Below are 144,179 nucleotides of genomic sequence, written 5' to 3'. Positions count from 1 at the left end.
AATAATTAACTATATAATAGCTACCTAGTTAAAATAAATTCAAATTTACCTGTAAAATAAATCCTAACCTAAGTTACAATTACACCTAACACTACACTATCATTAAATTAATTACATAAACTACCTACAATTAACTACAATTAACTACAATTAAATTAAATAAACTAAAGTACAAAAACCCCCACTAAATTACAGAAATTAAAAAAAGAATTACACCTAATCTAATCCCCCTAATAAAATAAAAAAGCCCCCCAAAATAATAACATTCCCTACCCTATGCTAAATTACAAATAGTCCTTAAAAGGGCCTTTTGCGGGGCATTGCCCCAAAGTAATCAACTCTTTTACCTGTAAAAAAAAATACAATACCCCCCAACATTAAAACCCACCACCCACACACCCTACCCTACTCTAAAACCTACCCAATCCCCCCGTAAAAAACCTAACACTATCCCCCTGAAGATCACCCTACCTTGAGCCGTCTTCACCCAGCCGGGCACAAGTGGACCTCCAGAAGGGCAGAAGTCTTCATCCGATCCGGCCAGAAGAGGACATCCAGACCGACAGAAGTCTTCATCCAGGCGGCATCTTCTATCTTCTTTAAACCTGGAGCGGAGCGGGTCCATCTTGAAGACATCCGACGCGGAGCATCCTCTTCCATCCGATGGCGACTGAAGAATGAAGGTTCCTTTAAGTGATGTCATCCAAGATGGCGTCCCTTCAATTCCAATTGGCTGATAGAATCCTATCAGCCAATCGGAATTAAGGTAGGAAAAATCCTATTGGCTGATGCAATCAGCCAATAGAATTGAGCTTGCATTCTATTGGCTGATTGGAACAGCCAATAGAATGTGAGCTCAATAATATTGGCTGATTGATTTTTTATTTTCTGTAATTTAGTGGTTTTTTTTTTTTTTGGTTTTTTTTTGGAATAAAGTTTTTTATTGGATGAAAAATAAAACAGTACATGGTAATGCATTTCAAATTACATTGGGTACAAGTCTACATGTCATGCTGTGTTTTACGAAAGCTTAACATCCTATATTTTAACTTATCTTAGGTAGATTATGAAATAACCTATACAACTTACTTAAGATGAAAAAAAAAAAAAAAATATGGGTCACCTTAATTATGTAGAAGCTAAAGAGTCTCTTGCCCATCTCGATGTAAGGATATACTTATTTATGCAGTGCCTGTATGGTCACCAAAGGGACTTCCCTCTCACAATTGCTATGAATTTCTCCTAGGTTATATACAGTACTCAATGTGTATGCATTCGTGTTTCCCAATAGAATTTTACATTGTGAAACATTTCCATATCTTTTCTTATAAAGTAGCCATATTCCTCCAATTGGATCGTACGATCCATTGACGCTTCCCATTCTCTATGTGGGGATTATTTGTGACTTCCAATTAGTGGCTATCAGGGATTTAGCAGTATTTAGAGCTAACTGTATTAGTTTCCTGCGTATTTTGCATTTACATTTTGGGAGTAGGTTTAGTAGTGTTTTTTTTTTTCTTGTACTTTAGTTTATTTAATTTAATTGTAGTTAATTGTAGGTAATTTATGTAATTAATTTAATGATAGTGTAGGTGTAATTGTAACTTAGGTTAGGATTTATTTTACAGGTAAATTTGTATTTATTTTAACTAGGAAGTTATTAAATAGTTAATAACTATTTAAAAACTATTGTACCTAGTTAAAATAAATACAAAGTTGAATGTAAAATAAATATAAATCCTAAAATAGCTACAATGTAACTATTAGTTATATTGTAGCTATCTTAGGGTTTATTTTATCGGTAAGTATTTAGTTTTAAATCGGATTTATTTATTTAATTGTAGTAAATTTATTTAGATTTATTTAAATTATATTTAAGTTTGGGGGGTGTTAGGGTTAGACTTAGGTTTAGGGGTTAATAAATTTATTATAGTGGCGGCGACGTTGGCGGCGGCAGATTAGGGGTTAATAAATAAAATGTAGGGTTCGACGATGTTGGGGGCATCAGATTAGGGGTTCATAAGTATAGATTAGGGGTTAATAATATAATGTAGGTGGTGAAGATGTCAGGATCGCAGATTAGGGGTTAATAAGTATAAGATTAGGGGTGTTTAGACTCGGGTTCATGTTAGGGTGTTAGGTGTAGACATAACTTTTATTTCCCCATAGGAAACAATGGGGCTGCGTTAGGAGCTGAACGCTGCTTTTTTGCCGGTGTTAGATTTTTTTTCAGCAAGCTCAGCCCCATTGTTTTCTATGGGGAAATCGTGCACGAGCACGTTTAGCCAGTGCACCGCTACCGTAAGCAGCGCTGGTATTACAGTGAGATGTGGAGCTAAATTTTGCTCAACACTCACTTTTCTGAGGCTAACGCTGGCTTGAAGAAAACCTGTAATACCAGCGTTGTCTTAAGTGAGAAAAAAAGGCTCGTTAGCCCCGCACACCATTACCGACAAAAATTCATAATCTAGCCGTATGTGTTGAATGTACTGGTAAATTTGCAGAAAGTTGTGAGGCTCTGTTGAGCTGGTTCCGTTAGCTGTCTGTCAAACTGGAAGTTTTAGAGAGGGCAGGCAGTATGAAATTAGCAGGGTTAGGGCTTTCCACAGAACGGATCTGTTTTAGGCTGCCATAACCTAAATGCGGCATAAGAAATTAAATAGAACAATTTAATCCAGTTAAGGAGAGTGAGAACATCCAATCTGGCTGTATTTGTAATCCGGTTGGTAGGAAGACAACCTTGACACAGCGTTTAACAAGATTGTATTCTTAGGTTGAAAATGTATTTCCTTTAGGCTGAAATTAGAGCAGGATTCAATGTGTATAGCTTTGCAGCAGATGAGAGCTAAGGTGTATACCTGACTAGCTTTCTCAAACAAATTACTAAGCACCTGTTGATAGGAGTGGCAAGAATATAAAGGCAGTTTATTAAAGGGACATGCAGCAAATTAACCTGAAAGTTGTATACATGACACATACAAATGAAGCCGTCAAAATTGGTTTCATATTGTTACTATTATTTATAAATTTATAATGACACATAAAACATATCAACTATGTTGACACAATGTTTGCATACCTTTGTCTATGCCCCCCATACTGTAACATCAACTAATATTATCCACTTTCTTTTAACTGTAACTTGGCATTCCTCATTCTTTATAAACACCCTTACCCACCCTTAACCCTAGATTAACTCCTATTCTACTGTATTATGACCATCACTATAGCCATGAGCTTCTTACATTATTGTAAAATTACCATATTTAAGAAATACATTATTTAAATCATCCTAGTCAGATCCAACCAATATTATTGACAAGCCCTGCTAGCGCAGTTAAGCAAAAGTAGGAGGCATAGCTGTACAAGCAATGGTAAACATTCAATCTCAGTGAATAGGTTCCTGGCTGGGAATCTTGTCTGTCCGGAATTTGATAGATGGCCCCCATGACTAATTAGTCAATGCACAGAAAAGGCTGACCAATTAAAGGTGTTTCAAACTCGCCATTTTCAATAACCTTAAAGTCTATAGGGTTTTTACATAGGGATTGACCAGCATTACCATGCTTGATATAAATGATGGTGAAAAACAATTCAACTATCTACTTTTAGTTTATTCCTTGAGAATTAGCTACATAGTTGTAAATGTAAAAGGTGGTTACCTCTGTTAACTACCAGGTTCAGTTGTACAGAAGATTATTTGAGAGCATCAAAGGAATTCTAATGTCAGAATCCAGTAAGTTAGTCAATAATCGAGTAGCAGCAAACAGGGAGAAGAGAACCCAATACAACATTCAGGTACACAGTTCCAAATGTCCACAGTCAAGAGGTGAGCAGAAGTCAAGAAACACAGCAAGTAGTCAGGCATTAATTAAAATCGTAAGTCAGTCCAAGGTCAAACCAGAACAGGAGAGCAGAAAATGGAAACACCATGATAACCTCAAGAGAATAACTAAGCTCTGAGTGCTAGTATCACAAACAATTTATACAATTGTTTGTCAAGTTTAGTCACTTTTCCATAGTTGAGCCCTATGAGCAGCATCATCTGTAATACCAGCCCAAGACTCATGCCATGAAACAGCCACCATTTTGGACTAACACTGAAGCCTACATGAAACTGTGACCTATATCACAATCCTTTAAAAAAGTTTACCAAAATATTTATCTATAAAACCTCATAAAATTCAATTGTGTATTATGTAGAAAACTTATTAGATAAACTTTTCTAGGGTAATGTGATTGGCCCCGATATTTCATTATAGGCTAGATGCAACCTACATACATAGGGGCCGATTTATCACGTTCCGTATGGAGCTTGATGCCCCTTGTTTCTAAAGACTGTTGCTCCCTAACTTGTTCGCCTGCTCTGAGTCCGCGGACCGAAATCAACCAGCTTGAATACGATCGGGCTGAGTGACACCCCCTGCTAGTGGCCGATTGGCCGCAAATCTGCAGGGGGCGGCATTGCACCAGCAGTTCACAAAAACTGCTGGTGCAATGAAAAAAGCTGACAGCCTATGCTTTCAGCATTTATCGATGTGCAGCGGATTTGATACGCTACATCATATCATGTTCCCTCGCACTATGATAAATATGCCCCATAGTCTGAGATCCCTACCTAATAAAATGTACTTTTCCCAGGACCTAAATACATTATCATAAACAGAAAACCTACACCAATACCAGTTAGTTTCAATCCACTTCCTCTTTTAACCACTAACCTATTATTCTTCTTTATTTATAATATTTTTACTTATTTGTAGAACACCAACAGATTTCACAGTGCTTTAAACACCGGTATAATATACAAAGATAACATTTAAAAGGTAAAGTAATAGTTGCCAACTTGTAGATCACCTATCAAAAAGGCTGTTTACTGGACAGCCGGATTTCTAAGCTTACATGCTAAGGGGTCCACGGGATTTAAAAAAGGATAGAAACTGGGGAAATAAAAAGGCTGCAGAGCTGTTATATTAGTCTTTTTACTATATAACAGCTAGATTACAAGTTTGTGCGTTCATCTTTTAACGCTGAAAATATGGTATTTTCAGCATTAAAACAGCACTGCAGCCATTACAAGTCTTGTCGGAATAGGTGTACCGCAAGCCTTTTAGCCTGTAACGCAACATCAGTACCGCACTTGTGAAAATTACATTTTTTCATGGGATTCCCATAGCGCTGCCATTACGAGTTTTGTGGTGAGGATAAAAAGCGAGCGTTACAGCCTAAAACCACAAGATCTGTAACGCCATATAAAGACAGTAGTTATGAGTTTTACGCTACAAAGCTGTAACATAAAACTCACAACTAATGTGTTAAAAAGTACACTAACACCCATAAACTACCTATTAACCCCTAAACCGAGGCCCTCCCGCATCACAAACACTAAATTAAATGTATTAACCCCTAATCTGCCGCTTATGATATCGCCGCCACTAATACAAATTTTTAACCCCTATTCCGCCTGATGAATCAGCCAATAGAATAAGAGCTGCTTAAATCCTATTGGATGATTTAAACAGCCAATAGGATTTTAGCAGCTCTAATTCCTATTGGCTGATTCAAATTTTTTAGCCAGTAGTAATACAAGGATGCCATCCTGGATCACGTACCTTGCATTGAAGATTCAGTGTACGGTGGCGACCGTATGAAGAGGATGCTCCGTGCCGAATGTCTTCAGGATGGACCTGCTTCAGGATAGACCCGCTCCGCGCAGCCAGGATCAAGATAGAAGATGCCACCTGAATGAAGACTTCTCACCGATTGGATGAGGACTTCTCCGCCAAGATGAAGATTGGAGAGGCCATCTGGATGAAGACTTCTCTGCCGGGATGAAGATCATTTTAGCGGGACTTCAAAAACTTTAAGTGGATCGTCTTGGGGTTAGTGTTAGAATTTTTTAAGGTTTTTTTGGGTGGGCTTTATATTTAGATTAGGGTTTGGGCAGTAAAAGAGCTAAATGCCCTTTTAAGGTCAATGCCCATCCAAATGGCCTTTTCAGGGCACTGGGTAGTTTAGGTTTTTAAGATAGTTTTTTTATTTTGTGAGTTTGGGGGTGTCGGTTTGTAAAGTTAGTGGGACTAACATTTTTTTTCAGGTAAAAGAGCTGTTTAACTTAGGGCAATGCCCTACAAAAGGCCCTTTTAAGGGTAGCTTATTCTAGATTAAGTTTTTTTTTGGGGTGGTTTGTTTTTTAATGGGTATTAGAATAGGAATAATTTTTTTTTTTTATAATGTGTTTGTTATTTTGTGTAATGTATTTTTTATGGGGTGCTTGTTTTTCTTTTGTAGGAAAAAAGCTATTATGTTTAGGGCAATGCCCTATAAAAGGCCCTTTTAAGGGCCCTTGGTAGTTTGGGTGGTGGGGGTTTGTATATTATTAGGTGGTGTTTGTTTTTTGTAGCAAAAGAGCTGTTTAACTTGGGTCAATGCCCTACAAAAGGCCATTTTAAGGGCCCCCCAAAAGGCCCTTTTAAGGGCCCTTGGTAGTTTATTTTAAATTAGGCTTTTTTATTTTGGGGTGTTTTGTTTTTTAAAGGGTAATAGAATATGAATATTTTTTTATTTTTTTTGGATAATTTTTTTTTTTGTAATGGTAGTTTTTTTTTAATTTTTTTGTAATGGTAGGTTTTTTATTTTTTGTAATTTTAGGTTTTAGTGTAAGGTACCTTAGGTTTTATTTGACAGGTAATTTTGTATTTATTTTAACTAGGTAGTTATTAAATAGTTAATAACTATTTACTAACTAGTCTACCTAGTTAAAATAAATACAAACTTACCTGTTAAATAAAAATAAAACCTAAGCTAGCTACAATATAACTATTATTATATAGTTATATTATATTATATTATATTGTAACTAGCTTAGGTTTTATTTCACAGGTAAGTATTTAGTTTTAAAAAGGTATTATTTAGTTAATAACTGTAACTTTAATTTAGGTCCATTTTAATTATGTTAAATATGTTAGGGGGTGTTAGGGTTAGGGCTACGTTAGGTTTAGGGTTAGGTTTAGGGGTTAATATAGTTTAATTTAGGTTGTTGCGATGTGGGGGCTGGCAGTTTATGGGTTAATAGGTTTATTTAGTTAATAATTGTAAGTTTAATTTACCTCTATTTTAATTATGTTAAAGTTAGAGGGTGTTAGGGTTAGGGTTACGTTAGGGTTACGTTAGGGGTTAATAGTTTAATTTAGGTTTTTTGCGATGTGGGGGACTGGCGGTTTAGGGGTTAATAGGTTTATTTAGTGGTAGTGATGTGGGAGGCCAGAGGTTTAGGGGTTAATAGATTTATTTAGTTGCAGCGATGTCGGGGAGCAGCAGAATAGGGGTTAATATATTTATTATAGTGTGGGTGATGTTGGGGTGTTGCGGAGTAGGGGTTAATATCTTTAGTATAGTGGCGGCGATATCGGGAATGGCAGATTAGGGGTTAATACCTTTATTTAGGTGGCGGCAATATCGGGAGATTAGGGGTTAATAACTGTAGGCAGGTGTCAGCGATGTCGGGTGTAGCAGATTAGGGGTGTTAGATGTGGGGTTTATGTTAGGGTGTTAGGTTTAAACTGTATTTTCTTTTCCCCATAGACATCAATGGGGCTGCATTACAGAGCTTTATGGGGCTTTTCTTTCTGCGATCGCAGGTGTTAGACTTTTTTTTGACCCGCTCTCCCCATTGATGTCTATGGGGAAAGCGTGCACGAGCACGTCAAATCAGCACTTGTTTTTGGTGCGGTATGGAGCTCAACAAAACCATATCGCCCGCACAAGCTTGGTTTTTTAAAACTTGTAATGGCAGCGCTATAGGGGATTAAAAAACACCACTTTTGTTGCGTTTGTTATTTTCCCAATAGCGCTCAAAACTCGTAATCTAGGTGAATGTATTTTACTTGATAGCTGAATCTTTAACAGTAATATTAATTTTGTGACTTTCTCTAAGTTGTAAAATGCACTAACATAAATTAATAAAAATAACGTTAGCCCCTTCACTAGTAGCAGATGGGGTCTCCATTGCATTTCCCTTATGTTAACAGAGAAATAAAGACAAACTATGGAAACAGTATTAGAGGAAAATGGTTTACTGAATTTACATAAATTAGTAGAGGGATTATAAATCAGTGATTTTTATAAGAGAGGCCATAAAAAGATGGAGGGGTAGAAATGATTCCATTATGGAGCATAACATGCAAGGAGAAACTCCAGCTATCCTGTCCATTTCCTTGGTTGTGTTATTATGTTTCAGCTGTGAATGAATGCTTGCCACATTTTGAGACTTTTTTCCATAAGTGACTTAGCATATACATGCTATTAAGAATAAATAAAAGTGGCTTGTTAAGGTAAGAGAGCATGTCTTTATGGAGAGTTGAGCACGACTGGTGTTTATGTCATATATTATTATATGTTGTTATCTACTTTAATGTATACGTTATGATTGGTTATTAATATTTAAAGTTGTAGCCTTTATAACACAATACGGTTTTGGGAGTGTCAATAATTTATGGTGAAGACGGAACTTACTGTTAGATGATGGGTGAATGAAAGCTTTGTGGTGCCTGATTAATATATAGGGCTCCATTTATGAAGCTCTGATATGAGCTTCAGAGCCCTTTCAGTTGCAGGTTTGCTAGAGTGAGCCTGCAGCCGAGAAACAGTAGTCATTAGACATGTGCAATTAGTTTCGGCCAACTTTTTGGCCAATTCGGAGATTTGGATGAATCCGAATTTCCAAATCAGCAACATAAATAAAATTCTGAAAATTAATAAATCAGTTTAAAATTTTTTGGATCCATTCTTTACTCATATTCGTAATTTTTCATTATTCTAATCTATACCGCAGTTCCCCCGACATCGCTGACACTAACTAAACATATTAACCTCTAAACCGCAGTTCCCAAGCATCGTTGATACTAACTAAACCTATTAACCTCTAAACCGCCGTTCCCAAACATCGTTGACACTAACTAAACCTATTAACCTCTAAATCGCCGTTCCCCGACATCGCCGACACTAACTAAACATATTAACCTCTAAACTGACGTACACCCACATTGCCAACACTAACTAAAACGCTAACTAAACCTATTAACCCCTAAACTGCCACCCCCACATCTCAACTATCTAATTTAAACTATATTAACCCCTAAACTTAACACCAACTAACTTTAACATAATTAAAATAGACCTAAATTAAAGTTACAATTATTAACTAACTACCTATTTAAAAATAAATACAAACTTACCTGTAAAATAAACATAAAACCTAAGCTAGCTACAATCTAACTATTTACTAACTACCTAGTTAAATAAATACAAACTTACCTGTGAACTAAAAATAAAACCTAAGCTAGCTACAATATAACTATTTACTAACTACCTAGTTAAAATAAATATGAACTTACCTGTGAAATAAAAATAAAACCTAAGCTTAAACTAATAAAACCTAACATTACTAAAAATAAAAAACCTAACATTACAAAAAAATTAAAACTTACAATTACAAAAATTAATAAAAACCAAAATTTCAAAAAATAAAAAAACTACCATTGCAAAAAATAACAAACAAAATTATCCAAAATAATAAAAATTATTCCTATTCTAATACCCCGTTTAATACAAAAACCCACCCCAAAATAAAAAAAACCCTAATCTATAATAAACTGTCAATAGCCCTTAAAAGGGCCTTTTGTAGGGCTTTGCCCTAAAGTTAACAGCTCGTTTGCAAAAAATTAAAACAAACACCCCCTAACATTACAAATCTCCAGCCCCCCAAACCCAAAAAATAAAAAAAAAACCTAACTAAAAAAAACTAATCTTCTCATTGCCCCGAAAAGGGCATTTGTATGGGCATTGCCCTTAAAAGGGCATTCAGCTCTTTTACTGCCCTTAAAAGGGCATTCAGCTCTTTTTCGGCCCATTAAAATAAACAAAGCCCTAATCTAAAAAAAACACCCCCAAAATTAACCAAACAAACCTAACACTTACTCCAAAATTGCTACTCACAGTTGCTGAAGTCTGGCGAAAGATCTTCATCCCAGGGGCGAAGCATCTTCATCCAGGCAGCTCCATCTTCATCCATCGCGGGACCGGCATCTTCTATCTTCTTCATCCCTGCGGAGGCGGAGTGGTGGTTGGATGCGCAGAGGCAGAGGTCCAGGCGGAGGTCCATCGATGTAAGGATTTAGTAGAGAGTGAGGATGGATCACAACTGCAGAGAATGCAGAAATAAATGATTTGTATCACTTTTGGCAAATGGACTATTGAACAGCATAGACCAAGCTGCTTTCAGTGAAATTATTATTCTCAGGTAATTGGATTGCAGACCAGAGACTTGTCTGGCAATGAGTGATGTAAATCACATTCGCTGTTGAACGTCACAGCAACAGTATAAACATAAACAAAGGCTGGAACATAAGAAATCATAAAAAATAAATCAGTTTGTTAGAAGCGGTCTTTAGAGTTCAGCTAGCTCACAGTACATTAATTCTTGGTAAAGAGAAGCAGAGTTCCAGAAAGCAGGCAATGTTGCTGTTAGGGCTGGAGTAATATAGAACTGTTCTGTGTTAGGTCAAACTGTCAGTTTTACACTCTGTTAGTTTGTTACGGATCAGGTTCACATGTGCTGATAGTCTTGCGGTCAGTAAAGCAGCAGGGAAAAGTAAAGTCCAATGTTTAGTTGTACAGAACTCCTTAACGTAACTACAGCGCTTACCCCCAGTCACCGGATGGTGTGTTACAGAAGCGGAGCTGATTGTGAGAAGTCCCGGTGCTTGGTCCGTGGGAAGCTGTCTGTAGGAGAGTTGCGCGGTGTTGCGGTGAAAGGAGGGGTGGAGTCCGGTGTGCGAGGAATACTTCAGAGGCTCAGAGGTGATAGAAATCTCAGAGGGAGACGGCAACAGACACACTGCAGTATGAAGTAAGTCTCTGTTGTAGCGTGCACGCTAAAAAGCAAAACTCGCCTCTGTAAAACTTTGTGTAGCAAATGACCATATAAACTGGCAGTATGAAATATGTACTCCCAAGGAGGTGGCTGATTCAGAATTAGTAGAAAAGCAAAGTGGTTTGTTTTCAGAATATACACACAGCAAGTAGAAATGAGACAGGCTTCAGAGCTAGTCTAGAAACTTAATAATTAAGCACCTGTCTGCTGTCAGCTGATGCCTTAAGTACAGGTAAGGCTGAGGTCAGGTGAGTGGAAAAGGCAAAGGTAAAACATGGAGCGGAATCCTTACAATCGGTCCGACGTGGAGGACCTTTTCATGCGATCGTCTGCCGCACACTGAAGATTCAATGCAAGGTACCCCTTTTATATTGGGGTAACGTTGCATTCCTATTGGCTGAAAAATTAAAATGAGCCAATAGGAATGAGAGCTGCTTAAATCCTATTGGTTGTTCAAATCAGCCAATAGGATTTAGGCAGCTCTCATTCCTATTGACTGATTTGAATCAGCCAATAGGAATGAGTGCTGCTTAAATTCTATTGACTGTGCAAATCAGCCAATATGATTTAAACAGCTCTTATTCCTATTGGCTAATTTGAATTTTTCAGCCAATAGGAATAAAACGGTACCCCAATATAAAAGGGGTACCTTACATTGAATCCTCAGTGTGTGGCGGAAGAATGCATGAATAGGACCTCCATGTCGGACTGATGGACCTCTGCCTGGACCCCCGCCACTGCGCTTCCACAACCTCTGCGGGGATGAAGAAGATAGAAGATGCCAGTTCCGTGATTGATGAAGATAGATCCGCCTGGATGAAGATGCTTCACCGCTTTGATTAAGATCTTTCGCTGGACTTCAGCAACTGTGAGTACAAATTTTGGGGTTAGTGCTAGTTGTTGTTTTTTGTGTTTTTTTTTTTTTTTTTATAGATTAGGGCTTTTTTTTATTTTGATGGGCCGAAAAAGAGCTGAATGCCTTTTTAAGGGCAATGCTAATACAAATGCCCTTTTCAGGGCAATGGGTAGATTAGTTTTTTTAGTTAGTTTTTCTTTATTTTGTGGGTTTGGGGGAGTGGGGGTTTGTATTGTTAGGGGGTGTTTGTTTTAATTTTTTGCAAAAGAGCTGTTAACATTCGGGCAATGCCCTACAAAAAGGCTCTTTTAAGGGCTATTGGTAGTTTATTATAGATTAGTTTTTTTTTTTTTTTAATTTAAAGGGGTATTAGAATAGGAATAATTATATTACTTTGGATAATTGCGTTTTTTATTATTTTGTAATGGTAGTTTTTTTTGTAATTTTAGTGTTTATTATTTTTTGTAATTGTAGTTTTAATTTTTTTTGTAATGTTAGGTTTTTTTTTTTTTTTTTGTAATGTTAGTTTTTTTTTGTAATGTTAGGTTTATTATTTTTAGCAATGTTAGGTTTTATTAGTTTAAGCTTAGGTTTTATTTTTATTTCACTGATAAGTTTGTATTTATTTTAACTAGTTTATTTTAACTAGTTATATTATACCTAGCTTAGGTTTTATTTTTATTTCACAGGTAAGCTTGTATTTATTTTTAAATAGGTAGTTAGTTAATAATAATTGTAACTTTAATTTAGGTCTATTTTAATTATGTTAAAGTTAGGGGGTGTTAGGTTTAGGGGTTAATATAGTTTAATTTAGCTAGTTGCGATGTTAGGGGGCGGCAGTTTAGAGGTTATTAGGTTTAGTTAGTGTTGGCAATGTGGGGGTATGGCGCTTAAGAGGTTAATAGGTTTAGTTTGTGTCAGCGATGTTTGGGAACTGTGGTTTATGGGTTAATAGGTTTAGTTAGTGTTGGAAATGTTGGGGGCGGTGGTTTAGAGGTTAATAGGTTTAGTTAGTGTTGGCGATGTGGAGGTACGATGGTTTAGGGGTTAATAGCTTTATTTAGTTTCAGCGATGTCAGGGAAGGTTTAGTTAGTGTTTGCAATATCGGGGAACAGTGGTTTAGAGGTTAATAGGTTTAGTTAGTGTTGGCGATGTGGGTGGGGGGGTTTGGGGTTAATAGGTTAATAGGTTTAGTTATTGTTGGTGATGTAGGGGGTGGTGGTTTACGGGTTAATTGCTTTATTTAGTGTCGGCGATTGGATGACGGCGGCGGTTTTAGATAATTTTGTTTCAGCCATCAGCGGCATATTAGTTATGTTAAGTTAAATCGTTTTTTCAGATCCTTTTGTTTTTTCGGATCCATTCTATATTCATATGCATTATTCTATTTTAAACTTTAGAATAGAATAATAAATATGAATAAAGAATGGATCTGAAATAACAAACGGATCCGAAAAAAAACGATTTAACTTAACATAACTAATTTGCCTAAACATTTTTTTTTTAACTTAACTAAACTAATTTGCCAAAATGAAATGATTTATTTAACTATTGAAAATGAAACAAAACAAAATGTTTAGCGTTGCACATGTCTAGTGGTCATCAGACCGCTTCTTAACACATTACGCCAACTGTTTTGTGGTGTATGTCAAACCACCCCAGACATTTGCAACTTGGAAGATTGACAGCCCTTGCTCACATGAGATTGGTTGAGTGCGAGCAGGGTACAGGGTTGCACACTTGCGATAATTTGCAATGGTAACTGTGGGCAGTGGATTGCTGCCTGATAGACGCGATGCCGGCTGGACAGGGGAGAAGATGTATGCCCCTGTTAACCCGGTCTTTCTTAAATGTGGGCCATAATGTTTGTTTCTATACTTAGATATTGATTGATAATAAACTAGTAACGCTAACTTTAGCTCTCAACATTTTTAGACCACTGTGTTAAACAGGAAGAGCAAATTTGCAGTTCAAGGGCCCATGTGGCCATTTGTGCTAGTTTTTGCATACAGAAAGAGAAGCACTCTACCACTCTATCACAACTTAGTAGCTTGTTTTATTATTATTATTATTATCAGGTATTTGTAGAGCGCCAACAGATTCCGCAGCGCTGTAAACATAGTTGGTGTACAGGAAAGCTTTGTAGGGGTCAGGTGAGTAGAGGGCCCTGCCGAGAGTTTCACTGTTGTAGTCGGCTCTTATGAAGCGATCTGTAAACAGCTGGGCCCATAGGCTTACAATCTAAGGGGTTCAAGGGGAAAGCAATGGCGTTAGGAAAGGTTAGTGTAGGTTGTATGCATCCCTGAATAGTAAAGTTTTTAGGGAGTGCTTGAAGCTGTTAAAACTAGGGGAGAGTCTTATGGAGCGAGGCAGGGAATTCCACAAGATGGGGGCCAGCCTGGAGAAGTCCTGTAAACGTGAATGTGAGGAAGTAACAAGAGAGGAGGAGAGGAGGAGAACCTGAGCTGATCGAAGGGGACGGGAGGGAGAGTATCTAGAGAAAAGTTCTGAGATGTAGGGGGGAGCAGTGCAGTTGAGAGCTTTATATGTCAGGGTGAGGATTTTATGTTTAATCCTAGAGGCAAGAGGAAGCCAGTGAAGGAATTGGCAGAGAGGTGCAGCAGATGAAGAGTGACGAGTAAGGAAGATGAGCCTGGCAGAGGCATTCATAATGGATTGCAAAGGAGCTATGCGGCAGCTAGGTAGACCATTGAGGACGGAATTGCAGTAGTCGAGGCGGTAAAGGATGAGAGAGTGGATTAAAATCTTGGTTGTATCTTGTGTAAGGAAATGTCTAATTTTAGCAATGTTTTTAAGGTGGAAGCGGCAGGCTTTAGCCAAGGACTGGATGTGAGGAGTGAAGGAAAGATCTCAGTCAAGCGTGACCCCCAAGACGTTTTATGGAGAGTTGCCACCTAGGACCAGCATCTTTTGTGCTAGTAGGACTAAAAATCTGTGCCATAGCTTTGTAGTCCCAGGACAAAGTAAAAATGTGTGCTTAAGATGGTCACAACTCAAATGGGCCCTCTGTAGAGAGAAGAGCAGACCCTGCAACCTTACCTAAAACTGACCTTGCGACACTGGACATTTTTAGGAAATATGTGTTTAATAGTCAGTTTATCAGCAGCCCCTAAATCTTCTAGAATATTGATCTGTGGACCTGTATGTGTTAGGAAGGCCATCACTGGTGTTAAAGATTGAATAAACGTTATCTTTACCACAACACATGATAAATAATTCTAAATTTAAAATTACTGTAAATTATATTCTTATAAACAAAATATATCATAGTTAATATTCTCTTGAATTTTTAAAGGAAAGTTTTGTTCTATATATCTAGAAATATTCTATTGGCAAGATATGAGTATAGTGTTATATTTGTAAAAATGAGTGTGTCATATTTTTAGGTTAAATGGAGAAACCAATCATTGACAAAAAATTACCAATCTTTTGTTTCTCTAATTAATTATTATGACCTTTGTAACCAACTTCAAGCTTTCCAAGATTTAGGGATACAGGACTTGGCACTAGATATATAGAGAGCTACCTGAAACATTCTTGCTATACTCCAATTCAATATAACACTTAAATTAAAATGCCAACAAGAGCACCTTCAGTGCTATTGTATAATGATAAAAGGTGGGGAAATCATTTTAGTTAATTAACAGAGTAGATATAGTGGTGACATGAGTTATATGTGCTAAGCTATATCATGAATCTCACTGGACTATGTGATGTCATTTCATTTCCCAACCCTCTATGCAGTCTTTTGAGATTCTGCAATAAAATAATTGAAAGGAGGAATTTACTTCTATGCTTACTTTTTAAAGAGACATGAAACCCATTTTTTTTCTTTCATTATTCAGATAGAGGGTACAATTTTAAAAAAATGTTTCCAATTTACCTCTATTATCAAATTTTCTTAATTCTCATGTTATTCTTATAGGTAGCGTGCACATGCCTGAAGCTCTACATTACAGGAAGTTGGGAAGTTCTCTGTTGCTAAAGATTACAGGAAGTAGTGCTGCCATCTAGTGCTCTTGCTAATGTATAACATTGTTGCAAAACTAGAAAAACTTTCCAAAGCGCCACCATAAAAAGAAAATCCAAATCCCATCAGTAATCTTAATATAGCAAATCTAGCTTAATAGAGTGTATATTTATGCACCTATAAAATAATATTAGTTACTATAATGCAAAAAACACACCTTAGCACTATCCAAACATATAAAAAAGCAGTAAAGAATTAATATATGCACATATGCTCTTACCAACAATTGTATTTATATGCAGATAGAAAATATTATATAGTCCATATGTGAAAAGTCTCTCCACAGTCTTTTTCCACAGAGATCCTGCTGCTGCTTTTTACCCACTGGAGTGAACTCCGTGGATGCAAAAAATATGTAGAAACTTCCTGAAGAAACAGAAGAAAACAGGAGCGCAACTCCGTGCACCAAAAAGTACACAGAAGATCTAAGTGTAGAATTAATGCTTTAATATTAAAAAAAACACACACAAAATACAAATATCCACTCACATAGAAACCCTCAAACATATGAGGTATGTACTCGCATATATGTAAGTGTTGTTGGATACGTCCCTCCGCCTCTGACGAAGCGAGGAGGAGCCACGCGAAACGCGTTAGGCCAAGCCCATTGACCGCACGTAGGACGAACGCTGACGACAGGAATAGGGTCATACTGGAGCCGGCTATTCACAGTGCACCGCTTTCCTGATCGGTACAGAGAGGGTCCTAAACTTACTGGGAGAATCATTCTGCCGGATTTACATACTCATAGGAGGGTGAGAAAAAGGAGTTGGCGGAGGGACGTATCAAACAACACTTACATATGCGAGTACATACCTCATATGTTTGAGGGTTTCTATGTGAGTGGATATTTGTATTTTGTGTGTGTTTTTTTTAATATTAATGCGTTAATTCTACACTTAGATCTTCCGTGTACGTTTTGGTGCACAGAGTTGTGCTCCTGTTTTCTTCTGTTTCTTCAGGAAGTTTCTACATATTGTTGCAAAACTGTTGCCATAAAGTGCTGCAGACATGTGCACTCTCCTGAACTTAAATGCCTGCTTTTCAACAAAGGATAGCAAGAAAACAAAGAAAATATTAAATAGAAGTAAATTGGAAAGTTGTTTAAAATTGTACACTCTGTCTGAATCATGAAATAAACTTTTTTTAACCCCCTTAACACTTTTTTTTTAAGGTAACGTTAGCTTGATGTGAAACAGTAATAATATTTGTTACCCAAAATGAATATGAGTTTCATTCATCAATTTTTAAAATTTTGATTCTAAACTCAGTTTTCTTGCTTGGTCATGTTTTTTTCCTAGCTTATTGAAAATCTGGCCGTTAGGCGGCCATCAATCTACGTCATCCACCTCCCGGATGAACTGCACATGCGCTAAGATTTATTTTTTGGCCTAGGAATACAAGCGTGCTCCCGTTTTGCGCATGCCTATTGTTATTATTATGGAATTCCCATAATACATAATAGGCTTTCTTCAGTTGAAAAACAAGTTGCCGATTAACGCATGCACATTACTTACAATAATCACCGTTATACGCATGAACAGTTCAATGGATCATTGTGAACGCAATTTGGAGACATATATAGAGCGGGTGGGACCACTCTTTACGTCACTCAATAGAAGATAAGGAAATATAGCGGTTGGGAGGAGTCCAGATCGTAACGTTAGGGAAATATAAAAACATTTTATTTGATAAATATAAAACACATTAGGGGAAAAGTTAGCGATTTACTTATTTGATTAATGACTATATCATTAGTGTATTCAGGTAGTTAAAACTTTACCTTCACTGTAAGCAATTGTATAACTATATTTGTGATAATAATACATAATTATGCAAGTATCAGTTTTCTATGCCAGTAACTCAGAGAATACAGTTCCCCTGCAAATGTTATTAATTGGATAATCAATTCATTGGATAATTAATGTTTTAGAATAAAACACAATAGGTTAATGTCTCCATTTGTTTTGTATCTTTGAAAAAAAATAAAGAGAATGCTGTTTGCTCTTAGTTGTTAAAGTCTGACAGTTCAAAATGGTTGAAAAATACAGATGAGACGACTGCTGATTTTTGAAAACTCAAAAAATGTTAGAATATTGCAAACACAAATTTCCTCCTGATAAATTTAGATTTATGAATTTACATTGCATGAAAATTGCATTTGACAATATGTTTTGTTTTTGTTAAACCGATAGTTACTTTTGTTTTTTATCCATTAGTTACAACATATAAATTCTGTTTTCCCCCAATCAAAGCTGTATATATAAATTATATCTTTAGCATCTTAAACAGGTATTTTTTATGCAGTTTTTTTCAGGGCCCAATTCCTAATTTATTATATGTATGTGCAAATAAAGTTGGTAAAATATATGGGACAAAAAAAAAAACTTTTTTTTTTCTTGTAAAAGGGAAAAAAATGATGTTCTGTTACCTCTGTAGAAGGTATATTTCCATATCTATAGGACACTGATCCAACACTAATGTCAGATAAGAGGGCTTTTAATTCACATGGTATGGGGAATATTGTTCTGCTGCTTTTAACAAATAAAGAAAAGTGAAAAAAACCTGGTGCAGACTACGTAGTCGTGAAATGTAGCAGGAAAACTGACCAACTAATGCTGCATAATTACATAGTAAGGTTTTTTTTTTTTAATTCTGCAGGCATACCCGGCTGCTGGTAAAATGATGTATGGGGCAATCGTCTGCTAGGGGCTGATGGGATGTAAATGAAACTAATTAAGGAAATGTCAAACATAATTAATAAAACAGGTTTAAGTTGCAAAAACACTGTCAGCTGAATGAATGGGGATGCGGGCCGCTCTCCTATTGTTTTTCTTTTTCCTCTTCAGTCTTTATTTAGCATGTTCAATTAGGTCATAGAAAAGCTCTTCAAGAAGCAAGCTTTCCACCTCACCTCCTCTTAGCCTGGTCCCATAGAGAGGGAGGAAAATAAATTTGCCTGTCGGCCTGCCGCCTGGAAAAAATTAATTGCCAACTCCTCATCTTTTCCAAGTACTACAGGACATTAACATAACCAATTTGGCTGAACTCCTCACTGACTGCCTAATAGAGCATCTGAACAGCCGATAAGACCTGGGTCTTGACGATACCTCATATTAGCATTTTCATAATATCAAAATATTACAGCAGCGTGATTCACTGGGCTCCATTTATTATTGATAAGAACAAAAAAGGTTTTTATAAATAACATAAGGGGTGAGCGACCCATAATTATGGAAAGCAAATTAGGGTGTGCAGCAGACTCAGTTACATTTGCCTAGAAGTAATGATGCCCAAGACCTTTTTCTCCCGAGGGATATGAAAATAATAGATTCCCTTGCAACTGCAGATGGGGTAGGGAAATGCTATCATTCTAGGACAATGTTTACATAAGCTAGAGTGGCCATGTGGTTTTCAGGCCTGACTGTGGTACTTGAGTTTTTTTAGTAACTGAAGTACTTGTTCTCACGTGTGCTTATGGCAGTATTATTGGACCGGTCAGCATAGGAAGCCCCACAGGAAAGGCAAATAAATTTCACTTGTGACAAGTAACTTGTGCCTCTATGGAGAATGCATGCATTGCATGTACTAAAGCAAATTTGGAAAAAGATAGAGAATGATGTGCTATATAGCAGCAATTAGTTCCTCTTCCCTGTGGCAGAATTGTGAGCATGTGATTGTTAAATATTTTACATCAACTGTCGTCAACTGCTGCATTACACAGTATCAGAAATGATATATAATACTTATTATGGTTAAAATATTGTTAAACATGTTTTAAAAATACACTGGTTGTACGCAATAGCAAACAAAATATAGAGATATTGTATGTTAGAAATGAAAATAAAGTCTTAATTATATTACATGAGAGGTAATTATGTCTCCCAGTAGGAACCATTGGCCATGAAATGTAAACAGTAACTAATTTATGGAGTAACTAATAAACATGTCTCTCACTAAAGTAGGCATGTTAAGTCATCATAATTACATATTTTCAAACTAGATAGTGGTAAACAAAATAAACATAATAATGATGCAAACAAAAGTCATTTTATGCAAACAGAGCTTCCAATGTAGTTTTCCTTTTAAAGGGACAGTGTTTACAAATAATTTGTATACCAGTTACAAAGTTTAATATGTCTAGGATGTTGTTCCAATAGGTTTATTGGGGTATATGAAATAGCTGTGAATGCTCATTGAAACCATAATCCAATAAAATGGGCTGGGTTTGTTGGTATCTAACTGTTAACACAAAGTCCCCATTGTAGTTCTCACTGTTAAGTCAAGGACCAATACTCAAAGGGACAGTCTACACCAAAATTGTTCTTATTTAAAAATATAGATAATTCTTTTATTACCCATTCCCCGTTTTTGCATAACCAACACAGTTATATTAATATACATTTTACCTCTGTGATTACCTTGTATCTAAGCCTCTGCAGACAGCCTCCTTATCTAAGTGCCTTTGACAGACATGCAGTGTAGTCAATCAGTGAAGACTCCAAAATAACTTCACGGGAATGAGCACAATGTTATCTATATGACACACACGAGCTCTGAGCTAAGAGGCGGTTTTCAACGGTTTAGAAATCAGTTTGAGCCTAGCTAGGTTTAGCTTTTCAAAAATACCACCAAAGGAACAAAGCAAATTTGATGATAACAGTAAATTGGAAAGTTGTTTAAAATTGCATGCCCTATCTGAATCATGAAAGTTTAGTTTTGACTTTACTGTCCCTTTAAGGCCTGATGATTACAAACTTGCCTCCTTTGAGAGAAAGCACATAAAATCTTTTTGGAATTTTGTTTAGCTTAGGGGCCTGACTATTTTTAGGTCAGCACCCTGCGTAGCACTTTCTGATTGATGGCTACATTTAGCCAGCAAAATCAGCAAGCCCTACCTAGGTGCTGAACCAAAAATGGTCTGGCTCCTAAGCTTACATTCCTACTTTCTAAATAAAGATACCAAGGGAACAAATAAAAATTGATAATAGGAGTAAATTAGAAAGTTGCTTAAAATTGCATGCTCTATCTGAATCATGATAGAAAAAAATGGGTTTCATATCCCTTTAACTGCCTATTTAACTGCATTATTCTTTGTAAAACTGTACAGTGCATACACACATACGGAAAAGACTGCAAGTGCATAAATAACACGTTGAGGTAATAAGTGGGCAGGCAGACAACAGGGCAAAGATCTGATTGGATAAACCGAGATCCATAAATCTCTTGAGCAGCTGTATATCTCATCAAGATGGTTCTTAAAGGGACAGTTTACTCAAAAAAATGCTCCCCTTTAATTTGTTCCCAATGATCCACTTTACCTGCTGGAGTGTATTAAATTGTTTACAAGTAGCTCCTTTACCCTTATATTGGCATTTGAAATTGTTAATTTAGCATGTGGTATCCCCACCTATTCTGAAAGTTTGTGGCCGCGCGTACCAGCTATAGATAAGCTTTGTAAACACAGCCAGCAGAAGAAATTACACTCCCAGTGTGATAAAGCAGAGATAAGGTAATAAAATGTTGATTTTCCATTGTTCTCTCAAAGTACTGGTGATTGTTTTAAGGACAGATATAAGATAAAGAAGCAGGTATATGTGCACAATGTGATACAGTAATAAGATCTGATTATATCTACAAGCTCAACCTATTTTATTAGGCTGTGGCTTCAAAACACAAAATCAGAGCTTTAATATACAGAAATAAACCTTAAAAAGCTAATTTTCATACATTTTTTACTCTGCAGTTGGTAAAAAAAGCAATTGTAAACACATTAAGGGAAAAACTATTTTACAGTATACTGTCCCTTTAAGGAGTTAAAGGGACATACAACAAGTTGGGATAGAGACAAAATAATATAATATGTACTTTAATTACTTTACCTGCAAATTTATACTGCAGTGCCTCACCATTAACCCTTTTTTTTAGTTTCTGAATTGAAAAGCTCTAACTCCCCCCACACAATTCCTTTTATGGCTGTATCTATGTTTATTGTTCTTTTGGTAGAATGTAAAAGTGAATAGGGATTATCTGCTGGAGCATGCCTAGAAGCTGCAAACTCAGTTGAAATACAATGCCTGTGTCTAAACACTGATAAGAGGGGTGGAGATAGCTGCTCCAGCCATCTTAGCTATGTAATTAATTTTGCTTAGTTTTGAAAATTATTTTAAAATACTTGCCAGCAATTTTTAAACAGTTTTTTTTATGCAAACTAGTTTAAATTAATTAGCCCTTTTAGTGTATGCACAGATCTCAACCTGTTTTATGGCACTTTAAAAATCAGATTTTTTTTTTAAAGAAAATTTAAATTGCTTGAAACATTTTTAATTGATGCTATTTCTCATTTAATTTGCTCGTGTAGGCAAACTCGCATCATGGAGCATAGACAAAAATTACTTGCAGCCAAGGTCACCACCTTTTCTGGAAAAAAATACCAGCATTGCTCATTAACATAAATGTGCATAAATAATAATTATAAAGCATAAATTAGGGGGTTAGAGCTGCTAGGACTGATCTTAAATAATAATCTGTTTATAATTATAGTCTAACACATTTAGAAGAAGTTTCACCATGATATTACCTTTATTTCTGTATTTAATCTTTATTTTCAAATTTGACCTGAACGTTAAAAATATCGGCCTAGTCGGAAAAATACCGGCTGGTTGACGTCCCTACTTGGAGCGCAGCTTAAACAACTTTAGAGGGTACATAGGTTTCAATTATACCCAGCTCAGTTACAATTAATATTCTAGTACATTTAATGTAATTATTTTACTATACCAGTGTTATAAAACATGGTCTTAGACAACTTTTCAGCCCTGGGTAAGCCTTTAAGATATTTTTCTATGAAAGGTACATGTATTTTACCAAAAACGCTCAGGCCTAGGGCAGCGATTTACAAGATTCAATGGTTTGGTTCAAGGAGGGTCCTGGGGTGCAATTACTATAGCCCCCCAAAATTCAAAGGTTCCAGCTTTCTTAAAAGGACAGTTTGCTTGAAAATTGTTATTGTTTATAAAGATAGATAATCCCTTTATTATCCATTCTCCAGTTTTGCATAACTAACACTGTTATATTAATATACTTTTTACCTCTGTGATGGCATTGTATCTAAGCCTCTGCAGACTGTCCCTTTATCTCAGTGCTTTTTACAAACTTGCATTTTAGCCAATTAGTGCTGGTTTATGCATAACTCCATAGCAGTGAGCACAATTGTATCTATATGGCACACATGAACTATTAATGTCTAGCTGTGAAAAGCTAATAAAATTAGATTTAAAGGTAATAAAATATATTAATATACAATGTTGGTTGTGCAAAGCTGGGGAATGGGTAGTAAAGGCATTATCTATATTTTTCAACAATAATATAAATCAAGTAGACTGTCTCTTTAATTTGCAAGGAAGTGTCTTTTTTACATGTCCAGTGAGCTACACAGAGAACAGAGGGGGTAAAGGAGGTAAATAAAAAAAAGGGATGGGAAAATGTAGCAGAGGATAAGATTCAATGCCTATACCCATGTACCCTTGATTTTTAGCTTTGTGGTACATTTTATCATCTCTAAACTTTATTTTCTAGAGCAGTTTTTTTTTTAAATCCAATCATCAGGGCACACCAACAGGTCAGATTTTTATGAAAACCTGAACTAGAGCACAGGTGAAATAATCATCTGATGAGTGGAAACAGGTTAGTAACCATTAGCTGATTATTTCACCTTTGCTCTATTTCAGATACCATGAAGATATGGCCTGTTGGTTTGCTCAGAGGACTAGTATTGAAAAACACTGATCTATAGCTTTGCATGGCACAATGCAGCATCAAATTGCTGTTCTGTGTGCACAGCACTTGCTTTATGAAAACTACGGCTATCAAACAGAGAAACATACAGTACAAAAAAATAATTTTTTGTGTAGTATTTGGTATATTACTGCCTTTTTATATTAGGGCATTGTAAACTATAAGCTTTTCTGCACGTAAATAGAATGGGTGTTTAAAATTACTTTTTTATAAATATCAAAGGCCATCAGTTAAATATATTAAAATAATTTTTGCATAAAAAACGGTTAAGTAAAATTTGTATGCATTTAAGAAGTGCATTATTATGTGCAAAAAAAACCCATGTTTTGTTCAGCGCAGAAATATACAGATTTGTTTTTATGTATTATTTTTAATCTACATAGAACAGGAAAATATTTCCCTTTAAAAAAATGTAAATGAGGAACAATTGACATATAAACTGCTATTAGTGCATATGTGGCAATTACCACAAATATAATGTATATGGTAAAGGCCCTGGAGACCTGGTACTTTACTGCCTGTGTCTATATTCGTATTAGAGCCAAACTGCGTTTTATAGAGATGAACCTCTAGAAAGGCGTTTCTTTATAGCTGTTAATATGCTTTGCTCATATACTGAATAATAGCACACAACGTTCAAATCAGGGAGCTGCTTGTGTTTGAATAGTTAAATTATAAGGAATAAACCAGTTTTGAGGTCTCCAGCAAAAAAAAAGATAATCAGATCTTGTGGTAACAAAGATACACATAATATGCTCTGTTTGAAAATATTATTTTAAGAGGGTTTGAAGATGTGAGGAAAAGACTAATTAACTTTAAAGATTGTGATGTGTTTTAATGGACCAACATTTCAGTAATATGAGGTAGCCTAAGATGCAAGCTTTCATGTCTTTTCTTCATCTCCTGAAGAGGCTCCTTACCCATAGAAACGTCATTTTCATTTGGAGTTTTATATCCTTATATCAGGTAGCTGTATGAAGTGGTGTATGATAAGGCAAAAAAAAGTTAACTGCTTTAGTATTAGGTAAAAATCACCAAAGCTTGAACTAACTTAAGTACTTGGTCAAAATACAAAATCTTATTACATAAATTAAAAAAATAAAGTGTAGCTGTGTACTTGGATTTTAAATAAAGTTTATTTTTTTTAATTTATTTTGTTATTTCCCATATAGTATCTAAAATATAATTGAAAAAAAAGAGTTATTTCAGTTCAGTGAAAGAACCTGATACTATTAGTAATAGCAATATTAAAAACAATATGAAAATATTGTATTGTTATGTATTCAACATGTTCCAATTTGGAAATGAGATTGTCCTATTTCTTGCTTTAAAATCCTTATGCTGTAGCCAGCTGTGTAATACAAGTAGGAGAGGAAGTACTGACTGCTGAGTCCTAACAGTGTGTGATTTGCACAACAGTCATTTTGAATGGAGTAAAAATAGCCAAGAGTTCATATGCATTGCAGTTTCCTCTTCCATAATAGTCTCCAAGTATGTCACATGTGTTTATTGCATGCTCACTGACTATAACCTCTTCTTACAGTAAGCAACAGGTTACCTGCATTGCACGAGAGACCACTGCTGTAATAAACGTTTATAGGGACATGACATTTTTTCTTTCATGATTTAGATAGAGCTTGCAATTTTTAACAACTTTCCAATTTACTTCTATTATTTAATTTGCATAATTCTCTTGATATCCTTTGTTGAAAATCATCTCTAAATAGGCTCAGTAGCTGCCAATCACACATATATGCTTTGTGTGATTGGCTCATCCATGTGCATTGCTATTTCTTCAACAAAGGATATTTAAAGAATGAAGCACATTAGATAATAGAAGTAAATTTGAATGTTGTTTAAAATTGTATTCTCTATCGGAATCACAAAATAAATTTTGTGGGTTTCATGTCCCTTTAAGATTATTTTCAGATACTAGAAACTAAAATGTTGTGAGGGGGCTGTTTTGTTTTGTCTTTGTTTTGCTGTTCTTCTACAGATAGCTTTTTCAACCATTGGTGGATGTGGTCTCCAAGAACAACCTAGGTACATTTTGCCTATTCTTCTTCTCTCACCTGAGGATTTAGGGGCATATCTGTCGAGCTCCGTATGGAGCTTGAAGCTCCGTGTTTCTGGCGAGCCTTCAGACTTGCCAGAAACACAAGTTATGGAGCAGTGGTCTAAAGACCGCTGCTCCATAACCTGTCCGCCTGCTCTGAGGAGGCGGACAGACATCATATTGCTCTCTGCATTCAGCAAGGTCTGTCGGACATTATCCACAATATCGGATCATGTCCGACAGGCTTTTCATAAATATGCCCCTTAGTCTGTGACCGACTCCATTTCCCCAAATAACTGCTCTATTCAATAAAAGTTTTCTATGGAGGAACTCAGTTTGGGTCAAGTCCTTGGTCCTGGAACTTTGATAAATAATAATTTTCTACCTTTAATGGATCTGACAAATGTGATCCGGCCAATGTGAGCACCTTAGGGTCATGCAGAGTATTGCCAGGTTAGTATTTCATTGGAAGTGTATTGAACTGTCATATCTGAGTACTGAACATGATACAATTGTTTGTTTTGTAGGAAGATGGAATAATGTTAAGCTGTTATTGAAATACTCTTAGGAAACTTTAGTCAGAACTGAGTTTGCTGAATTTTGCATCCTGTGTGATTTATATGGCCTGGGTTTAAATTGTAGATTAGAGTCTTCCCTTACTGGTCAGGCTGACTTGTATCTTCAACGAGTGTTTCTCTAAACATGTATATTGATTTTCAGATTGTGTTATCCTTTTTGCAAAATTCCAATGGCATTCACAAGATCCTCCTTTTTGAAAATTGTGTCACCATTTGTTCACTTATGCCATGGGTTTTCCAGAGTTTAGGGCCTACCTGGGTGGCTGATGGTGCCTTGAGGCATGCCCTACATCATAGTGAGTCCTGGGTTTCATGAACAAACAATGGAGCTGTGGTGGAATAAACTGGAGGATAAATACTTTGTTTCTGATTAAATTACTTTTGTTTGAGTTACTAGTGAGCCCCTTACAGTCGATCATTTGAAGCATTGATTGCAGTTTAGTGTCAGCATGTCAATATGAGTGGAATAAAGCAAAAAAAAAGTAAATGTTCTGGTCAACATAGTTTTAAATATCCTCCCTTCATCCAAAACAAGAAACACTAGATTTGTAATTTTGTCCAGTTTGATGCCGAAACATGCCCATGCCACTTCGATCTTTAGCATGTAGCTGAAAATGTAGGATTAAGCAGAATTGCACAGCATTTATCTAGATTTCATCTTGATTCAGATGAATCTAGCAGTGTAAAGCCAGTGAGTCAGGTAGAAACTGAATGGTTGAAAGTCTAGTTGTCCCATGCAGCTGAATACAATGCTTTTAGGACTTCTGGCTCTTATTATTTGAGGTTAACAAGTGAGGTCAGTATACCCAACTTTGTTTTGTTATGCTGCAACAGTACTTTTTTTTGTATTGATGTTTACCTGAATAAAGGGACCCCTTGCCTCTACTTAGTTCACTCAATAAAGTTATTTAGGATATTCATTGTTCTTGTTGGATCTAAATTAATGAAGAACTGCTGGTAAAAATAAGTTATTCCTTTATGGTTGGTAAGGTATCATTTAAATAATCTGCGTTGGTGCAGTGCAATTAGAGCTTTGGTTTGACCTACTATTATTGCCACATAAAGAGATGATAGCTAATATTATCAAGGTTATTAGAGTAAATATGTATAGTATATCTTTAAAGGAGCAGTTAAGGAAAAAAATAAACTTTCATGGTTCAGGTAGTGTGTTATTTTAAAAAGCAGGCTCAGGAACAGCAATACACTACTGGGAGCTAGTTGGTGAATGGTAGCTGCACTTATATGCCTCTTTTGATTGGCTCATCCAATGTTCTCAGATATTTCCCAGTAATGCATTGCTGCTCTGGAGCTGACTTTTCAACAAAGGATATCATAAGAATAAAGCAAATTTGGCATTATAAGTAACTTTTTTAAAGTTCTTTTGAAATTGCAATCTTGAAAGTTTTATTTTGACTTTCATGTCCCTTTAATTAACTAGGAGGACCATGGGCAGCCTAAAAGTGTAAAATGGCATTGTTAGTTTTATTATGTTGCATACATTTACTATGGTAAACTTTTGTTGTCTGATTTGGTGCAGTGTTATTGATCAATTGGCGAAAACCAGAAAAAATGCAGTAGTACAAGTGAGGTCATTTTTTGTTGGAGTATAATTGCTAAATGAGTCAAAACAGTACCATTAGTAGAGAGTTTTGGTGTAGTTTTCTTCTCGGTTCAGAAGATATTATGTGCATAAGGGAATAAAAACCCAAGTTGGGAGTTAATGGTGTAGCAACAAAAATGAATTAACTAATCTTAAATAACTTAAAATAAACACAAAGAAAAAAGGTATGAAGAGAACAATGAACGGCTGTGTTTATTCAAAACATAACAACATAAACAATATCAATAAAATGGGATGGTGGAAAACTCAGTCACTAGTACTAGTACTCAAGTTAAACAAGAGGTCAAGGTCCCAAAACAGAGTGTGCAGCCCCCAATGTTCACTACAATATAAAGATGGTTTTTGCTGGAAATTCCCATGACCTGCTTACTCAAGAAAGATACCATAGGCAAAAACCTAGAGTTTTAGGCCCTTCCTCTCAGCCTGGCCATCACTCCACCCCATTTGATTTGCATAAGATGGAAAGGGACCAAGACCTCCTGCTACCAGAGTGTATTAATCTCACTCCCTTAAGGGGACCCGGATCCATGAGCCACTCAAGCCAACTCTCACCAGGAAGCGAACAAATTTGAAAACACAGACTTACTCAAGGCTAGCTCAAATAACCCTACCCCAGCAGTGTTAACAAGAGCAACCCATATGGGAGCCGTAAAAACTCAAGCCGCCATCCAATGAATAGGGAGGGAGGGTAGAACAAGCAGGAATCTCAAGCCAGCACGGCAGGAAATACATACTGGAACTTCCTGTCTGGAGCTTATAAAGATAAACTAACACACTACAACACTGTTAAAAACTACACTACACCTCCCATCCAACTGGGCCTTAATCCTTAAAGGGACAGTCAAGTCCAAAATAAACTTTCAAGATTCAAATAGGGCATGTGATTTTAAACAACTTTCCAATTTACTTTTATCACCAATTTTGCTTTGTTCTCTTGGTATTCTTAGTTGAAAGCTAAACCTAGGTAGGCTCATATGTTAATTTCTTAGACCTTGAAGGCTGCCTCTAATCTGAATGCATTTTGACAGTTTTTCACCACTAGAGGGCATTAGTTCATGTGTGTCATATAGATAACATTGAGCTCTCGCATGTGAAGTTACCTAGGAATCAGCACTGATTGGCTAAAATGCAAGTCTGTCAAAAGAACTGACATAAGGGGGCAGTTTGCAGAGACTTAGATACAAGGTAATTACAGAGGTAAAACGTGTATTATTATAACTGTGCTGGTTATGCAAAACCGGGGAACGGGTAATAAAGGGATTATCTATCTTTTTAAACAACAAAAATTTTGGTTTTGACTGTCCCTTTAACTATCCGTTTATTGAGATGCAGTATATGTAGAGCTCTTTACTTGAATCTGTAGCAGAGTATTTAGGTGATAATGAGTTTTGGAGGGTAAAGATATGATGGTATTGTATAATTATATAAATGACAATACTAAGATCTCCTTTTGATGATATATTGATTGCTGTAATATAATTTCACCGGGTAGTATTTATATATTGATACCTCAGTTTCAAGAAGGAACTCATAACAACTTGGCACGAATAAATATGTCTTATATCTGTTATAGCCAGGAACCAGTAAACATGAAGGTATTACTATATTACTATATATGGAAACAACATTTCCTGAACTGGTAAAGCAATGATTAATACAAAAAATATGGGGGAGGGGGTATCAACCTGTCAGCTGCAAAACCATTGGCAAAGTGAGAAGGAGGCTTTGTCCCAGAAGGAAGTTATCACCATTGCCACTGTGTCATTAAATATTGCCCTTTTATCCTCCTCTAGGTGAAATAGTAATATAATTACATCTATTGTTATGACACAATGTACTACTTTTCTGTCATCAATATTAAAGTATGTACATTGCTAGCAAGAACATTTAAGCAATAAGCAATAGTAGGATGTACTTATCTGCCAATAAGCAATAACAGGAAGTACCTATCAACCAATAAGCATTAGCAGGAAATACCTATCAGCCAATCAGCATTAGTAGCAAGTACATATCACCAAACAAGAGTTATTAAAGATTACACAAGTGACGCTGCCATATTACATTTTTGAGTACAATGTCCTTATAACTCTTCACAATTTGTCCTCAGAATTAAGTTTATAATTTTGATGTAAACTTCAAATGTATGCTTCTAATTCTCCTGGGATCAGATTATTACCAGCTGCTAACACACTAGTGCTGAGCAATGTCACTACCAGCAGATGCACTCACTATTTTCAACATTAGCATAGCTGGTAAAGAACAGCAGTTACATTATCCGTTTTCTTGGCTGTACTGGGCAGCTAGTGATACGGAACAAATAATGTGAAAGTTACCTTTCTGAAAGAAAATGCCTATAAGCAGCTGCCTACCTAGCCTAATAACAAATTTCTCTAGTTTCTATGTTAAGCTACAAATCTTTTTCCCCTACAGCTTACATAAGCTGCATGTTTATTTCAAGGTCATGTGGAACTTTACAAAACCAGCTTTTAAGTACAAAATTCTGAAGGTTAATGGGTAATATTGCATTCATTTTATAGATTTCTTATTATAGGCCACTAAGCACATGTGAGTTATTTCACATTATAGGCAATTGTATTTAGTATAAATATGTTTTTCTCATTGCCTATAAGTCATTAATATGTAGACAGAAGTAGCAAGTAGAAATCAGTTAAAAAAGCAAGTAAATGGTGTTGACTAATACAAATACAAATTGTTGGCAAGGTCTTTATGTTAAACCTAAGAAGCTGTATCACTGGCTGACTTAATTTTATTAAATGTTGGCCGTAGCACTAATTAACCTTCACTCTATCGGATTCCTCTTCCCTTTCTTATTTCCTTGGTGCAAAGGATTCTATGAAGAGATACACAGATACATTATTCTATTTAGAACCTCTGTTGCTCACTACGGGTGACAGGCCTTTTTTAGGTCATTTATCTAATTGCTCTTTGCAGATAAGAATTAATTAGCCCGATTATTTTTCTTGGTTTTTGGATGGATTCCCCATCTGGAGGGAAGAAATTCCTTAGTGTCAGTGATTAATTGAGCAGCCAGCAGCATCCTGCCTTGCATTTGTAATGTATGTCGTCTAATTCCTCAGGTCATATCTCAAACCAGCAAGGTTCTAATAAAATTCTCGCCTAATAGTGTTGGGATAAATAAAATTATTGTAATTTAGTTTTGACGAAGTCTGATAAAAATGATTTCCGTAGAACAGGTTTATTGTAGCCAAATGTGTCTAGTTAGGGAGAGAACCTGTTGGATACTGCATAGATGTTTGAGCCCAATCAACCGATTCCACTGTTATGCTAACGATAAAGGACAAATGCACACTTAATTACCTATTATTGTATTTCAGCACTTATCAGACCTTCATAAGACATGCTTGCATCTCTGAATGGAAAAAAAGTGCTAATGGTGGCTCTCCTGGGAAGAATTTGACACAAAAGTTTCTATTCTAAGAAAGATTACACTGCGTATTATTCAAGCAATATTCCACAGAGCAATTAGGCAGGGTATGCTTGTTTACATAGTTTTAATGACCATATAATTGCCGTTATTTTATTCTCAACATGATTTATTTGATTTTTAAGGAAATGTTTTCTCAGCAAATGCAGTTTTCTTTACTTCGGAATGTGGGTTTATGTTATGGCCTCAAAAAAAGCCAGGAGCGGGCTAAAAAACGAAGGTTTCCATAGCTTGGTATTTAGCAGAGGAGCAAAAACAAAGCTTGGCTAGCATAACCATGGCTCGGTTTGATGGGGTTAAGTTATATTTACTGGTTTACAAAGCAGGTTAAAATGGGCATGACTTAAGTCAAGACCCTGTTGTTGAACTCTATCTTTATTATTATTTTTTTGCATATGAGGGACAACCCCAAAATACACAAAAACATATGCTGGGATGGGAATATATGGCTTTTAAAATTTGTCAAATATTGATGAAAATGTATTGTAATGTATAGGCTTTAAACATTTAAAACAACAAACACTATTAAAAAAAAAGCTTTAATTTGTTATTATTAAATTTTTATTACATTTATCTTCTGAAATGACAAAGAAAAATCACTGATCACTCGCTCTTGGTGATTGACAGTCCCTTCACTCTGGCGATTGGTTGCGCGAATGAAGGGGCAGGCATTACTCATCAGTGTGTAAGGATACATACGGGCCAGCAGACGAACATATCCGCTGCCCGTATGCAGCGATAGTGGGGGGGGGGCAACTTCTCAAGTTGGGAAGCTGTCTAATATATAGGGCCCTAAGGGCTAAATTACAATTTAGCGATTTTGCTCTCGCTCAAACACCGACAGAAGTAAACTTTTAACCAGTGTGGGTTAGCGCATGTATTACAAATGAAAAGTAAAATGTTTACAAGAAAGTGAAAGTCAAAGCATGGTAACTTCAGGACTTCGGATATTGCAACAGCGCTAACTTCTCCTCATAGACTTCAATGCAGAGCGCAAAAGGGAAAAAACTTAACACTTATCATTCGCGTGCTAACCTGACACTGCATTAGACCAACTGTGCTAACCTGAAGGTAGTTGTAAATATTTAACATTCCAATGCTCTTCACATAGTATAACATGTTCTATTTATTTATATTTCTATATACATCTGATACATTTTTTGTAAAATATCTATATCTATCTATCTATTTCAATATCGCACACACTAATGTTAGCATACCACTTGTAATATAGCCCTAAATACATTGTATAAGCATAGTACTAAAGTTATTCCCCGCCTCTCTCTGGTAATTGGTGCCGCCCTGTAGAGATCTATGTTTCACTAAATTCCAGTATTGACCTGTTTGCACATGTGCAGAAACTCTCCTTCAAATACCTGCAGTGTAACCTAAGTTCCAAAATGGCAGCACCCATGATTAGAAGGAGGTGCATGAAATGTACTTAGTGTTTAGTGTCCCTTTTAGTGTTGTGCTTGAGTGCAATCCAAAAATAATGCGGTCAAATTTAGCATTTTTAAGACCATTAATATTATAGCACAGAGCTACATAAAGAACTACTTGTGCACCATGGGCTTAGCGTACCCTCGGCTTAGTGCTCAGTTGATATCTGTCATGAATTTCACTGTGTGCCCCAATAAAAGTTTATTATGTGAGTGATTTAGCATGCATATGCACACTCTAGTTTTTGGATTTATAATATTTTTGTGCTCCACTTGTAACCTAGTCTAAAGTGTTTCATGTCCCTTTAATTGCAAACAAAGGGACAGTAAAGTCATAATTAGACATTCATGGTTCAGATACAACAATTAATTAAACAACTTCCCAATTTACTTCTATTATTTAATTTGCTTTCTTCTTGTTATCCTTTGCTAAAAGGTTTATGTAGGTTAGCTCAGGAGCAGCAAAGAACCTAGGTTCTAGATGCTGATTGGTGGCTGCATATATATTGATTGTCATTGGCTCACCCATGCGTTCAGTTAGAAACCAGTAGTGCATTACTGTTCCTTCAACAAATGATAGAGAATGAAGCAAATTTGATAATAGAAGTAATTGGAATGTTGTTTAAAATTGTAGGTTCTACCTAAATCATGAAAGTGCAAGCAAAATCATTTAAAAAATGTACACAAGAAGTTTTCATCTGCTCTGAAAAAAAAGAAAAGAAAAAGTAGCTGACTGAAATCCAATCCTGTGTGTATACTAGGTCTGTGCATATGAAGCTGCCGAATAAGGAACCAGGCAGCCGCTTGAGGCCTTGGCCCCTATTTATCAAGCCGTCAACTGCAAATACGCTGGAATTCCACAGCGTAATTGTGGAGACCCTGATTCCCCTTATTTATCAAAGCCTACAGACCGGCAAAAGTAGAATTTTGTGACGTAACATACGATCCGCCGGTCAAAGTACGACACAGATCGATGCTTACGTCATTACAGATGTTCCGAATGCAAATTCGGCACTATCTGACTACTTTTGCTAGTTAACAAATTTCTACCAGGTACGCTCGGCACTATTCTGGCCCAGCGTACCTGGTTTTCAATCTGCCACCCTGGAGGCGGCGGATGCCATAGGAATCAATGGGAGTCTGAAAGCAGCGAAAGCTCATGTTCGCTGCTGCCCGATATCCCATTAATTCCTATGGGAGAATAAAGTTACATTTACACCTAACACCCTAACATAACCCCAAGTCTAAACACCCCTAATCTGCTGCCCCGCCACAACCTACATTATACTTATTAACCCCTAATCTGTCGCCCGCCACCTCCGCCACCTACATTATACTTATTAAACCCTAATCTGCCCCCCCAACACTGCCACCACCTACATTATGTTATTAACCTCTAAACTGCCCCCCCTACACCGCTGCCACCTACATTATGTTATTAACCCCTAATCTGCCCCCCCAACACTGCCGCCACATACATTATGTTAGTAACCCCTAATCTGCCCCCCCTACACCTCCGCCACCTACATTATGCTATTAACCCCTAATCTGCCCCCCCAACACTGCGCCACCTACATTATGTTATTAACCCCTAGTCTGCCCCCCTACACTGCCGCCACCTACATTATGTTATTAACCCCTAATCTGCCATCCCCAACGTCACCGCCACTATATTAAATTTATTAACCCCTAAACCTAAGTCTAACCCTAACCCTAACACCCCCTAACTTAAATCTAATTTAAATAAATATAAATAAAATTAATATCATTAACTACATTATTCCTATTTAAAACTAAATACTTACCTATAAAATAAACCCTAAGATAGCTACAATATAACTAATAGTTACATTGTAGCTAGCTTAGGGTTTATTTTTATTTTACAGGCAAGTTTGTATTTATTTTAACTAGGTAGAATAGTTATTAAATAGTTATTAACTATTTAATAACTACCTAGCTAAAATAAATACAAAAGTACCTGTAAAATAAAACCTAACCTATGTTACAATAACACCTAACACTACACTACAATTAAATAAATTACATAAATTAAATACAATTAACTAAATTAAATACAATAACCTAAATTAAATTAAATTAGCTAAAGTACAAAAAAAACAAATACTAAATTACAGAAAATAATAAACAAATTACAGAAATTTAAACTAATTACACCTAATCTAATAGCCCTATTAAAATAAAAAAAGCCCCCCCAAAATAAAAAAACCCTAGCCTAGACTAAACTACCAATAGCCCTTAAAAGGGCCTTTTGCAGGGCATTGCCCCAAAGTAATCAGCTCTTTAACCTGTAAAAAAAAATACAAACAACCCCCCCAACAGTAAAACCCACCACCCACACAACCAACCCCCCCAAAAAAAATTCTAACTAAAAAAACCTAAACTCCCCATTGCCCTGAAAAGGGCATTTAGATGGGCATTACCCTTAAAAGGGCAGTTAGCTCTTTTGCGGCCCAAAGTCCCTAACCAAAAAATAAAACCCACCCAATACACCCTTAAAAAACCTAACACTAACCCCCTGAAGATCGACTTATCGGGAGACATCTTCATCCAAGCCGGGGGAAGTGGTCCTCCAGACGGGCAGAAGTCTTCATCCAAGCCGGGCCGAAGTGGTCCTCCAGATGGCAGAAGTCTTCATCCAGACGGCATCTTCTATCTTCATCCATCCGGCGTGGAGCAGGTCCATCTTCAAGACATCCGACGCGGAGCATCCTTTTCGGCCGACGAGTACCCGATGAATGAAGGTTCCTTTAAGTGACGTCATCCAAGATGGCGTCCCTTAGATTCCGATTGGCTGATAGAATTCTATCAGCCAATTGGAATTAAGGTAGAAAAAATCCTATTGGCTGATGCAATCAGCCAATAGGATTGAACTTCAATCCTATTGGCTGATTGGAACAGCCAATAGAATGCGAGCTCAATCCTATTGACTGTAGGGATAGGCAAAAAACATCACTTAATGGTTGCACTTACAAGATGTAGCACACCTCCAGGTGCAGTAAAGGCAAGCTGGGACCTCTCAGTCACTCAGTAGACTATGCTCAGGTGTAGACAGGATCCCCTCAAAACCAAACGATAAAAAAGTCCCAGAAAGAAGCAAGTGTATCATAAAAACATCATTTTATTTTAAAAACAAAGCAAAGTGTTTCACAGCCACTCAAAGGCTGTTTCTTCAGGCTATAGAATCAAAATAAAAGTGGATACACTTGCTATTTAAACCCTTTCTGTTCCTATAATAGGTTAATTGATACAGACCCATCCCCCCCAAAAAAAACTCAAATCATCTGTGTGCAGATATATAATTGTCAAACACACATCATAGCCTCAACACAGCTGAGGGGTAATCTGAATAATAAAATCCCCATAGTGATAAGCTAGACCCTATTTCAAGTAAACATAGGCAAAACATGATCCTATCTGTTGTATATGATAAGAGCTATTGTTGGGTCCTGTACTAAACAACAATAATTGGTAGTTAATAATCCGGAGTGGCCAGAGGGATGTGTATGAGGGATGATGACAACGTCACACCTCCTAATATGAGGCTTGTCAGCACTATGTACATAAGTGATGTGGGGTGTCTATAAGGATCACAGAATAAGTGTGAATTGTGAGAGAGCCATTATAACGGCATGTAGACACAACAGCTTGTCTCTATATTACTAATAAGAATAGCACCAGAAATATTAAAAATTTGTACTCCCGAACGGCCATGGGCACTAGGTTCGCCCCTAGTTTCGCGAACCTGTTTATGGGACAATTTGAAAAAACTTACATTTACGAATCCCAGTTCGCGGTGAACCTGGTGTTCTATGGCCGTTACATAAAGGACCTCATTCATTTTTAGAGGGCCTCATACACTTATTTTGGATTTCATTTATCATCTCACAAAGAATTCATTTGGAATATTATTTACACATAATATTCAAAAAGATAAGATCTAATTCCTGGATTTGATTCTGGCTAAAAGTTCTGATTCAGCAGTTTCTTCTAAGACCTTCTTTAAAACAGTGGATTGCAACAGCTTCCTTCACTATGATAGTAATCACTATCATAGATGGAAAAACAATGTGCCGTATGGCCAATTTAGAAGAATTAGAAAAAACTAGGGTGCTTGGGGACCGCTTTTTGGAAAAGGGATACCTACATGAACTTATTAATAAAGAACTAGTTAAGGTGAGAGAAGAGGACAACACAAAATTTTTGTAGGAAAAACAAAGTTAAGGGTAGCTTCAAGGACACCAACCGAAAGTGGTTTATCGAAGAACACCTACTCTCAAGACCTCTTTGGACCCAAGCAAAATAGTGAGAGATAAATCTAAAACAAGGGTGACATCACAGCCTACCTCTCTAGAGAGGGCCGGTCCTAGGTACAAAATATCCAAGTGTGGCAAGAGACACTGTGTTATGTGTTCCTACATCTCACATCAAGTATCCACTTTTACGTCTCACAGTGCTGGGGAGACGTACAATATCAAAAATCATATGACTTGTGAATCATCCTTTGTTATTTCTTTGATAAATTGTGTATGTGGGGCCCAATAAGTGGGCCGCACTTGATGCAAAAGTGAAAAAAAGATGGGCGAACATGCTTCTAATATCAAGAACAAGACCCACAGTTATATGATTATGAAGGTGGCCTAGGTCTGCCTGTATATATGTGTGTATATATGTATGTTGATATGACTGTCTCAATGGTTTTTTGGTATGAACCACTGGTTTTATGGTTCATTTTGAGCCTTTCATGGCCAGTTGAATGATCTAATAGGATTTCATCCTACACCACTGCTATACATCACATAACTATTTAATACACATTACATTTAATCTTTGATCAATATTTGTATTAATGCTAACAGTCTTGCAGACGACTCATTTACACAAGCTATATTGAGATGCACCCATCAGGTTTATCTATATAGAATGCACATTTTAGACTATTCGCAGTACACGCCCCATATTAGATAGGGGCTTGAGTTTATAAATATATTTTAGAAACCTCTTTTTCCACTTGTTCTCCTATAAGGCTGTTTAGTATCCCTTCTCACAATCTAAACACTAGGAGGCCTATTTAACAATGGTCTGTTGGACCTGATCCGACAGTGCGGATCAGGTTTGACAGACCTAACTACATGCGGAGAGCAATACACTCTCCATATTCAGCATTGCACCAGCAGCTCTTGTGAGCTGCTGGTGCAACGCCGCCCCCTGCAGATTCTTTAGACCGCTGCTTCATAACTGCTGTTTCTGGCCAGCCTGCAGGCTCACCAGTAACACCAGTAACACGGCCCTCAAGCTCCATCCAGAGCTTGATAGATAGGCCCCTAGGTATTACCCTGACATTATCTGTTATATCAGGGACGCTATTTCCGTTCTCACTATGGAATTTTTTAATTCACACCTTATACACTATCACTAATTATAGTGAGGGTGTCTTATATTAGATATCCCATATTTTGTTGCTCTTTTAACACTTATTATTATCAGTCCTATTATCACTTGTGCGGGAAGTGCCTCCCTCTCTTACACATCCTAATTCTTTCCCCTTGCACATTATTCGCACTGATTGTATAATACATCCCTTTCAGGGATAATTTTGGTCTTATATACTCAGCCACAATACTTGATGATTATTACAATATATATTTATATATCATTGGTTAGCAGTTTGCCATTCTATTATAGAGTGTCACAACTGCAATCTTGTATATTGAGTTTTTTGCACACTTATAGCACACAACATCAATGGGTAGTAAGTATACATATCTAATGTTTGTTAATTATAGACTCATCTTCTAGTAGTCTTCTGTTTTACTCTTGGGAGGCATATGAATGAATCTAGATTGGCTGCACTTGGAAATATGTTGTGTTTATTATGATAGTGTGTTTAGTGGCGGTCTCTCTAGCTTTAAGGTTTGTGCACCCCCGGGGGTGGACCCTGGAGCAGACAGCTCGGGAGTTCCATTTTTTATTTCTGGTGCTTTTCTTATTAGTAATATAGAGACAAGCTGTCGTGTCTACATGCCGTTATGATGGCTCTCTCACAATTCACACTTATTTTGTGATCCTTATAGATACCCCACATCACTTACATAGTGCTGGCAAGCGTCATATTAGGAGGTGTAACGTTGTCATCATCCCTCATACATGCCCCTCTGGCCACTCCGGATTGGTTAGGAGCATACACACCCTTCTGACGAAAATGTCAGGGAACTTAGAGCCGCAATGTTTAACACTCCCCTTTGGCCACTCCGGATTGGTTAGGAATATATACACCCTCTGATGAAACTCTCAGGGAACTTGTAGCCGCAATATTTAACACTCACAACTACTTAGAGTATGTAAGAAAGTTGTAGACGGCTATACTTCAAATTCATATTTTTAGTATTTTTGATTTAGGATCTATTATTCATTTCAGATGATCGTGACAATTCAATCAGATGGATTCATTAGACAGACTTAGTTTTTTTATCGATCTACCCATAAAGTATTTTACATATACAGAGGGAGTTCCTCTGATGTCTAACACTTGTTTAACACAGTATAATATATACTATATAACTCATTATTCACTACCAATTAATGTTGTTTAGTACAGGACCCAACAATAGCTCTTATCATATACAACAGACAGGATCATGTTTTGCCTATGTTTACTTGAAATAGGGTCTAGCTTATCACTATGGTGATTTTATTATTAAGATTACCCCTCAGCTGTGTTGAGGCCATGATGTGTGTTTGACAATTATATATCTGCACACAGATGATTTGAGGTTTTTGGGGGGTGGGACTGTATCAATTAACCTATTATAGGAACAGAACGGGTTTAAATAGTAAGTGTATCAACTTTTATTTTCATTGTATAGCCTGAGGAAACAGCCTTTGAGTGGCTGAGAAACGCTTTGCTTTGTTTTTAAAATTAAATGATGTTTTTATGATACACTTGCTTCTTTCTGGGACTTTTGTATTGTATGGTTTTGAGGGGATCCTGTCTACACCTGAGCATTGTTTACTGGGTGACTGAGGGGTCCCAGCTTGTCTTTACTGCACCTGGAGGTGCGCTACATCTTGTAAGTACAACCATTAAGTGATGTTTTTTACCTATCCCTACTGTACTAGACTATGGTAGTTGTGTTCTATCACTCACAGGAACAAATGCCTTACCTGTGCATCACTTGATCAGGTGCTTGAATAGGCACACAGTGAGCTGGACCACTGCTATTGTTCCAGGCTGCTCCAGCTGCACCATTGGATGCTTCACCCTTGTGAGTACCTTTTTATATCACATTGAATCATCCTGTGTACAGACGTTACTAGGCCATATTGGCGCCTCTGTGTTTTCTTCTTTCCAGATTTATCATCACCAGGGACTGACCATCCTTTTGACAAGTGCTGCCAGCTTGTTGAATGTTAAGGACTTTTATTTATGCATTTTGCTTCATCTGGATATGATGTGCTTTTTATGTTACATGTCCTGATTAATCTTGTTATGGGATCTGTAGTAAGGAAGCGCCCCTATGGAAAAATGTTTGTATCCTATTTCCCTTTTTTGTCTGAGCTTTTCAAAAATACCACCAAGGGAACAAAGCAAATTTGATGATAAAAGTAAATTGGAAAGTTGTTTACAATTGCATGCCCTATCTGAATCATGAAAGTTTAATTTTGACTAGACTGTCCCTTTAACTACCAATAGCCCAGAAAAGGGCCTTTTGCACAGCATTGCCCTAAAGCAATCAGTTCTTTTGTTTAAAAAAAATATATAACCCTTCTAACATGAAACCCCAACACCCCACCCCCAAAATAAAAAAAATCTAACTAAAAAAAAACTAAATTTACCACTTGCCCTGAAAAGGACATTTGTATGGGCATTGGCCTTAAAAGGGCATTCAGCTCTTTTGCTGCCCAAAACAAAAATAAAAAATCTAATCTATAAAAAAAAATAAAAAAAACCCCCAAAAACTAACACTAACCCCCAAATTGGTACTCACCAATGTTGATGGTGGCGGTGCTCCATCTTCATTCCATGCCAGTCCATATTCATCCATCTTCTTATCTTCTCCCCGGGGGTCCATCATTTTATCTTCATCCTGGTGATGATGGCGGAGGTGATGATGGCGGAGGTGATGATGGCGACAATGTGGTGATGATGGCGGAGGTGATGGCGGCGACAATGTGGTCCTCCTCTTCAGAGCACGAACATGGAGCTCATGCATTCCCAGGCCGCACACTGAATAGTGAATGCGAGGTACTCCTTTGATATAGGGCTACCATTGCAATTCTATTGGCTGATTTGAAACTTGAAGCAGCCAAATTTATACCAATAGGGCTATTGGTAGTTTAGTTTTAGAATAGGACTTTTTCTTATTTTGGGGTGGGTTTTTTAGAAATAGAATTAATATTTTTATGTATTTTTATTTTTTTGGTAATTACTTTTTATTTTCTGTAAGGCATTTGGATGGGCATTGCCCTTAAAATGGCAGTTAGCTCTTTTGCGACAGAAACCATAATCTAAAAAATAAAACCCACCCAATACACCCTTAAAAAAACCTAACACTAATCCCCTGAAGATTGACTTACTGTTCTGAAGACCGGACATCCATCCTCAAGGAAGCAGCAGAAGTCTTCATCCAACCGGGCCGAAGTCCTCAACGAAGCCGGGAGAAGTCTTCATCCAAGCTGGGCGAAGTGGTCCTCCAGCAGCCAATAGGATTTTTTCTACCTTAAATCCTATTGGCTGATAGAATTCTATCAGCCAATCGGAATCTAAGGGACGCCATCTTGGATGACATCACTTAAAGGAATTGTCATTCAGTAAGAAGCCGTCGTTTGAAGAGGATGCTCCACGCCGGATGTCTTGAAGATGGACCCGCTCCTCGTCAGATGGATGAAGATAGAAGATGCCATCTGGATGAAGACTTCTGCCCATCTGGAGGACCACTTCGCCCGGCTTGGATGAAGACTTCTCCTGGCTTCGTTTAGGACTTCGGTCCGGTTGGATGGATGTTGAATCTTCAGAACAGTAAGTCGATCTTCAGGGGGTTAGTGTTAGGTTTTTTTAAGGGTGTATTGGGTGGGTTTTATTTTTTAGATTAGGGTTTGGGCCGCAAAAGAGCTAACTGCCCTTTTAAGGGCAATGTCCATCCAAATGCCCTTTTCAGGGCAATGGGGAGCTTAGGTTTTTATAGATAGTATTTTATTTGGGGGGCTGGTTGTGTGGGTGTTGGGTTTTACTGTTTGGGGGGTTGTTTGTATTTTTTTTACAGGTAAAAGAGCTGATTACTTTGGGGCAATGCCCTTCAAAATGCCCTTTTAAGGGCTATTGATAGTTTAGTTTAGGCTAGGGGATTTTATTTGGGGGGCTTTTTTTATTTTGATAGGGCTATTAGATTAGGTGTAATTAATTTAAATATCTTGTAATTTGTTTATTATTTTCTGTAATTTAGTGTTTTGTTTTTTTGTACTTTAGCTAATTTAATTTATTTAATTGTTGTTAATTTAGTTAATTTATTTAATTGAAGGGTAAGGTTAGGTGTTATTGTAACTTAGGTTAGGTTTTATTTTACAGGTACTTTTGTATTTATTTTAGCTATGTAGTTATTAAATAGTTAATAACTATTTAATAACTATTCAACCTAGTTAAAATAAATACAAACTTGCCTCTAAAATAAAAATAAACCCTAAGATAGCTACACTGTAACTATTAGTTATATTGTAGTTAGCTTAGGGTTTATTTTACAGATAAGTATTTAGTTTTAAATAGGAATTATTTAGGTAATAATATTATTATTATTTTTTTATTTAAATAATTTTTCTTGACAATTTTGTTTTTAACACAAACAGGTTAAAAGATAACAGAGATCAGTAAGTATACATCCACATATAATTTCACTGCAATTCTTTACTAATCGCTTCAATAAGAGTGATTAGGAGTGGGGGAGGGGAAGGAGGGGGAAAAAGGGGGGGATCAGAAAGGGGACCAAGAGGACAGGTAAAGGAGGGGCTAAGAAAGGAGAGAGATATAGTTGAACTACCTTGCACTTAGTTTATTTGGGAATGGTAAAATAATAATATAAATTTTTATTTAGATTTATTGTAATTATATTTAAGTTAGGGGGTGTTAGGGTTAGGGTTATACTTAGGTTTAGGGGTTAATACATTTAGAATAGTGGCAGCGACGTTGGGGGCCTCAGATTAGGGGTTAATAAGTGTAGGTAGGTTGCGGCGACATTGGGGGCGGCATATTAGGGGTTAATAAATATAATGTAGGTGTCAGCGATGTTGGGGGCAGCAGAATAGGGTTCATAAGTACAATGTAGGTGGTGGCGGTGTCCGGAGGGGCAGATTAGGGGTTAATAAATATAATGCAGGTGTCTGCGATATCAGGGGCGGCAGATTAGGGGTTAATAAGTGTAAGATTAGGGTTGTTTAGACTCAGGGTTCATGTTAGGGTGTTAGGTGTAAACATACATTTTATTAGGAATCAATGGGGCTGCGTTACTTTTTACGCTGCTTTTTTGCAGGTGTTAGACTTTTTCTCAGCCGCTCCCCCCCCCCACCCGTTGATTCCTATGGGGAAATCATGCAGGAGCACGTACGACCAGCTCAACGCTGACCTAAGCAGCGCTGGTATTGGAGTGAGATATGGAGTGAAATTTTGCTCTACGCTCACTTCTTGTCTTTTAACGCCGGGTTTAGAAAAACCCGTAATACCAGCGCTGTATGTAAGTGATCGGTGAGAGAAAACTGCTCGTTAGCACCGCATAACCTCTAACGCAAAACTCATAATCTACCTGTAAGTTTTTTTGCAACTGGGAATACGAGCAGAACCTGACAAGCGCAAAAAGCTTAACGCTAGCAGTGTTTTTGCAATTGCGCTTTTCAGCGCCACTTGTAATCTAACCCTCAAGGAATATAATACATTTTATGGAAAAAAAATGATACATAAATGGAAATTATAGAATAAGTAGTATGAATCTTAATGGGACGTTAAACTGCTGAGTATAACTACAGTAGCATGGTTACTACTCGCCATGCTATCATATTTGACAACATGTCAAAAAACTTGCAAGGGACACTTTGCAGCCAAGCAAGCAGGTTACCAGAGTTTTGACAACCTACTGTTCAACTGTTCCGCCCACTCAGTTCTGCTATCAAAACACACCTTTTTAATAGTAATAGTATAATTAAGCTTAGTATACAGATTAAAGCACCCAACTCTTACACCTACTCCATAATATTGACCATACCAGTTTCTGGAACATATACACGCACACATCAAATGTTGGGCACAAGTGGTAGTATTTTATATGGCTAGGGTTAATAACACAGCAATACAAAAAATATTTATGTATACCATTTAAATTAGAGGTGAAGATTCCTAGACAGATCGTTATTGCAAATACAGACATCTCCCAACCATATCCAGTGACATCACAGTAAGATACATCATTGGAAGAGATGACAAATGAAGTAAAGCAATATGCAAGAACAGACTTTTAAAAATGTTATTAAAGAATAAAAATAATTCCTTTACTTTAGAATTTGTATCAGTAAACAGAAAACAATTTGCATCACTGGTCAACAATTATTAAAGTGTCTATTTTAAACACATAATACATGTGCACATATATTTATAAAACTTTTACTTTTAACAGTCATTAATTCTTTCAAAGGACCATAAAAATTGAAGCATTCTTGCCCTATTGCAGTAAAGTTATAATGAAACATTAAACATCTCCTAATCAATTATTTTTTAACTGTCCAACACTTCCCTATATATTACACTATTGAAGGGCTCAGCTGAGTGCTTAAAGGGACACTGAACCCAAATTTTTTATTTTAAGCAACTTTCTAATTTTCTCCTATTATCAATTTTTTTCATTTTCATGCTATCTTTATATGAAAAGTAAGAATGTAAGTTTGAAAGCCGGCCCATTTTTGGTTCACATCCTGGGTTGTGCTTGCTGATTGGTGGCTAAATGCACCCACCATTAAACAAGTTCTGTCCAGGGCAGTGACGTGCAGTGAGGTCGGAGGCAGGTGAGGCACTGGCTAGGATATGCCTTCATTCTTTAGATATCCTTTGTTGAAGAAATAGCTATGTACATGGGTGAGCCAATCACATGAGGTATCTATTGTGCAGCCACCAATCAGCAGCTATTGAGCATATTTAGATATTATTTTCAACAAAGGATATCAAGAGAATGAAGGAAATTAGATGTAAATTGGACAGAGGGGGTGGGAGAGACAGGGAGAGAGAGACACAAATAGAGACAGAGGAGAGAGAGACAGAGAAAGAGAACATGGGGGAGAATGAGACATGTAAGGAGAGAGACAGAGGGGGTGGGAGAGACAGGGAGAGAGAGATGGCTAGAGAAAGACAGAGGGGGAGAGGGAGAGAAATAGAGAGACAGGGGAGAGAGAGAGAGAGAGAGAGAGAGAGAGGGGGGGAGGGAGAGACAGAGGGGGAGGGGGAGAGAGAGAGAGGGAAACAGAGGGGAGAGAGAGACAGAGGGGAGAGAGAGACAGAGGGGAGAGAGAGACAAGGGAGAGAGAGAGAGAGAGAGAGAGACAGAGGGGATAGAGAGAGAGAGACAGAGGGGAGAGAGACAGAGGGGGAGGGAGAAAGTGAGAGACAGAGGGGGAGGGAGAAAGGGAGAGAGAGAATGAGAGAGAGAGAGAGAGAGAGGATGGAGAGAGAGAGAGACAGAGGGGAGAGAGAGACAGAGGGGAGAGAGAGACAGACAGAGGGGAGAGAGAGACAGAGGGGGGAGAGAGAGAGAGGGGGGAGAGAGAGAGAGAGAGACAGAGGGGAGAGAGAGACAGAGGGGAGAGAGAGACAGACAGAGGGGAGAGAGAGACAGAGGGGAGAGAGAGAGGGAGACAGAGGGGAGAGAGAGACAGAGGGGAGAAAGAGAGACAGATGGGAGAGAGAGACAGAAGGGAGAGAGAGACAGGGGGAGGGAGAGAGAGAGACAGAGGGGAGAGAGAGGGGAGAGAGACAGAGGGGAGAGACAGAGGGGAGAGACAGAGGGGGGGGAGAGAGAGAGACAGAAGGGAGAGAGAGAGGGGAGGGAGAGAGAGAGACAGAGGGGAGAGAGAGACAGAGGGGAGAGAGAGACAGACAGAGGGGAGAGAGAGACAGACAGAGGGGAGAGAGAGACAGACAGAGGGGAGAGAGAGACAGACAGAGGGGAGAGAGAGAGAGACAGAGGGGAGAGAGACAGAGGGGGAGGGAGAAAGGGAGAGACAGAGGGGGAGGGAGAGACAGAGGGGGAGAGAGAGAGAGAGAGAGAGAGAGAGAGAGAGAGAGAGGGGGGGGGAGAGAGAGAGGGAGACAGAGGGGATAGAGAGACAGAGGGGGAGAGATACAGATGTGAGGGAGAGACAGAAGGGGGAGAGAGAGAGAGAGAGACAGAGGGGAGAGAGAGACAGAGGGGAGAGAGAGACAGACAGAGGGGAGAGAGAGACAGAGGGGGGAGAGAGAGAGAGAGAGAGAGAGAGAGGGGGAGAGAGAGAGGGAGAGAGAGGGGAGAGAGAGAGGGAGACAGAGGGGAGAGAGAGACAGAGGGGAGAAAGAGAGACAGATGGGAGAGAGAGACAGAAGGGAGAGAGAGAGAGAGGGGGGAGGGAGAGAGAGAGGGGAGACAGACAAAGGTGAGAGACAGAGGGGAGAGAGAGACACACAGGGGGAGAGTCAGAGGGGGTGTAACAATCCAGATACACAGAGTGTTGTTATTACAGCAAGTGATATTCCTACTGAGGTTTTCTTAGATAAGATAAATAGATTTGAAGTGCTTGAACAAGAACAACTCTTAATTACTAAATAAATTGTATGTAATCCCAAACAGTGATACATTAGTGGAACTGTACCTATGTAAATATGCTCAGGATGTTAATGTAGTTATATGTTAGCTCACTGTCTGTGTCTGCATGACAGTGTGGCTAACAAGTTAACATGGTAGCAATTTAACATATTAAGCTGAGATGTCACAGTTTGAAATATAAACAGCATAACAAGTTCGTATATCATATTAGTCAGGCAAAGTTCTAAGATATTGTTTTAAGGTGTTCTGAGTTCGTTTACCAAGCGTTGATAAAAGATACAAAAACAACCTGTTGTTGTGTTGTTTGTACGAGCTGTGTGCGGTCCTGTGTGGAGCAGCAGAGAGCAGCCTGTCTGAAGTTTGCAGCGTGGAGTTGCGGAATGATCCGATGCGGCCGTCGGTAACGTCACCCGCCCAACAGCTGATCCAAAGAGTCCGGCGAGAATGCAACCGAAGGTTGCAAGATAACACTTGTTGTAACGGTGTAGCTGGTAAGGTGATCTCCAAGCTGGCATAGGACAGGGGAAAGTTGATGGTCTCAGGAGGAGAAGCAAGAAGTTAGGATAAAGAGCAAAGTAACTGAATTACGGAGAGGCTAGATATTACTGAACTGAACATTCAATACCAAGCAATGTTATAATACAAAGGTGTGCCTTATAAAGGAAATGCTGAATGAAATAGAGGCTGAGCGGTTTAACCCATAACTTCCCAAGGATATTACAGAGGGGTCCCCCAAAATGAACCACTCTGGGGTTGCGGGTTGCGCCGATTGAACAAAGAGATCAACCTGGGGGCCGACAAGTTGACAGAAGGCTCCCAGGAATCTTCATCAGAGGAATAACCTTTCCAATGGATCAGGTACTGCAACCGGCCAGAAACTCTCCTGGAGTCCAATATTTTTTCCACCTCAAATTTTTCCACCTCAAATTCACAGTCAGGAACAACAGGTACCTGAGTGGTAGATTTTGTAGAAGCATTCCTGAGTTCTTTGTACGGCTTAAGCAGGTTAACATGGAACGTGGGATGTATCCTATATCCCTCGGGGAGTTCAAGGGTCACTGCGTTAGAGTTTATTACCCTCTTGATCGGAAAGGGTCCAATGTAGAATCTATTCAGTTTTCTAGTCGGAGTACTGAGACGAAGATTCCTTGTTGATAGCCACACAAGGTCTCCAATCATGTATGTGGGTGCTGGTCTCCTCCTTAAGTTATAATAAATTTTCTGTCTATCCTGAGCAGTCTTGATGTTATCGGCAAGAATAGAGAAGGTTTCAGCGATACTGTTAGTGGTGTCATTGACAACCGGGCACTGACTGTCATAATGAGGGTTGACATGGAATAATGGATGAAATCCATAGTTGGTGAAGAATGGTGTAGTCTTAATTGTGGAATGATAGGCATTGTTATGGGCAAATTCTGCAAGTGGAAGTAAAGATGACCAGTTATCTTGGTTTTGTGTGACAAAACATCTGAGATAATCTTCCAACCATTGATTTGTCCTCTCCGTTTGACCATTACTCTGAGGATGGTATGCAGAACTCAAACGTTGTTCAATGGATAATGCCTTACAGAGTTCTCTCCACATTCTAGAGGTAAATTGTGAGCCTCTATCTGTGGTAATTGATAGGGGTAAACCATGTAGTTTGATGACATTATTGATGAGTAATGTAGCGGTCTCCATAGAAGTTGGAAGTTTGTGGTATGGGATGAAGTGAGCCATTTTAGAAAATAAATCGACAACCACCATGATTGTAGTGTTATTACTGGATTTTGGAAGTTCCACAATAAAGTCAGCAGCTATATGAGTCCAAGGTTTTTCAGGTATAGGTAGTGAAAGCAGGTAACCTACCGGTTTGTGTTTTTCAATTTTGCAAGTTGTGCAGATCTCACAAGACTGAATATATTTTAGTATATCTGTGGACATATGTGGCCACCAGTATGATCTCTTGGTTAATTCTATGGTCCTTTGTACCCCAGGGTGACCTGTTCGTTAAAAAGTATTCCTAGCGATTCATGGAAACAGTGGTCTGGAATGATAGTTCCATAGGGCGTCTGTGCAGAGGGTTTGTCAGGTAATCTTGAAAGTATGTCAGCTTTTGTATTTTTTGATGCGGGTCTATAAGATATGTTGTATGAGAATCTTGAGAAGAAAAGACTCCATCTGACTTGCCTAGAAGTCAATGTCCTATGGGTCTTGAGGTATTGAAGGTTTCTATGGTCTGTGTAAATTTGTATAGGTTTGTCTGTACCCTCTAGGAGATGCCTCCAATGCTCTAAAGCTGCCTTCATTGCAAGCAACTCCTTCTCACCAATGTGATAATTGAGTTCAGATGCTGTTAAAACTCTAGAATAAAAAGCAATAGGGTGTACAGGTTCTTGAGGTGAGGGGCGTTGGGACAGAATGGCACCAATCGCGTAATGGGAGGCGTCAACCTCCAGTATATATTGGAGGTTTGGTTTTGGAAAAGATAGTATTGGTGCTGTTGTAAAACATGTTTTCAGATACTGGAAAACATTATTTGTGGTCTGTGTCCAAAGAAAAGGAGTGTGGCTCTTTGTTAATTCGGTTAAGGGTTTTGTTATGTGAGCGAAATTCTTTATGAATTTCCGGTAAAAATTGGAAAAACCAAGAAACCTCTGTACATCTTTCTTTGTTTTTGGAGTTGGCCAATTGAGTATAGTTGAAACTTTATCTGTTTCCATGGAAATACCCTGTGGTGTAATGTGGTATCCCAGAAATGTAATGTCGTGTGAATGAAAAATACACTTTTCTAATTTGACATACAGGTGATGTGCCTGCAACCTTGATAATACAATTCTGACTAGCTTAATGTGTTCTTCAATGTTTGATGAGTATATTAAGATGTCATCTAGATAAATCACCATTGATCTGTCAAGTAAATCTCTGAAAATGTCGTTTATGTACCTCTGAAAGGTAGCAGGGGTGTTACAAAGCCCAAAGGGCATAACGGTGTATTCATACAACCCGTATCTGGTTCTGAAGGCAGTTAGCCATTCATCACCTGGTCTAATTCTTATCAGATTGTATGCTCCCCTTAAGTCGAGCTTTGTAAATATAGATGCACCCCTAAGGCGTTCAATTAACTCCGGTATTAAGGGTAGGGGGTAACGGTTCTTGACAGTCCTTTTATTTAATTCCCTGTAATCCACAATTGGGCGCTGGGAGTGATCTTTGTTTTTAACAAAGAAGATACCTGCTCCTGCTGGAGAGGTAGAAGGTCTTATAAAGCCTTTTTTTAAATTGTCATTGATGTATGTCTTTAAATGTAATAACTCATTTTCTGATAACGGGAATATGTGCCCATAGGGAATATCAGATCCAGGAATTAGATCTATTGGGCAATCATATGACCGATGTGGTGGCAGAGTTTCAGCCTCTTTTTTACAAAAAACTTGTTCAAAATCTTTGTATTGTTGGGGTATATGAACCTCTGTAACTGAAAGTATAGGTATATGTGGTATACAAGTAGACTTACAGTAAGGTGAGTTGAAATGTATGGTGTTAGATTGCCATAATATTGTAGGTTGATGTAACCTAAGCCATTGGAGCCCAAGCACCAAAGAGAAGATAGGTGATGTGAGTACATCAAAGGTAATATACTCGTGATGGTTATTTTGTAATGTAACCAGAATAGGTACCGTCTGATGTGTAATAGGCCCTGACTCAAGTTGTTTACCATCAATAAGGCGCACCAGAACAGGTTTCTGTTTCTTTACAAGTGGTATTTTATTAGACATAACAAGTGCAGAATCTATGTAACATGAGTATGCCCCAGAATCAATAACAGCTTTAGAGCAGAGGCGGCGGTGATCCCACTGTAAAGAGACGGGTATTAGACAGTTTGTTACCTGGGAATTGGTAATTTTCAAGGTATATACTGTATCACAATTCTTACCCTTCTTAGACCTTTTAAGTACTGGGCAAGTGGAAACATTGTGTTCTTTTGATGCACAGTATAAACATAAGTGATGTAGTCTACGTCTGTTCTTCTCCTCAGGGGTCAGGGGTCCCTTGATGGCCCCAATATCCATTGGTTCATCCGTCCCTTTTGGATGTGACGGGACTCTGGCATCATGAAATCTGATATTGGTGTCATGAGATACCTTTTCCTGTTTCCTCTCTCTAATTCTGTGATCAATTTTGATACTTAATTGCATTAGGCCTTCCAAATCGTCTGGCAAATCTAGTCTAGCAAATTCATCTTTTATATGTTCTGACAATCCAAGTCTAAACTGACTTTTTAGGGAAACCTGGTTCCAGCCTGAGTCTAGCTGCCAGATCTTAATCTCAGAAATGTAATCCTCCACAGCTCTTTTGTTTTGTTTTAGATTTCTTAGTTTGTGCACTAGGCCTGTCAAAAATAATCGTTTTGACGATGCATCGCGATGCGGCATGAAACGATTCTGCATCGATGCGCTGAGACGCGATAATCGATTAACGTTACCCACGTGACCAGCCTCCAGGAAACGTAAAAGAAAGTGCGCGAAAGTGCGCGGTACATCGTTTTGACGTCACTGACGTCACGTCACCCAATAAAGCAACATGGGCGCTCATGGGCGGTCTCTTGAAGTGCCGAAGTTACGCAGTAGGAGCAAAGCAGCAAAGCAGGAGTTTGTTGCCTGAGATTGATGATGGTACACGGCGGTATACTACAGCTACACGGCGGGCTCATTTTTATTTTGTGGGAGACAGAGGAGGAGACCTATGGTGAGAATTAGACTAACTAACTGTTTGTTTAGTTAATAGTTACCAAAACGTTGTACATTTTGCCAATGCCATGCCATAATTGCCATTGCCATGCCTGCCTATTGCCTCAACTGCCTACTACTTGCCAATAGGTAAGAGCAAATCAATAAGGGGTACACAATCACATTTATTACACAATAAGGGGTAACAATTAAATACTTGCCTTATTTACTTAACGTAGTATGCTGAGCTGACTGAGGCTCAGGCTGCTGCATAATTAATTGCTGCATTATTGAATAATATTGCATATATAAAAAATGTATTATAAATAAATATAGTATACTATTATTGTCTAATAATGTCTCTATTAGTCTAATCTGTATCTATTATCTACATGTTTTTCACATGGATGGATGGCCTGGTCTGAAGTTCTAATATTTTAATAATATATTAATTCAAGAAAGTGCATGCAATTTTAAACAACTTTCCCTATTATATAATTTGCTTATCCTTTGTTGAAATGCATAGCCTCCTCCTTGTGCACAAAGTATTATATACTTATAGTAAGTAATGTGTGTGCTGTGCAATGCATTGCTAATATGTCATCAACAAACGATATCTGAGAAGTATGAAGCAAATTAAATAATAGAAGAGTTAGTTATGATGTTTATTTAAAATTGTATTCTCTATCTGAATCATGAAAGTAAATGTTTGGGTTTTTGCACCTTTAAGTGTGTAATATATTACAGTAACTGTGTCAGTGAGTGAGTGATGTCCCCTGCAATTATCACAATGCAATTTGTTTTAAAATTTATGTTCGCAAAATGTATGGCATTGGCAAAGTAGTTGAAGTTACTAGTACTTGTTGATTTTACATTTGCGGCTTGACATTTTGACAACTGGAACTTAGTGTATTTTCTTTTTTTTTTAACACTGACAGAGTTTGACGTTGACAACAACATCATCCGTCACATATGTACATGTCATGCTAAAATGACAGAGGGAGACAAAAAAGATAGAGAGATAAAAAATGCACCTAGCATTTTAAAAGCAAGCATCTGGGCACATTTTGGATTTTATGAACATACTGGAAAGCACGAATTGGACAAGACACACGCGGTTTGTAAAGCCTGTCACACAAAAATTAAATACCTAGGGAATACTACTAACTTGAGAAATCACGTTAGACGTTTTCACTCTGAGATGCTAACCCCTGCCGCTGTCGCCAGTGCCACTGCCAAGGAAATAACAAGACTAGCTGAAGCTCATCAGCCAAGAATTGATGCAATGCTGTCAACTTTGCCACCCAACTCTGAAAAAGGGAAGAGAATAACCAAAGCTGTGGCAACTTTCATAGCGAAGGACCTACGGCCTTACTCTGTTGTGGAAAACCTTGGGTTTCGCAACCTGTTGAAGACACTAGAGCCACGTTATAAGATCCCGTCACGCAATCACTTAACAGAAAACGTTATACCTGCACTCTACCAAGAAACAAAAGCTCAGGTAATTGCATCAATGAGCCAAGCCAGTCGAGTCGCACTAACGTGTGATTCATGGACTTCAGTCACGACGGAGTCTTATGTAACAGTAACTGCACATTACATTAGCAAGGACTGGAAGATCTTGTCGCATGTGCTGCAAACGAGAGCAGTTTATGAGTCTCACACGGGTTCTCATCTGGCGGAGCTACTGTCTCGTGTCGTGGAAGAATGGCAGCTGTCCGATAAATCTGTAGTGCTTGTGACCGACAATGCTTCGAACATGATTGTTGCTGCTCAAGTTGGAAAATTCCCTCATGTAAAATGCTTCGCCCATACACTGAATCTCGCATCCCAGCGGGCGCTGAAAGTGGCCACGCTCTCCAGGCTTTTAGGCAGAGTGCGACGAATATCAACATTTTTTCACCGCAGCACTACAGCAAACCACTGTCTGAAAGAAAAACAGAAATGTCTTGGCCTGAAGAATCATAAGCTAATAACTGATGTGACAACAAGGTGGAACAGCTCATATGACATGGTCGAGAGGTTCCTAGAACAGCAACCTGCAATCTGTGCCACATTGTTGTCTCCAGAAGTCAGAAAAAGTGAGTCAGATCTCTGCACTCTCAACGAAACAGATGTGTCAAATGCAGAGGATGCTGTGAGTGCATTAAAGCCAATGAAAGATGCAACCACACTGATGTCAGAAGAGCGCAATCCAACTGTTTCTCTCATTGCCCCTCTAAATGCACAACTGCTCCAGAACATGACAGACACCATGGGAGACACACCCATGATCCATGAGATCAAGAATGCCATCAAAACAGATCTCCTGAAGAGGTACAGCAGTGAGGCAGAGAAGAAGATACTTTATACAGCCTCTGCCCTGGATCCTCGTTTTAAGGGACTGCCTTTTATTCTCACAGAGGAGGAGAGATTGGAGATATACAGAGGAGTGACTGAGGAGGCTGCATCCTTGGAGGTAATTTTAATTGCATCATGTTTCTTGAATAGATGTGAGCTGTTGTATGCATTTATTTATGCATTACTGTCTCTCTGAGCACACACATAGCATTAGCTGGCTGGCTGCTCGAGGTAATAATGAATGCTATTTTTTCTATTCTTTTGTTCAAACACAGATTGAGTGTACTAGTACAGTTACATCTAGGAGGACAAACGTGGATGAAGTGCCACTGCCTGAGGGAAAAGAAACTCTGGAAGAAGAATCAGCCATCGAGGAGGATAACCCTTCTCCTCCCAAAAGAAAGTCCACATCGCTTCTCATGACTTTGCTGGGACAGTCTTTCACTGACACTGAAGGTACAATAGAACCCAAGACCCCCTATGCCAAGGCTGAAGAGGAAATAGAGAAATATTGTAAAGCCCCATCTCTGCCTCTCACTGAAGACCCTTTGAAATGGTGGCATGTACATGAGGTCATATTTCCCCTCCTCTCTCATTTGTCAAAGCGATACTTGTGTATCCCAGGTACAAGCGTGTCTGCAGAGCGGGTTTTCTCCACTGCAGGAGATGTGGTAACGGCTAAAAGAAGCACCCTCAAACCAGAGCATGTGGATCAACTAGTGTTCTTACAGAAAAACCTACATATTCCATAATTCTGAGTAGTGATTCAGGTTTATAATATTAATATTTAATGTTTTTTGGCACATCCAGAAGAAAGTGCTGTGTGCCCCACTGCCCAGTGCAGACTACTGTTAAGTTATTTTATATTTGTTACTGTTATATAGCTTATAGCTTTTTGAAAAATGAAGCTTAAAACCTTGAGTAAATCTTTGTTGGATCACAAAATATACTAGTACACTACACGACACGACCGACCACGTCACTCTGTCACAGTCACACACACACACACACAATACAAAAGAAACAACACACAACTGCACACACCTCATGTGTGCGTGTCAGTCAGTGTCACCCTTCACCATGATTCACTCTTTTTATTATGTGTGTTTTTTTTGGTATTGTTTGACTGTGTGTGACTGTGACTGTGTGTGTGTTGTGTAACAATATATTTGTGATCCCATAAAGATATTGATAATCAAAGTTAGTAAATCTAGTAGTTCAATGCTACTTCTTGTTTAATGTCTATTACTACTTCTAGTGTTACTGTGATGTTTGCCAATCAGGAAGTGCTCTGTTTTGTAGATGTTGTGCTATTGTTACAGCACACCCCTGTATTGTTTGCAATGCAGTGAGTGCATAGTGCACACTGCATAAGGGATTATTAATATTATTCATTCACACTAAAAAATTGTCTATTTTAAATAGACCCTTTAAGAAAGATATCATATGTTTTTGTTTATGATCCCAATTCCCAATCCCAAATGCCATCCCACCCACTCCCAGGCAGATCTGTAGGGGTTAACCGAATATAACCAACCAGTTAACAATAACAATGTGTGTACTGCAGTGTCTAACTGTCTCTTTATGAGTGTGTGAGTGTGTCTGTGAGTGAGTGCCAGTTTGAAAAGTTTGTATGTATCTCATTCTCTATGAGTGTGTGTGAGATGAGTGTATTAACTGCCTTTGAATTTTTTTGTTTGTATGTGATTGTGTGTCTGTCCCAGTGTCACTGTCTAAGTGTCTATGAGTGTGAGTGTGACTGTGGCTGACTGTGGTGCCATTGAATGTTTTTGTTTGTGTGTGTGTCCCACTGTGTCTCTAGTGTCTGAGTGTCTAGTGAGTGTGACTGTCTAACTGTCTATGAGTGCACTATGCAGAGAGTGAGACTGAAGCCAAACCCCACTATAGGGGAAGGAAAAGCCTTGAGTAAACCTTGAGTAAATCTTTATTGGATCACAAATATACTGTACACTACAGACAGTACAGCACACACACAGTGCCACACACAACAGCACAATACAAAAATAAAGCACACACACCTCAGGTGAGTGGCGTGCCACCCTTTCTTCACCATGATTTACTCCTTGATGTCTGTGTCCTTTTTTATGTATTGTTTGTTTGTGTGTGACTGCTGTGTACTGTTCAGTGACAGACTCAGTCACTATTCAGTTGTGTGTAGTACTGCTTTAACAGTAACTAATAACTAACTAATTATATTTGTGATCCCATAAAGATAATATAATCATCAAGAAGAAACTGTAGTTATAGTAGTTCAGTTCAATGCTACTTGTTTTAAATGTCTCTCTCTCAGTCTCTAGTACTATTGTAAGTCTGTAACTGTGTAAACTAATTGTATATGTCACAATCACATGTGTGTTGTGTGCACACTCTGTGCTTTTGTGTTGTGTTCCAGATTCTTCACGTGATGTTTGTTTGCCACAAATTGACAGTCATGAAGGCACAGTGGACTGCACCTGTAATTTTGTACCTATAAGGGATTTATGTTTTGTTTTCTGAGGACAATTTTCACACAAATAAGGTATTATGGTGGTAACTTAAGCTTAACCTATCTATTTGGGTTTTGATTTAATGTCTATTATATTATTATTACTAAGTAAGTAAAGAAATTAAATTAAAACCAACATAGATAGGTTAGACATTTATTTGTTGTTCATGTTTCTTTACAAGTGTATAGTGTACTACTTACTAATATATAATATATACATTTAAATATTTTCTTTTACTGAAGAAGTACACTGTGAGCACTGCACTTTTTACACTACGTACTCTGTAACTACAGTTTGATGCCATAATATTGTTTCCAAACCAATACAACAATTGCCATTTAGTATTTACTGTTCTATAAACTGTTGTTGTCTGCTGTGTTCAGACTTTGCCACAGGAAGAGTGTCCTTTTTTGAGCTAATAAAATAAAAAAAGAGTTTATTTCAATACTTTGACTTCTTGAATTTTTTTTTCTGAAAAATTTAAAAATTGGGCAGAAATAGTGCAGTAATCGTGATGCATCGCGATGCATCGTAGAATCGAATCGTATCGAATCGTTACGATGATAATCGTAATCGAATCGAATCGTGAGACAGGTGAAGATGCGCAGCTCTATTGTGCACTGCAGTGCTTTGTCTGAGGGGGTCCTCATATAAGGAGGATAAGGAGCTAAGGAAGTTATCAAGAGAGTTTAGTGTGGGACTATTTTGTTCATAGAGTGAGTCAGCCCATATACGGGGTTCACCCCTCAGGTATGAAATCATTGTCAAAACCTTTATTTTGTCATTAGAAAAGGTTTTCGGCTTTAAGGTAAAAAATAAGGTGCAGGCATTGATAAATTGTCTGAATTGCTTCCTATCGCCACTAAACTTATCTGGTGGACTGACAGGAGGTTCTGGTGTAGTATCAGTGTTAAGTAGGGTTTGATTTTCTACCTGTAGGTCTCTCAGGCCTAGATTTAACTGATCCACTTTTTGGCCTAGGGTAACCACATAGTTAGAGAGCTCCACAGGATTCATCACACCTGTATGTTTTTTTAGACTTGGTATTCCTGTAACAATCCAGATACACAGAGTGTTGTTATTACAGCAAGTGATATTCCTACTGAGGTTTTCTTAGATAAGATAAATAGATTTGAAGTGCTTGAACAAGAACAACTCTTAATTACTAAATAAATTGTATGTAATCCCAAACAGTGATACATAAGTGGAACTGTACCTATGTAAATATGCTCAGGATGTTAATGTAGTTATATGTTAGCTCACTGTCTGTGTCTGCATGACAGTGTGGCTAACAAGTTAACATGGTAGCAATTTAACATATTAAGCTGAGATGTCACAGTTTGAAATATAAACAGCATAACAAGTTCGTATATCATATTAGTCAGGCAAAGTTCTAAGATATTGTTTTAAGGTGTTCTGAGTTCGCAGCGTGGAGTTGCGGAATGATCCGATGCGGCCGTCGGTGACGTCACCCGCCCAACAGCTGATCCAAAGAGTCTGGCGAGAATGCAACCGGAGGTTGCAAGATAACACTTGTTGTAACGGTGTAGCTGGTAAGGTGATCTCCAAGCTGGCATAGGACAGGGGAAAGTTGATGGTCTCAGGAGGAGAAGCAAGAAGTTAGGATAAAGAGCAAAGTAACTGAATTACGGAGAGGCTAGATATTACTGAACTGAACATTCAATACCAAGCAATGTTATAATACAAAGGTGTGCCTTATAAAGGAAATGCTGAATGAAATAGAGGCTGAGCGGTTTAACCCATAACTTCCCAAGGATATTACAGGGGGGGAGAGAGAGAGAGACAGAAGGGAGAGAGAGAGAGAGAGAGAGAGAGAGAGGGGGGGGGGAGGGAGAGAGAGAGAGAGAGACAGAGGGGAGAGAGAGACAGAGGGGAGAGAGAGACAGAGGGGAGAGAGAGACAGACAGAGGGGAGAGAGAGACAGACAGAGGGGAGAGAGAGAGAGACAGAGGGGAGAGAGACAGAGGGGGAGGGAGAAAGGGAGAGACAGAGGGGGAGGGAGAGACAGAGGGGGAGAGGGGGAGAGAGAGAGGGGAAAGAGAGAGAGAGAGAGAGAGGGGAGAGAGAGAGGGAGACAGAGGGGATAGAGAGACAGATGGGAGAGAGAGACAGAAGGGAGAGAGAGAGAGGAGGGAGAGAGAGAGAGACAGAGGGGAGAGAGAGACAGACAGAGGGGTGAGTGAGACAGACAGAGGGGAGAGAGAGACAGAGGGGGGAGAGAGAGAGAGAGAGAGAGAGAGAGAGAGAGAGAGAGAGAGAGAGAGAGAGAGAGAGAGAAAGAGAGAGGGGATAGAGAGACAGAGGAGAGAGAGAGACAGAGGGGATAGAGAGACAGAGGGGAGAGAGAGACAGAGGGGAGAGAGAGACAGAGGGGAGAGAGAGACAGGGGAGAGAGAGAGACAGAGGGGAGAGAGAGAGACAGAGGGGAGAGAGACACAGAGGGGAGAGAGAGACAGATGGGAGAGAGAGACAGATGGGAGAGAGAGACAGAAGGGAGAGAGAGACAGAAGGGAGAGAGAGACAGAAGGGAGATAGAGACAGAAGGGAGAGAGAGACAGAAGGGAGAGAGAGGGGAGAGACAGAGGGGAGAGACAGAGGGGAGAGAGAGAGAGAGAGACAGAGGGGGGGAGAGAGGGGAGAGAGAGGGGAGAGACAGAGGGGAGAGACAGAGGGGGGGGAGAGAGACAGAGGGGAGAGAGAGAGAGAGAGAGAGAGAGAGAGAGACAGAGGGGAGATAGAGAGAGAGACAGAGGGAAGAGAGAGAGAGACAGAGGGGAGAGAGAGAGACAGAGGGGAGAGAGAGAGAGAGACAGAGGGGAGAGAGAGAGAGACAGAGGGGAGAGAGAGAGAGAGACAGAGGGGAGAGGGGGGATAGAGACAGGGGAGAGGGGGGATAGAGACAGGGGAGAGGGGGGGATAGAGACAGGGGAGAGGGGGGATAGAGACAGGGGAGAGGAGGGATAGAGACAGGGGAGAGGGGGGATAGAGACAGGGGAGAGGGGGGGATAGAGACAGGGGAGAGACACAGAGAGGGAGGGAGGGGGGGAGAGACACAGGGAGGGAGGGGGGAGAGACACAGGGAGGGAGGGAGGGGGGAGAGACACAGGGAGGGAGGGGGGAGAGACACAGGGAGGGAGGGGGGAGAGACACAGGGAGGGAGGGAGGGAGGGGGGAGAGACACAGGAAGGGAGGGGGGAGAGACACAGGGAGGGAGGGGGGAGAGACACAGGGAGAGACACAGGGAGAGAGGGGGGAGAGACACAGGGAGAGAGGGGGGAGAGACACCGGGAGAGAGGGGGGAGAGACACAGGGAGAGAGGGGGGAGAGACACAGGGAGAGAGGGGGGAGAGACACAGGGGAGGGGGGGGGAGCCACAGGGGAGGGGGGGAGAGACACAGGGGAGGGGGGGGAGAGACACAGGGGAGGGGGGGAGAGACACAGGGGAGGGGGGGGAGAGACACAGGGGGGGGGAGACACAGGGGAGGGGGGGGAGAGACACAGGGGAGGGGGAGACAGTATTGTTGCCAGGAATTGAGCAGTTAAGCACAGCACAGTACACAACAACAGAGTCAGACACTTAGTTGAGGAAGGCATATTCTGATTTTATTAAATACCCAAGTTATGATGCCCCTGCTACCATATAACATATATGATCATCCGATTTTCACTCACACCACACCACAGTCACACCAAGCATTGAGCAATAATAAGGCAAAGGCATAATGTCAGCTCTGAGCTCAGTGAGGGAAAAAAGGCCTTTATGACTTTCAGCCAGGCCAGCTCAGCAAACTCTCAGGAGTTCAGGGCTGCACAGCACAGAGCACACTTGGCCTAGCTAGGTTCTAACCTGGTGTCCCACGTGGCTGAGTTCCGTGTCCGCTCCGCTCCTGTCCTCCTCTTACACTCGGCTCCTCCTGGCCTGGCCCCTGGGACCGGTCACTCTTCTCCATGCCGCCGGCGACTGCAGTGGCACGCGCGCCACATAGACACAGTAGTAGTCTTGACTCCTCCAGGACCTCCTCCTAGTTGCTCCTTCAGGCTTCAATCTCAGCCACCGCAGCTGCTGCCTGCCTGTCACTGACTGACTCAATGAGGCTGAGCTCGCTGTCAGTGTCAGGCCAGCAGCACTTTTAAATTCGGCAGAGATGGGCATGCAGTGGCAGGCTGCAGCAGCAGAAGCTCCCTCTCTTCTTCTTCTTCCAGCTGCCCTAACAAGCCCAGCGCGACGTCGTCGTCACGTGACTAACACGTCACTCACTCTGTCAATCAGCAGGCAGTGCTGAATGCTGATTGGCTGAGTGATGTAGAGCTCATCATGGAGGCGGTTTAGAGAACCGCCTCCATTGGAGCTACTGAGGGCCCGGCGAGTCACCAGTGGGTGGCGCAGCTACAAGCAAAGAGAGGATTGCAATTTAAATCCATTGTTGTGCAATTATTGGAGGGCAGCGGACCGGCTCACTGCCTCCTAATTGCGCAACAAATGGAAATGCTAACTGATTTTGGCTGCTGCGCAAGCGCAGAAAAATAATATAATACTGATGTGTGTGACTGTGTACATTTTGTAAAATCGCCAATAATAATAAAAAAAACTACTTTTTTTTATTTTAAATAAATATTATTTAAATCTTTTTTTTCCCTGATTGGACAGGGTAGGCACTGCCTCCCCTGCCTCCTATTACTGCACGTCACTGGTCCAGGGTACTGAACCAAAAATTGGCTGACTCCTTATCTTAGATGCCTTCTTTTTCAAATAAAGATAACAAGAGAATGAATGAGTTTAGTATCCCTTTAAAGACACACAGAACTGAAGTGACACAAAACTACCTTAGATCCACTTTCCTAATAGCCAGCAACAATGCTTCCTAAGTTATTATAGACTGCTAATGGCACTTTGAGGGCAGAGGTGCAGTGGAGAAGCTACGGTGCAGTGTGTCAAATTACTATAAACAGGAAGAGATACACAGAAAACACTCAATGCAGCTGATCTTACTGTCTGATTATGCACAGTACTTGACTGGGTTGGGGGCAAATGGATTTTTGTATTACTTAGTCTGACCGCAATCTCTATATTTTTGCACTGTGTGTATTAAGTTGTGTATGTTTAAAACTCATGTTAAAGGCACTTCCGGTAGGCGGCTTAACAAGATGGCCACAGCTTCACTTTGCTCCGAGACTGAAACCTGCTTTTGAGTACACTGTGGCAACATCCCCAGCCATCCACACCTCCCTTGGCAATAATTGTGCCTGGGAATACTCCAGGATCAGGACATTACAACTCCTGGCCTCCGAGAAGACACAGAAAAGTAAGAAATTTGTTTTTGGACCTACAGACGTGCACGCTCAGACAACCAAGATGGCGCACATTGCTGAGGCCCTAGTAGATATATTCATGCCTATGCTGGACTCCCTAACAACAACTATAGGGGATCTCCTCTGTGAAGTGCGAGAGCTTCGCACACCCGAACCTCCTAATGTAATTCCTACATGTTTGAGTGTGCCTCGTCAGATTTCACCAGCTCATGTGAAAAACGATACCTTAGATAACGGCACTATATCACCGATGGCGGAATCAAACTCCCCTATCCTCCTTCCTCAACCAAACTACCTGATCATGTTGGAAACAGAGATATTGAAAGAGGTGGCGGTCCCCCACACAAGGATCTACCTAAGACCTGCTTCTGTGGAGGCACATCAAACCTCGGGACTCCTGGCACTCTTTGGGACTGAGAGCGCTGACGGCCTCACGATCGGTGTCCCTAATCCTCTTCATCTTGGCTCTCCAGCCATCAGCATGCTGTTGTGTTCAGCCGACACGTCTGGCAAATGTCCTCACCTGCCGGAAAGGGGCGACGATGCAACTCCCGAGCCCCCAGAGTCCCTCGCCGCACTGCGCACACCGGGAGAAGACAACAGCTGCAGAACTCATGCTGCACAGGAGAGCAGACAGGCAGCGGTCGTAACCTCCACACCGCAAGGTGACGGCTACTCTGTTGTTGCGCCACTGTACTTGCTTCTTGCTGCAGAGTAGCCCCTCTCTCAACCGCAAAAGAACTGCACCCTCCTGAGGCATGAGTGCCATACTCCTTCTCGTGCTGGGGTCGGGTGATCCGCTCAAGACAACAACCCTATATTCCAGCTGACTGGGTGGCAGAGTGGTCGTATGAACAAAAATCTTCAGCTGGCTCATGTATAGTGGTGGAGTAACGTACATATTTTAATACTTGACTGTGTGTGTGCTTTGGTACCTTTGCACTTTATTCTCAGTCATACACCGCTTCTTGTGTGTTGAAAGAATTAAGTCTACCGTACCTATTAGAAAGCATACTTACTCATCAGGACATACAGGGGCTGAAAGCATTTAGAAGCAGCGGCTGCACTAATTACCTTGGTGAATCAAAACGATACTACACACTGAGATCTCACCATATTTATATATTTAAACTCCTGCTTGGGGCCATAGTCAGATGTATTTAATTGTTTTGAGTAGCTTATGAATGCGCACATCCCACCCAGAACCACCAAGAAACTATCAAGTATTTACGTGCATGCAACATTAGGGCGGCTACACTGTTTACACTGGCTGATTAGCACAGTCAGTCACTAACCCGTTGTATAATACAGGTATACCTCACTTTACAGCGCTTCACTTTACAGCGCTTCGCTAATACAGCGCTCTGTGGAGCTGAAGTTCAACCTCCAAGAATTTTGAAACAGTGCTGTAATCATTGTGAGATTGCGAGAAAGGTGACTGGCACCATTTTGTTATGCTAAGTTCACTCTGTTTACAGCATTACAGTGCAATCTATGTCTGTGTTATAGTCTGGCAAATTGTACTACAGTAATTGTCACTATTTTACAGGTACAGTATTTATTGAATACTAATTGAATACTGTGCTGTGCGAGTGTTAAACTAAACGTAGCACTATTGCACCCATAATATATAATAGTTCAAACATGTTTTCAAGTTTTTTAAATACACTGGCAAGTGAAAAGAAAGCTAAAACTGCCTTGTTTCACTTTAAGGCGGTTTTCACTTTACAGCGGGGCTCCGGTCCCTAACCCGCTGTATGAGCGGGGTATACCTGTATAAGATACCTGCCGGGCAGTACAATCTGTTAATTAATTGAAGCTGAGTAATTGGAGCCCTTACACATACCTGGCTGGGGACCACTCTACTTAACTTAGACTTTTTCCTATTGCAGCTACCGCCCACATACCTGCTGAACCCATTCAGGACCTGCCTTGTTTTAGTTTAACTTATATGTGTAGCTTAGAAGCTCTATTTCACTATTTTATTATGTAATATGTGTTGTATTATTAGCTATGATTTTGAACTGCTGAAAAATCATAGTGCTGTCTGCTGAGGATTGCAATACGTTAAAACCCTCATAATGTGTTAACAACTTTGGCCACGCTGCTTTCTTATAAGGGCCGCATTTCCACTGTAACTCCATAGTTTGGTTATTGTGTTTTATTTTGTTTTGTTTTGTTTATTAATGTTCTCATCCTGTTTAGTATTTTAAACTCTATTTAGCTAGCGCTCATCACCCGGACACATAGTAACTTCTCCAACCAGTTCAATTCCCTCAAATTAATAGATTCTCAATTTTATTGTGGACTAGGCAATTTCGTTATATACTTATTTCTACGCACTTTTGGCCTAATGTCACTTACCCTGACTAAGATACCTGCTTATTTGGGTTTGGTTTGATTACTGCAGCATAATATTAATACCCCACAATACTTAATGCTGCTAGTCATTATTCTCTCTACCTAACTCATACTAACTTAGTATTTGCTATCAGCACATACAGCCTTTCTTTTCCTGTAAGCAGCCTGAATATAGTCATCTTGCAGCAGCCCCTGGATTGATACTGGCATCCTATCTCCAGACCCCAGGCTAAGAGTCAACTACATAAATGCCTGCTAGTCCCCTATACTAGTAAATCGGTATCTCCACTCTGCGTACCCGAAAATCTGGTAACATATAGTCTTGGTCAGGGGCACAGCATGAATCAATATCATTCCCATGATAGTGCCAATTCTACAAATGAAACTCACATTACTACCGGGCTATAGGACTGACATACATCAGCTGTCCCCTATACGGTTTCAATTTACCTAATATACTCATTATAGACTAGATATTATATGGTTAGAACCTCTTTATGGAGGGACAGGCCTAGCATTTTGGGAACATTCATGCAGAAATGCCCACAGGGATAGCTGGGATATCCCCACAAGATTGCTCTGACTCCTATGATCTGAGTACAACACATCTGAGTTATAGAGCATCAAGGGAGAATTAATAGTGTATACTAGTTTTAGCTTAGTTTTGTCTGTGCTTATAGATGTTTAGTTATGTTAGGTTATAAAATAATAAAAAAAAACCCCAGTAGTGAGGTACACCTGTGTAAAAACTAAACTGCTCTCTCATTCGTAGAGGATCTCTGCAGCCTTTATTGTAACTGTAACCATTGAGGTTTTTTTTTCCTTCTTGTTTCTTAAATGTATTGGATATATATGCACTTGGCAGTCACATTGTACTGTTTCATCTACTTTGTAAACTTTTATCTCACCCTGTGTGGTGTTTCACAGATATACAGTTTATTCTTGTACCTCATGCTGGTTATAAATAAAAAATTAAAAAAAAAAACCTCATGTTAAAATGAGTAAGCTCCAGACGATAAATAGTGCGAAAATATGAAGATTACTGTCAGACTAAAGCCAGTGGGTAAAGTTCTGCGTCTTTATTACTCTGTGCCACCATCTTGGTACACATGTATTGTTGCATCCTACGACAGAAGCAATGCAGTTCACAAATCAGTGGTGTTACAAGATTTTTGACAGATTTACCTTGAACTCTGGGTTAGCTTGAATAACAGAAAGCAGAAAAACTAAATGGTTTACACAGTTCAAAAGTTACATAATACCTACAGGAATGGCCAGCAGTTAAAATTCAATAAAAAATATGCCATTGACAACCAACAGCGCCAATTTGTATGTGTGCGTTTTGATAATATTTGTAAGTCAGGGAATAACAATGTAATCGCAATGATCATAAACAAGTAGACCACTAACTTAAAGGACCAGTAAACACAGCAGATTTGCATAATCAACAAATGCAAGATAACAAGACAATACAATAGCATTTACTCTGAATTTCAAATGAGTAGTAGATTCTTTTCTAACACATTTTAAAGTTATGTATATTTCCACTCCCCCTGTACCATGTGATAGCAATCAGCCAATCACAAATGCATATACATATAGTCTGAGTTCTTGCACATGCTCAGTAGGAGCTGATGACTCAAAAAAAGTTTAAATATAAAAGACTGTGCACATTTTTTTTAATAGAAGTAAATTGGAAAGTTGTTTAAAATTACATGCTCTATCTGAATCATGAAAATTTAATAAAGCCTGAGTGTCCCTATAAAATAGTTTGGTTATGTTGTGCCAAACATCCTTCTCCTTACTGACAACACGCTCTGCACAAGCAGAATAAGTAGCATTAGCAGCCGGTGTGTGAAAATACACAAGGGGCGGATGTAATTCATATCATATTCAAAGCCTTACTTTTTCATTAATCCCATTTTGCTAAAGGTGTCATTTAGAGCATTAAGGACATTTTTAAAAAAGCAAACATTTTTTACTAAATTACATCCAAAGTGGTTACTCCGTATGTGGAGTCAGAGTTACCAGTGGTGTCGCTAGAGGTGGGACAAGTGCAAATTGTCAGGCCAATACACACTGAGTAATATGTTTATGATGAAATATGGAAAGTTTTTGCTTTCAAGGATATATATATATATATATATATATACACATATATATATATACATGGGTGTCCACAAGAGGGAGCAAGGAAAATAAATATCTATTTTTTTCCTTTTTTAATCCCCCTGAATGTAACTCTGTTTAAGAGGAAGAAGTACAGTATTATTAAAGTTATATAGCATTCTCTAAATTTGTAGTTCACTATTTCATTCTTAGCGGCTGATTTATTAAGCAGCGGAACCTGCTCGCCAGAAACAGAAGTTAAGAAGCAGTGGTCTTAAGACCAATGCTCCTTAACTCATCTGCCACCTCTGAGTTGGGACAGACTGCAATCATCCTGATCTGATACGATCGGGATAATTGACACCCCCTGCTAGCGGCAGATTGGCTGCGAATGTGCAGGGCGCGGCATTGCACAAGCATTTCACCAGAAATGCTAGTGCAATGTTAAATGCCAATAGGGTATGCTATATGCATTTAGCGATGCAGGGCTGATATGATTCGCTATAGGGAATCATGTCTGCCCTGGGTATGATAAATCTACTCCTTAATATTATGATTCTGCAATTCTGGACACTAATTCAAAGTTTTGTATGAGGTATGTATATGTGTCCCAGACACCGAGGAAGGCAGCTGGGAATATTGTCTGACCCTTTACACGGGTTTATATATTTATTTGTATGATCGGACCCTCTACAAAAGTGGTAGTGGCAAGTGATCTTAAACTCTTTACCATGACTTCCATATTATATATATATATATATATATATATATATATATATATATATATATATATATATATATAATTCCCCTCCCACCACTTTTTAAAAGCAGCAACGAATAACACATTTTGTGCAAGTTTTGCCATTGCCAAATAAATAAATGTTAATTTTGCATGTCTTATGTTATGTACTGTTAACAGTTTTAGGCTTTATATGTCAACTTATGTTGGTTCTTTTGGGTTTAATTTTGATTTTGTCCTTTTTTTTTTTATAACTGTACAATGCAACAAGTGAAACAAGCAAATAAACTAAATAAACTAATAAATATAACAATATGCTGCTTTTATTTTAATTTATAAGGGCTCTGGATGAAGACATTCATATATATATATATATATATATATATATATATATATATATATATATATACAGTATATATATATATATATATATATATATATATATATATATTTATATATTAAAGTAGAGCACACTCACACCTTCAAATTCAGCCACCAGGGTGCCAACAGGCTATGGAATATATATAAATAAAGTTCCAAAGAATTTGGGCACTCACAGGTCTTAAAGGGACATTATACACTAGATTTTTCTATGTATAAATGTTTTGTAGATGATCCATTCATATAGCCCATCTGGGTGTGTTTTTGTAAAAATGTATAGTTTTGTTTATTTTTAAATAACTTTGTGCTGATTTTCAGACTCCTACCAAGCCCCAAGGTTTTAGATGTATACTGATGTATATAGACTTCAGGCTACTTCTGTTTGGATAATGGGTCTTTTCATATGCAGGAGAAGTGGGAGGGGGGTTCTGCTCTCAGCAATTTTCAGGCTAATAGTTTTAAAAAGGTTTTATACTGGATTTTTATATCAGTATCTGTGCATATTCATCTTTATAGTAGTGTCTATTACATGCAGTTACATGAAAATTGGTGTATACTGCCCCTTTAATAAAGTTCTATACCTCTATTAAATACCATACAATAAAGTCAATGTTTCGGCTCCAACAAGAGCTTTTTTCAAGACATCAATGTGTTCCCCAAGACTGCCTCAAAAGGGACATAGAAGTGCTAGTAAATCCAGAGAGTGCCATCCTTTTTCCTTGTATATGCTATATTGTTGGGAGCACCTCGTATGGGGATAAACCGTGATTGCTAGGCTGCATTGGGACTGTATATATATGTGTATATATATATATATATATATATATATATACATATATATATATATATATATATATATATATATATATATATATAATTTATTTGAGATCAATGTTCCTTTAAATGATTCCTTTGTTTATGACAATTCTTCATATATTCTATGTTAAAGGATGCTTCCTATAAAAACAATACAGCAATATATTTACTAAACTAGCCTGTTTTATTTACCACAATGTGAATAGTGGTTCTTCATGATGTGTACTGGCAAAATCTTCGCATAGAAACTATAAGATGAAACCCCATTTGATCCACTTTTGTGGTTTAAGGCTTTATTGCTAGTAATGCATGTTTAATGCCTGCACATCAGTTATTTCTATCAGACAACATTTTGCAGGCAATTTGTGATTGGCCATTACTTTGCTTTAGGGACAGAACTTCCCAACAATATCCATTAAGGTAATATTTATTGGCTAACAGCGACAGGAAGGGCCAAACTACTGGAGATCGCCATTTAATATAAACGACCACCACTTCTGAAAATGAGGCTCCAGTGGGCTTGAATTGAGAAACAAGGAATCTGTCTCAATATGCCAAACAGAATGTCTACATCTGTGCTCTTTTAAAATCTTAGGATATTCATCCAAGAAAAAGCATACATAACATATATATATATAAATTCACTACAAGTTAGGTTCTCTGTATATGAAGTCTAATAAAATAAGCTTTTATTTGTATAGGTAAAATAATAAGTCAATATCCTCAGTTTGCCTATTTTTATTTTTATCTAATTGCTTAGCTACTATTTAGGAGACATTATAAAGCAAAAGTGATATACTCTAATTTGTTACAGCTGTCAAAAATCAGTCAACATCACTTGTTTGTGAATGCACAACATGGGGCATATTTATCAAAGTGCAGGGCGGACATGGTACGATGTAGTGTATCATGTCCCCTGCACACCGATAAATGCCGACAGCAATTGCTGTCGGCATTTATCATTGCATAAACAGTTCACCAGAACTGCTTGTGCAATACCGCCCTCTGCAGATTTGCGGCCAATTGGCCGCTAGCAGGGGGTATCAATAAACCTGATCGTATTCGATCGGGTTGATTTCTGTTCGCCACCTCAAAGCGGACGGACAAGTTATGGAGCAGCGGTCTTTAGACCGCTGCTTCATAACTTCTGTTTCCGGCGAGCCTGAAAGAAACAAGGGGCATCAAGCTCCATTCGGAGCTTGATAATTCGGCCCCCATAACTGTAAAAGAGCGCAAGAACAACTAAGCTCTAAACTTGCAGTGCCCAGTATAAAGATATGGAACTTGCTCTACCAGAACCAGTAAGGGGTTAAAATAAAGGAATGTCTTTGAAGGGAGCTACAGACACAGGATAGAAAAAATATATATAATTATGCTATTGTAGTTGTGTCCATAGTTTAATGTCCCTTTAATACTTTGGATAGCTTTATTTATAATCACATACGTGTTTGAAATTCTTTGCTGTATTTGTTGTAAGCATTTCATCTGGGAGGTAAGTTCAGATATCTACTGCGTATTCTTATAAAGTAATGTATCTCAGATTATCATTTATGTTTTATTATACATGTAACACCATGATCTCTTGTTCTCCCCTTCCATTATTTTCAATATGCTCTTTTCCTTCATATGTATAGAAAGGCTTGGTACAAAACGTATATTTAGCAAAGAATAAAGGCATTTTCCTTGTCATCTAAGCACAGTGGATAACAAAGGATTTACAAGAGCATATTCATTCTGTGTAAATTATATTGACCTAAATACAAGCTATGTATCCCATCAAACATTACTCTATTTAGCCTTTTAGTTAGCACTGATTAGAATGAATAATTCATTAGAACTTATATGGACCTGATGCTTGTTTGTATTAGAGTTTTAGAAGATAATTTCTGCATCATAGCAGCTAGGAAAAGTAATGCTTCTCATTATGACTGAGCATTTTTATCTGATATGCAGATATAAGCTGGGGGTTATGGTGTAATAGTACTATTTTAATGTGTTTAACAATGAGAGGCATACACATTTATTGACTCTACAACTGAAAAGTCTTGCATTATGAAGTTATGTGTCTATGGTGCATAATATTATAGTCATTGAGACACATAGTTGCAGAATAAAATATATAATATTTAAAATATATAATTTCACAAACTTCAAAGATATATAACTGTTGTGCTTCATGGTGTTTGCATTTAAGGTTACCACCTTTTGTGGGAACAAAATACCGGTCTTGCTCAATAGCATACATTTGCATAAATAATTATATAGCATAACATACGGATAGATTACGAGTTGTACGTTAAGGTAAAAAAGCAGAGTTAAGAGGTCCTAACGCTGCTTTTTTACGCCCGCTGGTATTACGAGTCTTGCAGGTATAGGTGTACTGCACACTTCTTTGGCCTTACCGCAAAACAACTTACGCAAATTTCGTAAAGTCTTTTTTCTATGGGACTTCCATAGCACTGATATTACGAGTCTGTCCTGGGAGGCCAAAGAGTGAGTGGTACACCCTACCCTGTCAAGATCCCTAACGCATTTAAAAGTCAGTAGTTAAGAGTATTATGGTACAACGCCGTAACATAAAACTCATAACTAAAGTGCTAAAAAGTACACTAACACCCATAAACTACCTATTAACCCCTAAACTGAGGCCCTCCCGCATCGCAAACACTAAAATTAAATTTTTTAACCCCTAATCTGCCGCCCCCAACATTGTCGACACCTACATTATATTTATTAACCCCTAATTTGCCGGCCCCAATGTCACCACAACCTACCTACACTTATTAAACTCTAATCTTCCGCCCCCAACGTCACCACCACTATAATAAACATATTAACCCCTAAACCGCCACACTCCCGCATTGCAAACATTAGTTAATATTATTAAACCCTAATCTGCCGTCCCTAACATCACCGCCACCTACCTACATTTATTAACCCCTAATCTGCCACCCCCAACGTCGCCACCACTATACTAAATGTATCAACTCCTTAACCTAAGTCTAACCCTAACCCTAACACCCCCTAAATTAAATATAATTTAAATAAATCTAAATAAAAATTCCTATCATTAACTAAATTATTCCTATTTAAAACTAAATACTTACCTATAAAATAAACCCTAAGCTAGCAACAATATAACTAATAGTTACATTGTAGCTAGTTTAGGGTTTATTTTTATTTTACAGGCAAGTTTGTATTTATTTTAACTAGGTAGAATAGTTATTAAATAGTTATTAACTATTTAATAACTACCTAGCTAACATAAATACAAAAGTAACTGTAAAATAAAACCTAACCTAAGTTACAATAACGCCTACCACTACACTATAATTAAATAAATTAACTAAATTAACAATTAAATAAATTAAATTAGCTAAAGTACAAAAAAACAAACACTAAATTACAGAAAATAATAAACAAATTTAAACTAATTACACCTAATCTAATAGCCCTATCAAAATAAAAAAGCCCCCCAAATAAAAAAAGACCCTAGCCTAAACTAAACTAAACTACCAATAGCCCTTAAAAGGGCCTTTTGCGGGGCATTGCCCCAAAGTAATCAGCTTTTACCTTTAAAAAAAAAAATACAAACAACCCCCCAACAGTAAAACCCACCACCCATACAACCAATACCCCAAATAAAATACTATCTAAAAAAACCTAAGCTCCCCATTGCCCTGAAAAGGGCATTTGGATGGGCATTGCCCTTAAAAGGGCGGTTAGCTCTTTTGTGGCCAAAGTCCCTAACCTAAAAATAAAACCCACCCAATACACCCTTAAAAAAACCTAACACTAACCCCCTGAAGATCGACTTACTGTTCTGAAGATCCGACATCCATCCTCAAGAAAGCGGCAGAAGTCTTCATCCAACCGGGCCGAAATCCTCAATGAAGCCGGGAGAAGTCTTCATCCAAGCCGGGCGAAGTGGTCCTCCAGATGGGCAGAAGACTTCACCCATACAGCATCTTCTATCTTCATCCATCCGACGCGGAGCGGCTCCATCTTCAAGACATCTGACGTGGAGCATCCTCTTCATCCGACGGACTAACGACGAATGACGGTACCTTTAAGTGACGTCATCCAATATGGGGTCCCTTAGATTCCGATTGGCTGATAGAAATCTGTCAGCCAATCAGAATTAAAGGGACACTGTACCCAAATTTTTTCTTTTGTGATTCAGATAGAGCATGCAATTTTAAGCAACTTTCTAATGTACTCCTATTATCAAATTTTCTTCATTCTCTTGGTATGTTTATTTGAAAAGCAAGAATTTAAGTTTAGATGCGGCCCATTTTTGCTGAACAACCTGGGTTGTCCTTGCTGATTGCACAGCACCAATAAACAAATGCTGTCCATGGTTCTGAACCACAAATTTGCTGGCTCCTTAGCTTAGATGCCTTATTTTTCAAATAAAGATATCAAGAGAACGAAGAAAAATTGATAACAGAAGTAAATTATAAAGTTGCTTAAAATTGCATGCTCTATCCGAATCATGAAAGAAAAAATGTGGGTCCAGTATCCCTTTAAGGTAGAAAAAATCATATTGGCTGATGCAATCAGCCAATAGGATTGAAGTTCAATCCTATTGGCTGATCCAATCAGCCAAAAGGATTGAGCTTGCATTCTATTGGCTGATTGGAACAGCCAATAGAATGCGAGCTCAATTCTATTGGCTGATTGGATCAGCCAATAGGATTGAACTTCAATCCTATTAAATGCCCTTTTATAGGCTATTGGTAGTTTAGTTTAGGCTAGGGTTTTTTATTTTATTTTGGGGGGCCTTTTTTATTTTGATAGGGCTATTAGATTAGGTGTAATTAGTTTAAATATCTGTAATTTGTTTATTATTTTCTGTAATTTAGTGGGTTTTTTTTGTACTTTAGCTAATTTAATTTAATTTAGGTAATTGTATTTAATTTAGTTAATTTATTTAATTATAGTGTAGTGTTAGGTGTTATTGTAACTTAGGTTATGTTTTATTTTACAGGTACATTTGTCTTTATTTTAGCTAGGTAGTTATTAAATAGTTAATAACTATTTAATAACTAATCTACCTAGTTAAAATAAATACAAATTTACCTGTAAAATATAAATAAACCCTAAGATAGCTACAATGTAGCTATTAGTTATATTGTAGCTAGCTTAGGGTTTATTTTATTGGTAAGTATTTAGTTTTAAATAGGAATAATTTATCTAATTATAGTAATTTTATTTAGATTTATTTAAATTATATTTAAGTTAGGGGGTGTTAGAGTTAGACTTAGGTTTAGGGGTTAATACATTTAGTATAGTGGCGGCGACGTTGGGGGCGGCAGAATAAGGCTTTATAAATGTAGGTAGGTGGTGGCGATGTTAGGGACGGCAGATTAGGGGTTAATAATATTTAACTAATGTTTGCGAGGTGGGAGTGCATCAGTTTAGGGGTTAATATGTTTATTATAGTGGCGGCAACATTGGGGGCGGCAGATTAGGGGTTAATAAGTGTAGGTAGGTTGCGGCGACATTGGGGACGGCAGATTAGGGGTTACTAAATATAATGTAGGTGTCGGCGATAATGGGGGCAGCAGATTAGGGGTTAATAAGTATAATGTTGGTGGCGGCGGTGTCCGGAGCGGCAGATTAGGGGTTAATAAATATAATGTAGGTGTCGGCGATGTCGGGGTGGCAGATTAGGGGTTAATAAGTGTAAGATTAGGGGTGTTTAGACTCGGGGTTCATGTTAGGGTGTTAGATGTAGACATAAATTTTATTTCCCCATAGGAATCAATGGGGCTGCATTACTGAGTTTTACGCTGCTTTTTTGCAGGTGTTAGACTTTTTCTCAGCCGGCTCTCCCCGTTGATTCCTATGGGGAAATTGTGCACGTATGACCAGCTCACCGCTGACTTAAGCAGCGCTGGTATTGGAGTGCGGTAAGGAGCAAAATTTTGCCCAACGCTCACTTCTTGTCTTTTAACGTCGGGTTTGTAAAAACCCGTAATACCAGCGCTGCATGTAAGTGAGCGGTGAGAGAAAACTGCTCGTTAGCACCGCACAGCTCAAAACGAAAAACTCATAATCTAGCCGTTAGAAACTAACACCGAGATTACGAGTTTTGCGGTAACAGGGGTGCGTTGCTAACAAGGATTTTTTTTTCAAAGCTCCCTTAAGACAACGCTGGTATTACAGTTTTTTTTAAACCCAGCGTTAGCCGCAAAAAGGTTAGCGTAGAGCAAAATTTAGCTCCACATCTCACCTCAATACCAGCATTGCTTACGGTAGCGGTAAGATGGCTAAACGTGCTCGTGCACGATTTCCCCATAGGAATCAATGGGGCAGAATCGGCTGACGAAAAACCTAACGCCTGCAAAAAAGCAGCGTTCAGCTCCTAACGCAGCCCCATTGATTCCTATGGGGAAGCACATTTTATGTCTACACCTAACACCCTAACATGAACCCCGAGTCTAAATACCCCTAATCTTATACTTATTAACCCCTAATCTGCTGCCCCCGACATCGTCGCCACCTACATTATATTATTAACCCCTAATCTGCTGCTCCGGACACTGCCGCCACCTACATTATCCCTATGTACCCCTAATCTGCTGCCCCCAACATCGCCACCACCTACATTATAGTTATTTACCCCTAATCTGCCCCCCCAGCTTTGCCGCAACCTACCTACAATTATTAACCCCTAATCTGCCGCCCCCATCGTCGCCGCTACTATATTAAATTTATTAACCCCTAAACCTAAGTCTAAACCTAAGTCTTACACCCCCTAACTTAAATATAATTTAAATATAATAAATAAAATAACTACAATTAACTATAATAAATAAAATAACTACAATTAAATAAATTATTCCTATTTAAAACTAAATACTTACTTATAAAATAAACCATAAGATAGCTACAATATAACTAATAGTTACATTGTATCTATCTTAGGGTTTATAATTAGTTTACAGGCAACTTTGTATTTATTTTAACTAGGTACAATAGTTATTAAATAGTTTTCCTAACTTCCTAGTTAAAATAAAGACAAATTTACCTGTAAAATAAATCCTAACCTAAATTACAATTACACCTAACACTACACTATCATTAAATTAATTACCTAAACTAACTACAATTAAATACTATAAAATTAAATAAACTAAAGTATAGGATTCTATCAGCCAATCGGAATTAAGGTAGAAAAAATCTTATTGGCTGATTGGATCAGCCAATAGAATTGAGCTTGCATTCTATTGGCTGATTGGAACAGCCAATAGAATGTGAGCTCAATCCTATTGGCTTATTGGATCAGCCAATAGGATTGAAGTTCAATCCTATTGGCTGATTGCATCAGCCAATAGGATTTTTTCTACCTTAATTCCGATTGGCTTATAGAATCCTATCAGCCAATCGGAATTCAAGAGACGCCATCTTGGATGGCATCATTTAAAGGAACCGTCATTCGTCAGAAGAAGAGGATGCTCCACGTCGGCTGGCTTCAAGATGGACCCGCTCCGCTCAGGATGGATGAAGATAGAAGATGCCATCTGGATGAAGACTTCTGCTCGTCTGGAGGTCCTCTTCTGGCTGGATCGGATTCGGATGAAGACTTCTGCCCCTCTGCAGGATCACTTGTGTCCAGCTGGGTGAAGACGGCTCAAGGTAGGGTGATCTTCAAGGGGGTAGTGTTAGGTTTTATTAAGGGGGGATTGGGTGGGTTTTAGAGTAGGGTTGGGTGTGTGGGTGGTGGGTTTTAATGTTGGGGGGGTATTGTATTTTTTTTTTACAGCTAAAAGAGCTGATTACTTTGGGGCAATGCCCCACAAAAGGCCCTTTTAAGGGCTATTTGTAATTTAGTATAGGGTAGGGAATTTTATTATTTTGGGGGGCTTTTTTATTTTGTTAGGGGAATTAGATTAGGTGTAATTAGTTTAAAATTCTTGCAATTATTTTTTTATTTTGTGTAATTTAGTGTTGTTGTTTTTTTGTACTGTAGTTTATTTAATTTAATTGTATTTAATTGTAGTTAGCTTAGGTAATTTATTTAATGATAGTGTAGTGTTAGGTGTAATTGTAATTTAGGTTAAGATTTATTTTACAGGTATATTTGTCTTTATTTTAACTAGGAAGTTATTAAATAGTTAATAACTGTTTAATAACTATTGTACCTAGTTAAAATAAATACAAAGTTGCCTGTAAAATAAAAATAAATCCTAAAATAGCTACAATGTAACTATTAGTTATATTGTAGCTACCTTATGGTTTATTTTATAGGTAAGTATTTAGTTTTAAATAGGAATAATTTATTCAATTGTAGTTATTTTATTTCGTTTTATTTAAATTATATTTAAGTTAGGGGGTGTTAGACTTAGGTTTAGACTTAGGTTTAGGGGTTAATAAATTTAATATAGTAGCGGCAACATTGGGGGTGGCAGATTAGGGGTTAATAAATGTAGGAGGTGTCAGCGATGTTAGGGACGGCAGATTAGGGGTTAATAATATTTAACTAGTGTTTGTGAGGCGGGAGTGCGGCGGTTTTGGGGATAATATATTTATTAAAGCGGCGGCGATGTCCGGTCGGCAGATGATTAGGGATTAAAAAAAACTTTAGTTAAGTGTATGCGATGTGGGGGGGTGGTTTAGGGGTTAATAGGTAGTTTATGGGTGTTAGTGTACTTTTTAGCACTTTAGTTAACAGTTTTATGGTACGGTGTTGGCCCATAAAACTCTTAACTACTGACTTTTAAATGCGGTAGGAGTCTTGACAGGAGAGGGTCTGCCACTCACTTCTTCCAAGACTCGTAATACCGGCGTTAGGCAAATCCCATTAAAAGATATGATACGCAATTTACGTAAGGGGATTTGCGGTAAGCTCGAGTCGCGGAAGAAAAGTGAGCGGTACACCTGTACCTGCCAGATTTGTAATACCAGCGGGCGTTTAAAAGCAGCGTTGGGACCTCTCAACGCTGCTTTTTAAGGCTAATGTAAGACTCGTAATCTAGCCGTAAAGCTGCTAGGACTGTTTTTAAATGGTCATTGATTTTTAATTATATTGTAACAAACTGAGAAGAAGTTTAACCATGATAGCATCTTTATTTCTATATTTAATCTTTATTTTCAACTTTTATCTGAACTTTAAAAATGCCATGTTGGTATAATACTGGATGGGTGGCAACCCTATTTGTATTCCTACACAGAACCCGTGGCTTTCTACAAACCCTGGCTTGGCATACAAACAGCACTCACAGCTGCTTTGCTTCCTCACTATGCCATCTCTATACCACATGCACCACTGACATATTGTTAATTACAATTTAAAGGGTCATGGAATTCAAAAGCATGTTGGGATTATACAGTAAAGGGTAAAATCTAGTGTAGGAAACAACATACACCATCATGCTTTAACTATGAATGCCAGTCTGTAGTGATGTCCTGAACTGTTCGCCGGCGAATAGTTCCCGGCGAACATAGCTTGTTCGCGTTCGCAACGGCGGGCGAACATATGCGATGTTCGATCCGCTCCCTATTCATCATCATTGAGTAAACTTTGACCCTGTATCTCACAGTCTGCAGACACATTCAAGCCAATCAGCAGCAGACCCTCCCTCCCAGACCCTCCCAGCTCCTGGACAGCATCCATTTTAGATTCATTCGGAAACTGCTTTCTTAGTGAGAGGAGGGACAGTGTAGCTGCTGCTGATTTAGTAGGGAAATCGATAGCTAGGCTAGTGTATTCAGTGTCCACTACAGTCTTGAAGGACTCATCTGATCTCTGCTGTAAGAACAGCACCCCAAAAAGCGCTTTTTCGGGCTGCTTTTTTTTCCCCTGTGTAATCTAATTGCAGTTGCCTTCCTGCCAGCGTGTGTGCCAGGCTTACAGCGTATACTGTGCCCACTTGCCCGTTGCAACCACTCATATCTGGTGTAACATTAGTGTAAATTTTAAAAAAAAACTTTTTTGACTGTGAAACATCAGTCTGCTTGTGTAATCTAATTGCAGTTGCCTGCCTGCCAGCGTGTGTGCCAGGCCCACTTGCCCACAGTGCCACCACTCATATCTGTTGTAACACTAGTGTAAATTTAAAAAAAAAAACTTTTTTGACTGTGAAACATCAGTCTGCTAGTGTAATCTAATTGCAGTTGCCTGCCTGCCAGCGTGTGTGCCAGGCCCACTTGCCCACAGTACCACCACTCATATCTGTTGTAACAGTGGTGTAAATTAAAAAAAAAAAAACTTTTTTGACTGTGAAACATCAGTCTGCTAGTGTAATCTAATTGCAGTTGCCTGCCTGCCAGCGTGTGTGCCAGGCCCACTTGCCCACAGTGCCACCACTCATATCTGTTGTAACAGTATTGTAAATTTAAAAAAAAAAACTTTTTTGACTGTGAAACATCAGTCTGCTAGTGTAATCTAATTGCAGTTGCCTGCCTGCCTGCCAGCGTGTGTGCCAGGCCCGCTTGCCCACAGTGCCACCACTCATATCTGTTGTAACAGTAGTGTAAATTTAAAAAAAAAAAACTTTTTTGATTGTGAAACATCAGTCTGCTAGTGTAATCTAATTGCAGTTGCCTGCCTGCCAGCGTGTGTGCCAGGCCCACTTGCCCACAGTGCCACCACTCATATCTGTTGTAACAGTAGTGTAAATTTAAAAAAAAAAAACTTTTTTGATTGTGAAACATCAGTCTGCTAGTGTAATCTAATTGCAGTTGCCTGCCTGCCTGCCTGCCAGCGTGTGTGCCAGGCCCGCTTGCCCACAGTGCCACCACTCATATCTGTTGTAACAGTAGTGTAAATTTAAAAAAACAAAACTTTTTTGATTGTGAAACATCAGTCTGCTAGTGTAATCTAATTGCAGTTGCCTGCCTGCCAGCGTGTGTGCCAGGCCCACTTGCCCACAGTGCCACCACTCATATCTGTTGTAACAGTAGTGTAAATTTAAAAAAAAAAAACTTTTTTGATTGTGAAACATCAGTCTGCTAGTGTAATCTAATTGCAGTTGCCTGCCTGCCTGCCAGCGTGTGTGCCAGGCCCGCTTGCCCACAGTGCCACCACTCATATCTGTTGTAACAGTAGTGTAAATTTAAAAAAAAAAAACTTTTTTGATTGTGAAACATCAGTCTGCTAGTGTAATCTAATTGCAGTTGCCTGCCTGCCAGCGTGTGTGCCAGGCCCACTTGCCCACAGTGCCACCACTCATATCTGTTGTAACAGTAGTGTAAATTTAAAAAAAAAAACTTTTTTGACTGTTAAACATCAGTCTGCTAGTGTAATCTAATTGTAGTTGCCTGCCTGCCAGCTTGTGTGCCAGGCCCACTTGCCCACAGTGCCACCACTCATATCTGTTGTAACAGTAGTGTAAATCCATGCCATATACATGTCCCCTGGCGCCGCAACTGCCTCTGGGAATCTTACCATGGGTCCCAGACCACACGTCTTGTAATTCTCTGTCTGGGAAATTATATATCTATCAAATCTATCTATTTATCTATCAAATCTATCTATCTATCTATCTATCTATCTATCATATCTATCAAATGTATATTGCATCTATTGATCTATCTAATCTATGTATCTATGTATCTATCAAATCTATCTATCTCGTGATTGTGCAAATGGACTGTTTGCGGTTGTTTGCGGTGCGTTAAACGGGGAGTTTGGTCTGTCACTGTGAAGTGGGCGTAACCCTTACACTACCTGATCGATACAACATCATACCTTATGTTTTAAAGCACGTTATTCCAAACAATTTAGGAATGTTAAGTGATTTATGCCCTTTATGGATTAAAACCAGACTCTGCATCAACTATGTAATTTTACGTGGGAGTTTTGCCATGGATTCCCCTCCGGCATGCCACAGTCCAGGTGTTAGTCCCCTTGAAACAACTTTTCCATCACTATTGTGGCCAGAAAGAGTCCCTGTGGGTTTTAAAATTTGCCTGCCTATTGAAGTCAGTGGCGGTTCGCCTTGTTCGCCTGTTCGCGAACAGTTGCAGACGTTCGCGTTCGCCATTCGCGAACGGAAAATTTTCAGTTCGCGACATCACTACCAGTCTGTCGCAAAACTACAACCACAGCAAATGATTTGGAAATGCATCATTTCTTTCACACCCTATTAATATGCTTATCATATCTAACTAAATACTTCTATAATAAACAGGTTGCTGATGTTGCATTATCAAAGTAGATTGTGCACCAGGTTCACAATAAAGGCGGCCGCATAACTTACTGCTCGGGAGAAATATCACACATCTATCTCAACTAGTGAAAATTGGGAGGCATTTTTTTTGTGTGCACATCAGATAGTGTAAATAAAATCTTTAATATTATTAAATCTTCTGAAATGTTTGCCTTTCAAAATATTAAACCAGATGCAAGTACATCTTATTACAGTATTTAGGATGCTGTCATTCAGAGGTCCATGATACAAAGTTGCTTAGAGCTTCTTTGCTTTTCATTAATATATTATAGACTAGTCCTAAAGCCCATTCCCACGGGCCATTTTTTGCAGTACATCGTTCCCACCCCTTGCTCTCTCTCCCTCCCCCTCTGTTTTGCTCTCTCTCTCCCCCTCTCTTTTGCTCTCTCTCCCCCTCTCTTTTGCATTCTCTCGCTCCACCTCTCTTTTGCTCTCTCTCCCCCTCTCTTTTGCTCTCTCTCCCCTCTCTTTTGCTCTTTCCCCTCTCTTGTGCTCCCTCTCCCCCCTCTCTTTTGCTCTCTCTCCCCATCTCTTTAGCGCTCTCTCTCCCCTCTCTTTTGCACTCTCTCTCCCCTCTCTTTTGCGCTCTCTCCCTTCTCTTTTGCTCTTTCCCCTCTCTTTTGCTACATCGTATCATGTCCACTCGCTCATTGTTAAATATGCCCCAATGTGTATAACTTTAGTAGAGGGAAGGGGGCAGAGTAGTGAGTGAGCCATGGATTCTGCAATTGCCTGTAATATAATAGTGGATATTCCACTATCAGACCGAACTCAGCCAGTAGTCTTCTAATCCCGACGATGAGCTGGATTGATAGGGAATATCCCAGATCAGAGAAAGTTCGCAAAATGAGGTAAACAGCACTTACCACAGGCAGGATAGTCTTCGGCGGCAACAGGCAGGGAATCAGAGAAAGGCAGTTCAAAGGTAAACCACTAGAATGGTCAGGCAGGCAGGGTTTGGCAAGGGTAAAGCAGTCCAAAGGCAAACCACTAGAATGGTCAGGCAGGCAGGGTTTGGCAATAGAAAGGCAGTTCAGAGGTAAACCACAAGAATGGTCAGGCAGGCAGGGTTTGGCAACAAAGAGGCAATCCAGAGCAATAGGGGTTAATCAGGCAGAGTGGTCAGACAGGCAGGGTTCATCAACAATAAGACAATCCAGAGCAATAGGGGTTAATTAGGCAGAGTATTCAGACACGCAGGGTACATCAATGATAGGGCAATCCAGAGCAATAGGGGTTAATCAGGCAGAGTAGTCAGACAGACAGGGTTCATGAACAATAAGACAATCCAGAGCAATAGGGGTTAATCAGGCAGAGTATTCAGACATGCAGGGTACATCAATGATAGGGCAATCCAGAGCAATAGGGGTTAATCAGGCAGAGTAGTCAGACAGACAGGGTTCATGAACAATAAGACAATCCAGAGCAATAGGGGTTAATCAGGCAGAGTAGTCAGACAGGCAAGGTACATCAACGATAAGGCAATCCAGAGAATAACGATCTATCACACTCAGGAGCAAACAAAGTAACACCTATACTTGGGCAGTGATAGATCATTCTGAGCAACTTACATAGGCGCAGGATTCGTGCCACAGGAATCTGGACCGTCATCAGAGAGAGGAGTGTGCGGCAATGACATCAGTAACTCAATCAAACAGAAATCGCTTTCGATAATACAAAATTTCAGCAATTATACCTTCAAAATGCCTATACTTAGGGGCCGATTTACTAATGTGCGGGTAGACAGCATACACTGTCTACATTTATCATTGCACAAGCATTTCTAGTAAAATGCTTGTGCAATGCCACCCCCTGCACATTCGCGGCCAATCGGCTGCTAGCAGGGGGTGTCAATCATCCTAATTGTATCCGATCGGTCTGATTGCTGTCCGCTACCTCAGAATGCTGCTTCTTAACTTCCGCTTCAGGCAGACCTGAAGCGGAATGGGTTGGAAGCAGCATCTGCTGCTTCACAAATCAACCCCATAGACTGATGCTTATCTTGTCTGACTATAACGCAAGTATAAAACATCACTATTTTTGACTATAGAAAAAAATTATGGAGAAAAATCAAGCAAAAGCTTTGAGGGCTTTTTTTGATCATTATATTGCAAAGTATGTGCTTCTCCTTCACATTGAGAACTCTGCATAGGTAGATAAACAGTTCTCAAGGTAAAGTTTTCCTTTTAAAAAATCTTTTTAGGGACCTTGCATTGCTGATGAGACTACTTAGATCATTTGCTTAGATCATATCACCTTTAGATCATCAGGCTCTATGTCTTACTCAAGTGAAGCAAACATCTGCCTTAGTTAAATAAGAATGAAACATTAGCTTAACAAGCACATGGTTATTACTGTACTTATACATGTCAGATTGATATCTTTGCTTTTGGAGGTCTCACTAGTTGGAGAAACCTCTGGGACTAAAATATGTTGTGATGGAGCACATGCACTAAAGAAAGAATCGCCTTGTAGCAGGTTTTTTTTGCTGGGTTTATAGAGGTTCCCAGAGTTAAAATGAGCTATTTAGATAGGGTTTTTATTGTGGTGGACAAGCTCAACACATAAGAGTTTAATTATATATGAAGGCATTTCAGTGATGGAGGGAGAAAGTGTTTAGGGTATAACATGCAGGCCTTATAATTACGCTTTTAACCTTATGGGCTAGATTATGGGTGGCGAGCTAACTATTGCGCATAAGCCAAAAGGGGATTATCGAAGCTCTTTGTGCATGTCTGAAGAAGCCTGCATTTTACAGGTTGAAAATAAACGTGTTCGCTTGAGCACAATTGAATTTAATGTGCATTGGGATAACGTGAGTTCAGAGCTCTTGTTAACAGTTACGCTTGACTAAAAAGTTGAACAAAACACATCAAAATTACACTTAAAAGTAGAGTTACACTCATAATAACACTATTTAATAAATATTATTTTTTAAATTGCAATAACATGTCATAAGGGCTCAAAGATATTAGGACTCAGGAGTTTGAAAGAAATAGATGCAAAGGGCTTTAAGATAGGGATACATAGATATACATGTCTAAATATATATGTATATATATAAATATGTGTGTGTGTGTGTGTGTGTGTGTGTGTGTGTGTACATAAGTATTTATGTATTTATATGTGTATATATGTCTTTACAGACATATATACATTTATAAACACATAAATACATATGTATACATATGGTATGATACAAAAAAAGTGGAGAGAAAAAAGCCAAATCTGACACATTCCATGCAAAACTCCAAAAATGGACTGGACAAAATTACTGGCACCTTAAAATTGTAAGAAATAGTTGCATTCCAAGTTTGTGATACTCCTGTAATTTGTAATTAAACTCACCTGTATCAATTAACACGCGCTGGCAATATAGAAATCACACCAGATAAAATGGTGAAAAATGAACTCAACCTTTCTGTTTTGTGACTTTGTGTAACACAATGAGCTTGGAGAAGAGAAAGAGCAGCAAAGAATTGTATGACGATTTGAGAACAAAAATTTTAACAATGCAAGAACAATCTCAAGGTTACAAGTCCATCTCCAGAGATCTTAATCTTCCTGTGTCCACTGTGCGCAACATTGTCAAGAAGTTTACAGCCCGTGGCACTGAAGCTAATCTCCCTGGACGTGGACGAAAGAAAAATGTATCAAAGATTGCAACAAAGGATCGTTCAAATGGTGGATAAAGAACCTTGATCAACTTCCAGACAAATTCAAGTTGACCTTCAGTCACAGGGTACAAATGTTTCAGCTCGCACTATACGTCGCCATCTGAATGAAAAGGGACGCTATGGTAGAAGACCCAGGAGGACTCCCCTGCTGACACAGAAACATACAAAAGCCAGATTGGAGTTTGCCAAAATTTACCTGAGGAAGCCAAAATCCTTTTGGGAGAATGTGCTGTGGACAGACGAAACTAAATTTCAGCTTCCATCATTCTACTGTTTTCAGAAAATGAAATGAGGCTTTTAAAGAAAAGAATACCATCCCTACAGTCAAACATGGTGGAGGTTCAATGATGTTTTGGGGTTGCTTTGCTGCTTCAGGCACTGGATGTCTTGACTGTGTGCATGGCATTATGAAATCTGAAGACTACCAAAGAATTCTGTGGTGCAATGTAAGGCTCAGTTTCAGAAAGTTGGGTCTCCATCAGAGGACATGGGTCTTATAGCAGGACAATGACCCAAAGCATATGTCAAAAAGCACCCAGAAATGGTTTAAGACAAAGTGCTGGTGAGTACTGAACTGGACAGCAATGAGTTCAGATCTCAATCCCATAGAGCACCTGTAAAGAGATCTCAAAACAACAGTTGGGAAAATGAACCCTTCCAATCTGAGAGAACTAGAGCAGCTGGCAAAAGAAGAGTTGTCCAAAATTCCAGTAGAGAGGTGTAAGAAACTCATTGATGGTTACAGGAAGCTATTGAGTTCAGTTATTTTTTTCCAAGGGGTGTGCTACCAAATATTAAATTGAGGGTGCCAATAATTTTAGCCAGTCCATTTTGGAGTTTTGCGTGGAATGTGTCAGATTTGGCTTTTTCTCTCTCTACTTTTTTGTGTCATACCAATACAAACAAAAGAAATAAACAAGAGAATGCCTGAACATTTATAATTGCAACAATTCTCTGGGCGAAGTGGTGCATTATCTTACAGAAATGCAGGGTGACAATATTTTTGGCCATGACTGAATATATATATATATATATTTATATATATATATAGGTATATATTTTACCAACAAAACATAAGATATATATAGAAATATGTATTTATGAATAAATGAAACATATTCTGCAATGTGAAGAACATTGGAATGTGAAATATTAATATTTCATGTTGGGTTAGCGCACTTAAGAAAACATGATCGTGTTTGTGCGACTTGCTGGGTGTTAGTATTCTTTCCCCACTTTTCGCGCTCCATTGAAGTCTATGGGGGAATATGTTAACGTGGTTTCGATATTCAACTTTTTTTTTTCCGGGTTAGAGCTCATGCGAAAACTTGTAATACGTGAGCTAGCCGACGTGCGCAAAAAGCTTACTTCTAGCAATGTTAACATGCAAGCAGCAGAATCTAGTACTATATACTGTATGTAATGTCTGAGACTTTATTCCAAAGCCGTATTTTGCTCTATTAAGCAAACGCATATATTATAAGCATAACTATCTGCTGTGTTATCCATTCATCTGTGCTATTATATTTCCTATGGTTTTGTCCTCATTTCCTTTATGCGATGCTCCATGCCCTTTGAACCATTTGTACTATATGCTTTTTTTCCACCCCTCTTTTATGCTATAATCTCTTAATTTACATAATAGTAAAAACTGAACAGGCCCCATTGGTAAAGAGTGCTAAAGTAATCTATTTGCTTAGGAAATTGGAAGCAGAGGCACATAAGTAAATAGATATGTTACTAATTTGAAAATGCTACGTCTTTTTCAGTGAAACATAGGAAACGTAACCTTCTATATCATTTCAGTTTAGCAGGTCTGCTCTAGGGAGACTAAATTCCCAGAGTAGACAACTCAATGTTTAATGCTGAAGTATCTCATTACTTCTCATGCATTACTAGAAAGGTTTATAAATCTCCACCTTGATGTTTTGAGCCGTAGTAAAAAAACAAAGAAAAAAAACAAAACAAAACAGTATTAACTAATTCAGAAGCTGCTCAGTCATATAGTTCATTAATAATTTTAAGTTATTACTAACTTTTGATTGTAACAAATAAAAATCACTAAAATTGCTGTTTGCATTCTTTGCATTCATAAAAAACAAAAAAACAAAACAAACTAAGGGCTAGATTACAAGTGGAGCACTAAATATTGTTTGCATGCCAAGCGATATTAGCATTCCATTTTGTAATACCAACGCACAATAATATGCGCTGGTATTAAAAGTAAATCACTCACATTTGCCTTGCTACAAGGCACTTCCATAGACTCCCAAGGGAGTCTCATTCTGATGCTGTCTCTGACGGTATCAGAACCTCGCGCAGAGATGGGCAGCATTTTTAAATATATATGTATATGATCAAATGGGTAGAGGGCCCTGCTGAGAGTTTTACTGTTGTAGTCGGCGCTTATGAAGGTGACCTACAAACAGCTGGACTCATAGGCTTACATGCTAAGGGGTTCAAGGGGATATAAATGGAGTTAGGAAAGGTTAGTGTAGGTTGTATGCATCCCTTAATAGTAGAGTCTTTATTGAGCGCTTGAAGCTTTCAAAACCAGGGTAGAGTCTCGTGGAGCGGGGCAGACAGTTGTGAGATGTAGGGGGGAGCAGTACAGTTGAGGGCTTTGTATGTCAGAGTGAGAAATGTTGTGTTTAATTCTGGAGGCAAGAGGAAGCCTGTGAAGGGATTGGCAGAGAGGTGCAGCAGATGAAGAGCGACGTGTAAGGAAGATGAGCCTGGCAGAGGCATTCAGTATGGATTGTAAAGGAGCTAGGTGGCAGCTAGGGAGACCAGAGAGGATGTTGTTGCAGTAGTCAAGGCAGGAAAGGATGAGAGAGAGAATTAAAATCTTAGTTGTGTCTTGTGTAAGTAAATGTCTAATTTTAGAGATGTGTTTAAGGTGAAAGCATCAAGCTTTAGCCAAGGACGGAATGTGAGGAGTGAAAGAAAGATCTGAGTCAAGTGTGACTCCAAGACATCGGGCATGCAGGGTAGGGGTGATGATGGAGTTATTGACAGTTATAAAGAAATGGGGGGTGAAGAATTTGGAAGAAGGAGGGGAAAATAAGGAGCTTTGTTTTGGTGAGATTTAGCTTAAGGTAGCGAGAGAACATCCAAGATGAGATATGAGAAGGACAGTTAGTGACACAGTAAGAAGATAGGTCTGGTGCAGAGAGGTAGATTTAGGTGTCATCAGCATACAAATTATATTGAAAACCATGGGACTTTATTAAGGAACCTAATGATGACGTGTAGATTGAGAAGAGAAGGGGACCGAGGACAGAGCCTTGCGGTACCCCAAGAGAAAGTGGTAACGGGGCAGAGTATGCTCCTGATAAGGCTACACTAAGGGTACAATTAAACAGATAGGAAGAGAACCACGGGAGAGCTGTGTTACAAATGCCGAAGGATTGGAGGGTTTGGAGCAAAAGAGGGTGGTCAACAGTATCAAAGGTTGCAGACAGATCAAGGAGGATAAGCAGAGAGAAGTGGCATTTGGATTTTGCTCTAAGTAGGCTGTTGGTAACCTTAACGATTGCTGTCTCTGTGGAGTGATGGGGCGAAATCCAGATTGCAGTTGGTCAAGGAGATAGTTTAATGTAAGGAAATGAGAAAGACATGCATATACTAGCTTTTCAAGATGCTTTGAGGCAAGAGGGAGTATGGAAATAGGGCTGTAGTTGGATGGGGAGGTTAGATCAAGAGAAGTTTTTTTGAGGATAGGCGTGACAAGTGCATGTTTTAGAGATGAGGGGAATATACCGTTGCTGAGGGAGAGGTTGAAGATGTGTGTGAGCATAGGGGTAAGGATAGAAAAGAGGGAGAAGAGTATTGTACATGGAGAACAGATGCTTTGGGTTTGAAGAAAGAGTAGAGATAAGAGTAGAGAAGTAATGTTGCTTATAAAGATTTAGGGCAGAATAGTAGGAGTTCAAGATGAACTTGTAGTGAAGAAAGTCAGCTGAACTCTGAGATTTTCTCCAGTGTCGCTCAGCAATATGGAAACATCTGTGTAGGTACCATGTCAGAGGAGTATGCGTGTGTGATTTCCCAACTACGGTAGGTGGGGCCAGAATGTCAAGGACCGATTTATGGGTGGAGTGATGGTAGCAGATATAATGGTCATGGCAGGAAAAGGATAGTATGGAAGAGAGGAGAGGTTCAAGAGAGCTAGCAAGCTGTTGCTGATCTAATAACGTAATGCCTCTGGGAAGTATCTTGGGAGGGGTAGAAGGAGGTAAAGTTGTAGAGAAGGAAGTGACGTTACAAGTGAGGAGATGATGGTCAGAGAGAAGAAAAGGGGAGTTTGTGAAGTTTGAGATAGTGCATTGATAGCTCAAAATCAGATCAAAGAAGTGCCCATCTTTGTGAGTGGCAGAGTCAGTCCATTGTGACAGGCCGAAAGAGGAAACAAGTTGCAGAAGTTTTTTTGCAGAGGAGGCAGTGAGATTGTCAACAGGGAGGTTTAAGTTGCCAAGAATGAGGGCATGTCTGTCTGAAGAAAGGCAATAAGGTAGTCAGGCAGCAAAGTGATCTAGAAATTGAGTTGAGGAGCCAGGGGGGCGGTATATGACTGCAACATGTATAGAGAGGGGTGAAAATAAGTGAATCATGTGTGTTTCAAATGAGGAAAATTTGAGGGAAGAGAAGGGCTGTATTAAATAAAAAAGCTACAATGCCCTTGCCATTTAAAAAACAAAAGCAAGAAACTGCATCCGCAATTTACAGCAATATAATTTATTACAAGTATAACTATCCATTTATGTGTTCATTTGGATTGATTACAACACATGCATATGTTAAAATACACTCACAAGAAGTGAAAAGATAAAAAGCTTATCTGATGTAACACTGTTGTTGATCCAAAACCGAAGTGATGGCAAGGTTCAGTTCACTCCACCTCATAAGCCACCCTTGGCATTTGGGGATCTTTTAGAAAAATAACCATAGATCGGATTTCTAGTTTTTGGAGCTTGCGGTAGCAATAACCAGCAATTTGTAATGACTGGTTAATTATAACGCTCTACTTGTAATCTAGCCCTAAGTGAGTGCCACCTTTAACAAATAAAGAAGTAAACAAATTATGGCGCAGGAATAAACTTTGTACCTTTGTTAAAACTGTTACTCTAAAGACGGCAAACGCTTTTCTGCAGACGGAAAGGTTTTGAAAGTTCAAACTTACACTATTCAATAACTATAACCAGCAATGTCTTTCTCAGTTGATTGATTCCTGTGCAGCAAACAAGCATGTACGCTTCATTTTTATTTTTGGCAAATCCTTATTCCATTAAAAAAATACTTATAATATATTTTTAAACAAGTATTCTTTGTGCTGCAGCTGCCTTGAAACAGTAGCACTAGCTACTACTTTAACTTTAGTTAAGGTTAAGCTGCTGTCCTGCAGCTTCTCTAATAAACTGCAGACATTTCCCATAGGAAATAACGGGTTAATGAGCCATTTTCATTAGTGAAAGAATAATGTTGTCAAAATGTGGCAGAATTAAATGTCCCATGCACAAAACAATAGGATTTTTTTTCCCATAAAAAAAGATTTTTTTTTTAAACTATTTTTTCCTTCTGTGCAAATGTCTAGATACAAATCATAACTATTTGTTATGAAGCACAACTTATAAACAATATATCTTTACACTGTTTTAAAAGGATACATAACATGCTTCATGGCTGAGAGATTTTACTGTGTTTGAGCTTTACATTGTTGAACTTCATCACCTTTAAACAGTTTTATTTATTTATTATTTTTTTGGAGGGGCACTTTACCTTTGAAACAAGTCATAAAGAAACTTGCCAAGGTAGTGAACTCTCACTGTAACCCTCAGCTCATTTGTCAACGTGATGACCTGACAAGAAGTGACATTTACAAACCCAGAATGAGAGCACATCCATTTTAGCAGTCTGACACTCTGATATAATAACTATTTACCTTGAGAGAGAGCGGCTGAGATTTCCGATTCTTGTGAATCTTCTCACTTTGGCACTTCGTTTCTCACTCTGTCAAACAGCTCCAGATTAATGGAACAATTTGTTCAACAAATCATATTAGTACAAAGCATACAGGGCAAAGAAAGGGAGATGGTGATCTGGGATTCTTTTCGTCTTATTTAACTCAACAGCAGTACCTCTGCAAATAAAAATGCAGTTATGCCTGACATTTACAAAGGTATAATGTAGAAAGGAAAACGGCTAATGACTTTGGACAGTTGAGAGATCACTTTGGAAGGAGAGCAGGAGTGAAAGGGGAATAAAATGAAGTTAGACCTGGCATCTTTATTGAACTTATTTCTGCTTCAAATTTGTCAGACACTGCAAATGTCTGTGGGCAGAAAACAAAAGGGCTTTATCATTAAAATTAAGCATGCAGCTAGGGTTTCTCACTCAAAAATTATTATATATATTTTGACAATTCTCTTTTGAATTTCTTTTATCAGAGGCATCATTAAGAATGTGCCCTGTAGTTTTCAACTCTGGAGAAGATGAGAAAAGAAATCATCATAAAAATATTATATTCAGGCTAGTTAAACAATAGTGAAGAAGGTTTAGAAAGGTTTGAATACTTTTTTTCCCTTATATTACATTTGCTATATTTATTGTAATGTTGACTTGTGAAGTATAGTTATTCAGTGAAAGAACAGTATGGAAAGTGGAACATTACATTATACTTTACATTATACTATTTAACATTATACTATATGAATATATATATGAATATATATATATATATATATATATATATATATATATATATATATATATATATATATATATATATATATATATATATATATATATATATATAACCAAAATTCATTAAAATTATGGGATGAGATAAAAAACTGAAATTAAAATACTCCATGTCTCAAAATTAAATCAATGTAAATATTTGCATAGGAAATTAGCACATCTAGGCAAGTATCCCGCTTGCTTTTCCCCAGAAATAACTCATATACAATGTTACCAATATATATATATATATATAATATATATATATATATATATATATATATATATATATATATATATATATATATACATACAACTAATTATACAAAGTAGCAACAAATGTTTAAGGGACATACATTTCTTAGACCATTTTAATTACAAAATGCTTCTTTTTCACTTTGTGTTTTATTATTTCAGCAGTGTTAAACACATAGTTACAGCTGCACACCTTAGTGCCATGCTATTTTTGAGCAAGACGTGTCAAGTGGTTGGTGGTATTGGCTATTTTATGCTCCTGATTGGTTCATCATCTTTGTTCTGCCAAGGAATGGCAATGTGCAATGGCTTCTGAGTGATACTTTAGATTTGACTCTAGCTTTTTTCAGGGATTATATAAAAATGGATTTAAGAATAAAAGTCAATACCCAAACTAGAGCATTTAATATTACATTAGAATGACAGTTTAATATTCTCAATACAATTACTCTCTGGGATAATGATTGAGGTTACACTTCCTAATTACTTTCAGGTCCATATTTACTTCCTGTTTCATTTAGCTCAGTAACTTGTAAACCAAGTTATAAGACCCCCTCATAATAAATCTGAATTTATACTTACCAGAATTACTCTTTCCTATATAAAGTGACAAAATGTGATAACGAAGATTAAAAAGGGATATGAAAGTAGTTACTAGTCAGTTATTGCAAAATGCTTAATTCTTCCATGCAATATGTTTCACGGTGTACATTTTATTACTGATATTGAAAATATACTACCACATTGTAATCATTGTAATGTTAAATTGTGATTTGGATGTTGAGAAATTTTAATACACACTGTTTGTACCTTTCCAAAGCCCATGCTTTCTAATTAGAAACAGAAGGTTTTCCAAATTTCCTAAAGTGATTGACATTGCTTATGATCGAAGGCTGTTTTCTTGCATTATACACTGGGATTAAATCCATTAATCATACTGATGGCATTAGCTCACACTTTGATCCTATGTGGGACGGCAGCACCTTTAAACACAATATGCTTCCGTAAGTTATGAGCCATATTTATTTAGCAGCACAGAAGAACTGAATAGGGAATAATATGGGTTCTCCATATATCTGGGCCGTGACCTTTAGAAAGGTGGCCATCAGTTCACTTTTGATTTGAAGATGTGTTTTGATGTAATATTCTGTCATTAGGGATATGCCTGCCCTACGGAGCTGACATTTATGTGGGTTTTGCTTTATATTCCTTGCTCTCTCTTATCTGGATCTAGAATGTTTGATGAGAATACTTTTATTTATTTTTGTTTGTAATTGGAATATAAGATATATGTGAGAATTCTGTCTGCTGTAATATTTACATTGCAGTTTTTGTTGCAGTGTTTCAATTGTTGTAGACAATAACAATTCATTAGAATAGCTATATATTTTTCAAATGTTTTTAGGTATTCAAATTTTATTTTGTATGTTAGAATGTGCAAAGTTTACACCAAAAGAAAATTTGATTGTGTTTGTATGTGCACAGTATAAAAATACCTGTAATCTATATTGCTAATGTCATATCCCCTTACATAATCTGCACAGTACAAATAGCAAATTCAGGAGTGATTTAGTAATTAGCATTAACGCTTCTTTACATAAAAAGGGTAGTTGTTGAATGGAATTGACTTCCAATAGAGGTGTGAAGAAGAAAAACACTTAAGAAATTAAAAAAAATGTCTGTAATATAACTGAGGTTATCCTGATGGGTAATTATGCTTATATATTAGAAAAAAATATAGGTAGTCTGTATAAAATATGCTTTACATAACCAATTTTCCCACACCAGCATGTTAAGGGGTGTGATCATTTGTTTATTAACATGTGAGAAACACTGAATCCATGTACACATGAACATAGATCCATATGAGCTGTATCCTCTTGCATTTGGCTTTTTTATACTAGAAAACAGGTAAAACTAATGTCAATCTAAATCTATATGGTTAGTGGCATGACAAATCTCCCTGTGATTTACTGGTAATTTGTCTTTTAAATGTAAATCATGTAAGTTAAGTCTGATGATGTGGGTGGGATGTAGGGTAGTGGGGGACTTTGCTCCTTTATAAGCAAAGACTTGTGTTATATTTCTTTGTATACCGCTGATTCACAAATGGTGTCACATTTAAACCAATTGCAGGAATTCCTTTAGATAATAAATTCTCCGATGATTTACGTCTGACTCTGAAGGTAGTGCTAAATTTAAAGCCTATTTTTACCAATTGATTCCTTCAGAGTATTTTAGATAGTGCTTTGTAAAATATATGTCATAGCTTTTTTTATCAATACTATTTTGTATTTGTTAGCATGGGGGCACCAGTTATCTCCTTTATACATCTGCTAGCCTTCCCCTTTATTACACCTTTAACCTTGCTATGCCTTAACTCAACTCCTAACATTGATTATTATGATCTCTATAAGTTATCATCCTCTTTATGTAGACGAGTCCAGTTTTCCTTGTCCTAGCTAATATACCCTTGGTTCAAGGTCATGCAACAGTTGGCTTGTAAGATGCATATTTATGGTCATAAGGCCATTATGCACATCTTGCAATTTTGTCACCTTTTTTCAAACCTTCACTCCATGGATGTGTCTGCAAAAGTATTTTCTCATTTGTAATACTAATCCAACTAGTATGGTGTGTATATATATATGAAATCAGCCAGTTTGAATGTGACAGTAGGTACTAACTTTAGTATGAATTTGCCATTTTTAGTGTATTAATTTGAAGTTGTTACTATATTACTAATATTGCCATGCAGGATTACATTTAATGTTGTGGTTACAAGAATATATTCTCCCCTTAGCATGTAAGCCTAAGAGTCCAGCTGTTTGTTGATCACCTTCTTAAGAGCTGACCACAACAGTGCAACTCTTGGCAGGACCCTCTACCCATTTGATCCCTATAATTGTTTTGTTGTACTCCGCCTTTGTTTATAGCGCTGCGGAATCTGTTGGCGCTCTACAAATAACCGATAATAAAAATAATAATAATTCTCACGGCTGGAGATAACACAGATTTTTGGTGTTTAAATCTGTGAGTAAACCTTTGTCCTTCTGCCTTTCTATGGCCCTTGATGATACATATTGTAGAAGATTGTTCTATATACTACAAGGGATTTTAGACGCTGCTTTAGGAATTAAGAAGCCACAAAGACGCTGAAATCTAAATAGGGGTAACTAGCTTTATCTAGACTGTAGGGATTCCAAAAGTAAAAACACAAAGTGGGAAAACATTTATGTAAGCTGCAATGCTTTATGCATGCACATATTGATTATTGAACATTGGAGCTAAGAGTCTGGGGATTGACACAAGATCAATTAATAGAAATGGTTACCTGGAGAAATCAGGAGGACAAAAATAAAAAGTATGATGCAGCATTCATATGCAGGTGAGCGCTATACTTGTAATTACTGCAGAGTTGTACTGCTGTCTGTCAGGACATAAGTATTATACATAAATCTGCATATAGGCTCACTAATATACAGTGTAGGATTCACCTATGGAAATATTTACCTAACGCACATAGGAGCTTTACTATCTGGTGTAGTTAATCTAAGGTTGAACATGGGGTTTTATATTTCCTTTATATATATGACTCTAGTGATAGGACATTTTAAAGTGATATCAGCGAGCACAAAGATGTAAAATACCTGAGTAATCTGTGCCTCGAGGTACATAGGCTTTCTTATATTTTCATTCATCATAAACTTATTTTTTATTAGTGTGTACAAGATTAGGTTAAATCTTTAAGCAGTTTCAATTAGACATCATTTTAAATATATTTCACTTACAGCCAACAAATATTACAAAAATCTAACTAATCTCTGACTAATATACCAGCTATGAAAGTACATCTAATTTGACCTTTTGCAGGATGGACAGTAATTATTTTCAATTCAATATATGACTTTGAAAACACTTAAAGCACAGAAAAGATTGAATTGTTTCCCACCGTTTCCTGTAACAATTGGGATGGGTCATAAATTATAAAGAATATAAGCCGGGATGTGTGCAGGTGGGGTAGCAAAAGTCAAGCTTTTTCCAGCTCAGATGAGCAATGCTGATCTTTAACTTAACTCTCAATCTGTAACTTTCACTGAAATGTCAGATAAGTTCAAACAATAAAGCCCTGTGTCGGATCAAGTAGGAAAGGGCTTATCTTTTGATCCCAGAACTTCCCTTGAGTGTGTGTTTAGCAGTCCACGTGCAAATCCTCCCAACAGGAAGGGTCTATTACAGCCCAATAAAACACCTCCGACATTCAGTGCAGAATGTGAATCAAACAATCTGCCAGCTGCAGGGATTTCCCATTAATTCCGTTTGTACAGGCGCGGACCCTCTATCTCTTCCTGTAAGGGTGGCGGCAAAAAAGTAGCAGCCTCCCGGCCTCAGGAAGCCAGCCGTCCATCAACCTTAGTTCTCCGGGGCGGGGAAGCACAGCTTACATATTTGTTAGGTGGCCACAGTACCAACACGCGCAGGCTAAGCACTTGGAAAACAAAAGAGGGATGTCTGGGTCAGAAATCAGGAAATTAAGCAGCAGAGGGGCTACAGATCAGCGGGATGGAAGCAGAAGCTTTCTCTTTGCTCTATTGTTTTTCAAAAAAAGTAATGAGAGTTAAAAAAAAAAATGAACACATCCTGGAGTTTCTTATCAAGGAGTCAGCAAGAAAAACAAACACCTTATGCACGATGAGGAGCAGATTTTATAGATACACTGGAAAGGAGACATATGTCAAAGCAAATTAGCAGCAGTGGCCAAGCTGAATAGTTGTTAAGTACCTCACTGAATGTTCAGGGTTATTAATTAATGAAGAAAGGAAATGCTGCTTGCAGTGTGTGGCTAACAGAACAATGAGAGGTGACTTCTGTCTGCTTTGCCAAAATACATTTACTTGGGGTATTTTAAACATTATTTTAATGTTTTGTATTAAATCTGCTAAATCCCTACAAATAGATAAAGTTTTGCAGTGATATTAAATCTACAATCAGTTTTTTAGCTTTATTATGATTCTTCTGATACATATAACAAATGTAATATAATAATTTAGTTCTGTCCAGTTACTCATAATTTATGTATTATACATATCCATTCTCCACTGTCTTTCATCTTCAAATCAAAGATAAACTTTTATGATTTAGATACAGCATGTCATTTTAAACAAGTTTCCAATTTACTTCACTCTACTTGTATGTTGAAAATCAGACCTAAGTAGCCTCAGGAGCGTGCACTATATGGCAAACGTTCTAGCAAAAATATTTGTAACATAGTTTAAGTAGGATCTGGTGCTTTAGAAAGTGTGCATATAAAAAGGTTGTACAAATTTTGATAATGGAAGTAAAAAAATGTAATTCAGACCGTAAAGGGACACTGAACCCAAATTTTTTTCTTTCGTGATTCAGATAGAGCATGCAATTTTAAGCAACTTTCTATTTTACTTCTATCATCAAATTTTCTTTATTCTCTTGGTATCTTTATTTGAAATGCAAGAATGTAAGTTTAGATGCCGGACCATTTTTGGTGAACAACCTGGGTTGTCCTTGCTGATTGGTGGATACATTCATCCACCAATAAAAAAGTGCTGTCCAGAGTACTGATCCAAAAAAAAGCTTAGATGTTTACTTTTTCAAATAAAGATAGCAAGAGAACGAAGAAAAAATGATAATAGAAGTAAATTAGAAAGTTGCTTAAAATTGCACGCTCTTTCTGAATCACAAAAGAAAAAAAAATTGGGTTCTGTGTCCCTTTAATATCCTTTAAATGCATAGTATTAAATGAGCATTAAATTAATTTGTATTTGCTTTAAGTTATATATTTGTTGTTTTTTGTAGACAATAAACATCTTTTGTTTTTATTTTTGCTGTAAGAGTTGTCCATATTAGCAAGACAGTTACTAATACTTGGAACATTTGCTCACAAACATGCATGTCCTGTTACTTTCAATATATGTTTAAAACAGTTTTAAACTTTTTATGCAAAGATAAATATATAAAAATACAATTATATAAACAAAAAAGGACTATTCAGGATAGAAGAAAATACAAGTGTACTCAAATCTAAATATATGCAAAAGTCTAATTTCTTAAAGGAACATTCAAGTCAAAATAAACTTCTATGATTCAGAAAGAACATGCAGTTTTAAGACACTGTCTAATTTACTTCCATTATCAAATTTTACACAAGCTCATATGGTATACTGAGCATGTTCACAAGCTCATATGGTATACGTCTACTACTCTGTGATTGGCTGATGTCTGTCACATGATATAAGGGTCCGGAAAATGGGAGAAAAAATATTCAGAGTAGGTGTTAAATCATTGCCTTTTTATTATGCAATTGTTAATTATGCAATTCTACTGCGTTGAGGGTCCTTTAACTAGCATATTTAAAAAAAAAAAATGTTTACATTGTGCTTATGAATTTAGGACTAGATTACAAATGGAGTGCTAATTTATTGTGCTCCCATAAACGGGCGAATTTGCCTGTTTACACTTGCACAATAAATAACCAACCATTACAAGTGGCTGGTTAATGCTAGAATGAGCTCGCAATAGCACTTAGCGCTTATTGAATTAAAAAACTGTCCCCAAATTTGCCCCAAAATAAAGTGGATAGATCCTGTATAAAATAAAAAAAAATAAGCATCTTTATTTTTTTAAATAATAACTGCACAAAGCAGTTTTAAGGGGTTAAAGTGAGTAGGTGTGGGGTGTTAGCAAATAATGGCGCAGAAAAGTGCCTTTAGATTGTGGTCTATGGGTGACATATGGGCCTATATTTAACAAGGTCTGGCGGACCTGATCCGACAGTGCGGATCAGGTCCGCCAGACCTCGCTGAATACCGAGAGCAATACGCTCTCCGTATTCAGCATTGCACCAGCAGCTCACAAGAGCTGCTGGTGCAACGCCACCCCCTGCAGACTCGCGGCCAATGGGCCATCAGCAGAGGGTGTCAATCAACCCGATCGTACTCGATCGGGTTGATTTCCGGCGATGTCTGTCCGCCTGCTCAGAGCAGGCGGACAGGTTATGGAGCAGCGGTCTTTGTGACCGCTGCTTCATAACTGCTGTTTCTGGTGAGTCTGAAGACTCGCCAGAAACACGGGGCATCAAGCTCCATACGGAGCTTGATAGATATGCCCCATGGTGTGATTTCACTTGAAATATATATGTATATGCTTATATACATATATATTTATGTGAGAAAAATATAGGTAGATAAGTAGTGTAAAAAGCCAATAATCAATGTTAATGTCCTTAGTAGTCCCAGGTATATTAGCTGAGTATGGATGCAAAGAACACACTAAAAATGAAAGTCTCTCTGAGCCTGTTGAAATACATTCAGAAAAAGTCTTTACCATGTTGTACCCGGTGCTGCTTCCTTTGTTGATTTGTCAGATACAAGTGAAGCAGTTGATGATGATGTGTCCGTGGATGTCACGTGGGTGCCCGCTAGAAGAGAAGAAGAAGAGGGGGAAAGTTTAGATGGGGAGACAGAGAGGAGGAGGAGGAGGAGACGAGTTGGAAGCAGGTGGAGGTCATCGCAAGGAGCTAGTGGCACAGTCAGACAGCATGCATCGGCACCCGGGGTCAGCCAGACAGCACGCCAATCAACGCATGCTGTTGACACCACCAGAATGCCATCATCGCAGAGCTCAGCAGTGTGGCATTTTTTTTGTGTGTCTGCCTCTGACAACAGCGATGCCATTTGCAACCTGTGCCAAAAGAAACTAAGTCATGGGAAGCCCAACACCCACCTAGGTACAACTGCTTTGCGAAGGCACATGGTATCACATCACAAACGCAGATGGGAAGAACACATGAGTAGAAGCAGCACACAAACTCAAAGCTGCCCTCCTCCTCCTGGTCCAGCATCTTCAGCCACGTCAACCACTGCTGTCCTCCTTGCCCTCTCTCAACCATCCTCCACTCAGTCTCTCTTACGTAGCAGTTCCTGCTCATCTGCCCACAGTCAGGTGTCTGTCAAGGACATGTTTGAGCGTAAGAAGCCAATTTCCCAAAGTTACCCCCTTGCCCGGCGTCTGACAGCTGGCTTGTCTGAAATCTTAGCCCGCCAGCTTTTACCATACAAGCTGGTGGAGTCTGAGGCTTTCAAAAAAATTGTATCTATTGGGACACCGCAGTGGAAGGTACCCGGCCGAAATTTCTTTTCACAAAAGGCAATCCCAAACCTGTACTCGATTGTGCGAAAGGAAGTAATGACATGTCTGGCACACAGCGTTGGGGCAAGAGTCCATCTGACCACTTATAGCTGGTCTGCAAAGCATGGTCAGGGCAGGTATATCACCTACACTGCACATTGGGTAAACCTGCTGATGACTGACAAGCATGGAATGCGTGGCTCTGCAGAGGAGTTGGTGACACCGCCACGACTTGCAGGCAGGTTTGCTGCTACCTCCTCTACTCCTCCTACTCCATTCTCTTCCATAACCTCTTCCTCGGCTGAGTCCTCTTCTGCTGCTGCGTCTTGCTCCACATCAACGGCACCCCCCCAACTCCCCAGGTACTATTCAACATCCCTGATACGGCAGTGTCACGCCGTCTTGGGGTTGACTTGCCTGAAAGCCGAGAGTCACACCGCACCAGCACTCCTGTCTGCCCTGAACGCACAGGTGGATCAGTGGCTGACTCCACACTAACTGGATATTGGCAAGGTTGTTTCTGACAATGGAAGTAATTTGGTGGCGGCATTGAAATTGGGCAAGTTGACACATGTGCCGTGCATGGCACATGTGTGTAATCTGATTGTACAATGCTTTGTGCATAAGTACCCAGACTTACAGGATATCCTGAAGCAGGCCAGGAAGGTGTGTGGCCATTTCAGGCATTCCTACATGGCCATGGCACACTTGTCCGATATCCAGCGTCGAAACAACCTGCCAGTGAGGCACTTGATTTGCGACAGCCCGACACGGTGGAATTCAACACTCTTAATGTTCGACCGCCTGCTCCAACAAGAAAAAGCTGTTAACAAGTATTTGTATGACCGGGGTGCTAGGACAGCCTCTGGGGAGCTGGGGATTTTTTTTCCAAATTACTGGATGCTCATGCGCAATGCCTGTAGGCTCATGCATCCTTTTGAGGAGGTGACAAACCTTGTCAGTCGCACCGAAGGCACCATCAGAGACATCATACCATTTGTTTTCTTCCTGTAGCGTGCCCTGCGAAGAGTGCTGGATCAGGCCATAGATGAGCATGAAGAGGAAGAGTTGTGGTCTCCATCACCACCAGAAACAGCCTTATCAGCATCGCTTGCTGGACCTGCAGCAACGCAGAAAGAGGATTGTGAAGAAGAGGAGTCAGAGGAGGAATGTGGCTTTTGAGGAGGAGGAGGAAGACCAAGCACAACAGGCATCCCAGGGTGTTCGTTGTTGTCACCTATCTGGTACCCGTGGTGCTGTACGTGGCTGGGGGAAGAAGATACCTTCTGTGAGATCAGTGAGGACGAGGAACGGGACATGATTAGCTCAGCATCCAACCTTGTGCAAATGGGGTCTTTCATGCTGTCGTGACTGTTGAGGGACACTTGTATAAAAAAGCTGAAGGAGAATGACCTGTACTGGGTGTCCACGCTACTAGACCCCCGGCATAAGCATAAAGTGACTGTCACGCTCAGCTGCTGGGAAGCTCTGCAGTCCTCTCTGTGTGCTTGATTGACAGGTGTCTGAGCCACCCCTTCCTGATGATGTCACAACCAGGCTTTTTATTCTTGGCTTCCTGTTTCTCCAGTGCCAGTTTGTTTGTTAACTTTTTGGCTTCTGATAGGATTTCGCTGAGGAATCTCTCTAACTGCTGCTTTTCTGTTGCTAATCTCTTCAAGGATTTACTATGCTGGATTAACCTTCAACCTCCTGATTACCTGTCTCCAAACAATGCAAGTACTGTTTGTTTTGTGAAACTTTCAAACTTCCTGTTTACCTGCTGCAAGCCCTGCATATTCAGACTACTCTGTGTACTGCCAAACTATTCAAATACTGTTATTTCTGTGAAACCTTTAATTTGCATGTTTACCTGTTTCCAGACTCTGCAAATACAATTATTCAGTGTAAACCTTCAAACTGCTTGATATCCTGTTGCCAATCTCAACAAGTACTGATTAATCTGTGTTAACCTTCAAACTACCAGCTTACCTGTTGCTATCTCTGCAAGTTCTGACAACACAGTGTTAACCTTCAAACTACCTGATTACATGTTGTTAATTCTGCAAGTTCTGACTACACAGTGTTTACCCTCAAACTGCCTGATTACCTGTTGCATACTCTGCAAAGACTGTCTACACAGTGTTAACTCTCACACTGCCTGATTACCTGTTGCATACTCTGCAAAGACTGTCTACACAGTGTTAACCTTCAGACTGCCTGATAACAAATGACCTTATCCTGCATTATTAACTGTTTCCTGTTTTACCCTTCTTCTGTCTGAGTATAAGTGGAATATCCCTGCTCTCCTGATACTGTGGAAGACATTTCCTGAAACCAGTTCCTTATTCAGAAGTCTATCTGGCTGATATCATGAATTACTTTGGCACAGGCTAACCCTGCTCCATATCGTGAGTACTTTGTTTTTTGGAGGTTGTCGTGGGGTCACGTCCTGGATTAAACTCTGAGTGCAAGGGTGTTGTTTAAGTTTGCCCTAGCATTTGGGTCTTCTTCTGGACATTTCCTAACCTGACAGTACAAACTGGCCATAATATGGACCCTGACGAGTTATCCAGGGCTGTGGCTCTACAAGGGCAACTTCTAGGAAATCATTCTGCTCATTTGAAATCTTTGGATTCCAAGCTTGACCAGATTACTGCTCTGCTACAAAACCCTCAGCTCCTTCTCAAGCGACGGTGACTCCTGCTGCCACTGCTACTAGCACCAATGCTGTCTTTAATCCACCTCAAACTGTTGGACAGAATATACCACGAATCCCACTTCCAGATAAATATGACGGTAATCCTGAAGAATGCCGTGGATTCCTTAATCAGTGTTGTTTACACTTCAGAAACAATCCTCAAGTTTTTTCCAATTCTACTTCCAAAATCACCTTTATTATTTCTCTCTTGAAGGGTAAGGCTCTAGCCTGGGTGTTCCCTCTTTTAGAGAAGAATGATCCATTACTACAGGATGTGGAATTATTTGTGTCCATTTTTTCTTCTGTTTTTGACAAGCCTGGGCGGTCTGCAGCTGCTGAGGCAGGATTGTTGGATCTGAGACAGGGATCCCTTTCGGTAGCTCAATATGCTATTGAATTCAGGACTTTAGCCGCAGAAACTGAATGGAACCATGGAGCCTTACGGGCAGCCTTTCGCAAAGGACTTTGCGAACGCCTTAAAGATGAACTTGTATTTCGGGAACTCCCTGATTCATTGGAGGGTCTTATCAATTTATGTATTACTCTTGACGCCCGGCATTCTGAACGTCTTCAGGAGAGAGATAGGAATCGGAGATCCTTTGTTAAATCTTCTTTTCGTCCTCCTATTCGAACCTCAAGTCTTTCTAATAATAATTCCCAATCTCCTGAGTCTGTGGAACCCATGGAAGTAGGAGCTATTAAATTGTCAGAAGCTGAACGACATAGAAGGCGTACTCTTGGGTTATGTCTGTATTGTGGTACCAAAGGACATTTACTGAAGGACTGTCCTATCCGGCCAGTAAAAGCCAAGGCTTAACTTTTGATAGAGGGACAGAGTTAAGCCAGAATCCCATGTCTTCCCTCAATTCTAAACTTTTTGTTCCTGTAACTATCTCTTTTGGAAACACCAAGTTTCGAGCTCAAGCTCTCATCGATTCTGGAGCTGCTGGAGTATTCATTGATTCAAACTTTGCTGACTCTCTCAGGATTCCTCTTCAAGCCAAGAAACAGTTAATTAAGGTAACTACTGTCAGTGGACAGCCTCTAGGTACTGGTATCATACAACATTCTACCATTCCTCTTCTTTTGACTGTGGGCATACTTCATTCTGAAATTATTCGTTTTGATGTAATTTCTTCTCCCCACATACCATTGATTCTGGGGTTACCTTGGTTGCAGCTTCATGATCCAGTTTTCTCATGGTCTAAAGGAGAACTTATTTCCTGGGGAACTACCTGTTTCAAACATTGCCTGCAAAATCCCTCTAAACCATCCTGTCCTGTCGTAGCTATGGTGGAAGTTCCTGAATCATTGCCCAATTACTATCATGCCTTTTGTGATGTGTTTTCTAAAAAAGAGGCTGAGACGTTACCTCCACACCGGATATTTGACTGTCCTATCGAATTGTATTCAGGGGCTCCTCTACCTAAGGGAAGGACCTATCCCCTCTCTCGTCAAGAAAATGTCTCTCTTGAGGAATACATAAAGGACAACTTAGCCAGAGGATTCATTCGTCCTTCCTCTTCACCTGTGGTGCAGGTTTTTTCTTCATTGGAAAAAAAGATGGAGGTCTTCGTCCCTGTATTGATTATCGAGCCTTGAATCAGATTACTGTCAAAAACAGCTATCCTCTGTCGCTCATTACTGAGTTATTCGATCGTCTTCAAGGTGCTTCTATTTTTTCCAAGTTAGATCTCCGTGGGGCCTACAATCTGGTCAGAATCCGTAAAGGAGACGAATGGAAGACGGCATTTAACACTAGATTTGGTCACTACGAGTATCTAGTAATGCCATTTGGATTGTGCAATGCACCAGCAGTATTTCAGCACTTTGTCAACAAAATCTTCAGAGATTATCTAAATCAATTTGTTATCATTTACCTCGATGACATTCTAATCTATTCGAAAACATTACAGGAACATGTACATCATGTAAAACTGGTTCTTCAGAGGTTACGAGACAATTCCCTGTTCGCTGAATTGGAGAAATGCTCTTTTCATCAGAGTTCCATCCCCTTTTTGGGGTATATCATTTCTGAATCAGGTTTTGAGATGGATCCTGCTAAACTGTCGGCTATCAAGGACTGGCCCAGACCAACTACTCTCAAATCCCTGCAGAGGTTTCTTGGCTTTGCCAATTACTATAGAAAGTTTATAAAGAACTTTGCTGACATCACGTCTCCACTCACTTCTCTTACTAAGAAAGGGCAAAATTGTAAGAACTGGTCCTCTTCGGCAGTACAGGCTTTTGAAACGCTAAAATCAGCATTTTCTTCTGCACCTCTTCTCAGTCATCCAATTCCGGATTACCAGTTTATTTTGGAGGTTGATACTTCCTCTATAGCAGCTGGAGCTGTTCTCTCCCAACGTGATCCGACTACCAGCAAGATACATCCTGTGGCGTTCTTTTCGAAAAAATTAAATCCTGCCGAGTTAAATTATGATGTGGGCAATAAGGAGCTCTTGGCTATAAAATTAGCTTTGGATGAATGGAGGCATTGGTTAGAGGGTACCAGTAAACCTTTTTTCATTCTGACAGATCACAAGAATCTTTTATACCTCCAAACAGCTACACGTCTCAATCCTCGTCAGGCTCGGTGGGCCTTGTTCTTCTCCAGGTTTAATTTTGTACTTTCCTATGTTCCTGGTTCAAAAAATTCCAAGGCAGATGCTTTATCTAGGCAGTTCCAATCTTCTGAACCTTCTCCATTGGATTCAGAACCTATACTACGTCCAGTCAAAGTTTTGGCTCAAGTATCCTCTTTTCCAGTACAGGCTTTACATGCTGCGCAAGTCCGGGTACCATCTTCTTGCAAACTACCTTCTGGTATCCTGTATGTACCCAAAGGATTACGTCTTAAGCTTCTACGTTGGGCTCATGACAACATTTCAGCAGGTCATCCGGGAATAACCAATACATTGTGGAAACTGAAGCAGCATGTTTGGTGGTCCACTATGAGGAGGGATGTTAAGGATTATATTGCTGCTTGTAGTTCTTGTGCTTCAAACAAACAATCTTCTCATCGACCGTTTGGTCTATTACACCCTCTTCCTATTCCTCATTACCCTTGGTCTCACTTATCCATGGACTTTGTTACAGATCTTCCTGTTTCTGCTGGAAATACGACCATTTCGGTAGTGGTGGATCGGTTCTCCTAGTCTGCTCACTTCATACCTCTTCCAGGCTTGCCTTCAGCTCAAAGACTTTCTGAAATCTTTGTTCTACATATATCTCGTTTACATGGTTTTCCCACTGACATAGTCTCAGATCGTGGAGTCCAATTTGTTTCCAAATTTTGGAGGTCTTTTTGTAAACACTTCGGAATCAACATATCACTTTCTACTGCACACCATCCTCAATCCAACGGACAGACTGAGCGTGTAAATCAAGCCTTGGAATCTTTTCTAAGACATTATGTAGACCATCACCACTCCAACTGGTCTCAGTTATTGCCTTTGGCGGAATTAGCTCACAACTCACGTTATAACGCCTCATTACAGACCTCTCCCTTTAAGGCAGCTTATGGATTTGAACCTAGAACCTTTCCTATGATTACAAATTCTACTGAAGTCCCTGGAGCAGATCGTACAGTGAAAAATCTCAGTAAGCACTGGCAACTCATTCGTCAAAATCTACTCTCTTCTTCCTTAAGACATAAGAAATATGCTGATCGCAGAAGGTGCAAGGCTCCTTTACTTCGTACTGGAGACAGAGTATTTTTATCCACCAGATTCCTACGTCTAAAACAACCTTGTACCAAGTTGGGTCCTAAGTACATTGGACCTTTTCAAATTGTTTCCAGAGTTTGTTCTTCTGCATACCGCCTGGCCTTACCCAAGACTCTCAAGATCCATCCAGTGTTTCATGTCTCCCTCCTCAAGCCAGTCATCTACAATCGGTACTCTATCAAGAGTAAACCACCTCCTCCACTTTCCGTAGAGGGAACTTCTGAGTTTGAAGTCAGCCAGATTCTCGATTCCAAGCTACGGGGCAATCGGCTGTACTACCTGGTCCATTGGAAGGGTTATCCTATCTCTGAACGATCTTGGGAACCGGCCTCTCATGTTCATGCTCCAGCTCTTGTCAAGTCTTTTCACAAGAAATACCCTGCCAGGCCCAGTCGGGTCCCCCAGAGGGGTCCTTGAGGAGGGGGCACTGTCACGCTCAGCTGCTGGGAAGCTCTGCAGTCCTCTCTGTGTGCTTGATTGACAGGTGTCTGAGCCACCCCTTCCTGATGATGTCACAACCAGGCTTTTTATTCTTGGCTTCCTGTTTCTCCAGTGCCAGTTTGTTTGTTAACTTTTTGGCTTCTGATAGGATTTCGCTGAGGAATCTCTCTAACTGCTGCTTTTCTGCTGCCAATCTATTCAAGGATTTACTATGCTGGATTAACCTTCAACCTCCTGATTACCTGTCTCCAAACAATGCAAGTACTGTTTGTTTTGTGAAACTTTCAAACTTCCTGTTTACCTGCTGCAAACCCTGCATATTCAGACTACTCTGTGTACTGCCAAACTATTCAAATACTGTTATTTCTGTGAAACCTTCAATTTGCATGTTTACCTGTTTCCAGACTCTGCAAATACAATTATTCAGTGTAAACCTTCAAACTGCTTGATATCCTGTTGCCAATCTCAACAAGTACTGATTAATCTGTGTTAACCTTCAAACTACCAGCTTACCTGTTGCTATCTCTGCAAGTTCTGACAACACAGTGTTAACCTTCAAACTACCTGATTACATGTTGTTAATTCTGCAAGTTCTGACTGCACAGTGTTTACCCTCAAACTGCCTGATTACCTGTTGCATACTCTGCAAAGACTGTCTACTCAGTGTTAACCCTCAAACTGCCTGATTACCTGTTGCATACTCTGCAAAGACTGTCTACACAGTGTTAACCTTCAGACTGCCTGATAACAAATGACCTTATCCTGCATTATTAACTGTTTCCTGTTTTACCCTTCTTCTGTCTGAGTATAAGTGGACTATCCCTGCTCTCCTGATACTGTGGAAGACATTTCCTGAAACCAGTTCCTTATTCAGAAGTCTATCTGGCTGATATCATGAATTACTTTGGCACAGGCTAACCCTGCTCCATATTGTGAGTACTTTGTTTTTTGGAGGTTGTCGTGGGGTCACGTCCTGGATTAAACTCTGAGTGCAAGGGTATTGTTTAAGTTCGCCCTAGCATTTGGGTCTTCTTCTGGACATTTCCTAACCTGACAGTGACTGAAATGTTACCGAATTCCCAGAAGTCGTAAAGGATGGAGCAGTTCCAAAATAAATTAAAAACTATGCTTTACACAGCGTATAAGGGTGATGTCACAGCACAATGGGAATTTAACAGGGGAAGAGATGAAAGTAATCCTCCTCCCACGACCACGGCGGCAAGGACAGGACGCTTTCCAGACGTGTTGTTGATGGAGGACATGCAGACCTTTTTAACTCTTATGCATCGCCACAGCCTTTTGGGATCCAGCCTCAGAGAAAGACTCAACCGACAGGTAGCAGACTACCTAGCATTAACTGCGGATCTCGACACTCTGAGGAGCGATGGACCCCTTGACTACTGGGTGTGTAGGCTTGACCTGTGGCCTGAGCTATCCCAATTTGCAATCGAACTTCTGGTCCTGTCAGAAAGGACCTTCAGTGCAGCAGGAGGTTTTGTCACTAAGAACAGAAGTCACCTAGGTCAAAAAAGTCTTGATTATCTCACCTTTATTAAAATGAATGAGGGATAGATCCTGAAGGGACTGACATTGGGCGATACATTTGAGTAAAAAAGGCCTGATGATGAGATGAGTTGCCTTGGGCTACAAATGGTACACACGCTGCCGTATTTTTTCTTCGAATGCCTGATGACTTGCGTGACTTATCCGCCAACAACTAGTGTTCAAGCTGCAAGGTTTTAGAGCACTTTCTAACTGTTTTACAAACATAAATTTTTCTGGCCGCTGCTACAGCAGCGGATGCAACAATACCTAATTTTTCAGGCATTTGGACATGCCTAATTTTTCTGGCCTCTGGTGCTGCACTGTGGCTACAAAACCCAAACCAAAAAAAAGGCACATAACAGTGATGAAACTGTTAAGAATAGTACTCATTAACACACCACTCATATCTGGTGGCACAGTAGATTGCATGCGCAGTGCCCAAAATTTGAAGTAGGAGGGTTCCTAAAAACGATGCCATACCTGTCCTCGATTGTGCAAAAGGAAGTGATGGCATATGGGGTCTTTCATGCTGTCGTGCCTGTTTGGGGTCGTGGACCCTCGTATAAAAAGGATGAAGGAGAACGACCTGTACTGGGTGTCCAAGCAAATTTTTCCATCTCCTGATTCGTAAAGATTATCTCCGGGTTCCTAAAATCGATGCCATACCTGTACTGGATTGTTCAAAAGGATGGCATATGTGGTGTTTCATGCTGTTGTTTCTGTTGAGGGTCCTGGACCCTCGTATAAAAAGGCTGAAGGAGAACGACCTGTACTGGGTGTCCAAGCATCTTTTTCCATCTCCCGGTTCCTAAAAATTATCTCTGGGTTCCTAAAATCGATGCCATACCTGTACTGGATTGTTCAAAAGGATGGCATATGTGGTGTTTAATGCTGTTGTTTCTGTTGAGGATCTGGGACCCTCGTATAAAAATGCTGAAGGAGAACGACCTGTACTGGGTGTCCAAGCATCTTTTTCCATCTCCCGGTTCCTAAAAATTATCTCCGGGTTCCTAAAATCGATGCCATACCTGTACTGGATTGTTCAAAAGGATGGCATATGTGGTGTTTCATGCTGTTGTTTCTGTTAAGGGTCCGGAACCCTTGTATAAAAAGGCTGAAGGAGAACGACCTGTTCTGGGTGTCCAAGCATCTTTTTCCATCTCCCGGTTCCTAAAAATTATCTCCGGGTTTCTAAAATCGATGACATACCTGTACTCTATTGTGCAAAAGGATGGCATATGTGGTGTTTCATGCTGTTGTTCCTGTTGAGGGTCCTGGACCCTGGTATAAAAAGGCTGAAGGAGAACGACCTGTACTGGGTGTCCAAGCATGTTTTTCCATCTCCCGGTTCCTAAAAATTATCTCTGGGTTTCTAAAATCGATGCCATACCTGTACTCTATTGTGCAAAAGGATGGCATATGTGGTGTTTCATGCTGTTGTTTCTGTTGAGGGTCCTGGACCCTCCTAGAAAAAGGCTGAAGGAGAACGACCTGTACTGGGTGTCCAAGCATCTTTTTCCATCTCCCGGTTCCTAAAAATTATCTCCGGGTTCCTAAAATCGATGCCATACCTGTACTCTATTGGGCAAAAGGATGGCATATGTGGTGTTTCATGCTGTTGTTTCTGTTGAGGGTCCGGGACCCTCGTATAAAAAGGCTGAAGGAGAACGACCTGTACTGGGTGTCCAAGCATCTTTTTCCATCTCCCGGTTCCTAAAAATGATCTCCGGGTTCCTAAAATCGATGCCATACCTGTACTGGATTGTTCAAAAGGATGGCATATGTGGTGTTTCATGCTGTTGTTTCTGTTGAGGGTCTGGGACCCTCGTATAAAAAGGCTGAAGGAGAACGACCTGTACTTGGTGTCCAAACATTTTTGTCCATCTCCCGGTTCCTAAAAATTATCTCCGGGTTCCTAAAATCGATGCCATACCTGTACTCTATTGTGCAAAAGGATGGCATATATAACTGTTTTACAAACATAAATTTTTCTGGCCGCTGCTACAGCAGCGGATGCAACAATACCTAATTTTTCAGGCATTTGGACATGCCTAATTTTTCTGGCCTCTGGTGCTGCACTGAGGCTACACAACCCAAACCAAAAAAAAGGCACATAACAGTGATGAAACTGTTAAGAATAGTACTCATTAACACACCACTCATATCTGGTGGCACAGTAAATTGCATGCGCAGTGCCCAAAATTTGAAGTAGGAGGGTTCCTAAAAACGATGCCATACCTGTACTCGATTGTGCAAAAAGAAGTGATGGCATATGGGGTCTTTCATGCTGTCGTGCCTGTTTGGGGTCGTGGACCCTAGTATAAAAAGGATGAAGGAGAACGACCTGTACTGGGTGTCCAAGCATCTTTTTCCATCTCCTGGTTCCTAAAGATTATCTCCGGGTTCCTAAAATCGATGCCATACCTGTACTGGATTGTTCAAAAGGATGGCATATGTGGTGTTTCATGCTGTTGTTTCTGTTGAGGGTCCTGGACCCTCGTATAAAAAGGCTGAAGGAGAAAGACCTGTACTGGGTGTCCAAGCATCTTTTTCCATCTCCCGGTTCCTAAAAATTATCTCCGGGTTCCTAAAATCGATGCCATACCTGTACTGGATTGTTCAAAAGGATGGCATATGTGGTGTTTCATGCTGTTGTTTCTGTTAAGGGTCCGGAACCCTTGTATAAAAAGGCTGAAGGAGAACGAGCTGTACTGGGTGTCCAAGCATCTTTTTCCATCTCCCGGTTCCTAAAAATTATCTCCGGGTTTCTAAAATCGATGACATACCTGTACTCTATTGTGCAAAAGGATGGCATATGTGGTGTTTCATGCTGTTGTTTCTGTTGAGGGTCCTGGACCCTCGTATGAAAAGGCTGAAGGAGAACGACCTGTACTGGGTGTCCAAGCATGTTTTTCCATCTCCCGGTTCCTAAAAATTATCTCCGGGTTTCTAAAATCGATGCCATACCTGTACTCTATTGTGCAAAAGGATGGCATATGTGGTGTTTTATGCTGTTGTTTCTGTTGAGGTTCCTGGACCCTCCTATAAAAAGGCTGAAGGAGAACGAACTGTACTGGGTGTCCAAGCATCTTTTTCCATCTCCCGGTTCCTAAAAATTATCTCTGGGTTCCTAAAATCGATGCCATACCTGTACTGGATTGTTCAAAAGGATGGCATATGTGGTGTTTCATGCTGTTGTTTCTGTTGAGGATCCGGGACCGTCGTATTAAAAGGCTGAAGGAGAACGACCTGTACTGGGTGTCCAAGCATTTTTTTCCATCTCCCGGTTCCTAAAAATTATCTCCGGGTTCCTAAAATCGATGCCATACCTGTACTCTATTGGGCAAAATTATGGCATATGTGGTGTTTCATGCTGTTGTTTCTGTTGAGGGTCCTGGAACCTCGTATAAAAAGGGTGAAGGAGAACGACCTGTACTGGGTGTCCAAGCATTTTTTTCCATCTCCCGGTTCCTAAAAATTATCTCCGGGTTCCTAAAATCTATGCCATACCTGTACTCTATTGTGCAAAAGATGGCATATGTGGTGTTTCATGCTGTTGTTTCTGTTGAGGGTCCGGAACCCTCGTATAAAAAGGCTGAAGGAGAACGACCTGTACTGGGTGTCCAAGCATTTTTTTCCATCTCCCGGTTCCTAAAAATTATCTCCAGGTTCCTAAAATCTATGCCATACCTGTACTCTATTGTGCAAAAGATGGCATATGTGGTGTTTCATGCTGTTGTTTCTGTTGAGGGTCCAGGACCCTCGTATAAAAAGGCTGAAGGAGAACAACCTGTACTGGGTGTCCAAGCATCTTTTTCCATCTCCCGGTTCCTAAAAATTATCTCCGGGTTCCTAAAATCGATGCCATACCTGTACTGGATTGTTCAAAAGGATGGCATATGTGGTGTTTCATGCTGTTGTTTCTGTTGAGGGTCTGGGACCCTCGTATAAAAAGGCTGAAGGAGAACGACCTGTACTGTGTGTCCAAGCATTTTTTTCCATCTCCCGGTTCCTAAAAATTATCTCTGGGTTCCTAAAATCGATGCCATACCTGTACTCTATTGTGCAAAAGGATGGCATATGTGGTGTTTCATGCTGTTGTTTCTGTTGAGGGTCCTGGACCCTCATATAAAAAGGCTGAAGGAGAACGACCTGTACTGGGTGTCCAAGCATTTTTTTTCCATCTCCCGTATCCAAAAATTATCTCCGGGTTCCTAAAATCGATGCCATACCTGTACTCTATTGTGCAAAAGGAAGTAACCTTACCATGGGTCACAGACCGCATGTCTTGTTGTTATATTTTGTCAGGGTAATCGGGCAGGCCATATAGATCTCCCCAGATAGGAGGAGTAACAGGGATTAAAGTGCTAAGAATACTACTACTTAACACAACCTAGTTACCATGGCTCCCAGACCGCATGTCTTGTTGTTATATTTTGTCAGGGTAATCGGGCAGGCCATATAGACCTCCCCCGATAGGAGGAGTAACAGGGATTAAACTGCTAAGAATAGTACTACTTAAGACAACCTTACCATGGCTCCCAGACCGCATGTCTTGTTGTTATATTTTGTCAGGGTAATCATGCAGGCCATATAGACCTCCCCCGATAGGAGGAGTAACAGGGATTAAAGTGCTAAGAATACTACTACTTAACACAACCTAGTTACCATGGCTCGCAGACTGCAAGTCTTATTGTTATATTTTGTCAGGGTAATCAGGCAGGCCATATAGACCTCCCTCGATAGGTGGAGTAAAAGGGATTAAAGTGCTAAGAATAGTACTACTTAACACAACCTAGTTACCATGGGTCCCAGAACGCATGTCTTGTTGTTATATTTTGTCAGGGTAATCAGGCAGGCCATATAGACCTCCCCCGATAGGGGGAGTAAAAGGGATTAAAGTGCTAAGAATAGTACTACTTAACACAACCTTACCATGGCTCCCAGACCGCATGTCTTATTGTTATATTTTGTCAGGGTAATCAGGCAGGCCATATAGACCTCCCCCGATAAGGGGAGTTACAGGGATTAAAGTGCTAAGAACAGTACTTCTTAACACAACCTAGTTACCATGGGTCCCAGACCGCATGTTTGTTGTTATACTTTGTCAGGGTAATCATGCAGGCCATATAGACCTCCCCCGATAGGGGGAGTAACAGGTATTAAAGAGCTAAGAATAGTACTACTTAACACAACCTAGTTATCATGGGTCCCAGACCACATGTTTTGTTGTTATACTTTGTCAGGGTATTCATGCAGGCCATATAGACCTTCCCTGATAGGGGGAGTTACAGGGATTAAAGTGCTAAGAATAGTACTACTTAACACAACCTAGTTACCATTGGTCCCAGACCGCATGTCTTGTTGTTATAATTGGGCAGGGTAATCATGCAGGCCATATAGACCTCCCCCGATATGGGGAATAACAGTTATTAAAGTGCTAAGAACAGTACTACTTAACACAACCTAGTTACCATGGGTCCCAGACCACATGTCTTGTTATACTTTGTCAGGGTAATCAGGCAGGCCATACAGACCTCCCCCGATAGGGGGAGTTACAGGGATTAAAGTGCTAAGAATAGTACTACTTAACACAACCTATTTACCATGGGTCTCAGACCACATGTTTTGTTGTTATACTTTGTCAGGGTATTCATGCAGGCCATATAGAACTTCCCTGATAGGGGGAGTTACAGGGATTAAAGTGCTAAGAATAGTACTACTTAACACAACCTAGTTACCATGGGTCCCAGACTGCATGTCTTGTTGTTATACTTTGTCAGGGTAATCATGCAGGCCATATAGACCTCCCCCGATATGGGGAATAACAGGTATTAAACTGCTAAGAACAGTACTACTTAACACAACCTAGTTACCATGGGTCCCAGACCGCATGTCTTGTTGTTATACTTTGTCAGGGTAATCATGCAGGCCATATAGACCTACCCAGATAGGGGGAGTAACAGTTATTAAAGTGCTAAGAACAGTACTACTTAACACAACCTAGTTACCATGGGTCCCAGACCACATGTCTTGTTATACTTTGTCAGGGTAATCAGGCAGGCCATACAGACCTCCCCCGATAGGGGGAGTTACAGGGATTAAAGTGCTAAGAATAGTACTACTTAACACAACCTATTTACCATGGGTCCCAGACCACATGTTTTGTTGTTATACTTTGTCAGGGTAATCATGCAGGCCATATAGACCTCCCCTGATAGGGGGAGTTGCAGGGATTAAAGTGCTAAGAACAGTACTACTTAACACAACCTAGTTACTATGGGTCCCAGACCGCATGTTTTGTTGTTATACTTGGTCAGGGTAATCCTGCAGGCCATATAGACCTCCCCCGATAGGGGGAGATACAGGGATTAAAGTGCTAAGAATAGTACTACTTAACACAACCTATTTACCATGGGTCCCAGACCACATGTTTTGTTGTTATACTTTGTCAGGGTAATCATGCAGGCCATATAGACCTCCCCCGATAGGGGGAGTAACAGGTTTAAAGTGCTAAGAATAGTACTACTTAACACAACCTAGTTACCATTGGTCCCAGACCACATGTTTTATTATTATACTTTGTCAGGATAATTATATATCTATCAAATCAATCAATTTATCTTCTATCTATTCTATCTAACTATCAATCTATGTATATCTATCTATCAAATCTATTTATCTCGTGGCCGGACTGATTTGAGACAGCCACTTGTGTTTAGGCCAAATTTGAAGTAGGAGGACAGACCAATCATCTTCTTCCATCTCCCTGTTCCAGAAATGCAGGCCATATAGACCTCCCCCGATAGGGGGAGTAACAGGTAGTAAACTGCTAAGAATAGTACTACTTAACACACCACGGGTCCCAGACCGCATGTCTTATTGTTATACTCTGTCAGGGAAATTATATATCTATCAAATCTATCTATTTATCTATCTATCGAATCTATCTAACTATCAATTGTATCTATCAAATATAAATTGCATCTATTGATCTATGTAATTTGTTTCTATCAAATGTATATTGTATCTTTTGATCTATGTAATTTGTATCTATCAAATGTATATTGCATCGATTGATCTATGTAATTTGTATCTATCAAATGTATATTGCATCTTTTGATCTATGTAATTTTAATCTATCATATGTATATTGTATCTATTGATCTATGTAATCTGTGTATCTATCTATCAAATCTATCTATCTCGTGGTTGTGCAAATGGACTGTTTGCAGTTGTTTGCGGTGCGTTACACGGATAGTTTGGTCTGTCACTGTGAATCGGGCATAACCCTTACACTACCTGATCGATACAACATCATACCTGATGTTTTAAAGCACGTTATTCAAAAAAAAATTAGGAATGTTAGGTGATTAAGGCCCTTTATGGGTTAAAACCAGACTCTGCATCAACTATGTAATTATCCGCGGGAGTTTTGCCATGGATCCCCCCCCGGCATGCCACAGTCCAGGTGTTAGTCCCCTTGAAACAACTTTTCCATCACTATTGTGGCCAGAAAGAGTCCTTTTGGGTTTTAAAGTTCGCCTGCGTATTGAAGTCAGTGGCGGTTCGCGCAGTTCGCCGGTTCTCGAACAGTAGCGGAAGTTCGAGTCCGCCGTTCGCAAACCAAAATTTTAAGGTTCGCGACATCACTACTGCCACCCCCCATTGCAGAAAAATTCACTAACATCTAAACCCCCTAACCTAACATTCCCTAAATTAACCCCCAAATAACTAACCTTACTTTTAGAAAAAACCTAACTAATTAAAAAAAAAACACCTAAAAAAGTAAAAAAACCCCTAACCTTACCTTTAAAAATAAAAATAACATATATAGGGGTACCCTTGCATTTCTATTGACTGATTTTCAAATAAGGCTAATTTTTTTTTAACTTTTTCAGGTAAGGTTTTTTTTAAAGGTAGTTAGTTTTTTTTTTTAAAGGTAAGGTTTGTCTGTTTTGGGGTAACTTAGGAGGTGTTAGGTCAGGGGGTTTAGAATTTAGTGGCTTACTATGCAATGGGAGTTGTGGGGGTTTATGGGTTAATATTGTTTTGGGTTACTTTGTGATGGGTGTTGTAGCAGTTTAGGTGTTAATAGTGTAGTGGGTTACTTTGTGATGGGTGTTGTGGTTTAGGGGTTAATAGTGTAGTGGGGACTTTGCAATGGGCTATTTGGTGGTTTATGGGTTATTAGAGTAGGGGCTTATGGCAATTTGATTTTTTTTCCACTTTTCTCTCTCCATTGAAGTAAATGGGAGAGTACAACTGCACCTCACTGACAAGGCCCAAGGGAGGCTGAAACATACATCTGGGGTTTGTTTTTTTTCTCTTGTTCAGAGACGAATTGCCTGGTAATTCAGTGCTGGACTGCCATTTGGCAGGTTCAGACTGATATGCTACATTATATTTCTTTCTCTGTTAAAGACATAGTGTGCTAAAAAAGATTGCACCCTGAATGGCACTGGCCTTGTGAACAAGCACGGAAGTTATTATAGCTTTTGTTTTGTCTCTCTATTTTCTTGTTTGTATGCAAATTGCTCTTGGGTCTCCCTAAGAGTAAAAAGGGAAACCAGACGTGGACACCTTGCACACATGCCCTTAGAGAGATGCAACTGCACCTCACTGACAAGGCCCAAGGGAGGCTGAAATATACGTCTTCAGTTTGTTGTTTTTTCTTGATCAGAGAAGAATTGCCTGGTATTTTGGTGCTGGATTGTCATTGGGCAGGGTCAGACTGATATGCTATAGGATAAGGATATTTTTTTCTGTGTGAAAGGCATAGTGTGCTAAAAGAGACTACACCCTGAGTGGCACTGGCCTTGTGTACAAGATCAGTGACATTGCCAGTTTTCTGGCAGGTGTATTATGCACGTCAAGTTAGTGTGCATGATACATCACTGGAACTTTACATTTTTTGGGTGACTTCATAACTCAATTTTATTCATATGTTATGCATCTTGTAAAATTTTTATAAAAACGGCAAAACTGTAAACATCCTACTCAGTATTTTGTGTGCTAACCCAAATGATATGGCTGTGTAAAAGCTGGCAACATCATTGATCCATAAAGGTTCACCACTTCTATCACAGAAGTTCCAAGATGGTGGTAGCCAGTATAAAAATGCAGAGCTGAAACAACCAGCTACAATTAAAGGGTTAAATGAATAGAAGCGTTCTATAGAGAGCTATGGGAAGGAGGAGAGAAAATAATAACATGGAGAAAAGTAACCACTTTGATGATGTTGTGCCAAGCAGGTTAATATTCCTTCAAGTAAGTTTTGTACCCATTCTCTATCACCACATGAGACTTAGCACTATGACCCCGATGAAGGAAAGTGCTATGAGATGGCAAAATATTCCAAAGGATCAGCCGTTATGTTGAGAGAGCATGTCAAAATATTTCAAGGTCCCGACATAGCGGCATTACCGAGAGGTTGCTTTCTATACATGCCATTGGTCAGTGATGCTGGATATAAAAAACACCCAGCATCGCTGCCCATATTGTCAATGCATGGTAAAAGGATACTTTTAAATATAACTACCAAATACATAAATATATATGTTAATATATATTTATGTTATAGTGGTCAGTCAGTAGCATTAAATTATATTTTTAGATAAAAGGCATGCAGTTATGTAGAACTTTAATTTTAATTTTACTGTCTTTAACTAATATCAAATAAAAACACAACAAGCAACATTAATTACATTTTAATTTATGTGCAAATATTTAAACAATATGCATTCAATATAACAATGCATCATTTTAAATTTTGAATATTTATTTCTAGGGCCTTAGCTTATACAGTTTTAGGACATGATATGCATAGTCATGTACATGCATATTGTTTACAGTACTGTATATATCTATAGAATAAAAACTTTTTAATGATGCTTTCTATTATTGTAAACATAAACATATATTTTCAAATATATATTTATGTTTGAAATAATAGCAAGCAACCATTAAATACCTTTTCAGATATCTACAATTCTTAAAATAATCTACATTGTACATGACAATACATATTTTGTCAAGGAGATGTGGGAACGCCGGAGGGACAGCAATCGGAATTGAGCACGGTCCCCCACTTCTTAAAAGGGGTGCTGATCGATCAGTAGATCAAGTCCCCCTTTTAGTATGTTCTCTGCAATTTGATGAAGGACCTAGGGATACCACTTGTTTGGGGGAACTACCTTTTTAGAGGAATGGGTGACACTTCAATTCCAATTTTCCCATTCCCCCCAGAAGGTAGCACCCCCAAACAAGGGGTATTCCCTAGGTGCCTCATCAAAATTAAAGATTGATTACAATTTTAGCAACATAGCTTCATAGTTATAATGGGGAGGTTTACTATTTAGTATAATTTTTTATAGTCAGGTATTTTTCTGACAGTAGGCAGTATGTGGGAGTTAGCTGGGGAGTTCCAGGGGAGTGTAGATTAGACATTACGTATGTGTAGGTGATATTAGGGACTTAGCTGGGTATTCCAGGGGTGTGTAGGTTAGGCATGATGTAGTTATAGGCAATCAGTGGGAGTTAGCAGGGTGTGCTAGTGGCAGTAGCCTGCACTATGATACAGACACATCGACACAAGATCAATATGTTCGAATCAGCGAATTGCAGGTAGCTGTCTGTAGTTAGAGTAGGTGTTATAAAACTTATGTCCCGCAGGCAATATTTGTAGTGTGCCTACACGGAAAGTATTTTTAGTTTCAGTGAGAACACAGACTGCGCCGTGCAGGCAGACTTCAAACAGCCTCCCCCTGGCCATAACAAAATGCGTTGTCGGCGATGCGGGTGGTGATTTCTATTGAAAAGACATCGCTGCTTGGCAGCAACACCATTTTCTTAGAAAATCTCAACAGACCTTTGGACTGTAAGGCCGACAAGGCCAGTTAGGAAGTTTCTCAAAGGTCTGTTGATGCTTTGAATTTAGGGGTCTATGTCTTAAAGTAACCTAGCTCATTTGTAGTTTTCCTTTCTTGGTGACTCTACATTCAAAGCTAGGCATTTTCTTGAAAACAAGTGTTATTTGTTCAAAAGAAATGTCTTTCTGTAAATTCCCTTTCTTAGAGATCAATGTGTGTTTAAGATATACACTAAAAACAGTTTGATCCTTTCATTTAGGTCTGCCAATTCTTATTTTTTTTATAATTGTTTACTTACAGTAAGAGGTTTATATTCATGCAAAGTTAAGCTATACACTGTCATAACTATTGACTCCAATATATTTAGAACTAGTGTCACTTGATTTCACTATTTTTCATACTTACAGTATATCTTGTTGTCGATATGAAGTATTTTAAAGTGGGAAACACACCTCCAAATTCTATGATATATTATGAAGCCTGATGAATATTTGCAATGTTGCCTCATAGCATATGAATATTATTTAAATTCTTAGTAAATCTAGACAGGTTACTCCACATATTTAGAATTATAAAGAAAATGCTTTGGCTTAATCTGGGTGACATTTTTTGTGAACATACTTATAATTTAAACAATGAAACAGAGAGTCAGATATTTTGACAGCTTATAAGAACCATATGCCCCAAAAGTCTGCCCACATTTCCTGTAAAGTGTAATCTGAATTAGTTTGTAGGATCGCCTTACGCTTATCCAGAGTATTTTTGAAGTCTCTTACGGTGTTTGTTTTACCACATCTAATGGAAGTTTAGTCTATGAAACAACTACCCTTTCTATAGAAATATAGAGTGAAGTTTCTTCAATCTTTCAGTCAAATGTATTCTTAAACTATGACACAGGGAAAAAGTGATTATAAGCAATCAGTCCCTTGATTTACTCAAGATTTGTAACTATAATGCAATGTGTGATTATAGAACAGGTATAGCATTAATATGTAACGAGACAGTAATCAGTAGTTTCTTTCATTATTAATCATATCAAGGAAGTTATAGACAAAACAACTGATGAAAATGTAAAAAAGAAATATAAGGGCAAAGTTGATGATGTCATCAATGAATAAAATAAATCTAGATTTTCCATGTCCTGTGCTTTCAATTATAGACTCATCAGATCATGCTAGTGTGATTAAATGACACTACACATTGGATTGTTTAGCAAGTCTGAGAATGACAGTTCCCATTGCTACTTAGAGAAGATTTTGCAGATTAATTCCCATTGTGCTCATCAGTACACTTTCATCAACTCTCAAAAGTTCCAAAATCAGCTGTGAACTAAGTCCTAATTAGCTCCTTTTGCACATATTAAGTTAGCTGAATATTGTTTTTTGTTTACCCAGATGACCTTTCATTCTGCATTTCTTTTACACATAAAGTATACACTGCAAATGTTATACGAGGAATGCTAAATATTTGAATTATCTTCTCTTAAAATAGCTTGGTGTGTTGTAGTCAAAAGAAGTGTAGGTTACTCAGACATTAACAAGCAATTAAAGCATATTACTTGGACAACAATACAAAATATAATTGATAAAAGAAGAATAAGGCTTTTATAGGGGCAATAAATAACTTGTAATTACAAGACCTGTCTGTTGTCTTGATATAGAAAACCATATCTGGCAAGTCTGAACAAAATGAAAAAAATCTTGTTTGCTGCGTTCGTTTTTCAGTAGCCAAACTCCACCCACTACTTTTCATTTCTGGAGGAACCAATCCAGGCTTTAGCCTGCAGACAGGAAGCCACAAACACATTGCTAGTATAATATTCATTATTTTGTTGTAATCTGTTAAAGCTATTTAGGGAGAGATATGCAACAGGATTAGCCTTGAGAAGTTATCAGGGGGCTTTTGCAAGACTGATAATTAGAAAAAACACAGTTTTCGAGCTAAATTACATGGGGGCAAAATATGTGATGCAAATATTTTGTTTCACTCTACACAACTAAACATTTTATATTAAAATATTAAAAAGGGTGTTTACTGTCCCATAAAGATATTTTATTTATTATTAAGGCTGACAAACAATAATAATGACATACATTCACAGGCACGTGTGAGGTTGGCGAGGGGTCGTTTTGTAAAGGTGTAAAGGTGTGATTTATTATATTTATTTCTATTGCCACAGATTCATTAGAGGGCGTTCTTGCTAATAACATCTAGAGTTACATGAGGTGTTCTGCTCAACCACTATTAATGTGGAAAAACAATCATTACAACCAAAACACTTTCTGTAAATGATTGTGAATGTAATATCTGCATGCCTGTTTTGTAATGGGGAAGTACAAATGTTGCCTCCAGGGACTGGCTGTGGGTGCTCAGGGGCCAGTCGTGATGTTTACCTATCCTGAGGAACAACATGCAGACATTATAAAGACTCTGCTGCCTTTGTCAAGCATCTCACATTCACATCTCACTATAGGAACACAGAATTTGATGGTAGATGAGAACCAAAAGGCCCATCAAATCTATCAATTTCAAAGCTGAGGGAATTTTTGTGATACCTTTATACTCACAAATAAAAGTTTGATTTAAAACACCTTACAAAAAGTTTATATACATCTTTGGGAGTGCTGTCAATGTGACCAAATATAGGACATGAACCCCCCCCCCCCCAAATAAAAATCATTATTCAGATAGAGCACAACATTTTAAACAATTTTTAAATTTAGTTAAATTTTTAAATTTGCTTCATTCTCTCGATATCCTTTTGTTGAGGGAGCAGCAATGCATTACAGGGAGGTAGCTGAACACTTTTTAATAAGAAAACGAAGAGGCATATATGTGCAGCCACAAATCACCCACTATCTCCCAGTAGTGCATTGCTTTTTTTTTTTACAAAGGACACCAAGAGAATGAAGTCTATTAGATAATAGAAGTAAATTAGAAAATTGTAAAATGTCATACGATATCTTAATCTGACAGTTTAATTTTGATGTTTCTGCCTCTTTTACCCACCTTTTACTTATAGGGGCATATTTATCAAGCTCCTTATGTGTTTCTGGAAAGCCTCCAGGTTGCTCCATAACCTGTCCGCCTGCGGTGGATTGACATCGCCGGAAATCAACCCGATCCAATACGATCGGGTTGATTGACACCCCCTGCTAACGGCCGATTGGCCGCGAATCTGCAGGGGGCGGCATTTCAACAGCAGTTCACAACACTGCGGGTGCAATGATAAATGCCGACAGCGTATGCTGTCGCCATTTATCGATGTGCAGTGGACATGATCCGCAATATAGGATCCTGTCCGCTCGCACTTTCTTAAATAGGCCCCATAGCATTAAGAGGAGACTAAAACAGTATGCAGTATATCAGGATACTAAGAATAGTAAGACACTGATTGTGTCTCCTTTACCTTTAAGGACACTAAAAGTTTGCAGTCTGTAAGCACACTGAGATAAGTAAGGCACATATTGTACCAGCTTTAAAATTATTATTAATATTAAAGGGGCAGGAAACTTCTACATTTTGTTTTAATAATTTAGATAGAACATACAATTCTAAACAACTTTCCAATTTACTTCTATTATCAAATTTGATTCATTTTTCTGTTATCCTTTGCTGAAGGAACAGCATTGCCCTATTGGCAGCTAATTGAACACATCTAGTTAGCCAATCACAAGAGACACATGTGTGCAGGTACCAATCAGCAGCAAGCTCCACAAAGGATTCCAAGAGAACGAAGCACATTTGAAAATAGTAGTGAATTTAAAAGTGTCTTAAAATTACGTACTCTATCTGAATCATGCAGGTTTAATTTTGACTTTTCTATCCCTTTAAGCAAACACACCATTGTAATGTTTATTAATATTAAGCAAACAGAACATTGCAATATGTATTAATATTAAGCAGACAGGCTTTTGAAATATTTGTTAATATTAATCAGACTACTGTAATGAGTTTCTAGGACATAGGAATCATATACTAAATGGAGGATGGTTTTATCTTGTTATGAATATGCAGTCACATGTAGGGATGGGCGAATGTTTCTAAAAATTCGAAATTTAAAACGAATTTTGATACATTTGTTCATTCAAATTGAATTTCGAATGTTTATATAACATTCTAACATTCTATTTTCGAATTTTCATTTTCAAATTTTTCAATAAAATTTGAAAATATTCGTTCGAATAATAGAATGTTTAGCTATGTATTCATTCAATTTTGAAATGTAATATTCCAATTCGAATGTGACTTTCAAATTTGAAATAGTATTTCTAGTCTACAACTGTGTTTAATAAATGTAATATTCGAATTCGAATGCTACATTCAAATTCGAATGTCACATTCGAATTTGAAATAGTATTTCTAGTCTAATACTGTGTTTTAAATGTGATATTCGATTTGAATGTGACGTTCGAATTTCGAAATAGTATTTCTAGTCTAATACTGTGTTTTATAAATGTAATATTCGAATTCGAATGTGACATTCGATTCGAATGTGATATTCGATTCGAATGTGACATTCGAAATAGTGTTTCTAATCTACAATTGTGTTTTATAAATATAATATTCAAATTCGAATGTGATATTCGAATGAGACATTCGAATTCGAATGTGACATTCGAAAACTGTAAATAACATTTGAAATCGAATTTTTAAGAATATTCGTTCTTATCAACATTCTATTATATAAATCGAATTTCTACAATAACATTTGTTCTAACATTCGAATTCGGATATAAACACATTCGCCCATCCCTAGTCACATGGCCAAACCAGGAACTGAATAATCAACTCAACTCAACTTAGAAGCAAATTAGTTGCATGCAAGGAAGCTGCATTTATGAGACATAATGGGCGAGATTACATATGCTGTGTAAGTTTCAGCGCAACTGCTGAAACCCACGTCGCCTGTAAGCTCACCTCGAACATCAAGTGAATCACATAAGCAACGCCGGCAGATGCTATACTGCCGTAAGTCGAACAAACTGGCGAGGTTCAGAAATGTGCGCAACTACACATTTCTGGCGTCGCCAGTGACTTACGCCAGTGTATAATCTTGCGGCGTAAGTTAAAAAAAAAGTTGAAATCCCCCTTAAAATCTACTACGCAACTACTAATAAAAGTTATTAACCCCCCAATGCAAAAAAATTACCTAATAACTAAGCTTCCTAACCCCCTAACTTAATCCCAATTCAAACACACTTACATAATATAAAAAAATACTAACTACATTAAAAATTAATAAAAAAAAATGAAAAACATAAATTACTAATAAAAACTAACATTACCCAAAATAAAAAACTAATATTACATTTAAAACCCCCCCTAATATTACAGAAAATCACAAACAAAATTATCCAAAATAAAAAAGTTATTACTAATTATTATTATTACTAGTCCTAAAGCCCGTTCACACGGGCCGTGTTGTGTTATATTTAATTTAAATTCTCTCTCTCTCTCTCTCTGTCTCTCTCTCTCTGTCTGTCTCTCTCCCCCTCTCTCTCTCCCCCCCTCTCCCTCTCTCCCTCTCCCTCTCTCTTTCTCCCTCTCTCTCTCTCCCTCTCTCTCTCTCTCTCTCCCTCTCCCTCTCCCTCTCTCTCTCTCTCTCTCTCTCTCTCTCTCTCTCTCTCTCCATGCAGTACTGACTCCCAGCCTCTTATAATGCTGCCCCCCTTTTTGCCCCAACCTCTTTACCTACTGTCTGTGTACCACTTTCTACCCCATCCTCTCTGCCTGTTGCCCCTAGTTTTCCACTTACTGCCCCATGCGATCAGAATAATGCCCCCCCCATACTCCTCCTATATAAGCCTCACATCCTGCTGCTTTAATTCCACAACCTATTAGCATGCTGCCCCTAGTGCTCCCCTTACTGCCCCAGCCACTCAGTCTGCTGACCTCCAACAGTGCAGCTCTCACTGCGCCAACCTTTCAGCCTACTGCCTTCACCAGTGTACCCCTTACTGCCCCAACGTTAACCCTTTCTATATCAACCTTACATCCTGCTGCCCCGCAGCGTTCCTCTAACTGTCCCCCTTAGTTTATTTTTTTTCTCCCTCTCCTAATTCACATCCTGCTTATTTCCCTGGTCTGCTTCTCCCTCAATTAACACATCCCCGTATAGATTAGTGCAAATCCTCTCTCCAGCTGTGCTGCCGGGTCCTCGCGCTGCTGTCGGGTGGGTGCGCGTGCGCGTGCGGCTAAGTGAGTGCGAGGGTGTGATAGGCGGCTAGGGTTCGCGTGCGCGTGCGCGTGCGGCTAAGTGAGTGCGAGGGTGCATCTGCAAGGGGGGTCATCTGCGCGCGGTGAAAGTGCTCAAATCAGTTTTGTGAGCTGCGCGTGCGAAGTATCAACAGCTGGCCAAGGGTGCGCGTGCGATCAGCGGCAAGAGTTTGTCTGAACTGCGCATGACGGCTTCAGACAAACTCTTGTCTTTTATAATATAGGATTATTATTATTATTACTAATCTAATACCCCTTTAAAAAACACCCCAAAATAAAATAAACATCTAATCTAACAATAAACTACTAATAGCCTTTAAAAAGGCCTTTGTAGGGCATTGTCCTAAAGATAACAGCTTTTTTGCCCCCCCAAAAAACAAAGTACCCCCTAACATTGCAACCTCCCAAAATAAAAAAAAAATCTACCCATTGCCCCATAAAGGGCATTTGTATTGACATTGCAATGAAAAGAGCCTCCAGCTCTTTTACAGTATATAAAAATAAAAAAAGCTCTAATCTAAAAATAAAACTTAACACTAACCCCAAAATCGGTACTCACCATTGTTGAAGTCCAATCCATCTTCCTCCCGGCGGCGAAAGGTCTTCATCCAGGTGGCTCCATCTTCATCCATTGCGGGTCCATCTTCTATTTTCTTGCCGGAGGCGCGGATCGGTCATCAGAGGCACAGAGGCGAAGCGGTCGTCGGATCCGGAGTGGTTGGTGACAGCCGCACACTGAAGATTGAATGCAAGGTACCCCTTTTATTTTGGGGTACCCTTGCATTCCTATTAGCTGAAATTTTCAAATTAATCATTAGGATGAGAACTGCTTACATCCATTTCAAATGAGGGGGCACTTGACCCTGTAACCCATATGAGGGGGGGGGGGGGGGTATGGGGCTCTTTTAAAGCTGTATTTCCTCTAGTTAAACAGTATTTTAAGTACTGCTGTAGGTAATTATGGTTTTTACAGTTGTCACTAACATAGAGCAGGGGCATGCAATTCCTCATTTGAAAGTGCAGACTTCCTCTTTCAAATGAGAGGACTCTTGCCCCTTTTGTGGTCTAAGGACTGAGAAACAGGCCTTTAAATCCCTAACCCCTGACACCAGACTCATACATCAGCAGGTAGATCCTGCCCCCTTTTGAAATCCCTGTGTGTGCCCTTGATGATATCACGGGCTGTTAAAACAGTGCAGGGGCCCCAATGGTCAAAATTGAAAGGGGGACCTCCCTAGATCCACACACAGCATCCAAGGGGTTAAGCTATATACCAATATTAGTGAGACATGGTGTTAGTTTATTTTATCATCAAGTTTTGGTGTACCATTTTAGCACATTTCTTTTAATCGTTTATTTTTTGGTAGGTAATGCAGTACTATTAAAAAAGCTGGTTACACTGCACTGAAAAACTAATGTTAGCACAATGTATTTCAGTAGCTCTCATCCTATTGGTTGTTTTAAACAGTCAATAGGATTTCAGAAGCTCTCATCCTATTGGCTGATTTGAATTTGAAGAATCAAATCAGCTAGTAGGAATGCAAGGTACACTATTATAAAATGGCTTCCTTGCGTTCAACTTCAGTGTATGGCGGTGACCATATGAAAAGGACGCTCCGCGCAGGATGGGATCTACTTCCAGGATAGCTCCGCTCCATGCCACCAGGATGAAGATAGAAAATGTCCCCGAGATGGATGAAGGTGACGCCGCGTGGATGAAGATGGATGTCCAGACTTCAGGAACCGTGGGTAGATTTAATGGGGTTAGTGTTAGTGGGGTTAGTGTAGTTTTTTTATGGGTGTGGGGGTTTTTTTAGATTAGGGCTTTGGGCAATTGAAAAAGAGCTGAATGTCCTTTCTTAGAATTAGGTTATTTTATTTTGGGGGGTTGGTTGGGTGGTGGGTTTTACTGTTGGGGGGACTTTGTATTTTTTTACAGGTAAAAGAGCTGTTTAACTTAGGGCAATGCCCTACAAAATGCCCTTTTAAGGGCTATTGGTGGTTTATATGTAGGTTAGCGGGTGTTTTTATTTGGGGGGGGGGTTATTTTTATAGGCCTATTAGATTAGGTGTAATTGTTTTTATTTTTGATAATTTCTCTTATTATTTGTAAGCTTAGTGTTTTTTATTTTTCATAATTTAGTATTTATTATTTTTTGTAATTTTAGATTTTTTAACTTTTTCTGTAGTGTTAGGTTTTTTAAATTTGTGATTTAGGTTTTTTATTGGTAGTATTTTTTTATTTTATTAGAATAGTTATGGTAGGTTTATTTATAGTTTGATGTTAGATTTATTTTTATTTCACAGGTAAGTTTTTAATTTTTTAAAGATAATTTAAAGTTAGGGGGTGTTAGGTTTAGGGGTTAATAGTTTAATTTAGTTTTTTGCGATGTGGGGCTGGCGGTTTAGGGGTTAATAGGTTTATATAGTAGCGGCGATAGGGGAGACTGGAGGTTTAGGGGTTAATTATTTATTTTAGTGGTGGTGATGGGGAGCGGCGGTTTAGGGGTTAATTATTTTAATTAGTGAGGTTGATGTTGGGGAGCGGCGGATTAGGGTTTAACAGCTTTTATTAGCGTCAGCAATGTCGGGAGCAGCAGATTAGGGGTGTTTAGACTTGGGGTTAAGGTTAGGGTGTTAGGTTTAAACGTAATTTTTTTTCCTCCATAGGCATTAATAGGGTTGCGTTACAGAGATTTTTCATTCTGCACTTCAGGTGTTAGTTTTTTTTTCTAACACTCTCTCCCCGTTGATGTCTATAGGGGAAAGCATGACTGAGCACATTAAATTAGCCCTTGGATTTTGTGCGTTATGGAGCTTAACGCCACCATATCGTATGCACAAGGAGGCTTTTCAGTAACTCGTAATGGCAGCGCTATGGAGAGTGAAATAACACAACTTTTTTGGTATTAGTTTCGCACTCTGTTTATTACAAAACTTGTAATCTAGGTCTTGGTTATTTATTTTGGAAACTAATGCATTTTAAGGTAGAGTAAGACATTGTAAGTTCCTTAAATCGAATTCCTAAAAACATTACTCACCACAACCTACTCTGTGCTACTACTTAGAAATATACTTTCTAGGAAGCTGGACCATCCAATCCATCTGACCCAATGTGCATTTGGTTATTTTGTTTTTATCCCCCCCCCCCCCATGCATAGAGCTGTGCAATCTGTTGGTACATTACAAATGCAGATACTAAATAACTAAGTAACAAATAAATGAATCGTTATCTTCAATAGCTTTTTAAACCTAAATTGTATCCATACACAGAACTTTATGCTAAATTCAGATATTAACATTATTCTTGCCAGAGGATGAGGTTATGGGTAGCGTAGTAGTCTAATGCATCACCTAGAGCAGTGCTTTCCAAACTGTGTGTCGGGACACACTAGTGTGTCGGCAGCAGTGTGTAGGTGTGTCCCTGCTTCAGCACAATTTTTTTTAAATTTAAATTATTTTTTTTTAAATTGTTTTTTGGTTTCTGACTTTCCACCTGCCTGCTACGCATATCACATGGTTGACACATGATTGATACCTAGTGGGTCACAGATCATCTTAACCAATTGGTACAGCTCAATGGGAACTGAAACTATTACCATTGGCAGATTTGGCGGCACATTGGCTCCTGACTGCACGTGTAGTCTCCTTAATTGGCTCCTGACTGCAAGTGTAGCCAGTGAGTGGGACAGCCGTGTGTTTGCAGCGCGGGCAGTAGTCAGTCGGACTCACAGAGCTCTGAGAGTGGCAGCTTAAATGCTGAGATGAAGTCAGTGGGATTTTTTTGCAACTAGCTCCCAGTAGTGCATTGCTTCTCCTGCTCTTGATATATGGATAGGAAGTGGAAGTTTAAAAATGCTTGATGATGAAATGTGAGTGTCTTTATCTAATATTACACCAAATATTCCGAAACTGTGTTCATCCCATCAACCTCATACATCCCATTAAAATAGTAAGTAGTTATTGGTGGTGTTAAACTTTTTTTAATTCTTGCACATACATACTGTTACTTGTTAATACATTTTGTTATTATATAATTTATGTATGTCTCTGTATCTTTTAAAACAAGTTAGTTTAACCTCCTTTTTGCTTGTACAATTGAATTAATGTGTCGCGAAATAATGTAGGTCTACAAAGTGTGTCACCAACATGAAAAGTTTGGAAAGCTCTGACATAGAGGGTGTTGAGATTAATTTTAGTCTATTGCAGTCTAGAGTTGAATTGTTTGAAAAGTTTGGCTTATAATAAAAACTATGTCTGAAATGTAAATAAAATATAAATACTTTCTGCAGAGATAATATAACTCACTTCAGCACTTCTCCATACCTCCTCCCTTCTCCCATACATTTCAACACTTAGACGTTGACATTGTTCAGTATCCAGGTGTCTAAAGCAAATAATTATTTCTACAGTGGTAACTAATAGCTGTGTAAACAGTATCTCCTGACTAATAATGTACCAAACAGAAAAGCTTTCAGATGACTGGTAGAAAGCTGTATCTCAATTAACATTGATAAAGGGTCATTTCACATAGCCTCGCTCTTGCAAAGCTATCTTTTTCAATCTCTAGTTTATTATGCAGTGTAGAATTTAGATCTGCAAAGATAGTGTCACATAACTAATTCCTTGCGGTACCCGGAAATGCCAGATTAAATAAAGCTGTTCAAACATCCTTCTCGATCTCCCAAAGTCGGTGGTCTGTAAACTGGTATCATAATCATATTGTCTTGTTTTATGCTTGAGATCTCTGTTAGCAAGTGGGGAAAAAATAACAAAATGACATTGGATATCACAGTGATCTTTAGCTTTTTATTGACCAAGCAGTTCTTATAGCTTTTGTTTGTAGGTGGTCTGAGGGATGCTCTTACGTATATGAGATGTTATCTGATCAGGGTAAAAGTCTGAAAGGAAAAAATGTTCAGTACAAACTACACACCTGATGCATCTGAATAGCTGCAATATAAACTTTTGATTTTCTAGTTTCAAGTCTTTTAACTTTGCACTGAGTGAAAATAATTACCCTGAAAAGGCAATCTAATATATTTTAGGAAAAAAACGTGCTCAGTAACTTAACGGTACATTCTAACGAAAACTTATATACACGTATTTGTTTAACAATTTGTGAAGGCTAAACATATAAGTGATGATCACAATCTTTTGGTAACGATTTCTTAACATTGGGCATTATTGTCAGTGTGTTTTCCAGTGATCACAAAATGTCTCCACTAATACCCCTCATGCAAAAAATTGTTACCTGCCAAAACAACATGAAATCATTATCTGCATTGATAATCTCTCTTTCCAAATTCTAAAACCAAATGCACACACATAATGACAAACAAAATAGCAATTTCGTGGGTTTAGCACTGCATCACAGGTTAAAAGTTATTATGTTCTGAAACCACATGGTTATGTGTCTGTAAACCATTTTAAAAGGGACACAAGTTTGTTAAATTATGGATTTCACTATTTTTGATTAGTTTAAAAGTGCTTTTTATTATTTCTTTTAAAACTTTAAAGGGCCATAATACCCAAATGTTTAAACACTTGAAAGTGATGGAGCATAGCTGTAAAAAGCTGACTAGAAAATATCACCTGAACATCTCTATGTAAAAAAGATATTTTACCTCAAAAGTTCATCAGTAGCCACCTCCCATTGTAAAGGATTTCTAAGCAGCATTTTAGAGTGTCTGTCCCGGGACAGCTGAAAGGATGAGCCTCGTGAACTCTCATATTATTTCACCAATCAGGTAAAAGAAGCTTATTATGAAATCTCCTGAGAGTTAAGTCAAATCTCATGAGATCACAGTAAGAGTTCATGACCTCAGCACTGCTGATGCTGATTGGCTGCTATTCATTTCTTCATTTTTTTTTTATTTTTACCTGCAGCTGGGAGCAGCTGAGTATAACTTTTTACACAGAACTTACTCTGCTGATCTGAGGAGATTGTGAGGTAAAATATCTTCCTTTTTTACATAGAGATGCTCAGGTGATATTTTCCTGTCAGCTTTTTATAGTTATACTGCATCAGTTTCAAGTGATTTAGCATATGAGTATTATGTCCCTTTAAATAATTGAGCAGGTATCATTTGTATCTAGTGACATTATTATTCAATATGGCTGGGGTAATGTGGTTTGCTTATCTACAAAAAAAATATACTCTGAAACTTTTGAGATACTTGTTAATAATTGGAAAAATGTTGTCTGGAGGTTTATCAAGTTCTTTTAGATGTGGTATTCGAGAAGTAAAACAAACGTGTGTAACCATGGTAATAGGTGAAATAGGTGCAATAAACCCATTGTGCTCCAAAACCATTGCTATATTTGTGTATGTCTCTACAGCATTTGAACAGATGCATTGTTGGTATAGTGGTCATGTGTGCTTATTGGGTAATGTTTTTAGCTTATTTTTTAGTGTAAAAGTGCTTATTATTATTACGTTTGCATCTGTTTTGGGACAACATCATCCAATATATCTAACTTTCTATTCTAAGGGGGCTGATTTATCAAAGTGCAGTGGACATGATCCACTGTAGTTTATTATGTCTGCCGCACATTGATAAATGCCGACAGCATATGCTGTCAGCATTTATCATTGCACAAGCATTTCTAGTGAAATGCTTGTGCAATGCCAGCCTCCTGCAGATTCGGACGGTAGCAGGGGGTGTCAATCAACTCAATCATATGTGATCAGACTAATTGCTTAGGAGCAGCGGAAAAAGGTGTATACAGCAACATTCAGGCTGTGATAAATCAGCCCCCATAATTTTTGTGGCATTTTTGAAAAGTGTTCTCTGGTGTTTTTATTCAGTTATTTTAGCGTTGGAATTCGATAAGGGAAAAATGCCTAACATAAATTTTAATTACATTCATGAATTTATTAGAATGTGTTTTTTATATGTGTACATATGTATATGTACACAGACATATATACACATATTGTATATACATACACACATACAAATGTATACACTTGTATATACGACATTGAGCCCTTCCAAGTCAAACAGCTTGAAATAAAACTAGTGATGTCGCAAATTGTTCGCTGGCGAATAGTTCCCGGCGAAGATAGCATGTTCGCGTTCGCCACGGCGGGCGAACATATGCGCTGTTCGATCCGCCCCCTATTCATCATCATTGAGTAATACTTTGACCCTGTACCTCACAGTCAGCAGGCACATTCCAGCCAATCAGCAGCAGACCCTCCCTCCCAGACCCTCCTACCTCCTGGACAGCATCCATTTTAGATTCATTCAGTAGCTGCATTGTTAGTGAGAGGAGGGACAGTGTAGCTGCTGCTTATTTAGTAGGGAAATCTATAGCTAGGCTAGTGTATTCAGTGTCCACTACAGTCCTGAACAGTCCTGAAGGACTCATCTGATCTCTGCTGTAAGGACAGCACCCCAAAAAGCCCTTTTTAGGGCTGCTTTTTTTTTTTTCCCTGTGTAATCTAATTGCAGTTGCCTGCCTGCCAGCGTGTGTGTCAGGCTCACAGCGTATACTGTGCCCACTTGCACAGTGCCACCACTCATATCTGGTGTAACATTAGTGTAAATTTAAAAAAAAAAACTTTTTTGACTGTGAAACATCAGTCTGCTTGTGTAATCTAATCGCAGTTGCCTGCCTGCCAGCGTGTGTGCCAGGCTCACAGCGTATACTGTACCCACTTGCCCAGTGCCATCACTCATATCTTGTTTAAAGGGACATAATACTCATATGCTAAATCACTTGAAACGGATGCAGTATAACTGTAAAAAGCTGGAAAAATATCACCTGAGCATCTCTATGTAAAAAAGGAAGATATTTTACCTCACAATCTCCTCAGCTCAGCAGAGTAAGTTCTGTGTAAAAAGTTATACTCAACTGCTCCCAGCTGCAGGTAAAAAAATAAAAAAAAATGAAGAAATGAACAGCAGCCAATCAGCATCAACAGTGCTGAGGTCATGAACTTTTACTGTGATCTCATGAGATTAGACTTGACTCTCATGAGATTTCATTGTAAACTTCCTTTACCTGATTGGTGAAATAAGATGAGAGTGCACGATGCTCATCCCTTCAGATGTCCCATGACAGACACACTAAAATGCTGCTTAGAAATCCTTTACAATGGGAGGTGGCTACTGAGGAACTTTTGAGGTAAAATATCTTTCTTTTTTACATAGAGATGTTCAGGAGATATTTTCTAGTCAGCTTTTTACAGTTATGCTGCATCACTTTCAAGTGTTTAAACATTTGGGTATTATGGCCCTTTAATAGTGTACATTTAAAAAAAAAAAACTTTTTTGACTGTGAAACATCAGTCTGCTTTTTTGTGTCAGGCTCACAGCGTATACTGTGCCCACTTGCCCAGTGCCACCACTCATATCTTGTTTAATAGTAGTGTAAGTGTACATTTAAAAAAAAAAAAAACTTTTTGGACTGTGAAACATCAGTCTGCTTTTTTGTGTCAGGCTCACAGTGTATACTGTGCCCACTCGCCCAGTGGCACCATTCATATCTTGTTTAATAGTAGTGTAAGTGTACATTTAAAAAAAAAAAAAAACTTTTTTGACTGTGAAACATCAGTCTGCTTTTTTTGTGTCAGGCTCACAGCGTATACTGTGCCCACTTGCCCAGTAGCACCACTCATATCTTGTTTAATAGTAGTGTAAGTGTACATTTAAAAAAAACAAAACTTTTTTGACTGTGAAACATCAGTCTGCTTTTTTGTGTCAGGCTCACAGCGTTTACTGTGCCCACTTAACCAGTGCCACCACTCATATCTTGTTTAATAGTAGTGTAAGTGTACATTTAAAAAAAAAAACTTTTTTGACTGTGAAACATCAGTCTGCTTTTTTGTGTCAGGCTCACAGCGTATAATGTGCCCACTTGCCCAGTGGCACCACTCATAACTTGTTGAAGTAGGAGGACCGACCAATAATCTTTTTCCATCTCCCGGTTCCTAAAATCCATGCCATATACATGTCCCCTGATAGGGGACGTAACAGGGATTAAACTGATAAGAATAGTACTACTTAACACACCACTCATATCTGGTGGCACAGTAGGTTGCACGCGCAGTGCCCCAAATTTGAAGTAGGAGGACCGACCAAGCATCTTTTTCCATCTCCCAGTTCCTTAAAATCCATGCCATATACACGTCCCCTGATAGGGGACGTAACAGGGATTAAACTGATAAGAATAGTACTACTTAACACACCACTCATATCTGGTGGCACAGTAGATTGCACACACAGTGCCCCAAATTTGAAGTAGGAGGACCGACCAAGCATCTTTTTCCATCTCCCGGTTCCTAAAATCCATGCCATATACACGTCCCCTGATAGGGGACGTAACAGGGATTAAACTGATAAGAATAGTACTACTTAACACACCACTCATATCTGGTGGCACAGTAGGTTGCACGCGCAGTGCCCCAAATTTGAAGTAGGAGGACCGACCAAGCATCTTTTTCCATCTCCCAGTTCCTAAAATCCATGCCATATACACGTCCCCTGATAGGGGACGTAACAGGGATTAAACTGATAAGAATAGTACTACTTAACACACCACTCATATCTGGTGGCACAGTAGATTGCACGCGCAGTGCCCCAAATTTGAAGTAGGAGGACCGACCAAGCATCTTTTTCCATCTCCCGGTTCCTAAAATCCATGCCATATACACGTCCCCTGATAGGGGATGTAACAGGGATTAAAATTATAGGAATAGTACTACTTAACACACCTTATAATAATGCAGAGAGAGGCAATGCAGAGAGGGGAGTCTGAAGAAGAGGAGTCATAGGAGGAAGGTGGCTTTGAGGAGGTGGAAGACCAAACACAGCAGGCATCCCAGGGGGCTTGTTGTCACCTTTCGGGGACCCTTGGTGTTGTACGTGGCTGGGTGGAGGAAGAGACCTTCAATGACATCAGTGAGGACAAGGAACGGGACATGGCTAGCTTGGTATCCAACCTTGTGCAAATGGGGAGTTTGCGGTTGTGCAAATGGACTGTTTGCGGTTCTTTGCGGTGCGTTAAATGGGGAGGTTGGTCTGACACTGTGAAGCGGGCATAACCCTTACACTACCTGATCGATACAACATCATACCTGATGTTTTAAAGCACGTTATTCCAAACAATTTAGGAATGTTAGGTGATTTATGCCCTTTATGGATTAAAACCAGACTCTGCATCAACTATGTAATTTTCCGTGGGAGTTTTGCCATGGATCCCCCTCCGGCATGCCACAGTCCAGGTGTTAGTCCCCTTGAAACAACTTTTCCATCACTATTGTGGCCAGAAACAGTCCCTGTGGGTTTTAAAATTTGCCTGCCTATTGAAGTCAATGGCGGTTCGCCCGGTTCGCCCGTTCGTGAACTTCTGCGGAAGTTTGCGTTTGCGTCCGCGAACGCAAAATTTTATGTTCGCGACATCACTGTAAAAAGCTGGAAAAATATCACCTGAGCATCTCTATGTAAAAAAGGAAGATATTTTACCTCACAATCTCCTCAGCTCAGCAGAGTAAGTTCTGTGTAAAAAGTTATACTCAACTGCTCCCAGCTGCAGGTAAAAAAATAAAAAAAATGAAGAAATGAACAGCAGCCAATCAGCATCAGCAGTGCTGAGGTCATGAACTTTTACTGTGATCTCATGAGATTAGACTTGACTCTCATGAGATTTCATTGTAAACTTCCTTTACCTGATTGGTGAAATAAGATGAGAGTGCACGATGCTCATCCCTTCAGATGTCCCAGGACAGACACACTAAAATGCTGCTTAGAAATCCTTTACAATGGGAGGTGGCTACTGAGGAACTTTTGAGGTAAAATATCTTTCTTTTTTACATAGAGATGTTCAGGAGATATTTTCTAGTCAGCTTTTTACAGTTATGCTGCATCACTTTCAAGTTTTTAAACATTTGGGTATTATGGCCCTTTAATAGTGTACATTTAAAAAAAAAAAAAATTTTTTGACTGTGAAACATCAGTCTGCTTTTTTGTGTCAGGCTCACAGCGTATACTGTGCCCACTTGCCCAGTGCCACCACTCATATCTTGTTTAATAGTAGTGTAAGTGTACATAAAAAAAAAAAAAAAACTTTTTGGACTGTGAAACATCAGTCTGCTTTTTTGTGTCAGGCTCACAGTGTATACTGTGCCCACTCGCCCAGTGGCACCATTCATATCTTGTTTAATAGTAGTGTAAGTGTACATTTAAAAAAAAAAAAACTTTTTGGACTGTGAAACATCAGTCTGCTTTTTTGTGTCAGGCTCACAGTGTATACTGTGCCCACTCGCCCAGTGGCACCATTCATATCTTGTTTAATAGTAGTGTAAGTGTACATTTTAAAAAAAAAAAAACTTTTTTGACTGTGAAACATCAGTCTGCTTTTTTTGTGTCAGGCTCACAGCGTATACTGTGCCCACTTGCCCAGTAGCACCACTCATATCTTGTTTAATAGTAGTGTAAGTGTACATTTAAAAAAAAAAAAACTTTTTTGACTGTGAAACATCAGTCTGCTTTTTTGTGTCAGGCTCACAGCGTTTACTGTGCCCACTTAACCAGTGCCACCACTCATATCTTGTTTAATAGTAGTGTAAGTGTACATTTAAAAAAAAAAACTTTTTTGACTGTGAAACATCAGTCTGCTTTTTTGTGTCAGGCTCACAGCGTATAATGTGCCCACTTGCCCAGTGGCACCACTCATAACTTGTTGAAGTAGGAGGACCGACCAATAATCTTTTTCCATCTCCCGGTTCCTAAAATCCATGCCATATACACGTCCCCTGATAGGGGACGTAACAGGGATTAAACTGATAAGAATAGTACTACTTAACACACCACTCATATCTGGTGGTACAGTAGATTGCACACGCAGTGCCCCAAATTTGAAGTAGGAGGACCGACCAAGCATCTTTTTCCATCTCCCGGTTCCTAAAATCCATGCCATATACACGTCCCCTGATAGGGGACGTAACAGGGATTAAACTGATAAGAATAGTACTACTTAACACACCACTCATATCTGGTGGCACAGTAGGTTGCACGCGCAGTGCCCCAAATTTGAAGTAGGAGGACCGACCAAGCATCTTTTTCCATCTCCCAGTTCCTAAAATCCATGCCATATACACGTCCCCTGATAGGGGACGTAACAGGGATTAAACTGATAAGAATAGTACTACTTAACACACCACTCATATCTGGTGGCACAGTAGATTGCACGCGCAGTGCCCCAAATTTGAAGTAGGAGGACCGACCAAGCATCTTTTTCCATCTCCCGGTTCCTAAAATCCATGCCATATACACGTCCCCTGATAGGGGATGTAACAGGGATTAAAATTATAGGAATAGTACTACTTAACACACCTTATAATAATGCAGAGAGAGGCAATGCAGAGAGGGGAGTCTGAAGAAGAGGAGTCATAGGAGGAAGGTGGCTTTGAGGAGGTGGAAGACCAAACACAGCAGGCATCCCAGGGGGCTTGTTGTCACCTTTCGGGGACCCTTGGTGTTGTACGTGGCTGGGTGGAGGAAGAGACCTTCAATGACATCAGTGAGGACAAGGAACGGGACATGGCTAGCTTGGTATCCAACCTTGTGCAAATGGGGAGTTTGCGGTTGTGCAAATGGACTGTTTGCGGTTCTTTGCGGTGCGTTAAATGGGGAGGTTGGTCTGACACTGTGAAGCGGGCATAACCCTTACACTACCTGATCGATACAACATCATACCTGATGTTTTAAAGCACGTTATTCCAAACAATTTAGGAATGTTAGGTGATTTATGCCCTTTATGGATTAAAACCAGACTCTGCATCAACTATGTAATTTTCCGTGGGAGTTTTGCCATGGATCCCCCTCCGGCATGCCACAGTCCAGGTGTTAGTCCCCTTGAAACAACTTTTCCATCACTATTGTGGCCAGAAACAGTCCCTGTGGGTTTTAAAATTTGCCTGCCTATTGAAGTCAATGGCGGTTCGCCCGGTTCGCCCGTTCGTGAACTTCTGCGGAAGTTTGCGTTTGCGTCCGCGAACGCAAAATTTTATGTTCGCGACATCACTGTAAAAAGCTGGAAAAATATCACCTGAGCATCTCTATGTAAAAAAGGAAGATATTTTACCTCACAATCTCCTCAGCTCAGCAGAGTAAGTTCTGTGTAAAAAGTTATACTCAACTGCTCCCAGCTGCAGGTAAAAAAATAAAAAAAAATGAAGAAATGAACAGCAGCCAATCAGCATCAGCAGTGCTGAGGTCATGAACTTTTACTGTGATCTCATGAGATTAGACTTGACTCTCATGAGATTTCATTGTGAACTTCCTTTACCTGATTGGTGAAATAAGATGAGAGTGCACGATGCTCATCCCTTCAGATGTCCCAGGACAGACACACTAAAATGCTGCTTAGAAATCCTTTACAATGGGAGGTGGCTACTGAGGAACTTTTGAGGTAAAATATCTTTCTTTTTTACATAGAGATGTTCAGGAGATATTTTCTAGTCAGCTTTTTACAGTTATGCTGCATCACTTTCAAGTTTTTAAACATTTGGGTATTATGGCCCTTTAATAGTGTACATTTAAAAAAAAAAAAACTTTTTTGACTGTGAAACATCAGTCTGCTTTTTTGTGTCAGGCTCACAGCGTATACTGTGCCCACTTGCCCAGTGCCACCACTCATATCTTGTTTAATAGTAGTGTAAGTGTACATAAAAAAAAAAAAAAACTTTTTGGACTGTGAAACATCAGTCTGCTTTTTTGTGTCAGGCTCACAGTGTATACTGTGCCCACTCGCCCAGTGGCACCATTCATATCTTGTTTAATAGTAGTGTAAGTGTACATTTAAAAAAAAAAAAAACTTTTTGGACTGTGAAACATCAGTCTGCTTTTTTGTGTCAGGCTCATAGCGTATACTGTGCCCACTTGCCCAGTGGCACCACTCATATCTTGTTTAATAATAGTGTAAGTGTACATTTAAAAAAAAAAAACTTTTTTGACTGTGAAACATCAGTCTGCTTTTTTGTGTCAGGCTCACAGCGTTTACTGTGCCCACTTAACCAGTGCCACCACTCATATCTTGTTTAATAGTAGTGTAAGTGTACATTTAAAAAAAAAAACTTTTTTGACTGTGAAACATCAGTCTGCTTTTTTGTGTCAGGCTCACAGCGTATAATGTGCCCACTTGCCCAGTGGCACCACTCATAACTTGTTGAAGTAGGAGGACCGACCAAGCATCTTTTTCCATCTCCCGGTTCCTAAAATCCATGCCATATACATGTCCCCTGATAGGGGACGTAACAGGGATTAAACTGATAAGAATAGTACTACTTAATACACCACTCATATCTGGTGGCACAGTAGATTGCACGCGCAGTGCCCCAAATTTGAAGAAGGAGGACTGACCAAGCATCTTTTTCCATCTCCCGGTTCCTAAAATCCATGCCATATACACGTCCCCTGATAGGGGACGTAACAGGGATTAAACTGATAAGAATAGTACTACTTAACACACCACTCATATCTGGTGGCACAGTAGATTGCACGCGCAGTGCCCCAAATTTAAAGTAGGAGGACCGACCAAGCATCTTTTTCCATCTCCCGGTTCCTAAAATCCATGCCATATACACGTCCCCTGATAGGGGATGTAACAGGGATTAAAATGATAGGAATAGTACTACTTAACACACCTTATAATAACGCAGAGAGAGGCAACGCAGAGAGAGGAGTCTGAAGAAGAGGAGTCATAGGAGGAAGGTGGCTTTGAGGAGGTGGAAGACCAAACACAGCAGGCGTTCCAGGGGGCTTGTTGTCACCTTTCGGGGACCCTTGGTGTTGTACGTGGCTGGGTGGAGGAAGAGACCTTCAATGACATCAGTGAGGACAAGGAACGGGACATGGCTAGCTTGGTATCCAACCTTGTGCAAATGGGGAGTTTGCGGTTGTGCAAATGGACTGTTTGCGGTTCTTTGCGGTGCGTTAAATGGGGAGTTTGGTCTGACACTGTGAAGCGGGCATAACCCTTACACTACCTGATCGATACAACATCATACCTGATGTTTTAAAGCACGTTATTCCAAACAATTTAGGAATGTTAGGTGATTTATGCCCTTTATGGATTAAAACCAGACTCTGCATCAACTATGTAATTTTCCGTGGGAGTTTTGCCATGGATCCCCCTCCAGCATGCCACAGTCCAGGTGTTAGTCCCCTTGAAGCAACTTTTCCATCATTATTGTGGCCAGAAACAGTCCCTGTGGGTTTTAAAATTTGCCTGCCTATTGAAGTTAATGGCGGTTCGCCCGGTTCGCCCGTTCGTGAACTTCTGCGGAAGTTTGCGTTCGCGTCCGCAAACGCAAAATTTTATGTTCGCGACATCACTACATAAAACATATCCTTTTTAAATAAAGAGAATATGGGGCCGATTTACTATGCCCCGAATGGGGCAACTTGCCGGAAACAGGAGTTAAGAAGCAGCGGTCTTAAGACAGCGGACAGCAATCAACCCAATCAAATACAATTGGGTTGATTGACACCCCCTGCCAGCAGGCCGATTGGCCGCGAATCTACAGGGGGTGGCATTGCACAAGCAGTTCACAAAAACTGCTTGTGCAATGATAAATGCCGACAGCGTTTGCTGTTGGCATTCATCGATGTCGGTCGAACATGATCCGTTGAGTGGATCATGTCGGACAGACCAATGATAAATCGACCCCCATATCTGTTTGTTTTTGTTTTATAATACAAATACTTGACATACCTTTGTTCTTCACTTAGAAGAAAATTTTATTTTTATTTCAAAATCTATTAATCTATCTATCATCTATCTATCTATCTATCTATCTATCCAATATCTATATCTATATATATCTATATAGATATATAGGGCTCCATTTATCAAGCTGCATATGCAGCTTTGGAGGCCCTTCGCTGAGGGCTTGCATTAGTGAGCCTAAAGCTGAAAGTTAAGAAATAGCATTCATCAACTGATGGTTAAAAATCACCCTGGACATATTCGCCCGGGGTGATTGACAGACCCTTTTCGCGCACTAGCATGAGCAGGGGCGGCATCTGCTTGTGCAATGATAAATGCGGGCAGCATAATGCTGCCCACTTTCTAGGATCCCGGGCAGTCTGTGCTTTGTTAAATTAGCTCCATAGCTATAGATATATGTATTTAAAAATAAGTGAAGAACAAAGGTATTCAAAGTATTTCTTAACGCACCTTCTGCTTTAGCACAGTTCGCTTACTGCACTTTTGGATTAGCACATGATCAAAAGATGAGGGTTTGTAGCGCACCGCATAGTGCGACTACACTGCAGAATTTGAAATTCGACCTCCAGATGTTAACATGCCTGAGTTTTTTGTTTGCTGGCCAAATTTGTACTTTCAATTTTTAATAAGAGTGCAAGAATAGGAATACTATTTATTTAACTTGCGTGGTGCTAGCGCTCAATAGCGCCAATATTTTTTAGCTCCACTTGTAATCTAGGCCTATGCGTGTAATTTCAATTTATATGTTCAGTATGCTTGGATGCAAATAGTCTGTATAGTAGAATAAAAAATATGTAAGCAAAATATATATATTTGTAGCATTTACACAGAAGAATTACATGGAGAAGGAATAATTCAGCCCTTTTTCTTAAAGGGACAGTCTACAACAGAATTGTTATTGTTTTAAAAGATAGATAATCAGTTTATTACCCATTCCCCAGTTTTGCACAACAAGCACAATTATATTAATATACTTATATTAATATACTTTTTACCTCTGTGATTACCTTGTATCTAGGAACCTTCTTCCAGCCCCCTGATCACATGACTGTGACTGTTTATTATCTTTTGTCTTGCATTTTAGCATTGTTTTGTGCTAAATCTTAAATAACTCCCTGTGCCTGAACACAGTGTCATCTATATGGCCCACGTGTACTTTCTGTCTGTTTGTGTTAAAAAACTATTTAAAAAGCATGTGATAAGAGGCAGCCTCAAGGGGTTAGTGTTAGGTTTTATTAAGGGGGGATTGGGTGTGCTTTAGAGTAGGGTTGGGTGTGTGGGTGGTACATTTTAATGTTGGGGGGGTATTGTACTTTTTTTTACAGGTAAAAGAGCTTATTACTTTGGGGCAATGCCCCGCAAAAGGCCCTTTTAAGGGCTATTTGTAATTTAGTATAGGGTAGGGATTTTTATTATTTTGGCGGCCTTTTTTATTTTATTAGGGGGATTAGATTAGGTGTAATTAGTTTAAAAAAACTTGTAATTATTTTATTATTTTCTGTAATTTAGTGTTTTTTTAAGTACTTTAGATAATTGTATTTAATTGTATTTAATTGTAGTTAATTTAGGAAATTCATTTAATTATAGTGTAGTGTTCGATGTAATTGTAACTTAGGTTTTATTTTACAGGTAAATTTGTCTTTATTTTAACTAGGTAGCTATTAAATAGTTAGTAACTATTTAATAACTATTCTACCTAGTTAAAATAAATACAAAGTTGCCTGTAAAATAAAAATAAATCCTAAGCTAGTTACAATGTAACTATTAGTTATATTGTAGCTATCTTAGGGTTTATTTTATAGGTAAGTATTTAGTTTTAAATAGGAATAATTTAGTTATTTGTAGTAATTTTATTTAGATTTATTTAACTTATATTTAAGTTAGAAGGGTATTAGGGTTAGACTTAGATTTAGGGGTTAATAACTTTAATATAGTGGCGGCGACATTGGGGGCGGCAGATTAGGGGTTAATAAGTGTAGGTAGGTTGCGGCAACATTGGGGGTGGCAGATTAGGGGTTAATAAATATAATGTAGGTGTCAGCGGTGTCCGGAGCGGAAGATTAGGGGTTAATAATATAATGCAGGTGTCGGCGATGTCGGGGGTGGCAGATTAGGGGTTAATAAGTGTAATATTAGGGATGTTTAGACTCGGGGTTCATGTTAGGGTGTTAGGTGTATACATAACTTTTATTTCCCCATAGGAATCAATGGGGCTGCGTTAGGAGTTTTATGCTGCTTTTTTGGAAGTGTTTTTTTCAGCCGGCTCTCCCCCATTGATTCCTATGGGGAAATCGTGCACAAGCACATTTTGCCAGCTCACCGCCACAGTAAGCAGCGCTGGTATTGAGGTGAGATGTGGAGCAAAATTTTGCTCTCCGCTCACTTTTCTGCGGCTAACGCCGGGTTTGTAAAAACCCGTAATACCAGCGCTGTCTGCAAGTGAGCGGTGAGGGAAAACTGCTTGTTAGCACCGCACACCATTACCGACAAAACTCGTAATCTAGGCGCAAGTATGCTATTTAAAGGGACATTTATCACCTCTATTTTGTGTAAAATGTATGCTTTTCCCATGTTCCATAGAGAGGTCATAAAGTAAATTATGTAAACTAATTTTTTTTTTTAAATATTTAAAATCAACAGGTGGTTCAAGTAATTTGCAGAATTAAAAAAAAAAAAAAACCTAGGCTACTAAATTTACTTTTTTTGTCTCTCAAAGGAGAGTGGGACAAGCACAATTTTTATGCAAAAGTAAAAGATGTTTTATATCCTTTAAATGGTATTGTCTGCGGTTTCAATGTATATGTTATTGTATAGAATAGATTCACTAAGTTGTGATGTTGCTGTTTATATCCCTGTATTTTAATTTAACACAGAAGTTATAAGTCTCACTGGAAATGTCTCTAAATCTGTAGCATGTCTGTAGGATTCAATACACCAAATTGTGAAACTAATTTGCACACAAAAAAAAAAAAAGCAAGAGTAAATATTTGGCAGTCATTTAAAAAGAAAAAATAAGACCAACATCCTTTATATTTAATGAATGAGCCCAAACAGTCCAACCCTTATAACACCTTAAGAAAATGTTATTTAGGGTATGGTATGAAAATAGACTCACATTTTGCAGGGAAGACCTTGCAAAATAATTTATGAATGCTGTTGTCATTGGAAATTCAAACAGTGGAGCGGGATTGATTAGGAGTATTTCTGCTTTATATTTGCAAAAACATAATTTATGTAAGAACTTACCTGATAAATTCATTTCTTTCATATTGGCAAGAGTCCATGAGCTAGTGACGTATGGGATATACAATCCTACCAGGAGGGGCAAAGTTTCCCAAACCTCCAAATGCATATAAATACACCCCTCACCACACCCACAATTCAGTTTAATGAATAGCCAAGTAGTGGGGTGATAAAGAAAGGAGTAAAAAGCATCAGCAAAGGAATTTGGAAATAATTGTGCTTTATACAAAAAAACATAACGACCATAAAAAGGGTGGGTCTCATGGACTCTTGCCAATATGAAAGAAATGAATTTATCAGGTAAGTTCTTACATAAATTATGTTTTCTTTCATGTAATTGGCAAGAGTCCATGAGCTAGTGACGTATGGGATAGCAATACCCAAGATGTGGAACTCCACGCAAGAGTCACTAGAGAGGGTGGGATAAAATAAACAGCCATTTTTCGCTGAAAAAAATAAATACACAACTCTAAATATAAGTTTAGTTTCATAAATGAAAAGAAAAACTTAAAACATAAGCAGAAGAATCAAACTGAAACAGCTGCCTGAAGAACTTTTCTATCAAAATCTGCTTCCGAAGAAGCAAATACATCAAAACGGTAGAATTTAGTAGATGTATGCAAAGAAGACCAAGTTGCTGCTTTGCAAATCTGATCAACTGAAACTTCATTCTTAAAAGCCCATGAAGTGGAGACTGATCTAGTAGATTGAGCTGTAATTCTCTGAGGCGGGGCTTGACCCAACTC

This window comes from Bombina bombina, chromosome 6 (genome assembly GCF_027579735.1).
Source record: "Bombina bombina isolate aBomBom1 chromosome 6, aBomBom1.pri, whole genome shotgun sequence".
In the NCBI taxonomy this organism is placed as follows: Eukaryota; Metazoa; Chordata; class Amphibia; order Anura; family Bombinatoridae; genus Bombina; species Bombina bombina.
This window is presented reverse-complemented; position numbering follows the sequence as displayed.